At 42.0% G+C, this 115,539-nt stretch overlaps 5 protein-coding genes across 8 annotated transcripts; 2 read left to right on the forward strand and 3 right to left on the reverse strand.

Moving 5' to 3' along the window:
• Window positions 1-18,923: 18,923 nt before the first annotated feature.
• On the reverse strand, window positions 18,924-60,388 carry snx19b (sorting nexin 19b). The gene is made up of 14 exons (XM_030398237.1): window positions 60,165-60,388; window positions 58,664-58,946; window positions 58,323-58,517; window positions 56,486-57,721; window positions 53,417-53,615; window positions 53,096-53,196; window positions 52,893-53,012; window positions 52,672-52,796; window positions 51,711-51,804; window positions 51,463-51,622; window positions 49,047-49,176; window positions 25,072-25,256; window positions 24,479-24,566; window positions 18,924-23,237 (listed from the first exon to the last, which is right to left on the reverse strand). The coding sequence occupies exons 1-14, from the start codon at window positions 60,227-60,229 to the stop codon at window positions 23,114-23,116; spliced, it is 3,105 nt and encodes a 1,034-aa protein (XP_030254097.1). The 5' UTR covers window positions 60,230-60,388; the 3' UTR covers window positions 18,924-23,113.
• Window positions 60,389-63,140: 2,752 nt separating this feature from the next.
• On the forward strand, window positions 63,141-69,733 carry il4i1 (interleukin 4 induced 1). Of its 3 annotated transcripts, XM_030441512.1 has the most exons (9): window positions 63,246-63,271; window positions 63,433-63,520; window positions 64,230-64,332; window positions 64,704-64,918; window positions 65,027-65,139; window positions 66,691-66,892; window positions 67,000-67,068; window positions 67,160-67,296; window positions 68,559-69,733. In XM_030441512.1, exons 3-9 carry the CDS (start codon window positions 64,302-64,304, stop codon window positions 69,325-69,327), a joined length of 1,536 nt encoding a protein of 511 aa, XP_030297372.1. In that variant the 5' UTR covers window positions 63,246-63,271; window positions 63,433-63,520; window positions 64,230-64,301; the 3' UTR covers window positions 69,328-69,733. The 3 variants fall into 3 exon arrangements, with proteins under 3 accessions (XP_030297367.1, XP_030297372.1, XP_030297363.1); XM_030441507.1 differs by having other exon boundaries at window positions 63,141-63,520; XM_030441503.1 differs by lacking the exons at window positions 63,246-63,271; window positions 63,433-63,520 and adding an exon at window positions 63,708-64,002.
• A 1,980-nt stretch (window positions 69,734-71,713) lies between these two features.
• Window positions 71,714-73,861, reverse strand: timm8b (translocase of inner mitochondrial membrane 8 homolog B (yeast)). Its single transcript, XM_030443444.1, has 2 exons — window positions 73,552-73,861; window positions 71,714-72,535 (listed from the first exon to the last, which is right to left on the reverse strand). Exons 1-2 carry the CDS (start codon window positions 73,825-73,827, stop codon window positions 72,368-72,370), a joined length of 444 nt encoding a protein of 147 aa, XP_030299304.1. The 5' UTR covers window positions 73,828-73,861; the 3' UTR covers window positions 71,714-72,367.
• A 910-nt stretch (window positions 73,862-74,771) lies between these two features.
• sdhdb (succinate dehydrogenase complex, subunit D, integral membrane protein b) lies at window positions 74,772-86,005 on the forward strand. Its single transcript, XM_030443430.1, has 4 exons — window positions 74,772-74,925; window positions 76,010-76,120; window positions 81,556-81,706; window positions 84,329-86,005. Exons 1-4 carry the CDS (start codon window positions 74,877-74,879, stop codon window positions 84,492-84,494), a joined length of 477 nt encoding a protein of 158 aa, XP_030299290.1. The 5' UTR covers window positions 74,772-74,876; the 3' UTR covers window positions 84,495-86,005.
• Window positions 85,790-102,839, reverse strand: LOC115597488 (uncharacterized). Of its 2 annotated transcripts, none has more exons than XM_030443421.1 (7): window positions 102,714-102,838; window positions 102,439-102,506; window positions 100,324-100,399; window positions 100,127-100,138; window positions 99,751-99,891; window positions 92,482-92,627; window positions 85,790-88,245 (listed from the first exon to the last, which is right to left on the reverse strand). In XM_030443421.1, the coding sequence occupies exons 3-7, from the start codon at window positions 100,388-100,390 to the stop codon at window positions 88,021-88,023; spliced, it is 591 nt and encodes a 196-aa protein (XP_030299281.1). In that variant the 5' UTR covers window positions 100,391-100,399; window positions 102,439-102,506; window positions 102,714-102,838; the 3' UTR covers window positions 85,790-88,020. The 2 variants fall into 2 exon arrangements, with proteins under 2 accessions (XP_030299281.1, XP_030299282.1); XM_030443422.1 differs by lacking the exon at window positions 85,790-88,245 and adding an exon at window positions 89,631-89,791 and having other exon boundaries at window positions 102,714-102,839.
• Between the last annotated feature and the right edge of the window lie 12,700 nt (window positions 102,840-115,539).

A 115,539-nucleotide genomic window follows, 5' to 3' on the forward strand; every position in this document is an offset into this window, starting at 1 on the left:
ACATGGGGAATGATGATATGAACATGTTCATGTGCCCACAGAATGATAGTAAAAGTATTTCCCCACAGTTAGTGTCTGTGGCAGGCGGAACAATGAGCACATGAAGCGGTCCTGTTGGCAAGACATCCAGTGTTGATATGTGTAATATGACTGCGAGCAGATCAGATACTGCACCTTCCCCTCAGAGAACTACCACTGAGCTGTAGGTGCTGAGCCGTCACTTCCTTGTTTTCCAGAGGCCAGTTTCACAAAAGCAACTTGCAGGTACATGCTCCTGTTGTATGACTGTGAAATATCACATGATAGACCATCGGAAACCTCAAGACACCCATGGCACTGTCCATTTTTCCCACAGCCTTTGTCTCTTCCTGCAGCAGAGACAACATTGTTTCTTGCTCATGTTAACATTAAGACTTCTAGTTAGCAACACTGGAAGCCATTTTTCATCTGCATCTGCTTTGTGCCACTTCACCAGCCAGCTTGTTGTGACTGTTTCGCCCGCATCCTTGTCGTAATGACTCCCTCCAGTTTACAGTTTGGGTACGGCTCCCTGCTGCCATTTTAGCGAGATGGTAGGAGACACAGGAAAACCCATTCTCAGTGTTCATTATCTCTCATCTGCTTTTGCGCTTGAATGCAGGGTTGCTTGGATTTGCTAGAAGGACACATGTTGCAAATATTAAGTGAGATAACAAAGGATACTTTTCTGTCTTTTAAATCAGGACAATTGTAAAGGTTATGTATCTCATAGAGAAGTGTTTTTCCATCACTGAAAACCAGCTGCAATAAAAATCACCCACTTTATTTCCACATGTTTACTTTAATTGCCTGTCAGTCACAGGTGTAAGGGTTTGTAAAGGTTTCACAATTTGCTCACATTAATAAATGATATCATATTGTACAGAGCAGATATCTGTGATTATCTGTGAGTCATTTCCCTCACCGTTTCTTTAATTTACATTTCTTAATTTACATTTAAAGTGAACACTTCTCTTGAGACTGTTTCCTGGTCTGATTTATTGATTTAATTAGTATGTTGTATTATTCATTTTAAAAATTACTATTATCCATTATTGACTGCTGATAACCAAACCTGTCCCACGTTTGTACCCCAACTATCCACGGGCATCCAATTAAAAATGTTTCATATCCGTTACTTGAATGACCTGATGTGTGCTTGGCAAAAATGCTCTGGCATAAGTGACGTTACATTTGTGGTTTAGCAGGGGGTCCAGTTATAATCTTCGTCTCTAAAATAAATAACTGGAGAAAAACAGATAGGTTAATAGCTGAACACGTCCACTCACACCTTGCATTCTATGCATATCGACATGTGTCTTGACTGACCTCTTGTGATCGGATCTCATTTCCCCACTCTGTAAGCAAATGTACACGTACGTAAGTGGAACAAATTGAAACAATGTTTTCTACACAAAGAAAGAAATACCTTTGTGCTGAATTAACAAGTAGGCAGAAATAGTTTGGTAAATTTCTCCAAGGACAACAAGGCCGGTGACGTAGTGGGGGAGGAGCTGGACTCTCTGACGGTGGTGTCACAGAGGAGGATGCTGTCCATGTTACATGTCATCTTGGACAACGGCTCCCATCCACTCCATGACGTGGTGGTCAGCCACAGGAGTACATTCAGTACTAGCCTGAGACCACCAAGATGCAGCACAGAGCGTCGCAGGAAGTCCTTCCTGCCTGTGGCCATCAAACTGTTCAACTCCTCGCTCTGAGTGTCAGACAATAGGAGGACTCTGGACGCTTTGTTTCAGTTGTTTCAGTTTCAGCAACAATTGTGACAAATAATGTGCAATAAACCATACTGTATCATTTTAGATTATACTGTATATATAGATATATGTGTAGCAGAATGAGTTATATTGTTATTCTATTTTTATTATTCTTTCTTATAAATAGTTTTTCTTTTTTTGCATATTTTCTAAGATTTTTGAACAAGCAGGTGTAACACAAACAATTTCCCCTCAGGGATCAATAAAGAATTTCTGATTCTCAATCTGATTCTGATTCTAATATTAGTTACCGTTTACTGCATTTGTAAAATGTGTTTGTCATCAATGTTATATTCTTAAGCAAGTGTCTTTGCTTGTTTCAGATGGATGCAGTTGTCATTTTCATGTCCAGCAGCCACGTTGAGTACCTGTGCCCACCTGTGCCGCTGGGTGTGTTGGTCCTACAGGGAGGTGTAGTCAGGCACACTGATGGAGGATTGCTATCTTGAGGCAGCAGAGAGTGACAGCACCATAGACCAAGAAAAAGCTGGTCTAAAGTCAAAGATGCATTCTGTTTCCTGATATTTAAAGGACTCATTATTCAGACAGTAAGATGGGCCTACACAGGAGGGTTCACACAGTTTATCCAAATTTGAGAGGCTGCTTTCAGTTCATTTAAATGCACACACAGTTTCCATGCACAGTAATGTCACTGTAACAAGTATTGTGGTACATTTAATCAGTAAAACTAAAAGCTGAAGAAGAAACTCTCCAGAGAAAACAGAATTGAACTTGAATCTTCTGAAGACAAAATCTTTAGACCAAACACAGGATTTATCATGTGGCACTATTTCACTGTATGAAACTGGACTGTGTGTGACCTTCCAATGTGTGGAGGAACACAGAACATAAATTAACATGAAATACTTACTGATCCCAGCGGCGAGTCAGGAGTTTTAAATAATCAATGAAGTTTATCAGCTGTTCCTCGTGCTAAAATGTTGCTGGTGGATCTCTGCAGGTAATGTCATGAATATTTTCCTCATTAAGGGCCTATTTCTGCCCCCTCATCCCACCTGTTATGGATCAGTGAACTGACATCAGTGCACACACAGAGGGATGAGCAGCTTGTTATCCTCTTCTTTCTCAGTTATATATAAGTGTATGTTTAATGTGTGGTCAAACAGAGTGGTTGATGGGACAGGTGATTGTGAAATGGTGGGACAGAGGGTCCAGCAGCCGAGGATCACATCCCTGTCCCTCAGCAAAGATGATTGCCAGGTCCTGGATCCCCCGGCTCTTAAAGGGAATGTGAGACGACACTCGGATTGGTTTGATTTATGTTCTGCCCAAAACACACCCATGACTTATTCAGAGTCGAAATACTGCCTCTTTGCGGCAGTATATGCTGCACTCTGCACACAGATTATCCAACGTTTAACTTGCAAAATGGACTTGGACACATCCTTCACGCACTAGCACCTTAGACCAAGTGCCACAGACTGTCTAAATATATATAATGTAGAAATTGCTGTAGCCGTTACTTAAAGTTTCTCCTTGCACAATGACTCTTAAAATCAAGTTTTTTTGTTAGAGAGTATCCAATAATGCAAGTCTGTCACTTTCACGAACACACACACACACACACACACACAGCAGTCCACATTTTGCAACAGTTTTATCAAGTACATCACAACAACAGTTATTTAATTTTTTTATTTATGACAGTGCACATCACAGAGAGAGGCTTACAGTACATAGTCACTGGCACTGTCATTCAGAGAGAATATGGTGTGTAGTTCCTCTGGAAAACATGTGAGCTGTTTATATCATTAATGTAACATGGCTTACATGTAACTCGATCCTTGTAGTAGGCTAGTTAGTGATTGAGTGCAACCAGTTGACAAGACAACCTTTCATTTAAGAAACCAACACCAAAATAAACAGTAAAGAATGTGTTTTTAAAGGTCCCATATTATACTGTTTTTCATCAATTTCACACAGCTGTCAGAGGTCCAACAACTCTGTATTTTAAATGCATTGCCCCAAACACATCCGTGGTCCTGAATGTCAGCCGTCTAAAAGTCGTTCAAGTGAGCTCTACAGAGAGCAGGCTGTTTCTGTGCCTGTACCTTTAAATGCTAATGAGCGCCATCTGTCAACGCCTGCCTTGCCTGCTACACGCCCCTCTCAATGAGAGGATGTCGCTTATGCTAGCGGTAGCATGCGCTAATGGTCACAGTTCAACCATACCAGTTTGACCCAGAATCAGACCCAGAAGGAGAGGCTCCTGAAGTAGTACAGACTCTGTGGCTGCAGCAGGACGTTTCAGAATGGTTAGTGTGTCTGAATAATGATAGTTTGTTTGAATGTGTTGTTACAGTTATTACCATGTAGCTAATGGCTAACAGCCAGCGAAAGCTGTGTTTGTCTCCAACACAGTCTCCAAACTCTTGGACACTGTTCACATCGTCTCTGTCTCCAGTCTGCACATGTTTCCAGACTTTTTACTGTGACAACCAAGCTCCCTCGTTATATTATTAACATTAAATTCTCTTTATACGCTATTGCATAGCGGACCAAAGTGGAGCTAACTAGTTAGCCAATTACCAGCTGACTTCACCATACTCCTAGGCAACTGTAAATGCTATCAAACCGCGGCGACACTTATCGGTGGCTCGGGTGCAGTTGCTGGGTCCAGTATGGTTGGACTGATCCTTTTACGAGGGTCAGTGTCAAGGCAAAGCCAGCTTTGTACTGACCCTCGTTACTGAAGCAGTCCGACGTGAAGTGGTTAGCACACACACACAAGCTAACAGGAAGCGTAGCAGCACGTTGTCATTAAAAATGAAACACAACCACTGTCTCTTCTGTTTTATACAACCGACAACAGAGCAATTTGCATGTCTAGCTCTGAGCGACGACATTGTGAAACACTGCTATCGTATTGTTCCCCTGTATTGCTCCAAAACTATAAGCTTCTTATTACAACTAGCATACTGTATGCTGACATGTGAGGATACGGTTGAGTTTTGTCCACATATATTGTTAATGGAAGCTTTTACCGAGTAGACTGTCAAATCTGTAGCAGTCACCATGAAATCTGTGTATTAGGTCCAATATTTGGTGTTTGTTTGTTTGTTTGTTTGTTTGTTTGTGCATGAGAAAATTGTCAGTTGAGTGAGTGTCATGGTCACTGATGACAGTTAGCAGCCCTAGCTAACAAGATAAAACCTGGGAAATAGCACATTAGCTCAGTACACTGTTCATTGTCATTGTAAAATGTTGGCAAGCTATCCAGCTATCTGGGTAGTTATTTTATATAACAACGGCCGATATTTCACACAACCCTGTCTCTGTGACCAGTCAAAATGTCCACAGCACTCTGTGCTTGTTAGGATGATAGCTTGACTGTCGTTGTTGGGGTCACGACTGCCTTTAAAAACTTCTGGAACAGTCATCTCAACAGCCAGCTGCAACCCTCACGGTTGCTGCGGGGCAGTTTCACTTTACATCGTCTTCCCCGACAGAGTTATGACCAGTCTTAAGTGGAAGTTATTGAGCCTTACGGCTAAAAGCTGCTCTGTGTAAAAAAGCCAATGGAGAGGCTGGTATTGACCTCTAGTCTTCTCAGTGATGGTCTGGTCGGCTTCATGGTCATTGCACTGATGTCCCAGAATGACTGTGGCAGTGATTTATTGATACTGAAAGGTCATAAATGTTGTTCATGTCTCCGTGACCTCTGTGTGTGTTGCTCCAAAGTGGATGTTATCTTACCGAACAGAAGAATGTGAGATGGCTCTACAGTGGCCCTTTGTGAATGAGTTAAACCCTCAAAGGAATGTGAGTGGTGAGAGCATAGGAAGTAACAGGAACGCAACAGTAAAGAAACACTAGATTAGTGCTGATAAAGATTTTGACATTTGAAGCCGGTCCTACATTTTGAATTATTTCCTTATTCTTCCTTTTTTCCTTCATAAGTAATACATCCTCTTATTCTTGGCAGTATTTAGCCTCTTAAACAACACAACCTCCCCTGATGTCGATACCACTACTACTATTATCCATGTACATACATCTCCAAACTGACAGATGAAATAGTGGTGTAATGAGAAAATCAGGGCGTCACTTCAAGGATCTAATAAGAAATACTGCAGACGGACATCAACCCACGACCTGGCTGTGTGCGCCAAAGGAGATGAGAAAACGCTCAGTGATGCATTAACCATGTGAAGCTGCTCGTATATTCGCCCACAGAGGCTGTAAAACCTCTGTGACGCTGAGACATACGACAAATCAGCTTGTCATTGTTGGCAAGGGTTTGTGACTGACCTGTGCAGATCTGTTCACTGCTCACCATCTTATCTTGCAGTTCTTCAAAACAAACCTGCTGCGTCATCGTGTTAAAGAAATCACCAATAGTGACAACATGGATATCAAATTGAAAACTCATATCAGTCATATCGGATTTTCCTGTTAAAGCTGCCGTAAGTGTTATCTTTTTATTAAGATGAGTGTTAAATCGAGTGTTTAGTCAGTGACCCATGTCTCTCCTCATCCTGCTCATGCAGTACAGGAACTTTGTTTTGTATCCCTGGCCACTTTATCCAATCAGGACAGAGAGCTCCATGAAGAGGCGGTCCTGTCTGCTGGTGAACGCTCAGAGAGCAGGATCGTCCTGTTCGCTGCTCTGTCTGCTGATTATCGCTGCACCTCTCTGTCTCTGTGGTGATGTAGAGAGGAGGGAGGAGATTACTAACTGCAAAACAGGCGCTTAGCTGAAGTTAGCTAAAATGACGACAACATTTTGAGCAGCTTAAACGTTTCCCGTTCCTCCGTGACGGGTCCTAACCAGTCTGTGGCGGGTCCATGTTGACGTGGTGATGTAGAGAGGAGAGGAATGCTTACTGCTCAACAAAGTTATATAATAGGACGCTTACAGCAGCTTTAAGAAAAAACCCAGAACATCCAGACTATACCACAAATTCCACTGGTTGCATGTACGTTGCGGAACAACTCCGCCAAGGTTTTGCTCCACGATCCGTCGTCGGTCAACCCTCACCGGCTCGGTTTTGAGAGCAGCGCGGTGCAGCACTGCTGGACAGCTGGAGATGTGAGACCCACGAGTTCCTGCGATAATTACAAAATCTCACCCGACCGCAGTTTGTGTTATAAATACAACAACAACAAGTGTTCCCAACCGAAGGATTAGAAGAACTTCTTGGATTTGTCCCTTTTTTTAGATGTTTGTGCTGGCATCAACACCACGGAGGGTTTCGTTCTGAAAATGAACCGGGTGTCATGTTGTTGTCTCTGTGTCTGACTATCTGTCTGCTCTGGGCTGAATTTGGCTGAATTGATCCACCGTGCTCCGGCACCTGGCACAAATAGAAGCCTTGTGTATCTGCTACGGGACGGTCCAGACCGCCACATCTGCAACAGAGTAGATACACAATGCAGCGGCCGTGGGGGACCGAACACGGATCTGATGTAAATTAAGGGTAACTTTTATGACTTGTTTCATAAAAGAAAAATTAAAAATGCTTGTTAGATCATCTAACATTGCCAGAAGCAACTGTTTGAGAGAAGAGGTTAGCGTAGGGTTGATGCTAGAATGGAGGCACGCACTGTGAGCTACTGATGAGGTAACAACCAATCACAGCAGAGCGCACAGCATTCATAGAGAGAATCAGACAACAATTCATCCAACATTGTTTGAGACATACAAGGGTCTTGACTCACATCAGAAATATTTGCAGCACTTGTGTTTAAAGGTCATGCTGGTTTCTGCAGGAGCATCACAGCATCAGCTGACTGGTACTCTGCTGGAGGATGACATGGGGTTTTACCTCATTATCTCTTGTTTAGAAAGGAGCAGATGGGTCACTTTCTGGGAGAACAAAATCACATCCACAGAGGTTACACTGATGACTGGATAGAGATTTCACATACTCTCCTTCTATTCACTGGCAATGATAGGTAGAGGGAAGAAAACAACTGCTTCCACTCAAGTCGTTGCCCGTGGAACGTGGATGGATGGATGGATGGATGGATGGGAGAGTGGGTGGGCTGGTCTTTCTCCGAGGGCTGTCCTTCATTATCTAATCTGCACATTTCAAATTAGGAGCTCAACATGAACCTTCCAATCCCTCTTGACTGATTAGATCTGAGAGACCAGCTGAGGCCTGAAGGATGGTTAGCGTGGCCAGGCAGAAATGAGAGTGCTCCTGGTAATGAGAGAGAAAGAGAAAAAGAAATAATACGAGGAGAGACACACACACACACAGAGAATCGATTAAAATGCAAAAGAACGGGCAGGACAGGCAGCATCCATCTTGAATCCAAATCGCGGTTCACTGCAAATTCGTTCCATCTCTGCTGATCATCTTGTTCAACTCAGAATCTGCTGATGAGACCTCAATCCATCAAGCACCTCTTATTATTAGCTGATTATATCCCTAATTAGGTTTTAAATAATGAAATCATTAATAAGCCTTAATATAACAATTGCAACATAGAAAGCGTAATGAAGTCATGCAGTGAAGGATCCTAACTAATATGATTTACAGGCGTGTAAATCCTGACCAGCTTACAGTAAATCAGTGGACGTTTTACAGCCAGATCAACCCAGTATGTGCAGTCGCTGACGCCGGCAAGCATCCAAAGAGTAACTTCCTCCTGTCGCTCAGTGTCTCTGTGCCATTGAGCTTGCAGAAGTCCTTGTGTGATCTGCTGCAAACATTTATATTTCATACCTCACTGTATATTTTAATGCTCACTCTTCAGTCCTCTTATCTTGGCTAACATGCTAGCAGGAACATTAGCATTCATTTGGAGTTGTACTTTTGACCACCTGGCAAATGTCTATTATTTACTCTCCTTTTAACTGTGTCTTGGTATCAACTTTCTCCTCTAATAGAGTAGTAAGAACAGTAAGAGGAAACACATATTAACGGGGGAACAGACTTTGACACAACACCGGAGCGCCGTCCATCCAGCGAATGTCTGTCCAGTTTACTCTCGTGTCACCTCGGTTTCTATCACTCTCCCTCTTCACCTTCTTTTCCGACTCCATCAGAGAGCTTCTTTCCACAGTTATTCCATTGTTACCTGATGATGACAAGTGACATTTTCATGTTTCAGTTTCACACTAGCAGATATGCTGCCTTTGTGCTGTAATTTGACCATCAGTTTTTGTGGGAAAAATCGAGCCTGGTGGCAGATGACATAGTGGAAGCGAGTTTTATAGGGAACCAATCTATACGCACAGGCTGTCATCTTTTTGCAGCCATGATACTGCAGTCAGTATTTAAAGTTAATGGTTGTCTGTTGCCACTTTAAGTAACGCTGGTAATATTCAAATGCAGAAATCTTCAAAAGACAAATCACACAAGGCATTTTTCAATTGAAACAATGTTTTTTAAAGTCTATAAGTGTGGCATGACTTAAGAATCAGTTTACACCTGCCAAATAAAGAGTGATAGCTTACATTAAGCCAGTGTTATACATGTAACTAATAAGACTTTAATGCAGCAACATATTCTTTCCACAGACATGAACTCTTTCTCTCTGTAATTCACCCCCATGGAGACCAATATAGTGTTTTTTGTTTTTTATTCAAATGTATGTTATGTTGGTTAAGATTGACCTCACTATAGTAGTGCTGGACAGGCTTTTCTGAACTGATCATTAAGTTATGGCCCTTAATAACTCTACAAGTTCCACAGGTGTTTCATTCTATTCTATTCTATTCTATTCTATAACTTAGTGATTAAAAAGAAAGTCCTATATTTTATGAGTCTGTTGCAGCTTGAACAAAAAAGAATCTTGTCATTTGTTACTAAACATTCAGGAAACGGTGTTCAGTTGGTGGACTTCCATACTAACTTCAAACCAAACTGGGGACATCGGAACAATGTTATGCCATGAAATCTTATGTCTTGAGGTAAATATGCATGCCCGGTATATCTGCCATACTTTGCACATGAATCAGAACAGTTAACAGCCAACAAGCTGAAGTAACCTGAACCAGGCTGTAACATGCCACCGGCCAAAACTCTGCTGACCTGGGGTATGATCAAAAACTTGTGGACAACTTTGCTAGCATAACCAAATATCAGGCAAGTGCAGTGTCAAGGTCAAAAGTTTAAATACACTCGAATTACTGTATATAAATTTGTGAACCAGCACATTTGGTCCCACTTTCAGATGACCTGTAAGAACTGTATTACTGTAATTTGTGAATGTTATTTGTGACAAATTCCACTCGTTCAATCACAGACGAATGAGAGTTGTAGAAATCATTAGAACTGAAGACTGCCATGATATACATGTTCTTTAAATGTGGATGTAAACTTTTCACCGCGACTGTATAACTTAGCAAGCAGCTAATAGCATTGACTCTTCAACAGCAACAGGTCCAGCTGTGGGTCTGCCTGCAGCCTTTTACTCAGAGAAGCTGTCGCCAATGACTCGAAGTCAGTCACTCTTTTCCTCCGTCAGTCCTCTTTGGTGTCTTCACCTCTCTCATGATGTCTGTAGAAGCTGCAGAGCAACAAAACACAACCCAGTTTCACCTTATTCCCTGATAGTTGGTGATGTACTGCTGAAAAGCGTCACACATTGTGATCCCACCTACTCACTGTAGTAACATACTGTCGCTTCTAGAGATCATTTGCAAACTTAAAATATGCTGTGACATCAGGCTGGGTGGTTTCCACATATGCTATGTTAATTACAGTAGTGCTTTAAAATATTGTAAAATGATTTAAATATATATTTCTTATAAAACGTTGTCCCCCTGTGTCACCATCTTTGGCTCTTCTGGAAAGAACACAGTTATGTTTGTTCTCTTACCTTCCATTATCTGCTCTCTCCAGCTGTGAAAGAACAACATCTCATAAACTCCTGAAAGTGGCTCTCTGTGATGGTCACTGTTGTCAGGATGAATATCAAAATGTCTCAGAATTATTGATTTATTGATGCTGTCGGCCCCTCAGGGCTGCAGAGGCATTAGGTCAGATCACTTCCTGTCCCCGCGGTAGACTGACTGTTGGTTAACCTCCCATTCACCTCCACTCTGAACCCTCCTGCACAATTAGGAGAAAGTGTTTTCACAAATTATTCTAGCAGTCCCTGGAGGTGTGTGTGTGTGCAAGTGGGTGTGTGTGTGTGTGTTTGTGTGTGTGTGTGTTTGTGTGTGTGTGTGTTCCTCTTTCTTCCATGTGATGAGCAGACTGTGTTCACTTGCATACACAGAGCCAAAGTGTATTTCTTTTGCAGTTCTGGAGGCATGTTGGTGTGTACTTGTGTACTGTGTGTCTGTGTGTGTGTGTGTGTGTGTGTGTGTGTGTGTTTGCGTGTGTGTGCGTGTGTGTGCGTGTGTGTGTGTGTGTGTGTGTCAGAGTGTGTGTCAGTGTGAGCTAGGTGATGATGACCATACAGAGCACTGGCCAAGATGCTGACAGTCATCTGATAAAATGTGATCTCTGTGTATGCATATGTGTGTGAGAGAGTGTGCCGCTGCATTTGTTACTACCGTCTATTATAGCTACACTGTGTGTGTGTGTGTGTGTGTGTGTGTGTGTGTGTGTGTGTGTGTGTGTGTGTGTGTGTGTGTCTGAGTGTGAAGGGTGTGTCGTATCAGTCCCCTGGTTGCGTTTTCATAGCCAGCATTGTTTAGAGGTCTGGAATGGCAGCGGCGTGTCACACTCGGTCTTCTTTTGGCAGCCAGCAATGTTTTATTTCCTATTCGCTTCAGGAAATCAGCAACTTGTGCAACAAAGAGAACTCTGTTGACTTTCTGTGGAGGCAAACAGAGTCAGGCTGCTGAGGACAGCTGCACATTGCACGTTAAATCTGATACAGGCACAATAAAACAAGAGGAGCATCTGGCTCCAGACAGAAGCCTTCAGTGTTGGGATGAAGGTGACATGATGGAAAATAGACAGAGAGGCACTTCATCATCATGCAACAATAACACAGATATCTAATCATATTAGCAATGTTTTTAAACAGGCTATGTTCAATTGTCTTCAATTGGGGTTTAAAGGAACAGTTCACCCAAAAATGGATAAGATCAACTCTGACTTAACTCAGCACTCAGCAGAGACTCTGGTTCTCTCTCTCTCTTTTTCCCCCCTCTCCTCTCTGCAACAGTCAGCGTTACAGAACATAAACACCCGACGATGGAGGAGTGAGGATAAATCCACTTTTTTCTTTCTCCAGTTGGTTATTCCTCCAGAGGGTCTGGCGTTGGATCCGACCTTCACCTCCAGAGCTCTGAGCTGCTATAGCCTCCACTCCGCCCTGCCGTCCACACCAACATGAATCTGAGCTGCCAGACATTACTTTTGATTAGAATCATTTTAAGAAAGAAAAGAACCCAGATAAACCCTGAACTGCGTCCTTCGTCAGTATGAAAGGCCCCTCAAACATGAGGTCAGGGCCTGTTGAAGGAAAAACAGCCTAAATGAATGTCCTTCTAGAAACATAAAAAAAATGCTTATTCATGGTGTTGGCAGATTGAATTATTGATGCACGCCGCCAGAATGTCATTGTTTCCTAGTCTCTTTACAAACCATGACCTCAGTGTCTGAAACAAAGTCTAAATGTCAGAAGCCAGCCACGCAGCACGGCTAAATTCACCGTTTAATGAAGTTTGGTGTGGTTTAACAAACGGAGGCTGGAGGTCTCACACAGCTCCACACCGCTCGGCAGGGAGACAATAACAAACACAGCACGAGCCAGTCGTCAGGCGGGGGAAATTAATTAGGCAGAGGAGGATTCTGGTTACAAATACAGCTGTGGAGGTTGTTGTGACTGCTCGGCGGTTCAGCTGCATTGCGACAGCGAGGCGGAGAGCTGGTTACCAGCAAACAACTGGCTGGACTGGGAGTTAACCCCCTCCAGCTGCTGGCGCTCCTCTCCTCTCGTTCTTTCCTCCACATTCCTCAATCTGACTAGAGGTCGTGATTTATATATTTACGTACTGCCACACCTGCTTTATTATTCCACTCATTTGAATTGATGCATTTCCTCAGCAAAACATACAAACTTTGAAGTGATACTTACAGTAAACTATAAACATCCAGCCCACAGCTGAGAACAAAAATAAAGTCCATGTGTGTCCTGTAGCAGCCCAGCGTCTGTGTGTCTGTTATACTGAGGATGGATCTGGGTCTGAGCAGACAGCACCTGAGCCTGCTCTCATCCTCCTCACTGGTAACAGGTGGATACATGTTACTTTAACATGCAGCGCCTCCCTGTGGTCGCTTCAGGAACGGACACCAAACCATCTGTTTGGTTATGTTGCCATCTGAAGGTGAAGGAGTCACACGTCACACTGTCTCTCTAACCCCCGAATCATCATGTGAGACAGTTTGATTTTGTGTGAAAGATGTGAAGTTAGATATATGCATTTCATTTGTATTTTATATGTAATCATCACTTTAATCATCACACACACCACCAGATGGTTAACTAATATTTTACATGGTTGAATCTGTCCTCTGAGATCATTTTTCATCTCATTGTTTTTTTCTTTTAAGTGTCCAGTCTTTTGCTTCAGAGTGAGCTGATGTGTGTATGTTAATGTAAAGCAATTTGCCTCCGTGTTAAAAGGTGCAATACAATTAAAGATGCTTTGCCAGTGAGCCACTAGAGGGCCCTGTACTGCAGCACAGTGACTGAGACCTACTATTACTGAACATTTGACTGGAGATTAATTCATTAAATCGCCAATAAAGAGGTCATATCTGCATGTTGTCAAAGCAGGTGCGATGACTGCCATCAGCTGCATTTTGTAGCTTCAGAACAGGTGATATTTACTGATATGTTTCAGGACCAGGAGAGCAGAGAAACAGTGCCATTGGAACATCAGTTTTACACATGATCTGTGAGGACAAAGTTTCAGATGCAGGTTTCTGCTCAAATCTGCTCTCACCTCAGAGAGAACAGTAATAAAATGCTCACAGCTTTACCGCAAAAAGCACAAGTAGTTTTTTTCTGTACTGGAGAGAGAGTTTGCACAACATCCCAAGATGAAATCTGTTGATTTGTTTTGAGATGTTAAAGCCATCGTTAGACTGTCAAAGAAACAACCCCAACATCTACGCTGTGTATGAGAGCTGATGTGATCTGTTGGAGGACTAAATATTTTTGGTGGGTTGTATCTCAGATTCTTGTCCTTTAAAGGGCAGTCAGCTCAAACATGTACGTATGTCCTCAGAGCTGCAGGCGTGTGTGTGTGTGAGAGAGAGTGTGTCCGTCTGCATTTTATTATGTAAGAAAGAAAAGAAAACAAGAGCTAGACAGGGAACGAAGGTGGAGTGGAGACCAAAGCGTGTCAAACAGTGTTGGAGAATGTGTCTGTGGGGGGGGGGTTGATTGAGCAGATTGCGTAACCGGCTGAGGATGGAGAACATGTGGTTTCCATGTAAATCAGCCCGCACTGCAGACTGACGCTGATGTGAAAGAAAACGTTCAATGGGTGCTGCAGTCAGGAGGGCCCGTGGGTGCTGCAGTCAGGAGGGCCTGTAGGTGCTGCAGTCAGGAGGGCCTGTAGGTGCTGCAGTCAGGAGGGCCCGCGGGTGCTTCAGTCAGGAGGGCCTGTGGGTGCTGCAGTCAGGAGGGCCCGCGGGTGCTGCAGTCAGGAGGGCCCGCGGGTGCTGCAGTCAGGAGGGCCCGTGGGCGCTGCAGTCAGGAGGGCCTGTAGGTGCTGCAGTCAGGAGGGCTCGCGGGTGCTGCAGTCAGGAGGGCCCGCGGGTGCTGCAGTCAGGAGGGCCCGTGGGCGCTGCAGTCAGGAGGGCTCGCGGGTGCTGCAGTCAGGAGGGCCTGTAGGTGCTGCAGTCAGGAGGGCCCGCGGGTGCTGCAGTCAGGAGGGCTCGCGGGTGCTGCAGTCAGGAGGGCCCGCGGGCGCTGCAGTCAGGAGGGCCTGTAGGCGCTGCAGTCAGGAGGGCTCGCGGGTGCTGCAGTCAGGAGGGCCCGCGGGTGCTGCAGTCAGGAGGGCCCGCGGGTGCTGCAGTCAGGAGGGCCCGCGGGTGCTGCAGTCAGGAGGGCCCGTGGGCGCTGCAGTCAGGAGGGCCTGTAGGCGCTGCAGTCAGGAGGGCTCGCGGGTGCTGCAGTCAGGAGGGCCCGCGGGCGCTGCAGTCAGGAGGGCCTGTAGGCGCTGCAGTCAGGAGGGCCCGCGGGTGCTGCAGTCAGGAGGGCCCGCGGGCGCTGCAGTCAGGAGGGCCTGTAGGCGCTGCAGTCAGGAGGGCCCGCGGGTGCTGCAGTCAGGAGGGCCTGTGGGCGCTGCAGTCAGGAGGGCCTGTAGGTGCTGCAGTCAGGAGGGCTCGCGGGTGCTGCAGTCAGGAGGGCCCGCGGGCGCTGCAGTCAGGAGGGCCCACGGGTGCTGCAGTCAGGAGGGCCCACGGGTGCTGCAGTCAGGAGGGCCCGCGGGCGCTGCAGTCAGGAGGGCCCACGGGTGCTGCAGTCAGGAGGGCCTGTAGGCGCTGCAGTCAGGAGGGCCCGTGGGTGCTGCAGTCAGGAGGGCCCGCGGGAGCTGCAGTCAGGAGGGCCCGTGGGTGCTGCAGTCAGGAGGACCCGCGGGTGCTGCAGTGAGGAGGGCCCGCGGGTGCTGCAGTCAGGAGGGCCCGCGGGTGCTGCAGTCAGGAGGGCCCGCGGGTGCTGCAGTCAGGAGGACCCGCCGGTGCTGCAGTGAGGAGGGCCCGCGGGTGCTGCAGTCAGGAGGGCCCGCGGGTGCTGCAGTGAGGAGGGCCCGCGGGTGCTGCAGTCAGGAGGGCCCGCGGGTGCTGCAGTCAGGAGGGCCCGCGGGTGCTGCAGTGAGGAGGGCCCGCGGGTGCTGCAGTCAGGAGGGCCCGCGGGTGCTGCAGTCAGGAGGGCCCGTGGGCGCTGCAGTCAGGAGGGCCTGTAGGCGCTGCTGTCAGGAGGGCCTGTAGGTGCTGCAGTCAGGAGGGCCTGTAGGCGCTGCAGTCAGGAGGGCCTGTAGGCGCTGCAGTCAGGAGGGCCTGTAGGCGCTGCAGTCAGGAGGGCCTGTAGGTGCTGCAGTCAGGAGGGCCTGTAGGCGCTGCAGTCAGGAGGGCCCGCGGGTGCTGCAGTCAGAAGGGCCCGCGGGTGCTGCAGTCAGGAGGGCACGTGGGTGCTGCAGTCAGGAGGGCCTGTAGGTGCTGCAGTCAGGAGGGCACGTGGGTGCTGCAGTCAGGAGGGCACGTGGGTGCTGCAGTCAGGAGGACCCACGGGTGCTGCAGTCAGGAGGACCCACGGGTGCTGCAGTCAGGAGGGCCCATGGGTGCTGCAGTCAGGAGGACCCACGGGTGCTGCAGTGAGGAGGGCCCGCGGGTGCTGCAGTCAGAAGGGCCCGCGGGTGCTGCAGTCAGGAGGGCCCGCAGGTGCTGCAGTCAGGAGGGCCCGTGGGTGCTGCAGTCAGGAGGACCCACGGGTGCTGCAGTCAGGAGGACCCACGGGTGCTGCAGTCAGAAGGGCCCGCGGGTGCTGCAGTCAGGAGGGCCCGCGGGCGCTGCAGTCAGGAGGGCCCGCGGGTGCTGCAGCAGCCAGACGCCCCTGACACGGTGCAGTGACACCACAGCTGTTTGTCTGTTGTGGATGTTTAGATGACTCACCGATCTGACTGTTGAGAGAATCCTACCCCGACCTTCATTTAGTGGCTGTATTTGATATAAACTAGTTGCAGATGGCTCAGTTAGTACTGACTGGGCAAGGATGGACTACCAACCTCCTGTCTACCCTGCGACCCCTGACCCTCAGGAGCCCCCCAAGTTCGGTGTGTAGGTTCTGCATTACAGGTGTCTCTCATGACCCTGTCTTTTAGAGGAACCCAACATCCGAACCTTAGTAAGTTGATATTTGGCTCACGTGATGCACTTCCCGGGACACTTTCATCAGATTATCACAAACTAATTCACATTCAGAAACTCAGGGGCTAGTAGAACACCATCAGACGACCACTGGTTGGTTTTGGGGTGTCAGCTTCAGAATTATAATGAAGCTGCAATCTACAGTCTGATATCTGTGCACTGTTGGACACTTGGATAAAAAAGGGTCGTCAAACAGGTGAATCCAGCCATGGTTTTGAGAGCTCAGATTGGTAGATTGATGGATTTATAGATTTCGTGCACATTGCTTTTCGGTTATTGCTTTAATCTTGAAGTTTAAATCCAGAGCTCATAGTTGTGTTTCATTTGAGGACTCTTGATCTGCATGCAGCTTACCTGAAGATCCACGTGTTGGCTGTTCTGGAGCTTTCGATGATTGATATCTTTGACGTACACAGAGGTAATAATAATGGTAATAAAGGCGCTAAACTGGGATGGGTCGTCATAGCAACCCAGGGCTCTCTCTAGTCTATGTCAGCAGCAGCGGTAGGTTAAAGCTCACCTCCCACCGCGCCGTAGTTGCTACAGTGACACTGTGAGTCGGTCTGGTCATGCGTGTTTGACGGCGGTAGTCCTGGCTTCCACCCAAACAACTGTCCTGAAACACAAAGAGCCCTCAGCCGCTGTCAATGCGGACCACGCAAAGTGGATTCAGAGCAGCTCCTCCAGTGGTCCAGAAGTGATGCGGATCCGTCTCCTGACATCACTCAAGTCTGTCCACCACGGTGACATGTGGCGCCTCCTGAACCACAATCACATTAAAACAGTCTGGGACTCTCATAATGAAATGTTATTTTTATTGGACATAGCATTTATTCATTTAATTGTCCAATATTGCTTGGGGGAATTAGAGTGGTTCATTTAAAGGCGGTTATGACTCTCAGAGGTCCGCTGCTACTGAATGGTGATCTGCCAAACCACTAAAGTATCATTTCAGCTCTGTTTAGCGTTGTCCTCCCTGATGATGAAAACGCTGAGAGAACATGGAATACTTATGATTTCTACTCATTAAATTTGACAACTATAAAGACCACTAAGTCTTCATGGACTAAATGCCAACAGTTTCTGCAGTGTTCCTGAGCCCACGTACTCACATCCTTTAGACATCAGTTGTTTGAAAAGGTGGTGAACCTCACCCCATCCTTGCTGTTGAAGAACTGAACCTTTCGCTGACACCTCTTCATACTCATGATCATGATTCCACAACCTGTTACCAATGAACCTGTTATGTCAAGAGATTAGCAAATTCTTCCTTTATGTTTCGTGTCACACAGTGTCCCAGCTTTTTTAATTCAGGGTTGTACCGACATCTGCCGAAAACAGATATCACTGTTGCTGCGTGGCTCACAGCTCAGTCACAGAGCCCCGATCAGCAAGACAGCTCTCTGAATAGCTTTCCAGGAATCGAGGCTCCTCCCAGACACAGAGGCTTTTACTGGCACTGTTTCCTCTTTTGGCATTTTGTTCTCTAAACTATGAGGACTCTTTGATACTAGCTCATATACAGTGTAATCACAATGGGACAGTAAAGTCTCAGGCCATCTCAGGTCTTAATCAGTTTGAAAATGAGGGGATGAGAGGATGAGGGTTCTATTGCCAAAACTGTTTGATTACTCAGTCTGCACAATTCAATCTACCATTTTAACATTAGCGTAAAAGTTTGAATTGTTATGTGAAGGGATGCACCTGATCTCATTTAGGGTGAGTGTCACCCGACAGAAATGATGAATTTTCAAGTGTTTCTCAACACTTTCCTGGAGAACAATGAAAATACTAAAAGCAAAAAAGTGAACTATGTAAATGTTTGATCACATTTATCCATCCGGGTCCCTCAGTGCTTGACTAATCTGAAGTGTTGCTTACAGTTTTATCTGTAAATCCAATTTAAGAAGATTTCTCAGCAATGCAAAGCCGGCTTCCAACACCCCCTCCCGTTGTTTGAGAAGTGGAGCTTAACAGACTCCGTTCCAAGAAATGGTTCTGATCTTTATTATGGGCTATTTCATCCACACACTTTTTGTTGTTGTTGGACGAGAACCATGAGTCTGCAGGCTATGGCAAATTAGTGGGGAGCTGATAGAGCTCCATACAAAGGGGTAAAAAACTCATAATATGGAACACAAAAATGACCCTGAAGAGGCTGAGCAGATTTCTGGTGAACCTCCAGAAAGTTAAAGCATGCCTGGGATAAATTTAAAGCAAAATCTCATAAAAGATAAGCCAGCAGCTCACAAGCCTCTTGTAAAATGTATCGCCCACCTCAGGCCAAGAAAATAATGAGTGTGAACAACAGTTGAAGATTTAATAACTCATGTTTGGTAACTTTATTGTTTTTGCAAATATCCAACCAGCAAATGTTTAACAGACTGACACAGTCTGAGCTAACCGACAGAGAGGTTTCACAGCAGTAACATGCACAACACAACTCCACGGGAAGAGAAACAGCAGACATGATCTGATAGAGAAGAAAACGGGAAGGTGAGGGAGAGTGCAGAGGTGATGAAACAGGATCAGAGTGAGCAGTGGAGCTGTACAATGAATACACATCTCTGAAACAGATCAAGCTTTAGTGTCACCATCTATAAACTGTTCCGATTATCATTTGGTGTAAAAACAGAAGTTCCAAAGACAAACAGCACAGTGCATTTATTTCTTACCATGAATAATGTAACATTAACCATCTATCATTGATAAAGCTTTGCTGTATCAACATCATTTTAGTGACATAACCAGGTTTTTTTTTTATCCTTCAACTGTCTCACCAATATCTTTTCATGACAAACAGAACAGAGACATATTTGACAGAACGTCAGCACTGTTGTTTCTTCACTCTGTTGGTGTTAGTTCATTTTTTGAATGCTTTGCATTAAAACAGCCATAGCTTAAGAATTGGCCCTTTAACAACATCTAGTGTAATAACAATATACAGAGCAGAAACAGTGGCAGCAATATGCAGCAGGTATCTCACAGTCTCTTCACAACATTCAGCACATTTTGCACAATAAAAAGAACACGTGTTCACAGATTCACTACAGAGAGCAGGAACTGGGTGCTTATGTTCTACTAAGGCATGGTCAGTGGCTGCGCTGACGCTGCATCACTGCAGGACAAACTTCATCAAGTCACCTTGTAAGGCAAAGTCCTCTTAAAGCACTTCATAAGAGAGGACGCTCCTCTCTGTCAGGACGGGCACCTCGCTCATCCTTTAATGGACGGAGTTGAGAACAGGTCATAATTTAATAAATCAAGCAATTCAATAGGTTTATAAATACGCCGAATCACAAGTAAACACAATGTAGGGGGGGGGATGTGTGATGTGACCACTAAGCCAGGGTACAAGTGCAAAACACTGGAATGATACTCACAGTAACGATAGCATTAACATTTAACTTCTTTAGTACAATGTGGAACGCAGCAAATCAGTGAATGTGCAGATTCAGTTGAACAGGACATATTTAATATTTGATGCATTTCAGATGAGACAATATTGCATTTCTCAGTCCTAATATAACCCATTTGGAGCTGACTCCATGCTCCTAGTGTGCAGTATCCATGGAAGAGCTTCTCTAAATTTAAGTCACAACATTTTGTAACATTTAAATGTTGGCAGAAAACTGATTTACATTCTGGCCAGCTGCATCGGAAGATGAACTAAACAGCATTTTAAGACAGTCTGTGTTAAGACATCTGGTCTGCACATGTCTGCCACGGACATAAATAATGACCTGTGCTTTAACATGGATACATACGGAGGATGTTGCTAGTAAACAACAACAGTTTTCTCTTCATTGTCTTTATCCAACTAAGAACTAAGAACGCGGATTGATGTGATCCCAACACAAAGGCGATAAGATGCTAAGGCAGAGTCACAAAGTGCAAAAACCTTCGACAATATGATTAAAGTGAATGTAGACCTCACTAAAGCTTTCTTCAGATGGCCTCTATCTAATGTGACTAAAGGATGACTGGCTGACCACATGCTCCTCAGGCAGCAGAGGTGGACGTCTGGGGTAAACGATTAAACATATACTGTACAATCTGGCTCAACACAATGACACTGATGTGATGAGTTTTAGACTAATTCATTCAGTAGAACAGCACTCTGTGGTGACAGGTGTCAAAGAAAACCATACTTTAAAATGTTTGGAACTGTGGAACTGCCAATTAGACACCAGGACAATGTTAGTTTGACAATCACCAGTTTTAACCAATGGAGCTTGCCCCCAGTTGGTTTAAAGTTTGAACGTTTGAACAACAAGTTGTTGTTTTATCAGTAGCTCTATTTAGTGGCATCAATGATCGGACAGCTACTTTTAGGAGCAGAACTTGCTACCTCTGAGGTAAAACAGGGACATTTAAATGGGACAGAGCCATCGTCAATGTTGTTACACACACACAACCTGTGTTTCCTACAATCACAATTCAAAATATCTGCTGACAAAAGTGTGAATAAGACCCTCAGCATAAATTAACGTGAACATTTTCAACTTCCCTCTAAGAATAGAATGATGGAAGGCCAATTAGAGTCTAAATTCCTATTTGTAAACTCGGGGGAACATCCATCGACAACAACGTCATGACGAAGCACAAGTCTCACGTCACAACACAATGGCAGCAGCCATGGGGAGGGGGTTGGAGTGTATTTGTAAAAGACAGTTTTTGTATCAGGCTACTGAATGGAATATTTTGATACATTTCCGAGTGTCAAAGTGCCATAAAATTAAATGCACAATGACGTCTGTCACATCATCAAAAGTAGGAGATTCCAACCTTCAGCTTTGACTAGAACGCAGTACATCAACTCAGAAATTCCTTGCCAAATAAACGCTATTCAGGGATGCATAATATGGATTGTCTTTAAAGGTGCATACCACCAATTCACTTACTTTATCAGAGTGTGTAAATGCTACACTTGAAGGAGAAATATTTTGAATTCATTTTATGGGCTTCATTAATCAGCTGTAACTGATAAACAGTTGAAAATCTGCAATATATATCATGCATTGCTAACCAAAATATATCAGCATGGATAGATAGCACTAAAAGTAAGTGAGACATTGTGCCTCACTGTAATATACCAACCCTCGCAGCCTGCAGTTTAATTAGCCATCTATCAAAGACAACTGCTCTTAAAGAGGACACAAACAACTTACCCTCTTAATATTTCCAAGTCATAATGGCGTTAATTTCCCTCAGAGTCGCAACTTACCAACAACACAAAATATGTTCATTCATTCATTTAGTCTATGACAGACACGTGGAAGCAGATGGAAATTATGCCAGGCTGCCTGCCCGACTGGATCGACAGTCAGCCTTCATTTTCTCGGGTGATTCTGCGTCTGGTAGCAGACAGAATTAAACAATGAAAGCAAAGGTTACAGGGAACTAATCTAAAAGTTAATGGTGTCATTATTCTAAAGCCATTACGATGTGTGGTCAACATTTACTTCATAATGCTATGTTAAAGCACAACATTTGTCTATTCCCAGTCTGTAGTACAGTCCAGCAGTTTATTGTTTTTACCTACAAAAAAGCCTGTAAAGTGATTGAATGGACCTGGGCCAACACCATTTATATACCTGTTTTTGTGGAGCACAGTTCTTATATGATTTAGACATTAACTGCACAGATAATTCTCCAAGGGACTTGTGAAGAGAACTGTGACGCATCCGTGAAGCCAGTAAAATATCTTATAGCCAACTCTTCACAACACTACTCTACAGTATGTACTTTCCCTACACCTGGACACATGCAAGTAAAAAAAAATCACTACCAGAGACACGTGATCCCTCAGGAAGGCTCAGATTTAGGAAGTATAGCTCACATTATGCCAGAATCACATGTGTGGCTCTATACAGAGCCAGTGGGATGTTAAAGAACAGGTCAACAGAGAATAAAACACTGATGCTAAATCCCCACAGAGCATGCAGGGATTTAAGATGGGAGGAAAAGCAAATCCTGCTTCTCCAGATCTGAGCAAAGGTCTGGGTTTTTCTATCAAGAAACTGCAAGAGGGGATGAGGGCAGAGTGTGAAGACCATCTGAAGTGAGTTTAGTCAAAGCCGAAGAGTTTAGTGAGCAGGAAGAGGCAGGACGTGGAGATCGGAGGAGGCTTTCCCACATGTTTAGATCTGAACAACACGTCAGACACGTTCTGACATTAAACACAAACCAGGTGCTCTCGTGTAATCAAAGCTGCTTCAAATGTAGTTTGTGTTAAAGTGTGTGTGTACAGGACACCGTGTTCAAGAGCCTCATGTGTTAATACATCAACACCTAACTAAAGACAGGCCTCAGAGGTTAAGGTAGGGGCAGAGAATATTCAGTCTCACCAGACACATTCATTTTTCCACTCTCATCGCAGAGCATTAGTAGAACAGGAGCAGCCTCACTGTCACACTTCTTTTTCAACAAATCATCAGTGGTGAATGATCAGTGGAAAAACTACAGCTGGGTTTGCAGGTGTTCCCCTGGGGTTTCTTCTCATGCCAGCAGCTTCTCTGGGTTCTTGGTGAGGGTCTGCAACAGGCTCCTCTGGAAGTCATCCTCGGGTATTTCAGGAACCAGGAACTCCAGCAGAAGATCAAATATGCAGTATACCAGGTGTCTAAGCGAAAACAGGGACAACATATTTTCTTTGGTGACTTCATGTGAATGAGACTGGATGAGGATGTAGCTGATGTGAGTGGCCTTGGTTAGACGTGAAGCTTTGCAACTAATCAAAACAACCTGATTAATATCATCTTATTTTTGTTACATGTAAACATATAAAGTTGAGGCTATTTCAGGCTATAGCTGACCAGGACATTTGAGCTGGTGGATAAACAGTGTGGTTGCATGTTGCTTTGCCTAGAAGTGGTGTACTGAACCACACTTCATTTTAAATCTAAAGCCATTTCTTTCAGCCTATGGAACAAGGTGCACCAGCTCCAGTCTAACCTTAACCTAATTGTTTCTTCAAGAAATGTTTAACAGTCTCAGTTTCACACTGATGCCTATTTATGACCTACAAAAGCAAACAAAACATCATTCTTAATGCCTCTTCGGTTTACAGTTTATGTGGGTTGGATCAGTCATGAAATTATTTTTTAAGATGGAAACTGCTATGTTTAAACAAAATAAAATAGTGTGAAAAATATGTTGCCTCTTTCTTCCACTCACTTCCAAAACAAATGCACATTCTGCAAGATCAAAATCTTTACCACAGAAGGCAGTGGTTGTCATACCACTTTTTCCCACAGGGGCCATCAGAATACATTTTTCTTCATTGTGCTGTTTCACAAAATAACCGAACTGATGGTGAAGTTAGATGAAAGGTCACAGACTAGTAGAATGTATCATCTGGGAGCCATGAATATCTGTACAAAATGTTTTGGGAATCCATCAAATAGTAGAGATATTACCGTTCGACTCGAGAGCCACACTGCTAGGTTGCTTTGAGGTATGACAGCCTTCTTGGACCTTGAGCACCATATTATTATTCATTTGAGTTTATGTGTGATAATTCTTCTTATGTGTGATAATACCGAGAGTCACGGAAAGCGATGCAGAATAACTACTAGCAGTTTCTTTTTAAAATTTAACCATGGTCATGATAAGATTGGAGAGATCCAAAAAGTCTTTCTTCGATGATTTCTAAGCAGATTAATGGATGCTGATCAGTAATGGGAATCAGATATACCAACTGTAACCTCTGTGTTTACCATGTCTGTGCATTTAGACTGACTTCAGAAAATCTGAATTGGGTGCAAAGAGAGTGCTTTAAGTGGCATACACCGATGCCCAAGGCCTTTTTTGCTTATACCTGATTGTATTAAAGTGGCAGCTGAGTGTACAGTATGTATTTACCGGTTAATGAAGGGGTCTTGAAGAGAGTCCAATGCAGTCTGCCAGCTGAGTTTGTACTTGTCTGAGCCCAACATGTCAGATACAAGATCTAGCGGCACAAAGACATAGAGAATTAGTGTGTAAGCAGCTGTTTGTTGTGTGTATCTATTCCTCTCTCATAAATGAGAGTGGAAGAGATTGAAATGATTAAATCATAAACTACAACAGGGCTCAAGTGATGCTGGGATTCTGAGGCTGATTGTATTAGAAAGCATGAAATCTGATAACAAACAGTATATTGGATAGTATAAATTAAAAAAACATGTGCAAAGCTGTAAATTTCACAACTGATATGGAATCTTGTCAGCATGATCTGTGGGTATAACTCTGTTGGTGATACAGTTGCTAAATTACCTCAGACATATCTTTGGAATTTTCACACAACCATTTGTAGTTAGTTATTGGCTTATACGTTCCCCGATATTAATATCCATATATCTGTGATGATTAAGAATGTTCAAAAGTCTAATAATACTGGTCATGCAATGCATTTGTTGGGCTCCAAGTTGCACTTTCTTCCTCAACATTGCGGCTGTTTGTCTGGGTACATGTACCTGGCAGGAGTCTCATCAGACAGTGTAGAGCTTGCTGCCTGGTGCTGTCCTTCTGCTGCTGACTGCGCTCAAGTTGAGGGGCTGTAGGCAGAGTTCCTCCTGGCCACACAGCCTCCTGGATGACCTGCAGGTACACCACCCAGTACCTGGTGCATGTCAGGTTGGCTACGCTCACATCCAGCCATCTGAAATGTACAAACATACAACAGTGGTTTCGAGTTAGCTCAGTTGATAAGTGGAGTCTAAAAGTGGTTTGTGCCTGAGATGACAGACAGTTTCTGCTATACAGGTTTTAGGATATCCGTCTTGTGTTTGTGATTTGGATTGCCTGGAACAATCTCCTGATGCCTGGTCAGACCAACTATAAATGTTATGCATGTTAGCGTTTAGCATGCTAGTGACTGTATAGCAGTTCCCCAATTAGCCCTGCATCACAAGATGGAGTGTCCAGCCAAGATAGGGTGTACAGCGCTTAACATAAGAGTGTAACTCATATGAAGGTAAAATGACCTTGGCAACAGTTTGTTAACCTCCTGACTTTAAGTCCCTTTAGGATTAATGGGTGGTGACCTTTTCATCATGCCTGACCTGAGCAGTACTGAATGATCCTGGCCTCAGACCAGCAAATCCTTTTAAATGTGGCCCACGCCTCATTGCATTCCCACACGGATTTGAAACTCAAAGTGCAGCAGAGAAGTCTGGCCTGGCACAGTCTCACACTGGAGCTGATCTCAAACTGAGCCCATTTTCCTCAAGTCTTTTACTTAACTGCTGGAGTTAAGGTCTTGTGATGAGTAAATGAAATAGGTTGTGTGTAGCTAGGAGACGTTGACCATTCTGTTCTGACCTGACCTTTTTCACACCAAGATTTACCATCTGAGGGCTGGAAACTCAGCCAGTCGCCATCCAGACTGGATGAGAGGGTTATTTAAAGCACAAAGTAAAAGCTAAAAACAACATCTCAGTGGACTTCAAGTATTCAAGCATTGTACAGGTCAGGCCCATAAAGTTATAAAAGATACGTGCAAGTTGGTAGTAGTATTAAGTAACTAAGGATGCACGAAACCGCAGTGTTCAATACCATATAAGGCCTTATATAAGATCATTTCAGAGTAGGTAGTAGTAGGAGTTTTTTGGGACTTGCAGACACCCTAAAAATGTTTAACACCATGCAGATGCTGTTATGCAACACTGTTCAAAACCTCAGAGCTTAAAAGCTTAAAAAGAACCAGGGACCTCCCTCTGGGCCTAACATTCTGCTTCTTTTGCTCACTTCTTGTGGCCCCTAATGAAGTTATTTCATTAGTTTGTGCTGGCCAGTTACCACACTGTTGAGCTGCGCTCGATGGACAAAATATGCCAGCCACAAATTTTGGTTGCCTGAAGATGTACAACTGCAGAGGAAAAACAGCGTGAGAGACGATCGGAAATTAATTTATGTAACGGGACAGCCCACTGGTTGGTGCGTGAGATCCCAAACTTTCCAAAGACACTAAACTGACAGGCTGAATATGAGGGAGTGAATAAAATGATACCTATGAAATGTGAAATGAGAGTTCAAACAAACATTTGAATAATCGCTTGGTCAAATCAACTGAAAATTTATATTGAAATATTTTGACAAGCAACTAATTGTTTAGGACACCCCCTGGTTCTTGCTGCTGGGTTGTGAGAGACTGCTGCTTTTCCTTGTTTTAGCTGTATTATTATCTTAAAAGCATTACTGCCCTCTCAATTAGCGTTGATCAGAGGGCATCGGTATTGAGCTTCATACAATGTTGGTACTGTTATTTAACTGGTGCAATATCTGTGTGGGCAGGCACTAATTACAGTTTACAATATCACTATAATTCCAACAAACAACTAATACAACTAATGAACCAGCCTAGGACCCAGCAGTGTTAGCTTTTGCTCTGTCTGACAGGTTATTGTCCGGTCATGTGCGGAGTGCTGAGGTCACAGAACCACCCGCTGCTGTGAGTTCTGACAGTCTGGTCGTTTGCTGTCACAGCAAGGGTAAAAGAGAAACGCTAGCTAGACTTCCTCCTTTGTATTATGTGGTTAGATCAAATCACTAAGAGTGACAGAGCTGCTGCTGACTCTGCAGGTGTTGAAAGAACCGGATAAAAAGTCATGTCTAGTGGGAATCACTGCTAACATTAGCAAGCTGGACTAACATGCTATAATCTACTATTTTACTCAAGTGGTAATTAAACTGGTATTCCCAAACAGTGAATGTTTGGCTTCAATTGTAAACAACAGTGGATAATGCAACTCCTACTTGGGATTGTCGAAAGAGTGGAGGGAAATGTCTTGCATCAACATTCGAAAGCTACCTGGCTTGAACATTCTCCAGTCAGTATCCTGTCAACCTCTGCCAGGGCAAATGCTCACTCAGAGTGTGAAGGTTCAGAATCAGCTGCACTATCACTGTAGTTTATACTTCCTCATACAGGAAGTGAGGAGCCTTCACATTTAAGTTTGGCTTTATAGGGACATCAGAGGTCAAAATCTTGGTTTAAAAAGATGATTAAACAGGAGAAACAAAGACTACTAGAACATAAGGTTGATCTGAAAAATCATTCTACCGCCACACAAGCATTTTTTACCGCTGAAGCCTAGCCTCATCCCCAGTGACAAGAGTGTATTTTAGTCAAGGCTGCTTAAAGTTCGGCAGGTGAACAATAAAGTTTGTCTCTTCACTAGCTCATACCAGTCAGAGACGAGCTCAGTAAATCACAATGAGTTATGACGGAACACTGCAAACAGGAACACAGTGGACACAGAGACCTACAGTCACTGAAAGCCAGATGCAATAAAGCGCTGAAGCACTGTAACATTATAAGGACTCATTTACAGTTTGTCAGGGATTCCAAACTCACTTTAGTGGTACGACTGTAAATCTAAAGAATGATTAAATCTCAAAAATGTTTAGCATTCCTCAAAGGGCTCACATGTTTCAGTGACTGCATCCTGTTAATTGTGATGTCTTGCTTCCTAGAACAAAACCAAATGTAGATAAGAAAGAGACACAGAAAAACTAAGTAAAACTGTGGATCCATATTTTGAGTCTCACAGCACAGGTGAAAGTTTGTTTGATCCACCTGGTCTATTTCGGACGAGCTGAAGGATTAAATCATTTAATCCCCATACAAGTTAGCCGGGGTCTAAACCAGAAGTTAGCCAGCTCGGCTGGCAGATGTCACGATGGGCTCCACAACGAGGCAGATCTGGGTATTTTTCTTTTTTAGTTTCCTGTGTCACTGAGCAGCTTTTATAGGAGTGAAAAAGGCATTCATTACATCATAGGCATCACACATTTAAAGACATGTGTGCACTGAGTGTGATGTGAGAGACGACAAACTGTAAAGGTCGAACTGCGGTTGCCTCCAAATGCTTCCTTTTTGATTGATTTCGTTAATCAATCAATTCCTTTGTCTGTTGTCACCACTCTGCGGTCTCACTCAATGACCCACAACACTATCTGATTGGTTAAATGTAGCAAGTAAATAACTGCTAACTAAAGTTATCAAATAAATGTGCCGGTGAGGAAGCATAAAGGTGCAGGAAATGAAAATGTCAGTACTTGGGTATATTGTACTTTCTACATTCTATCACAGGTTATTCAATTTTCAATTTTTTCAATATTCAATTCTTGTTAACTTTTACTGCAAATGTATATCACTTCCAGATCTTGATTATCTGTCTCTTTGATTACTAATAATCAATATCGGCCCCGAAAAAGAACAAAATATCCCTGTATGTAGTACACCTTCAGTGTAATTCCAGTATAATATATTATATGGTTATACGTACAGCAACATCATGGAATAAGAGCAACATGTAGCTCTCACTCTTGATAACAATCCCAATGGAGAGAATAGGCGTGATTAGATTTGTACATTTCTCTGCATTTAAACTGAATTCTGAGGTAGAGATAAGACCACGATACTGTAAATGATGTCTCTGATGAGGCTGAGTCCTTCACCTAATCTGTTTACCGTACATTCTGCTGGTGGATACTGACAGAACGAAGGACTTTCATGACTGCATGAAAATTACTGAGGCGTTTACAACTAGTACAAACATCATTAATGATACAAAAGCAAAATGATCCCATTGCAATGAGATTAATGGGCTACAGCTGTGGACTCAAACAAACCAAAATGTCCAGGTGAAGATTGTGTGAGCACCCTGAATGACTGAAAACATACAATTTAAGACTGGATAGATGCAAAAACACACACAATACAGACCGTATTTTGATACTCATCTCGGCTGGAGTGAGCGGGTTGTTCACTTTTTAATTTGCACTGGGATTTCTACTGACCGCAAAAATATGAACAAAATCAGAATGTCCCAACTGGAAAATGACTTTGCTAATTGAGAAACAGAGGGGAAAAAGTGACCGAGGCAAAGGAGTGAGGCTGGGTGGGTGTGTGAGCAAAGAGAAAAGAAGTGACCGAAACAATTAATAAAGTGTCTGTAAGCTGGCAGAAGAAGTCGGAGGAAGATGAGCGGCCACGTATGCTCAAGTTATCCGAGTGTGTCTCAAGAAAGATAATAGAAGTGCTGGCTTCAAAGCTGCCTAATGGCTGATGAGACTGAAATGCTGCTAACTTCACATCAGGCCTCTTGCTTTGTATGTTGATCAGTTGCTGTAATGAGAGCCGATTATACAAACTGTATCGGCAAATCTAATTTGTCTGCAAATCTAATTTATTTGCAAATCTAATTTGTCTGCAAATCTAATTTGTAATCAATTTCCGAGATGTTTTTGTTGTCTTTCTGTTTCTTTGTAGGATGAGTAATAAACATCCACCACTCAGGACAATTTGCATGATTTAACCACATCTTCAAACACAGAGCTTGCCGCCATGACACTGCTAAATCTGAATCCTAGCATTGTCACCTTGGAATATGCCCATGCCATCAGGGAATTAAAAAATGTTCCAACCACATTCGTTCCTCGAAGACGATGGTGAATAATGCGTTGGACAGTTCTTAACCCAATTTTAGTAATTTTCGTAGTTTCTCTCTCTCTAGACGTTTTCTCTGCTTGATGAATGCCAATGATTTGACCCTTCTCAAACAGACTAACATCTTTTCCACGACCACAGGATGTGTCTTTCGACACGGTCGTTTAAGAAATGAGAAGCTACTCATTGCATCAGTTGGGGTTAAATAACTTGTTGCCAGCTGAAAGATGATCGCCCATGCAGTAATTATCCAATAGGAGGCTCTTACCTATTTGCTTAGTTAAATCCAGGTGGCGACTTTTTTTTGGGCCAGGCAGTGTATGAGCCAAGAATGTCTAGCAGCAATCTGTCAAGGCCAAGCAGGAAATACTTGACACAGAGAATACATTAATAAATAGTTTGATCATCAATTAATTCAATAAAAATAAAAATAAACTGTAAAATCCATAAAAATGTCTACGGAGAATTTAAGACAAATCGCAGAGAGAATAAAACATTTTGAATAACCATCAATCAAGCTGCCAGATCGTACATGAAACAATCTACACACACAATCCACACACTACATACAATTTCAACCCATCTGTCATTGCAACTTGACAGCCAACAAGCTGACTAAAGGGGTGTGTGCACAGCTGTGCATACACTGTTGTCAAAATGTTCAAAACTTTCCATCTACAAAGTCTTCAGAAAATACTCCTGAGCTTTAACCTAAATGTTGGCAGGTATGCACCAGTTTGGAAGCTCCAAGGCCCATTAAGTTGCCTGTTTAAGCTCACAGAAATGAACAGCATCGGTTTTCACAGGACAGCGTTTCATTCATTAAGACATGTTTCCCCTCAAACTACGTACACTGGAGGACCAAAGAGAGACTTTCAGGATTCATAAGACAGACGCATGTACTCATGCCTTGGTTATGTGGACAGGATGTGGAGTCAAACACAACATGTAAACACATTTTTAATGGCTGTGGTCTACGTGAGTGCATCAGCGCTCACAGACAAGTCTGTCTGTTATCTTAAATCACCTCCGTATGTTTTAGCTGCAGGCTGAGTCTCTTGAGTACAGTACACTCCTGCAACAAAAACCTCAGACGTCTTCTGAGAGCCGAACACGTGGAGACAATAACCAGGATGAACACATACAACCTTCTCTGAACAGGATCCTCAGTCACTGTAGCTTCCATATAAAGATTGTAATCATTATAGTGCTGATGATGCACGACAAATTTCACCCCACATGCCATTGCACTAAAGTTGTGTTGTAACTGCAGCAGATGTGTTGTGAAAATGTTAGGTTCCTGGAAAAAATATTATTTCCTAAAAGTTTATATAACTTGATTTGATTTACACCATTTGACAACCAATTTATTTCTTCAGAGTTTCCAGCATTGCATAATAGATCTGTGGGTGGCATGCCTTCAGAAAATGCATCAGTTTTTTCTATCTGATATTATCCCCAACTATTAGTGATTATAACTGCCTTTCAGTTGTAAGCCTCGTCATACCATTCAGGTGGCAGTTTATATCCATGTCTGTCCAGACTCTTATCATATATGTAGTGAAGACTTTGAAGGAATGTAGATACAAAGTTGGAAGTGTAGTTCTATGTGAAATGGAAATTTTCAGTGTATTGAATAATTGTGAGACACCTGCTGTCTTTACTCACTCAGAGACTATTTGATCACCAGTTGATTCTTGAATCCAAGTCAATACTTTTCCTCAAGTTGTTCCTAAGTATACGCATTCAGAAGCATGGGTACATACATATGTACGTCCAGATGAACAGACAACCTAAAAACATAATGCTGGCTTTCACCAGCGTGGATGCACCAAAAGGGTCAACTTACAATAAACCAGTTTTGATATAATTATGTAATTATACTGTAATTTATATTTATTCACAATAACTGTGGAAACTTCTTTTTGACCTTCCCACATTGGACTACAAGACACTGCTTTATATAAATTATGATAAATATATCCATATATTTCCATTTACTGAAAAACTAAAACTAAAAGGCTGAGGATATAGGGCTCCCCCCCAATGTAAGACACTTTCTCGTAGTAACTTGCAATCTTTAATTGTTTGCATGTGAATAGTCAACTCAATATATGTGCACCATTCGTATTAAGTGTAACAATTTCTGTTTTAATCTCACAAAAAAAAGTACTGTAGTATTACTAAACTACATGTTGATGATTGGTTCCCAGAAAATAGGATTGGAGGAAACCAAATAAAACTCATTGCCTACATCATTGTGATGGAACATTGAACAAATTCTTTCAGACTGGTAGTGGTAAAGTAAAATAAAAGATCTCAACTTAGCACATAAAGATTTTTGCTCTTTACAGTGCATTTACAAAGAAAGCTTGGGTGAGCAGCCTGTGTCTACACAGAATGTTTTCAGGCCAGAGTTGGGGACTCAAGTTTGCAAGTCACATTTAGGTGGCACACTCACCTATGGATAGTAAGTAAACATGTTAAGCTCAGCACCAACAAAATGCTTCACTTATTTAAACACTGAAAAAAGTTAAGTTATCCAGCCAATGAGTAAATCACTGATAATTGATGCTCTATCATAATAAAAGTGAACAGCAGTGTCTTTTTACATTTCAGATTGGTTTTACTGTAAGTGACTTGAAGTGATGTTGCTGCACACGTTTAGTACAGTGTGCTAAACCTGGAAATGACCGCAAGCGAAAAAACTGAGAGAAAAGCAAGATTTTGATGGGTTTCATTCCAAAACACAAACATTTCGTTCAGTAATAAAAGTCAGCTGCTGTTAAACAACACAGACAATTGTATCCAGAAAGATCTTCTGTTCTATAAGAAAATGACTTAAGATAGCCAATACGTCCAATGATATTTAGGGCCCGAGCAGGTCTCGACCTCACGTCACACCTGCCGAAAAATTTCAGAATCCATTATTGTCCTCAATTTCCACCACTAGGTGGCGCTATAATCAAGGAAAGCGCATTTTGTCTTATAACTTTATTGCACATTCAAAAACCTTAAACCCACGTACCCGCGTTCACTGAAATGTCCTGAATCTTGTGATATAGGCCACGCCCATTTCCACCAACTGCTTTTTCCGCAAATTCACGAAATGTTGCAAACCTACTTTTTCAAACTCCTCCCAGGCCATTTCACCGATTTCCACCAAACTCTGCACACAGCATCTGTGGACTCTCCTGACAGAAAAGTTGTTAAAAGAATTTTCATATACAAAATACAATACTCAAGTTATTAAATAACAACTTCCTGTACATTTTGCTCAAAACACAAAGTGTTGCATATCTCCACAATGGTCTGTCCGAATGACATGAAAAACAGGTGACTACTTCCCCGTGAGCCACTAAAGCTCTGTACAAAAATGATAATCGTACTTTTTCAAACTCCTCCGAGGCCATTTGACCGATTTGCAACAAACTTTGCAAGTAGCACCTGTGGACAAAACTTATCCAAAGCTTTCACCTACGTCACACCTGGTGGCGTGGTCCATTTTGATGCTTTGCAATAAAACCATCAACTCATAACTTCCACATACAATTTGCCATCTACTCCAAATTGTTCAAACATCTTGCCCTGAATACATCTACACAGCACACCCTGATGGCAGCATGGCCTGACACGCGTGGACTGCGAGTGCCCGTTCATCGCTGCTTGTGGCTTTAATTCATTATGAGTTTTATATTACAAATGGGGATTTTGAACAAAGCTGTTCATGTTCTAATATCACCAGTTTATGGACTAGTATATTTCAGATCATGTGGCAGCAATAGTGTTTGCCTTGAACTGCTGTAGTTGTGTATTTATATGCATTTATATTGCAAAGCATAATACAGTTATTAGTCTTAAAGGAAAGCTTTCATTGTGTGGTTTTTCATATTGCATTGCAGTAGCCTGTTTAAAATGGTTATATAACAAACAGCTAATCGGTGCTGATAATACTCTATGCTAATAGATGAAGGAGTGATGATAATACAGTACATGCTTTGAATTCCTTAGATGTAACTATGCAGTGTTCTAAGCAGACCGGATAGAACACTCAGTCTGTAGAGGTGAAACTGAATGCAGATTATCATCTGGAAGACTGCAACACACAGGTAGTGATTTTCTGCCAATAAATCTGCTGAATTGTGACCTCAGTGTGAGATGAGCACTAAACTGTTGAGGCTGTGATCTCGTACTGTTTACCCCGGTTCCCATTTAGAGTTCCATTGTCAGTAAATGGTCTTACATCAGTGAGAAAAACAGGAACATGGATATCATGCCAACAGTGTACATTTCCAAAGATGAGATCATTTATCAGGAGCATGTGAGCAATAAGGAGCAATCGCCTAGTAATGATAAGGTGATAGTCGAAAAAGAGCTGTGTTTTGCTGTGTAGCTCCAGAAATGTTTGTGGACTACAAAAATTCACCTGACTTTCCATCAGCATGGACAGAGGAGATGATCACAGAATCTTTCTTTTTGGACAAACAGATGCTTTAAAGCTGTTTCTCTGATTGACAGTTGGTGGTGTGATGTGCCAAGTTAGGATGAATCAGCAAAAGAATAAAAGATGACTGAGTAAGGTCTCTAAAATATTCCAAAAAACAAAAGGGGAGACTATGAAATGATTACGTTATAATTACCTTAGATCTTGCTGAGTTGTAGCAGAAGAAACTGTCTGACATCTGTGTCTTTGTCTTGCGTTTTCTTACTGTAGCCAGACTAGCATCCGCATCATTACTCCTCACTACCTACATACATTTCATCATACAATTTCTCCAGTTGAGTGTTACCATCGCGCTATGGGTGAACTTAATCGCTGTTCTACAGACCTCACAAATGGCATGACTGTGGTCCTGCTTTCCTGTGTCATTTTAAAATTGAAATGTCTTCCAAATTTTACACTTAATGGTGCACTGCCAACTGTGTCACCATGTCGGACATGTTGTTTTGGTCTATCCTTCACAAGCATGGATCAAATAGCAATGAAGGTGCACCTGTTACCCTCCTTGAACAAGATTTGGAGACTCTGCGCAGAATTAGCAGCCAAACTAAGCCTCAGTCAACCAATTATTAACTCCATCGCCCGATTCATAGTACATTTATACTGATGCAGGACCAGCATATCGATGTACTTCCATCTCTGATGTTAAAAAACAATATCCATGAATCTTCACACCCCTAAAACAGCTTAGTTTGTTCACAAGAAACTCCCACAAGGTACCTTTAATAAAGATTGACTTTGTTATAAAACCAGTTATCATTTCACAAAGTAATGAGTTAGAAAGCCCCTAAAAAGCCTTCATATCCAATTTCTGTCTGGACAGACATTTGAATAGGACTCCTATCCAAAAAACACACAAAGTGTTTGGCAATCTATACAGAAAAATAGAGGGGAAAATATCACACATACTGAAGACACTAATCGGCACACATATTATTAAAAAATAACCTGATTTACTCTTTCAGAGGTAAATCCTGTGCAAATGGGGTCATCACTGCTAAAGAATAGCTCCCAAGAGGCCCGTTAAGGCAGGACAAAGTTTTTCTGAGTGTGTATTCTTCAGTAACTGAGCACAACAGCAACAACAATTAATTACAGACACTGCAACACAGTCCTAACAGCTTTGATACTTATCTCAAATATCAATGACACAGCTTAAAAAATGACAGCATATTCCACTGTTTCTTCTAGAAGGAACTCTGGTGGTAATAAATAAAGCTGGAGCCAGGTGATCAACAAAACCAGCTCTGTTCAGTTTAAGCAGCAGCGGTAACCTTAGAGGTCAGTCAGTATGATGAAGTGTTAACTGTCTAGCATTCACAGCCAAATTTACTTAAAACAGTTTTGGCTGCAGACAAGATTTGTAGATATAGTAGCATGAGTATTAAAAAAACATGAGCACATGTATTTGGACATCCCACTCAAAAATAGATTTGCTCCAACTAGAAAATATATTTGTTCCCCTTCAAATGCATGCTGGGGGCACCACTACCTTCTAGGCAGTATTGAAGTATTTAAAAGGCTGAATTGAATGTTCATAAGAATAAACTGACTAACTAATACACATAACACACTGTAAGCTATTATTATTTGTATTATTACCTGCAAACCTGTGGATAAAATGTCTGCAATGTGGAAATATTTTAAATTAGAAAGTGAGAGCAGTCAAGCCGCGTCATGTAACATCTGCAATAGGACCGTTATCGAGTGGGTAACAAGAGAGCTGCATTTAATACTAGTCATTTGATACGGCAAATAAAAAAACAAACACTCAAGCAATATAGGCAAAGGCACTGAAGCAACAAACACTTGCAGATACTCTCAAAAGGAGAGAGAAATATCCTCGAGACAGCGACATGGCCAAAACTATTAGAGAGAAGGTAACTGAATTAATCGCTCTGGATAACCAGCTCATCTCCGTGGTACAGGTTCAGGGTTTTTCTTTCTTTCTCTCTCTCTTAGCTCTTCTCACTGGTTTGAATAGGGCAAGGTTCAGTCGAGCGAGGTTCTGTTGGAAACGCCAGGCCTAGGCCTGCATTAATAACAATTAGAAAATAGTTTGATATTATGTTTTGAAATGTATGCATTAAATGCAACTTGACATCACAAAGTGATTCCGCCCCAATTTATAAAAAGCTTCTCACATCCCTTAATAATGGAGTGTGCTATGAGTGACATGTGAACAGCCTATCATTTATCAGTTGTGTATCAACTCACACAGTAGTAATGTCTGCAATTGTTGTAGTCTAATATCTATGAGCCACAGCCCAACCAAAAACACCAACCCATTCGGCCGCTGTCCCGGTCTTCTGCACTTCCTCTAAATTTCACACAACCTCCAGAGTCGCTCTTTGCTGCCGTAAGGTTTCTAGCCTGCTAAAGTAGAGCGGACAGGTTGGATATGGCTATGGTTAGCCTGTTTGCTTTGCCTATGAGCCCAGAGACACTGTGACGGTCAAAGGGGTCGGCGCCACCAAATTCGTAGCTACACAATGCGCGGCAGCAGATCTGTCACTGGCCAAGTGTTTTACAAGACAAACGCAAGCACCTATTATGCCAAAGTGAGTGTTGATGGAGAGGAAACTGTGTATAAAAACAAGACAGGACAATAAAATCATAATCAATAATTATTCATATCGGCCAATATAAAACAACATGAACCCAAATCTCCTAGGCCTTATTAGACTTCAAATCTACAGGTGAAAAGGCAACAGAATAACAGGGAGGTGGGTTTCGTTATCATCATCATCATTTAATAATAAGATTAATTCCTGCAGACTTACACCAGCCGTAACAGAGAGGAACCTACCAGACATCCAATCTATGCCATTGTTTTCACCAAACTAAACTGTGTGATGTGTCTGCACCCAGTGAAGCGTACACCTCAGTCTAGCCCTCTGGCTCAGGGCTCATCACATCACCAGCTCCATTCAGGCCCTGGTGCCGTCTTACAGCCGCCTGCCCTGCTGTCCAAGGTCGGCTCTGTTTCTCTGCCGATGTTTGAGTGTGGGCACATACGTGCCGGGGCCTGGATTTATTAGGTCTGTTGTGGCGCCTCGTTCCCCATGGCTGGTCATAACACAGACATGTGACGTTACAGCCCTGAGCCAGAATTTGAACACATGGGGCCCACATGGGTTGACATGAACCTCGTCTCATTTCCATACATGTCACATCAATGCACAAACTGATAAACTTTGCATGCAGGAAAAAACACTCACAGATAGGTGAGTGCATGCAAACATTAAGACGCACACAAGCTCTTGCACATACACAGACAGCAGTCAAGGACCCTGCTTATGCTACAAAAACATCCATTGAACTGAGTCTCTGCTGTCATCACCATAGCAGTCTTACGACAATCACCAAAGAGATTACTTTTCCTTTTGGCGCATACAACCACACACAGATTTAGACTCTGCATACACATATACAGTAAAGCACTTTCAACCAATTAGAGCTGACAAATGCCAAGTAATTCTATATGAGAGATTGTGGTCAACTAGAGCCTTAGACTGTACAGCATTATTGCTACCATGAAAACCGCCAGAGTTGTTTTCCAGGCCGTCTCTGTCAGAGATATTTTTCAAGCAAGAGCAGAGCGCTCAACCAATGTTCTGCTCCATGCCTGTGGGCTTAATGTGGTCTAAATTCAACAAAACGTGTCGTGTAACTGTAGTAAAGTCACATTGATACGCAAGTGTGGATCAACTCAGGGCAAGTTTGCAAAGTATGTGTATGTCAACAGTCAGTTTTATCAGCCTGATAATTTTACAAAACATCTGGCAGATGTTGTGCCCTCTATATTGGCATTTTAAAAGTAATTTAAGTATACATATTCATGATCATCAGAAAAATAAATACAGTATATTAAAGCAAGGCTGATTTATTCTACTCTAGCAGTCTAGCAGTGCTGTACACTAGACGGTTGTTGCAAACCGAAGATTGCCTGGGTGAAAAACCTGCTGCTCGTATGAGTGAGCAGAGGGAGCAGGGCAGCTACCCTCTGAGGTAGTGATTAGTCCAGCTCCTGTCGGGCCTGCCAGGAAAGACACATTTACAGTGCAGCTGACATATTGTAATCTTAAAAGAAAAATTCTCTCAAGCATTGCCCTTCAGTTTCCAGAGATAAGCAAGGTCACAATTTGACCATGAATAAACTCTGCAGCTCCTGAATACTCTAGAAGAACTTCTGTCTGAGCAACAGCTACTCTTATCCTGCAAATGTTCATGCTGTTACTTGCCCATGCTAATATCGATGCTTTCACTAATCCATGCAAGTTATGCTGATCTTGTTAGAACTGCAGTCTAGTTACCATGGTAATAACTATGTTTGACTATTAACCATGACCCCATTCTGTTTGATAAAGAATGTGATACAGGAAGAGACACACTGACTGGAGGGGGGCCTAAAAGTTTCAGTCAAACTGAAATTTGAGTTCTCTGAATGCTTTGATACTTTTGTTTTTTTTTTATATGTTTTTATATACTTAATACTTAACATAAAACGAAGAGGACAGAACTGTTTTAGGGCCTATTTGTTGAAACAGTGCCACCAATTGTGAGTAGTGAAATGCATTGCTGGCCTGGAAAATAATGAATGAAGGTAATGTTAACGTCCCCATCCTTTACTCTCAAAAACAGTTAAAGCGTGTTTGCTTTCAAAATGGAGCAAAATTATAAATACCCAAAAACATTTTATTCAAACTTATTGCCACTTATTGTCTGAGCCAAAAAATCCCTCTGAAGAAGAGTATGGCACGGGGCACTAAAACCTTCTTCCTTTGGTTAATAAAGTGTTGACCCAAGTACACAAATGAAGACAAACACTGAAAAAACAATGCTGATATCATTCTTTTAATTCCCTAGCTTTGAGATACACTGCAAACCTTTAGCCTCTGGCATATAAGATGCTCATTGAGAGTTGTAAAAGCAAGTCCAGCTGCACGCACAAGATCAGCAGTCTGAATCAACTGACTAAAAACTACTGGGAATAAGTCCAACACTCAGCTTGACACAATCAATGACAATCAAGATAAAGGGGAGATGATTTGAATACTTGGCAAGAAAATCAAAAATCAGTGACGCAAGAGTATCCAAATACATGTGAACCATCAACTGAGCTGGCCAACAACTGTGTATGAGTTGGACTTGAGGGGGATTTATCTCAGTTTCCTTTTAAGGTAAACACAGACAAGTATAACCAGGTCCTGTTTAAGCTAAAATAAGCCTTCAGCCAGTTTTCAACAGACAAGATGTCATTGCACAAGTATGTCTCTGGAGACGGAAGATGGACCATGACTGTGGAGCCACATCTCCGACCCCAGGCTCAGGTGAGAGGTGAAAACAGACACCAAAGTGGTGAAGAGGCCAAGGGGTCACTTATCAGGTTCATTCTGCAAACATCACGACAGCATTTTAGCATGCAGCACTTGTCCTCCATCTAACTTTATCAAGAGTGTGGACAATAATGAGCCATATCATCTTTCACGTCTGGCCAGGGGAGGTTATGATGTTCCTACAACTCACTAGGCTTCAACTGATGGCCCACTGTGGCTGTAGGAATGAGTGTGTTTCATAACCCTCACGAGGAGTGACCTGGGTATTTGACCTATAAAGTCCCCTTGAGACGATTACATAGGTCTGTAGGAATTGGAGAGCAACTGTAGACTACTATTAGCCAGTAATAGAAGTCAATATTTAGATTTGATACACGTCTGTAGATGTAAAAAGGGAAATATGCCTCTAGCAAACGTGACAGTGACATGACACAGGGCAACCGTCCAACTGAAACACAGGGTGAGATATAAACCACTCAGACAGCCTGATCCCAGTGTGAGGAGTGCGTCTGAATTTGTCTCATCTCAGGAACAGCCTGTCCAGAGATGTCACACCTCCTCCACTCTATAGAGGCTGATAGATAGCCTGCACACATTATGTAACAAGCATCTTTTCCAGCATACACTCTGTCCTCTTCTTCCACCAATACCAAATCTGTAATGAATGGCCCACCCATCTGGCCACCACCACACTCGCTGCCTGAGAGTGAATGCATTCTGGCAGAAGTAACATGGAGCTTCCAAGTGGGATCTTCTGTTTATACCTCATGCCTGGCCCCAAGATCCATATGTCAAGGAAAAGAAGCAGGAAAAAAAACAGCAGAGGACTCCAATATGACCTCCTCACTGTGAAAACAACCAGCGGAGTCAAAAATCCAGAGTTGTGGAGGGGTCTCTGTTCTGGAGCCAATCATTTAGAAAGCCTTGATTCTCCACATCACTGTCACTGTTAATCACTGGGTCTTCATACAGTAACACATCATGAGGTCTTCTGTTATGCTAAGACATGATAAAAAAATGAACTCTGACACTTGCAAAGTCAGGCAGAGGCGCCAAATAAAACATGATGTCCAAAAGAATAAATTTCTAAAAACAACAGCTACTAAAGATGAGAAGATTAAAATAGTCTTCAGAGCTGGACACACATGACTATTCTCTCATACTCTTAATATCTCAAACTAAATATCTGCTGGTACACATTCGTACATGTAATAATTTTAGATCCAGATCCAGACTGTCTGAGCTAATTCATTTGGCCAGTATTTGTTTCTGTCTGGTGGAGACGTTGGTAAGTCCACCTCAGACTACCAGACAAATGAGTCGGTCGATGTGGGTAAACATTTCTACGTATGGATCTGCTTAACACATTACAGCAGCACGGAATGAGCTCAAGTCCTGAGCTGTGCCTCAAAGATACTGCGAGTGATGTGGCCTGTGTAAGGATGAATAACAGGCTTTGGTAGCAACAGTGAAGTAAAAAATTTAAATCTGTGTGTTGCTGCTTTTATGTAATCTTACCAAGTTTCAAGTTTTTGTGAATACATTTTTTTAGACGAGCAATATAGGTGTAGAAAAAAACACGTGCACAGAGTGATAAGATATGTCTTATAGAAGCTATTTTAAAGGGATACGAGTACAGGTGTACCTTGAGATTTAGGCTCGCCTTTAAGTGTGCCTTTGGAACAAGACGTTTGCAAATCAGTGACATATGTCATGCCCTTCTGTAGCTACAACAGAGCAAAATACAAATTCATTTGTCAAATCATGCATCTTTAATGTCTTAGACATTTCATTTCTTAAGCCTTCATCAATTGCTTCTTTTGCCACATGGGGGCAGCACAACAAGCCCTGATAGTCCTTTAAACCACCCATAACTGCTTAACGAGAATTTAGTCTCACCGGACCTAGGATCTGCATAAAATTGTATTTACTCATAGACACCAGCCAACTAAAAACACCTGATTTTTTTTCATTAAGATCTATGCATTGTTCCCTGAGACAATGATGAAAATACTGGAAAACACAATGTTAAAGAACCTGAGAACACATTCCTGGATCCATCTCTTTATCTGGATTCCCACCAAAAGTTAATGGAGTCTATTCTAGGCTAAGATCAAGTCTTCATCAAGTTTTGTCAAATCCTGTTGACAAACACCACAGGTGAAAACACAACCCCTGCGGTGAAGTCATAACTGCTGGTTAGCAGTTTTGCAAATACACTTTTTTGTCATGTCCTGAATAGAGTCTTACGGAAGAGGATTAGGGCCACATGTGAATTTTTTCTTTAGTTCTGACTTTAAAGTCAGAATTCTGACTTTTTTCTCAGAATTCTGAGAAAAAAGTCAGAATTCTGAGATTAAAGTCTGAATTCTGAGAAAAAAGTCAGAACTCAAAAAAAATGTACATGTGCAGACTTCTGACTTTATTCTAAGAATTCTGACTTTATTCTCAGAATTCTGACTTTAAAGTCAGAACTAAAAAACAAAATTCACATGTGGCCCTAATCCTCTTCCGTAGAGTCTGAAGGTTCAGTCTTCATTTTGGAAATATTATTTTGACTAAAATCTCAGTCTTAATCTAATCTTAACTCAGGAATTGCTTTTCTGACTCTTTCTACTGTATTCCGTAATGAAAATGGCTCAGTTGTGATCACTTCCTATTTGTCACGGAGCCATATCAATGACAACAGAGCACACTCAACCTGCTCATAAAGACCACGAGATGTGCCTGAAAGCACAGAAAAAAAGGCAGCAAGTGAGAGATGAGTTAAGAATGTTTTTATCAAAACCCTAATTACTAGTTCTGATGTACCTTTATAACCATCTGGTTGTCTGAAAGTCATAGTATCCTTTGTGGTTAAGATTTTCCATGATTTTGATGACATTGTATTGACAATTTTATCCCAATGAGCCTGTAGCAATAAACATGATTTTAGGAATTACTATGATGACCAGATTAACATTAAAGACTGTTGTTCTTGGATACAGCCCGCTCCAGTGCTCTGAAGCAATCCACCTGCCCAGACTCTTTGCACAACCTTCTGCATTCAAAGGAAAATGGCCAGCTCTTAAAATTGAAAAAACAAACTATGAAATAGCACGCAAATAGACACATGGTTAATAAAATATACTACTTAGAAAAGCCACCATTATATATTTGTTATTGTTGGAGTTCTGACCGCATCTCCAGAGTTCTCTCCAAATGCCACAATGTGGTCATTGGCTAAATAGTGCAGCAATGAGACAGAAACCACTTTCCCTGAAGCCAAACAACTTGTTGTTCACCACTGGTGAAACCCAAGCAGGCCACTGCATGTCAGATCAGGATCCCTGGGTATTAATTAACAGTGTGGCTGAAGCAGAGACAGAAAGAGCAAAATAAGAAGACTGAGAGAGTCAAAGTGTTCTCTTTGACAGCTGTTGACAAGCTTTTAATCCTCCAAGCTCCCCTTCATCCTCACCTCCATCATCAAGCTGTCAGCGAGGACTTGTGGTACCATTTGAATTGTTCACGTATGTAGTAATATGCCATTTTAGGGAGTAAAAATAAAGAATCATGTCATTGTGTGACAGGTGCAGCAAAAGACTGGCAGAGCAGAGGTGCCACGTGTTGAGGTGAAAACGTGCTGTAAACTAACAAGGAAGCTCTTAAGACCAAAAAGCAGCACACTCACAAACCAGAGAAAGTAGTAGGTAGTACAGGTGCACGGACAAAGAGCACCTGTGGCTGCACATTCTCCAAGTAGGTGGAGTGGTTAAAATGTCAGTCTATCAGCAGATATGACGTGTCCTCTGGACTCACTGAGGGAATGTTCCACACTTACAGAGTGTTACTGACCAAAGTCCAATGGCAAAACAGCTCACAGAAGACATCTGAACAACTTGATTCAATTATATTCATTACAAGCATTATATTGTATCATCGCCACCACTGACCCACTTTCTCCACCATATGTTTGCAGCCAATGTTGTTCAGTGCACGTAAGTGAGTACAGGAGTCTCAAAGGCCATATTTCATTTTGTTTTCAGGCAAACCCACCTCAACACTTGCATGCATTTATGAAGTTGCCTTAAAACATTTTAAAGACTGACATAAGTGTTAGGTTGCTTTTGTGAAAGTGTTATTCATATTTCTTTGTATTGACAGATGTTTGCCTCAATAATAATCAACAACTGGAGTTTACTCAGCCTTTTAGTTGCCAAATGAAGGCAGCATCATATTAACAGACACATTTAACAAAGGAAAACCATGATGTGTCCATACAAATGCTTGCGATGTCAACATCAAGTGGCTGCACTCTGTTACATCTACAGTACATCTAGACACTGACAACAATCTGGCTCCAGCTGAATTTTCCATCCAGACTGCTGTCTAAGAGAAAGAGACTATATTCATTTTAAACTGTCCCACTTTCCATCTCCCAAACCAGAGTCCCGCCTGTACTCCATTTATAGGAGCAGAGAGCTGGCTGTTTCAGCCAGACCTGTCGCACACAGACACACACACACACCCTGTTTGGTCCTGGTTTCATCCTCCACACCGAACATACACTTTGTCTGTCCACTCACAATTTTGACAGACATGCATCCACTACACTGGACTGTAGACTTGCATGGATAAAGTTTTGCTGCCAGCAGCTTCTCTTGCCTCTCACCAATCAGCTGCCCTTTCCAAAACAGTGTTGGGGCTTGGGGGAAACTGGCCTTGCATGTTGATGATACACCATCAGGTTATCACTTTGTTATTATCATTGCTGTAAGAAAACCAAACAATGAGCTACACATGGCTTAAAGCTGCACAGAGCTGCAGGAATCAGTGTTATTCTATATATTTACAACAACAATGCTTGCATGTTGATGTTTAGCAGATGTAATGTTGTATGATGATATTTAGGGGGATGGGAATAACATTCATAAATACTGCTTAGCTGCACATTTATGCATAGCAAGGAATGAGAACTAGGCGGTGGAGGGTGTGATGTGTATGCCACTGTGTATGGGACATTTCATATGCATTACATTGCTACTTGGTACTTGTTCTTGTTTATTGAGTGATGTTTGATGTTTTCACATATGTTGTATTTGTATTTGTGTTTCCTGCCAGTGGGACTGCAGATGTAAATTAGCCCAAGGCTAACTCTGGTGCAATGCATTAAATTGTCACATTCATGTTTTAATTGCACATTGTCCCTCACAAATAAAATTTAAATTGAATTGAATTGAAAGGTAGTGGTCAAAACTATTTGAAAGACTTTGACAGATATGATGGTGATATGATTCACAATTTGAAGGAATTATATTTTTGGCATCACTCACTTCGTGAGTCGTGATGATGTGACCTTTGTTGAGGTCTGCACCAAACATGTTTTCTTCCATCTGGAGAACACGATCTGTAGACCAGGACTTCTCTGCAGCTCTACAGTACTTCATTATAATGCTGTTTGTCACAAATTTTATCTTTATCAAAAAAATACAGCTTCTTGAGATTTGGATTTTGTGCTTCGCCATAATACGTTTTACGGTACTAACAATAATAATGACAAGAAGAAGAATATATTTAATATTTCTTTGTTTTCAAAGGAATCAAAGAGAATACTACTTTATGTGAACATAAAAGCAATACACTAGAAACATATTTCACAAAAGCAGACCACTACAAGCAAATCTAAAAACATACATCATACAACATTAATCACACATACAATACTATGTCATTCAGTCTTCCATCACTTTTTCTTTTTATTTGATTAGCTTTCTTATATAAGCCTTTTATATAATTGTCATTTTAATGGATGCTATTGCTGCTTTTTTATGATTTTTTCTTTTAAATAGCACATCTGTGCTTGGATGTGTTTTTAGTTTTGTTTCACTGTCTATACTGTTTATAACTCTGCATTTGTTTTCAACTCTAATGAAAGAGTATACATAAACAGAGCTATCTTTGTAACACAATTTCAGACATAGTTTTTCTATCAACAGCAGTTCACAGCCAGAGCATCTCGGCTCCTCTGTACAGAGAAACCGCTTGATGAGAGGATACCTGCCACACTGAGAGCTGTCCCTGCAATGTTGACAGGCCGCTGCCTAATATAGACGAGGCCAAACAAAAAGCACAAGGCCTTTCAAAGTTAGCTGGTTGACCTCCTTAAAATAGAGGGCCCAGTATCAATGTGAAGGAATTATATTCTGGTGCTGACACCCCAGGGAACGTGAGGTCACAGCACTAACAGCACAAACACTAGAACCTGAGAACATTGTCTGCATGTTCAGTTTACTGGCAGCAGGAGCTATACCTATCTCTGACAAATGTTTGGGGAGTTGATGTCAAGCCTGAGGGTCAAATAGTGCAAGCATACATGTATGCACGTACACTTACATATTTCACAGCAAATGTATTATTGAAAGGACTTGACACAGTTTTTGGTTGCAGAACTGTTGGAGTCTTGATCACAAATTGGGGTAAAACAGACCAGGAGACCAACACATTGGTAGTTATGTATTGGTAGTGTTGTACCTGAGGAATGTGGTGCACCTATGGTCGTGGATTAAGGTTGTAACCAAAAGAAAGAGATCAAGGATAAAACTGAACTGAAGAACTGAAAAGCCTCTTGGATGAGAGGTGAAATGTATTCAAGGAACTGAAACAAGTCCAGTTGCTTTATGATACAGCACTTAAAATCACCATAACCTGGATGACCCAAGAATCTTCAACAACATCGCAGACCCAAGAGACAAAAATGTATTTCCTTTGGACAGAGGAGATCTGTGCAGGTGTCATTACCTCTCACACCATACCCATATTGGGTTGGAAATGAGGTAGCTGCGTCAGACAATTTCTGAAGTTTCTGAGGCAGATAATCCAACAATCATGCTCACTCTGTGCAGTGATTGGTCAGATTTGTGAATGTGAGATAGTAAGCAGGCTTTGAAATTCTCTTTATAGCTATAATCTCTCTTTAAAGCTATATTTTTTCTTTTTTTCATTTTTAACAGGTGCAAAGTTTTGACTGTAAAGCATTCAAATTAAATAATAATAATAAAATCCAGAGTGGGCTCCATAGTCCCCATTCCAGAAGCAACATCCACTATGCCTCTCTTTAATGGCAGGTTTTAAACTGTAGGAGAACACTTACACCTTTAGAGACCCATTGTGCAAACTCTTCCCATTTGCCCGGGTGAAGCCTCTAGATCGTCTGGAAAGTACTGGAGGATGTGGCTGGTGAGAGCAATATCTGAGCTACATTCTGCTGCACCAGAAATGGCCAAAGGGTCACCCAACATTTTGGTGCAGATGAAGGCACAGTTGGGTGATAAATGAAAGGAACAACTTGATTAGCACCTTAATGCTCCTCAGAGAATGATTTTTTTTCTGTTTTGGAGCTACTATTGATCTAATACACTAAAAGCAAACTGTAGAATTGTTGTCAGACCATTCAACTCTGCAGTGCTGATCAAAATAATACATTTTGGAGTCACAGACATAAACCATTGGGGCGCACAGTATGCTGTCAGTATGCACAGTTAAAAAACTGACAGGCTGCCAAAAATACCAAGACTCTCTTTCACAGTCTACTTACAGTTCACATACCATGTGTTTGCCGTCAGCAAACCACTGACCAGACATACCTCAGCACAGAAATGATGAAGTGCAAATTCTTTTACAGGTCTGTGTATTGCTCAGTGGGAGCATGTTCTTGTGGAAGCAGTATCACCTGGACTGATATTTGTTTGGACTGATTGTTGTTTGGTAATCTATCAACAACAGGTTTCTGATTCTACAACATTTTAATTTATGAGAAGAATTGTATGAGTTTTATTAAATGTCTTACAATGAGAAAAGTTAATCCCATACTGGTAAGGGGCTTTCTACAAATGATGAGCTGTGTCTCTTCTAAAAAATGGGCAACGTTTGTGAATATTTCAGTTCTTTCAGTGATTGATACGGAGTGACTTCATAACATTTGTTTGCAGTTTTACTGAGTTGGAGGGTGAGTGTGTTTACAGATGCTGTGTTGGCTCCGTGTACCATAATTCCAATCATGTGAACAAGCAATTAGCATTCCTTGGCTAACTTACATGTAGTCTGCAGAACTGCTGTACTACAGAAGTGAGTACTGCAATACATGCTTGAAATGGGATGGTTAAAGATGTAGTTTATGTATGATTTTCATACTATTTCTCAAATGTATTACATTGATCGTAGTAATATCATTACCTACAACATTCACAACTTTTCATTTTGTTAAGCTTGTAAGTGTTATTTCATTATTGCATAAATGATAATGTTTATTCATCATCAATATAACTCTTACAACAGAATTTTAGTTGAATGTTATAAGAATGTCATAGGGCAATAGTGATATATCCTATCAGGATATTACACCCTGGTAAAGTTTTCTTTTTCTTCATAGCTTTTTGGCATGTTTCTGGAGCGACAGATTATTATTTTGTTGCAGTTAGTTGGAGAGTTAGACCATCATTCAGCAAAGGTAAATATCTTTACTTTCAAATTCTTTAAAATCTAAATGAGCTTATATTCAAGGTGTACCAGGTACACAACAAACAAAACTGGGGGTATTTCAATGGGACATGTGAGTCTACAGCGAGTACAAATACTTTTTTGAGCAAGACTTTTGTATGCAAGAGTGTCAACATGAGTTGATCCCCAGTGCAGCAACACAAACATTTGTTTGTTTGAGAGTGATGGCTGATTGGAAAGAATTTCTGCCCCCTCACTTTTGCAGCTGAGGTTCCAAAGACTGAATCAGAGCTGTTGTGATATTTGTGATTTGAACAGACAGACAGTTTGTCTGAGAGACACAGTACTAACACCATTAATAGAGCCTCATTGTTAGCATGGCCAAACCTTTAGACCTGAGCTTGCACTTGACTGATTGATTTAGTATATAATAATTCAGTTGATTTTGCCAAAATGTAATGAAATACAGAATTTTGCAATGTCACGATCCAAAAACATGGACTGTGACCGTATCTACTGAAATATCAGGCAGTTATTTTGCATTTAATGCATTTTATCTAAATCTATATATCCACTGATAATTTCCTGGATTGCCGTTTAACAAGTGGCATTGAAATTAGGTTTTTATAAGACTCTTTAGTGGCATCTCATGACTGTTAAATGAATGCAGTGTGTCACCTGTTAATAAGTGTCCCAAACAGGAGTCTGATGGTCTTCTGAATGTTTTCACTGCACAGCCAGCTCCACTGCTTCCTCATCAGCAGACACAGGATGTTCAGAGCCACCTCAGCCAGCGCCGTCTCAGATGCTGTGGTCACACAATGCAAGACACACAAAAACACAACTCACCATGACAACCTACAAGAGATCATCTCAATCAGATCAGCATCTCAAAACAAACATTATGATCTGTTTCAGAGAAATACAGTTCTTCTGTGCGCATCTGATCAACATGCAGGTCCAGTTATTTCAACATCCACCTCATACATTTACCAACACTGCCCTCATGTGGACAGACCTAGATGCTGCTGGCTCTGCTGAGTGTGATTTTTTTTATTATAGCACTCACAAATGTTCTTCTACATTACAAGTACGATGGTTTAGTCAAAGCTGTATTTTGTTAAGCACAATCCTTCAATGCTGTCTGAGTGAAAGGCCTGAACAGGAAACACAATAGTTCTCTGAGAATGTAACACACACCTCTCTGTAGTCTTAAGTGATGATCGTCACAGTTTAACAGTTTTCATAACACTGATACAATATTGACCTCTATAATAACTGACATGAATTTTCAAGATGAAACAAATCTGCAACCACGCACACACATATACTGAGTAACCTGTTTACTGACAGCTTTCTGCAGTAACTTCATTTATTATGTCATCTACACAAGAAATACACTTTTCTGTAAGAGTGGTCTGAAATATCCTCCCAGATAATTCTCCAGGCTGATAATCAGTCTACGCCTAATTTATGCATCTATTGTGAAAGTCGCATATTAGTATTCTGTAAACTATCAGTCTGGTAAACTTTAAAGAGGGAACCTTTAAGCAGTCTGGTCAAAATTGTATTTATGCTGCTTACTTAGAAAAAAAGCACATTCCTTCATAAAAACAATGACTAGCCGACTAACAGAAATAAATGCAGTAAACGGGAATTGTCTCATACCAATGTCAAGCGAATTCACAGATGGCATCAATATAATGTTAATGGGATCATTCTTATGGTGATTCCCTGTGATGGAATACGATTGAAGAGTGGTGTTACATGATGTAACATGGAGGATGGAAGAGTTAAGGACCGCTAACAGTTCTAGGACAAACAAACTAGACATGGGTTCATTCATGAGGGGGAATGGAGAAATGGTATTTAAAATAGGAATGTTCAAATATTACTGCAGTATCTATTTATTGCATATCTATATATATATTAAAAAAATATAAATGACATTTTGCACACACTGATATCATTCCATTTTAGCCACTTAGCAGACAGTATAGGTTTTTGGCCTGACATTTGTTGAATATTGATAGGTATTTACAGTCAAAATAGGTCATTATTCAGAGTGATTTCGTATATCACTCAAGTAATTTTCTAGTGGAAAATGTCATATTTAACATATCATTAATGAATAACTAATATTAGATAGTTAAGCTGACGATCAATTAAAGAAACTACTTAAAATGTGTATCCATACACCACAAACCTTTACAAAGAATGTGACAAAGTTTCACTTCCAGTTCTGGCTTTCTCTGCTCACACTCATCAACTCTCTCTCCACTGTCTCTCTCTTAAAAGGGGTCAACTTATGTAACACTTAAACATCAACATCACTTAATTAAGTTTCCATTACAAACAGAACAATCCAGAGTGCAGTGTCCGAACTGCCTTCAATGGCACATTTACATTCATCCAACCAGCAACACAGCTGTAACTCATGTCAGTGAATGTGGTATTCCTTGGAGCTTTTAGGTTTGTAAAGAAAAAATAAAAGGACAGTCACACCAAGTCACATTCTTATGTGTGCAAGATGACTGCAAGATGGAACAAGCTGCAGTAGATCAGATAGTCCAACTATAATCATGGCGAGTTACTGAATGGAAAGTGGTAGAGTGAAGCAGACAGGAAAGTAGGAAGACAACAGTCAGTGAGTCAGTGAGTTGGTCTGACACAAAGGAAAACGAAAGCAGACAAGGCAGAATGAGTCAGATAAGCAGACATGGTGGTTGCAGAGATAAAACTGAGAGGCTCACAGGATAGGATTCAAGTTCAAAATTGAATTTTGGCTCAAGTAAAATATTTGAATAAATCCATCTCACTGCAATACCAGCTCTCTTTATTTGTAACAGAAGCTTGTGTTAGTGCTAACACTGGTATAATGAGCTCTCCACTGGGTGAGCAATAACTCTCCTGCATGGGACGCTGAGGTGGCGAATGGTGATGACAGGATTTCTTTTATATCAGTACACATTGAGGTCCTTTGTTGACTTTAAACCTACCTACAGCAGCTTTTAGACATGTAACAACAAGCACTGGAGACTAAACAGGGTAAATATTTTATCTCATAATGTATGCCACCTTGCCATGTTCTTACCAGCTTCCTGACTTTGCTTTCCACTCAGGCTGTCAATAATGTGGCCTCTGAATTCTCTAACTACTGGACTGTCGTCGCTCTCTGGCTCGCCTCTGATGGACAGTTTCTCTTGTTCGGTGATAAAGGCTTGGAGATCTCCCAAAGACATCCCGTTAAACACCTTCAAGATGAAAGACAAACTTGAACCATCCCTAAAAAAGTCACTGTATTACGGAATCACTGATTCTGATCAAAGTGCAGTTACTTACTGTGCTGGTTTGCTCAAAACTGAACAAAACCTGCGGTTTAACGTCTGAGCCGTTCATAAAGGGGATGTTTTTACTGGAGAACTTCAGACGAGACCTAGGATCATACAAATCATACAAACAAATACATGTTTACATGAAAAACAATTAAACAATATTATATTGTTAATAAAAATACATGGCTAAACTGTTAATATTAATATTTTATGTCCCGGTTATGATGGCAAAAATAAATTGACATTCACAAAATTATCCCTAAATGCTTATAACTATTAAAATGGCACCAAAACAAACAGAAATTACTTAACATTTTATTGCACTGCAGACAGAACATACATCTTTTCTTTAGTGAAAATAGAGTTGAGTGAGAAACTCTTAAATAAGGTAAGCATAAATCATATGGTCCTTTTGCAAAAATAAAAGGTTAATAAACAGTGGCCATCTCATCTCTCTGTCCTTTGGAATCTACCGTATTTTCACACATCTGATTTAACTTCTTCTTTTTGTGGGGGATACAATGGGCAAGCCCAGCCTTTACACACGGTAGCAGGCTTTGGATTTCGTAATGACGGGAAAGTTGTAAGATTCCCTTTGTGGCAATTAAAAATGAATCAGGAAATCAGTGTAGGACTGTATGTTGGCAAGCTAGACAGCAAGTCTCTTGTGAGGATATTCACGATTATGTCAATAATGGAAATGTACCATGATCATGATATAAGACCTTATTACCCTCCCTTCCCTATACATGACCAAACTGATGTCATCACTATCAGGAAATTAAAACAAGTTTGTGTGGTTGGACACTGCTATGATTGTTGTGGTGGGGAAAAAGGAAGTACTAAACCCAGCGTTACTGCAAGTTTACATAATTTTAGCATGTTTGCAAAAAGGTTTGCCACTTGTGTAACACCTCTCTATGTATGGGGCTGTATTCCCTGGCAAAACTGGATCTCTGGGGTCTTACTTGCTCTTCTTGTCACTATTTATTTTCCCTCCATCCACTTCTCCTTCATTCTCCTCTGTTGGACTCTGAGGTTCTGAACGAGGAAACGCCGTCTTCAGAGTGTCCACGATGGCATTCACCACAATCTATACACAAAAACACACAAGCACTGCATTATCCAGTGAAACCAATAGTGGCTTAGGCATAATTATCTTACAAATAAACATAATTCATGATCAAACCTTATCTATGCGTGACACAATAAAAGGTTTCTTGACAAAGGCGATCCTAGCGTCTGTATTGAGAGCCAGAAACTCCTGCATCTCTTCACTGTTGGCTATTTCAGAGATGGTACAGAGTTGCTGAAATAGAGAACAAACAGCATAAGTTGTTACATTAGGCAAACTAATACTTAGTTCATGAAATTAAATATCAATCAACTTACCTTTAGAAAGGTCTCCAGAAGTCCTTTCCTGGCCTCTATTTTGTCACTGTCCATGTTTCCAAAGGGCATGTCTGGGAAAATTTTCTTTGGACCTTTGACACCTGAAACATAGTTTACAGACAAGAAAATCCTGGATGTTGGTTCAAGTACTAAACATCAAACAAACCGCATCGTTTCAGCAACGCCCAATAATTCAACAGCAAATCCAGGTCTGCATGTTCCCCTCAAGCCAGACTTAAGATAAGTTGGCCACTATTAGGACTGGCGGCTCAGAACAGCCACACAGGGGATCAAAGTTGACAAAGAGTCCATCCTTCCTACCTTTGATGAGTTTCCGTAGTTCTGTTTTTTCTTCAAGCCGCGTCTGCAGGTTGAGGAACTCGCTGTATCGTCTGTTGACCATGTGATAGGCTACCGGCTGAACTGACGATGGATTCTCACAACCCGAGAGTATAACTTCAGCCTCCTCAGAGCCTGGCTGGATACTCCCTGGGTTCTCACAGCCCATCGCTGTCTCATACTGAAAACCAACACAACACAGCATAAAGCTTGCACCAAGATTCAATATACTTTAAGGACTGTAGGCCTGCGATAATGAGAAAAATGACCTGGGGCAAAAATATATGCTACATACTAATAAAGATACAAATGTATTACAGTGTAAACAATCTATATCTGGGTCAACACACAGTTAGCCTTATGATAATAACCTGGAGATCACTGGGGTTCGGACAAATAGTCGGACAAAACGTGCAATTCAATTATGACACCTTGGGCTCTTGAAAAAATACAATGGACATTTTTCAATATTTTCCAACAGTGTTCTTCACTGCTTTTGTTGGTTATTGCTCTGTCTGTTGATGTGGTTCCAGCAACAACTGATGATCAGTCGAAAATCCTCTGGGACCCCGACATTTGCTGAAGACGTTGTAGCCCTATGAGAGCATCTGTTGCCCTTTTTGAAGGCAGAGTCCTGGTCATGCCTATGAAAGCTGCTCAGTGGCGCATGAAGCCAAAAAACTCTTTGGCATTGTGGGGTCCTTAGAGCGTGCACACTAGAAACATCCACAGGCTGAGCTTCCATTGTAGCCAGTGATAAGTTTATCAGAGTAATCCAGGCGCTATATGATAGACCCTCAGCCTGTATCAAGGTCAGTGGTGATCTATCTGAGTCCTTTATTCTGAAACGTGGGTGCAGACAGGGTTGTGCAATCTCACCACTCCTCTTTGATTTATTTATAGAAACACTAGGTCAATCATTAAGACAAAACCAAACTATTAAGGGCATTGCACTGTCAGGAGTTGAACATAAGGCAGCAATGTTCGCTGATTATGTGCTAGTCTGACTGGGGGAGCCAGAGAGGTCATTCGGTGAATTGATGTCTACTTTGATTGATTTTGGGAAGTTATCTGGCTACAAAGTCAACATCAAAAACTCAGGCGATGACACTTAATTATGCAGCTTCTGCAACTTTATGTAAGAAATTTAAGCTAAATTGGTAAATTGGGAATATTAAATCATCCAACTCAGGGCTTTTCCAGACAAACTATGAGCCAATATCCTCCAGTATAAAAGCTGATCTACACAGGAATCTGGTCCCCTTCTTGAGCCTTAGTTCTAGGATAAGTTGCATGAATATGCTTCCCCGACTACTTTACCTTTTTAGAAACTTGCCTATAGGAGGTGAGTGAAAATCAATTCAGGGAATGGGACAAATGGATCTCCAGATTTATTTGGCAGGGCTGGAAACCAAGGATTAAATATGCCACCCTTCAACTCACCAAGGAAAGGGGAGGGTTGGGTCTCCCTTGTCTAAGGAATTATTATTTTGCTGCACAAATAGCTCCCTTTTATACTGGTGTAATGAAACATATAGCTAGGTGGAAGGAGCTGGAGTCCAACCTGTCAAATCAGTTCCCCATCCAAGCTGTAATAGTGGATAAGGGTCTGATGTGTCATTTGGACAAGTTGGGGAACCCCTGGTTGACCCACACATTTCAAGTCTAGCAGAAGGTAATCAATACTTGTGAGATACATAGAATGTTGAGAACGTTCAGATGGTTTGCTTATGACTCAGATTTTATTCCCAACAGATACGACCCTAGATTTAAATCATGGACAATGCATGGTCTCACAACACTCCTTTCAATTATTCAAAGAAACACTGTGCACAGCTTTGAGACCTTGCGGGACAAACATGGCTTGGCACAAAACGAATTTCATAGATCCTTGCAATTACGATCATATATTGATCATGAATGCAAATTGGCCGACCTTTCAGATGTTGAATCAGAATTTTACCACATTCCGAAAAATGCCATGACCATGACCCCCTCTAACTCCATATCTAAACTATACACAGCTCTTTCCCATGCCAATGATAATAACACTTTATACATTCAAGGCCGGATTACCCAATTGGCTTTATGGGCACAGGCCCAGGGGCCCACGTGCACCTGGGGCCCAACTGCCTCCGCTAAAAAAAACAAAAAAAGACATGATTTTTGTAGGTTTAATATCACAGGGGGCGAACGGCGAATTTAAATTGCACACAGTGAAAGCACTACACCCCAAGTTATTTTAAAACCGATTTTCAAGAGGTTAACATATTTTCAAGCAGCAACACTATTTTTTCTCATGTCTTAGATTCTGATTCTGAAATTCTAAAAATATATATATTTTTTAAATCTCACCAGTAGTCACCATTTAAAGGGTTATTTTTAAAAATGTTGAGTTTTGATGTTCTGTACCTAGGTCTTGTCTCTGTTTTGGAATGTAGGAGCGAGATAAAGCTGCTGCAAATACTCTTGGTGGCAAGTAAGAAAACATTACAAGGAGATGGTTAAGCCTGATTCAGCCTACCATGGATGATTGGATTGGAATTACTCTGGAGATACTTAGGATGGAAAAACTGACCTATCAATTAAGAATCCAAAAGGACAAATTTTACCAAACTGGAACAACTGGATTTTCATTCATAGCCCCCACGAGAGCAGACTTTATTTGATCTCACTGGTAATATTGTTTTGATCCATTTGATCCACGATCCATGAGTATACTTTCTTTGGACTCGTATGCCTGGATGATTGGTGATGCGCTTTTTCTGGATTTAAAACAAAGAAAACCGGAAGGACATTTGTTTTTATTTTTACTACTGTTGCTATGCTGGTGTATTTACATGTCCACTCCAAATAAATAATAAAAAAAAAAAAGAAAATCTCTACGGCTAGTTATTTTTCAGCCTAGTGCCACTAGAACCACACCACAGAGCACACCATAGAACAACTGGATCGCAAAGATAACGATTCTGCCGACATGTTGCACCTGGAAAAGTGCAGTGATGATTAATGAGGAAGGAGATACAGATATAGGTGGGGTCATCTACTTACTTTGATAGTGTAAAGAGTGTAGGGGTGTGAGCCTGTTCCACGGTGTTCCTTGGCTGTGATGGTGCCAGTGATGCGGAGGTTCTGGATGATGACTGGTCCATCAGGGCTGCTGAGGGGCTCAAAACTAAACGAGGGCATGGGAGAAGAGGCCTGCAATGGACTGACTTCAGTCAGCTCACTGGCAGTAACCAGCCCACTCTGTTCTACACCCAGGAGGAGCCCTCTGGCTGGGTTCACAGAAGGGCAACTGCTTTCAATCTCCAGGTCCTGCTGGCCGCTCATAGTAGGAGTTCCCTCTGCTGTGCGACCTGGTGAAGGGCCGCAGCCATTACGATACTCTACTGGATGTGAATTTACCAGGACTTTAGGGCAGGAGCCATCCACTGGACTGGGGCAAACATCCTCCAGGTCCATGCCATTATTGCTCTCAGCAGATGTGGCACATTCTGTCAGTCTGTCATACACGCCCTCCTCTTGGCCTATCATGAGCAGGGAATCAATGGAACTTTGTTTATAGTCAACCGAAGGAGAGTCCAGGTCAGAGTCATTTTCCTGGTAAAACGGATTTAATTTGCCTCCTCTCATGTAATGCCTTAAAAATGGTTGAGTTGGTTCTTCTTCCTCCATGTTGTTTTGTGGACAGTCCACCTCCTCTGAGTCAGTCACATCATAGGCAGCAAGCTCAGGCGTGGCCATTTCTGTGTCAATAAACATTTCAGTCTCAGCTCGAGGTGGAGAAACTTCATTATTCTTTTGAGGTGCATGCGCTGAGTCTTGTAGTGGAGCCGGCTCTGATTCAGCAGGTGGAGGTGGCAGTTGTGGTGATGAAGTCTCTGTTGTAACTGGCTCCTGTGGTTTGCTAGACTTGGTGAATATTTCGATCATGAGACTGTTTAACCAGTCAGGGTCAGACAATTTGTCAATAAGAGGGAGCAGAACGTTGCAGGTGATGAGCTCTCCAACAACAAAACGTCCTGTGCGGCTCTCCAAGTGTGGTGGTGGAACCAAAACATGCAGCAACATATCTCCAACTGCTCTGATGTAGTTTAATTCAACTGCATCACTGGTCATGGCGAGATGAGGTGCGGTAACCTTGGAATATGCTTTCCACAACTGCTTGTTCTCACTGGTCCACTCTCCCGCCGGGGGAGTCTGCTGGCTGCTCACCAGCTCCTTGGCTCTGATGTAGTCCTGCAGGTGGCAGCCAAACAGATCCAGGATCTTTTGGGTCAGCTCCTGCAGTGATTCAAATATATATTATTTTGGTTAAACTGATCGCAGCTCATGTCCAAACTGAAGCCATAACATGTATTGAGTGGTCACAGGGTAAAAATGTTGAGAGCAATTGCCAAAGGCAGAACAGAAAGATGTGGCCTTGTGCATCTGTTTACAACCTGCTGCATGTTTCAGCTGATTGTTATAAAATTGATGGCTCTGCAGCTCAACAGTTTTGAGCCAGGAAAACCTCAAAATGCCTCATATTATTAATAGATATTAATTATACAAAAATAATTAATTAAATGTTATCAATTACAGATCTTTGTTAGTTATTACATACTGTAATGCATAACAGTTCATGTTAACGGAAACAACTGAATATTTTGAGGAAGGTCCCATGCTTTTCAATGTGTCTAAACTAATTATCAAGATCGAAAAGTGTCCATGTTCTGTAGTAAAAAAAAACAAAACTCTTCCATTCAAATCAGGAGAATAGATGTCTACATTAACGTGACATATCAGAAATCAGGTCACTGCAGAAAGTGTTACACAATTACACCCTGTGTAGGCGAACACACGGCAACACTCTGCAGGGCTCTCATGTCTTTAGTCAAAGTACCTTCCTGTCGACTTGTCTTGCACGTATCTTCAGCTCCATGGCCATAGAAATCATGGCCTCCTGGACTTCTGTTTCAAAACCACTTTCGGAGGACACAGTGGAGTACCAGGATGAGACAAAGTCCCTGATGATTTTCCTCACTGTGTTGTGAATCTCTTGGTCCAAGTGATGCTCATCCTCCACAGACGGCTGAACCTGAAATTTAGCATAGCAAAGTAAATTTAAATTAAACAATAGTGGCAATACAAATGGGCCCCCGTTCCAATCAAAAGCAAGCAAGGTCTGCCAAGTAAACCCGATAAAATGCTTAAAACCGTGCCTACACTGGAACTTAACTGTACCTGCTCCAGGGTGATAAACCTCTCCAGGTGGACCACACTGTTGGACTCCAGGACGGCCTGCGAGCCGAGCCAGCCACCGAGCACTACCAGCAGGCTGGTGAACACGCACAGCAGCCAGATGTTGACCAGCAGGTGGAACAGCACCAACCATGCCAACACCACACCAAAGCCCAACACGCTCCTCTGTCCCAACACCTCAGCCATGGCACCGTGGGGATTACTGTCTCCTGTGACACTTTCAAGATGAGATGTGGAGCTCATGCATGCCAGCACAACATCACATCTTCAAAAACAAAAACACAGGGGGATACAGATTAGGTATATCATTTGAAACAGACTGAGAAGCTGCATGCATGTCAGTATGTGATCAACGTGAATTCAAGAGGAGGAATTCATGGTCGCCAACCTGCAAAGAGGGCCAGGGGCAAAAATGAATTGAGCGTTTTGAATGAATTGTGTTTGTGTGTCAATATCAAAGACAGGGTAGAAAACAGTATTATGACCAACGCCACAGAAACAAAGCACTACTCAGGTGTTTGTGTAATTTAGCTTCAATAGTTACTACAGACTGTTAAGATAGTAAAAACTGATTACATGAATGGTGTTAGTTTAAACCGCATGATTTGCATAACTTCGTTTGGCCTCTTTAATGATAAACGACCCATTACGTGGATTAAACAGCAAAGCCAAAACATATTCATGCTAGCTGCTAACGTTAGTTTGCACGATGTCTCGGCAGTAAACGAGTGTTCATTAGCTTTATCATGAACCCAGAAAGACTTCAGTCACATTATTATTATTTGTTTATCTGTATTTATCAGTCCCAATAACCTCCAGCAGCTGGATAAAGTGTTTGACTAACGCTGGCCTTGACGCGCACCGTTATCTTCTCTTCTGAGAAAACGCGACACCAGACCCCGCTCACGAATTGTACAAATTTGCTGTTGTCTGTTAAATGACGAGTATAAGCGCGATATGCATGTTTTAATGCTAACCGACTGCATTACACGCAGCAGCGGAACATTCGGCCAGCAGGCTGTTCGACCTGGAGCAATATATTTCAACATAACATCTACTGTATGAATAAGCTCACTCCATAGCACGCTGTCAGTCTCCACGGTTCATTAGGAGTGGAGGAAGAATACAAATGAAAGGCGAGGAGATAAAAAAGTCGATATATGACCGACTACATTGCTTTTTCGTGTAGTACATTAAAGCCGAAGTGAAGAGAATATCCTTGTGATTTCTTTGAGGTCTTCAATCATGCCCTGTGAGGTGTCCCACTTTGCCAATAATAATGTTTTCTTTAAATCGTCGAATATTTTAATAGAGATTTGTGGCGTTAGGCTCGGACACATCGACTGAAGTAAGTCAAACCAGGCTCCTCTTAGCCGGCTACAAAACACATCGCAGCACAGCGCAACAAGTAAAGCAGCCTCCTATCGCAGAGATAAGTCCCCTGGCTGCTGGCTGATTTAAACAGAGGAGGAAAATACTGAACCTGCACGAGCTGTCATGGCAGTCCAAGGAGGTCTCGTGAGCTGGTTTGTTTACTTCCTGTACCATGACGTATACGTGATGAGAAAGCCTCCCCGTGACACCGACGCACCTCGAAACACTTTGGAGGAGAGACAGTGAGGTCGTCAGAAAAATACAAAAGCAGGACGAAAAGCTATGAACATATGCTGCTTTTAAAAGATTGGGATGAAACGTGGGTTGCTTTTGCTTGCGTCAACAACTACAGCTCCCGTGAGGCTTTGTCAGCGGCTAAGGCTCATGGGATATGTTGTTTCATTGAGCAACTTTTTGGTGCAGATGATCTCCTCACAACAACTAATATGAGGAGTTTGTCTCCAGATGTACACAGTCAAAACACTCGTGTTTAATCTTTGTCGAAGAGTGTCACCTGCTGCTGAGAGCTGTACATTTGATAACAGAGTAGCCTGAATAATACTGAGGAAAAATGCTCCAATAAATAGGCCTGTATCAAACATGCGTGGCAGGTGGCAGGTGGTTCGGGCTCTCTTTATGGAGAGTGAATTGCCATAAATTGGCCTGTTGATAAATAGTGATAAATGGTGTGTAAGAGTAAGAGTGAGCTGAAATACAAACAATTGTTATATATATATATATATATATATATATATATATATATATATATATATATATATATATATATATATGGTCGTGTTAAAAGTAAGATGATTTTATATTCACCATACATGAAGCACAAATTAAATGAGAAATTGAATATGTAAATGTTTAATGTATATATTCATTCACTTATATATGTTTATGAACATTTGTATATTCATTTACCTATTTACATATTAAATTACTGACACATGTATAGCCCTTCAAATGTCTTTTATGTTATGCCATTATGATGTTATGTGTGGGAGCATTGTTCTTCACTTCTCACATCGATGGCGGGTCACAATCTGACCTACAAAGCCACTGAGGAAACGAAAGTGGCACAACAAAGGGTGGGGATGTCCTTTTTCTGTGCTGCAGAGCACATGAATTACCTTCAGCTATTATCATATTTTAAAAAGTGTCACTCCATAACTCTATGTTGTTGACTTCTGGACCTGAGCAGTTTAAAGTATGATGTTGACAAAATCTTACATTCACAAAAATTCACATATTGCAACTTTTATTAGAGTGGAATGAGAAGATACAGTATCACTCTCATATCTGTTTGCCAAGTTCAGAGCAGGAGCTGGGACGTGATTCGCTCAGCTGAATTTATCTTAATTTGTCTTAGTTTAGCATAAACACTGGGAGCAGGCACAGACAGCTAAATCTCTTTTAAGTTAAGATCAGAGTCGGCCTGTTAGCCCCTCTGAAGCTCGCTACAAACATAAATGTTAAAAGGACAATAGGGGTTCCACAGTGTGGTGTACCTGCTTGCATGAATGTTTTTGTGCTGAGATTAAAGGATTGTTCCCATAAAAAATTTAAATTAAGTCACGACTTTCTCAACCCCATGCCGATGGAAAGTCCTGTATAAGTTTAGTATTCAACAAAACATTTCTGGAGCTTCACAGCTAAACAGCGTTGTAGCCCTCTCCTAAACAACTGAAGTAGCTGGGTACTTGTTTTACAACATAAAAAAAATGGAAAAACAAAAAGATGAAATGTCTTCTCACAGCTTGTTACGGAAGCCCCAAGATCCCAAATTGACTTGAAAAAATCAGTTTTAAAAGCTAAAATCTTCACCGTAGCTGCTAAGCTAAAAGTGTTAGCGTGCACCCAGTTTGAAGTGGGTGTATGTGCTCTATCTTGTGTTGAGGGGCTCAGGGCTTCCCAAGATTTAGATTACACCATTCAAGCTGGATGGAGACATTTTTTGTTGTTTTTTTCCTGTTGTTTTTTTTTATTATTATTCATTTAAAATCAAGTCCCCATCCACTTCAATTATTTAGGAAAATGCTGCAAGTGGGGGGAGTAGGTAATGATTGAATTTTCATTTTGGGTGAACGGTTCTTTTATACAAGATATATGTTACTGAGAGACCTTCAGGGGTGCTGGTTGAAAAATGTTGGACTTGGGACAGAGTCAGGTAAGCAGGTAACCCTAACCCCCCTCTGAAATGGTTTATGCTTTGCTAGGCTAATCGTCTCTGGGCTCCATACTGACCACAGACAGGAGTGTGATGATACTGTCACATCACTCTTGGGAAAAAATCCGGTGAAATAACCAGCAGCACAAACTGTTTCTCTAAAATCTTCCAATAACATGTTTTTAACCACTTGGGGAGTGAATGGGTCAGCAAACAGTGTATTATTTACACATCCAGCAACATGAACAGTCACTGATGTTTCTGGTTTTCTGATTGATCCAAATACAATATTTTCACTCTCTTTTGATTCATTGGTTTGCTCTCCACCAACCCCTAAGTGAAATATCTGCTTCTTTAACGTTAGCTTCTTATGTTAGATGTTCACTCTGCTGTCTGCTGTTTGGTACTGCGCAGGAAGCATCAAATATTGATACTGAAAACAGCTGTCTGCTTTGTGTTAATTGTGTCTATCTTTTATTCTTTTTCACTTGTACTCAATTATTTAGCACACTTTCATTTAGCTGACCCTGTAGCAAAGACCTCTGTCTGACTTCTCAGGGTGTTGGGAGAGCTTTATCCTACACATTATACATTAACATGGCTGACTTAACTCCTAAAGCCTCATGAGTTCAGTGAACTCAGTATTTTTAACTTATGCTGATAAAATGTCAAATAAAACCTGCCCGTTGCCCTCAGACAGTGCTGCTGTCAGCTATGCATCATTTGTCATCATCGATATAACTGCAAGACATAGTCGTTTGTGTACTGTTAGACATAGTCATTTGTATACTGCTAGACAGTTTGCTCAGCACCTGAGCCTCATTAGCAGGTCAGGTGAGTATCATTCTCTCCAAGTCATGTATAAAAGCAGCAACCACACTGTTGAGTTCCACATCAGGCTCTGCGGCAACACAGCAGCCAACTGGAATTCTTGGGGATCTGAATCACAGACTTCCCCCAGCTGCCGTGTGTGGTTTTCCAGAGTAAAGGTTTTTATAGAAGTTGTGGGTTTCCCGCTCTTCTCCTCCTTTGTTTTTATCAGGGTGCGTTCTTTCATCACTTCCAGTTTCCTCAAAAGTGCTTATTGAGCATTTGCTCAGCTTTCTCAGTGTACAATACATTTCAATGCGCCGTGATGTAAAGATAGTGAAACTTGTTCTCCTTCCTCTGGCTTTTGGTTTCATTTACTGACGGATACAAAAAGTGTCTGTGTTCTGGTCTCTGTAGTTAGACAGGAAAGGTGGAAGTTGGGACTGCTTGCTTCTGGCAACAAAGACAACACATTTTCACAAGTGAGTAGTTAAACCATTTTTTTTTTTTTTTTTTTTTAAAGAAAATACAAATGAAAGGATCTTTGTAATTAAATCTTACATTGTACTGTGTTTTGTGAAGTATGTTTGAAGTGATGCTTTATGTTTGCCTCGGGCTTTTTTGGAGACCACTGAATGAGCTCTCTCAGGTCAGATATTGAAATGAGTGAAGATGGAGGAAATGAGGTATGCTGATGACTAGTATAACCTCACTAATCTGATTTGTTCAGTGTGGTTGACTCTCGAGCCGGTGTGGGAAAATATTTCTGGAAGACCTGAGGAGCCACACAGTCTCATTAAAATTACGTTGTGTGCAATTTCACACATACCACACTTCCAGGTTTTCCAGGCGACTTAGGTATGGAGAGACAGCACTGAAGGGTTAGCTTTATCAGGGACTCTGTCATTTGTCCTCAGCCATGCATAGGCTTACAACAACTTACGAGACTTTACCTTTGATACAGGTGAGTGGAATGACAGTCTAGTCTGAGATGCATCTGTTTCTCTTCTGATTTTAGATGATTTACTAATGCACATACATGTGTTATTTGCATTTACTTAACATGTGCCAACCACATTGAATGTATTTTTCCGTGTTTTTTGAAAAGGAACACATTTAGTTCAGTGGTATATTTCACTTTTATTTGTCTGAGCAGTTTCACTTAACATGTAGCCTGCTTGTCTTCTGTAGGTTTCATTTTCCTCTCACAGTGTCAGTCTCAACAGCAGGGAGAAGTCCAGACTGTGGGGCTCCATACTCAAGATGATCCCTCACATGGCACTGTGCAAGTTCTGTAAGTGTTCAATGAACTACTATTATATAACACCTTTGTAAAGGTCATGCTGCAATTCATCCTTGACATGTGCATGCAATGATGATAAATCTGCAGTGTGGAAGAGAGAGCTGATTGTGCAATACACATGGATTATTGTGAAAATGTAGTGTGGCCGGGACATTTTTATGTGATTTGTCATAAAGCGTTAGTTCTGCTTTGAGATGTGATGTTTGTCTGCTCAGCACTTGACAGTGAAAACTAGAAGTTTGTGTGTGCATGGTGATCACTGAGAGGAAGGGGTTCAGCTTCAGCCATTAAAGTATGATGTATGAGTGAGAGTATGATGCTTTGACCTCATCACTTGAACCGATATGTTCCTCCTCCGTCAGTTCCTCTGGTTCTAGTCGGGGTTGTGGTTTTTGCTGTGAGTGGGATCTTTGGAGACCCTCTGTACGAGTGCCTGCAGGACACTGACTACAGCGAGCTCCTTGGCATCGTGGATAAAGGTCTCCCTGCCTCTAAGACACCCCGTCACGTAGCAATCATCGGCGGGGGCATCGCTGGACTGACCGCTGCCAAGTTTTTAGAAGATGCCGGACACAAGGTAAAGTCATTTAGAGTGAGGAAAGGATGATTTCGTCATTACTGTCAACATTTGTTTGCTGAGCGAATACTCAGAGTGTGTCGCCTGTGTGTCCTCATGCACAACAAGGTGACCATAATAGAAGCCAGTGGCCGTATTGGAGGCCGGGTGGAGACCTTCAGGAACAGAAAGGAGGGCTGGTACGCTGAAATGGGCGCCATGAGGATCCCAAGCTTTCATAAGTGAGTACAGGATTGTCTCTTTTGATTGTCAGCTGGGATCGTAAAATGACACTGGCATTAATGGACTGATGATTTTAAGACACTTTGTTCCATCAACAAAAAACTGAAGCCACTTATTACTCAACTACTCAATTAAATGCAATATTTAAAGGAACAGTTAACCAAAAATGAAAATTAAGGCATCACCTGAACATTAAAAAACATACAAAAATGGATATGAAATGGCTCCATTCAGCTGGTCAAGTGTAACCTAGGTCTCAGGAAGCCTAACAACCCCAAATTGACTTTGAAAGACGTTATTTACAACCTTGATATGTGGCTGGACATAAACTGAGATTTCTGTCTTGAAAAAAGTGTAAATAACTTATTTTCAAATCAATTTAGGCTCTGGAGCAGGTGCCCAGGAGTATGACTTAATGTCTCATTAGGCAGCTGTTTGGGAACACATTTGCCAAATCAACTTTGCGAGTTGATAATACTCGCAAAGTTTACATTTGTATTACGTTTACAGCGCTGCCCCCATGTGGCAAGATATCAACTAATGCAGCTTTAAAGTCCCCCTTCAGTCAATAATGTGTGTACAGTAGAATGTTTGAGCCTCACAGAGCAGACTGACATACTGTATGTGCAGAGTTTGACTCTGAAGGCTGTTTTCACATTAAGTGTTCAGTGTAAATGTACATTTTCCCTGTGCTGATTTTAAGAGGCAAATTTTGCTTTAAACTGCTCATGTCCAGAAGTCAACAACACAGAGTTATGGAGTGACACTTTTTTATATGATAATAGCTGAAGGTAATTCATGTGTTCTGCAGGTTACAGCAAGAAGACATTCCCACGCTTCGTTGTGCCACTTTAGTTTCCTTTGTGGCTTTGTAGGTCAGAGTGTGCCCTGCCGTCTGTGTGAGAAATGAAGAGTTTGCTTACGGGGGCAACAATACTCATCAATACTACTCATCATACCAATCAGAATGGCATAATACATGATTTGTGACATCGAAAATAGATCAAAGAAATCATGGTCCACTATTCAGCAGACTTTGCAAATATATATATATATATATATATATATATATATATATATATATATATATATATATATATATATATATATATATAGATTCATAGATTCTGAGATATTTAACGAGGGAAGGGAACAGATGTCATTATAAGTATTTTAAGATAATATAACTTTTTGGGTGGAAATCCATTTCAGTTATAATTCAACGCAGAATCTTTCATCACAGCTCCTCAAAATGGGGCCTGTGGGCCAAAGTTGGCCTGGTGGTGGTGTGGTGTGGTTTGGTCCACCTGATGTCTCTAGTGAAAAATGATGAATAAATGAAAATTGATTTAAAAAACTGTACTGTAACAGTTTGTGAAGTAAAAATGCTAATGCATAATCATTGGCCCTTGATTAAGTTTCAGTTTTGTCCAAAGTAAGAAGTTTGGACACCTCAGACCAAGATGCTTCATCCACAATAGGTGTTACCTAGAAGAACATACATGTTACATACATATTATATATATTGATATGTAATTTCTATTCCACAGGATTTTGCTGTCTTTCGCTTCCAAATTACACATTTCGTTAAACCCCTTCATCGAAGACGACATCAACACCTACTATTTGGTTAATGGTGTGCTTCAGAAAACGTACGCTGTGGAAGACAACCCTGCTGTGCTCAACTACAGCTTGAATGGGAGAGAGAGGGGGAAGTCAGCGGCTCAACTTTTCAGTCAGACACTCTGGAAGGTTTGTACACATTCCACTCATTGATAGTATAGCTTTACTTTGGTAAGTTAAGTATTTGTTTTACTGCACGAGAATATGTAAGTTACAGTTATGTAATCTGTGCACAGGTGAGAGAAGACCTGAAGAGAATGGGCTGCAGCGCCATGTTGGATAAATATGATTCCTACACAGTAAAGGTGAAGATTTATTTATTTCAACCTGACTCACAGCAGGTCACAGCTCGACTCTGAATGGAAATGTTCACGCGTTATGTTTCACTGCTGACAGGAATACCTGGTGAAGGAGGGCAACCTGAGTCGCGGTGCCTTGAGGATGATCGGGGACATCCTGAATGAAAACAGCCTCTTCTACACGTCACTGATAGAGATGCTGTACATACAGTCAGACATCAACGACAACACTGAGTAAGAAATATTCATTTGACCATTTTTTATTACGTGTCTGCTGGCAGCACACAGCCTGCAGACCTAACTTGGATTACCTTTTCAGTCTTTTGTGTCACATAATACATTTGTTATTTAATATAACAATAAAGTAGAAAGTAAAATATTTTTGCTTGGACACTAAATAAACAACTAAACAACAAAATAAATAACCTACAGTGCTACATCCACAATTCAAGAACTTTGCAGTTGGCTTTATTTAATCTCTTACAGGAGCATAGTGGGAAATAAGAAGAGACATGTTGTTGGAATTTAGAAGCAGGGTCATTATCTCCACCCACTGTGCAGATGGGAAGTCAGGGGAAGTTTAGAAGTCAATGAAACATCTCGGGAAATTCACAGCAGAACAGCGCTGCAACATACTCCCAAACAACTGAAGCAGCTGCACACTTGTTTTCCCACACTGGGTCTTGTGCACTGTGGGTTAGGTCTGACAGGCAGTCTGTCAGAGGCAGGGAATGTCCAGCCATACACAGTGAAATAAAGATATCTTAGTCAAACTGAGTAAATATAACATACTTTATACAGACACCTTAGTAACATATTCAGCCCATTGCAACGTGTTAACTACATACTACATAATAAACCCGAAAACAATAATATGTATGTATACATATATATATATATACATATATAAAAAAAAATATATATGTATTATTTTTTTTGGATTCATTAATATAATTAATGTAGTTAACACATTGCAATGGACTATGTTATGTTTAATATATATTATATTAATATTATATTATTACAAAATAAGATATATATCTTTTTTTCCTTTTTTTTCCCGGATTCATTAACATAATGTATGTAGAATATATATATACAGTCTTGTTTTTTGATAATAAAAAGTACTGATATCGGTGATGTTGGTCTTGCGTTACATGGTATCGGATTGAAAGCAGATTTTGTACATCATTAACTAACCTGATGACGTGTCTGCCAAAGAGATTCACCTATTCCCCTCTGAGGAATGACCTGATCTCTTCTTAGCGAGTGTTAGCAAACAGTTTCACCCTCCACTGTGCTCACAGGCCAGTCACTAGCTTTGTGTGCTGTTTGGTGACAGGCAGTTGCCATACAACTGCAGAGTCAGGTGATCTCTGCGGGTTTTTCACAACATTAAACACAGTCATTGAACCAACTGTTGATATAAAACTAGTGCTTGGTGCAGCTTTAATGATGTACTATGATGAGAGGTTTTTAATGGGGGTTTCTTCCAGGTACTTTGAAGTGACAGACGGCTTTGACCACCTGCCGAGGGCTTTCTACCAGCTGTTAAATGCCACCATCCTCCTCAACTCCAAGGTCAAGCTCATCAACCAAACAGGCGGCAGCAAAGTGACGGTCACGTTTCAGGACTGGCGTAATTCAGGCTCCCTGACCAACCTGACAGTGGACTATGCCCTGGTAACATCTACGGCGAAGGCCACCCTCTTCATTGACTTCCAGCCCCCCCTTTCCGGGGACAAGATGGAGGCCCTGCGCTCTGTTCACTACGCCAGCTCCACCAAGGTGATACTCAGCTTCAGGGATCGCTTCTGGGAGAAAGAGAGCATCAGAGGAGGGAAGAGCATCACAGACCGCCCCTCTCGCTTCATCTACTACCCCAGCCACAGCTTCCCCGGTACAGCTGCAGGAGCCCTCCTGGCTTCTTACACCTGCTCCGACGACTCCACGCTCTTCCAGGGGATGAGCGAGGAGGAGCTGATGGCTGTGGTCCTGGAGGACTTGGTGAAGATCCACGGAGAGTACATCAGGCCTCTGTGCACAGGGGGCCTGGTGAAGAAGTGGGGCTTGGATCCTTACAGTCTGGGAGCGTTCGCCCTGTTCACCCCCTACCAAAAGGGACACTATGCCAGAGAACTGTTCCAGAGGGAGGGGCGGGTGCACTTCGCAGGAGAACACACAGCCACACCACACGGCTGGATTGAAACTGCAATGAAGTCTGCACTCAGAGCAGCCAAAAATATTAACCTCCTTACTGTTTAGTTTGGTCTGTAATTGTTTTTATATATACATGTTCCTTTATGTTCAGTCTTACAGGGTTTGAAATATCATTGTGATCTACCAGCACTAACCGCCTCTGATATTTTTGTGTAATGTACATATTTATTGATTTACGTCCATCACTGCTGATCAGCAGTACACACTTGACCATTGTGTGCCCATAAACTGACATTCTGACCATGATCTTGTAATGCCATTGCCATTTTATTCTTACTTGTTGTATGCGACGTTTCAGTGGACATCCTATGATCCTCTGCCAGAATAAAACTGAACAACAGCTGCAACCTAACTATTTTTTTTTTTTTCATTCAACAAGAAAGACAAATTAATTGAGAATAAAGCATGTATTTTAAAAGTTGATGTGTTACTAAAGCGGAAAATATGGAAATCTTCTGGCCGATGGTCTCATTTGTTGATGTAGGTCAGACAGAGGCATTATTATTTAATGAAAAACTCCTGAGCTACACTGGAAATGCTGTAGTCATCTTGATTTTCATTTACAAGACAACAGTCTGAACTGCATGTCAGCATGTTTTTCCAGTGTCTGAATCCCTCTTATTAAGACCCTGGAACATGTTTCCATGGTTTGGACAGGAGATGGAGGACGTACACAGATCCTTTTCTTGAATAAGAGCACCAATCACTTATATTAAAATAATAATAATAATAATTTCAAAGAATCAAAAATCATACCTAAGTGAAGGAACGGACCAGCACTTTAAGTATCAAAAGTATCCTAGTTCTTTCTGCTAAAAAAGGCCTCTGTAACAGATACATTTCTGTGTGTCATATTAGTAGATTGCTGATTGTGGTGGATGAATTGTAGCTGGTTTAGGCAGAGCTACCTTTAACTACTATACACACAGCTAGGTGTGTGATTCAGTGGCGTCTAGTCTAGTGCAACACAAATCAGTGTTTATTATTATTAGACCTCAAACTGTCATTCAAATGAAACCATGTGAGAAATTCAGAGGAGAAACTGTCTCTTGGGTGGAACTGTTAACAACTCATAGAAAGTGACAAGGAGTCTCACCAGCAGCTTTTTTTTTTTTGTTTTTTACAAGAGGTCAGAGGTCAAAGGGGTCAGGAACCTCTGCTTTAATCTTCAACACTGCACTGGGTCTTTCTGGGTTATTTCAACTTTGACACCATTGCAGGTCAGTGATGAGCAGCAGACAGGAAAACCTCCTTATTGAGCAAAATAATCAGTTACTTTTAACGACTAACATCATGTCCCACTTGTGTTGTCCGAAACGGCCTTAAAATAATGTTGTGATATTCTCCTCAGAAGCACTTCATGAATGGTAGGACATGGTGACAAAACCAAATATCACAATATTTTTCAACAACTACCTCTCTATATATTTAGCCCATACTGTAGTGGTGACTATTGGTACTTTCAATATTAAAACAAAGGGATTTCTGATCAATATTCATCAGTAATGTGGATGTAATGACTAAGTGGGTAAAGACAAGTATTAGATCAAGTAGGACAGTGTGGAAAGGTCAGAAGATAACATCAACTGACTAATGAGCCTTTAAACCAGGAGAAGACAACACTGATGACTTATCATCATATAATGATATCTTGTGTATCTAAGAGGATAAATAGTCTCATATCACGATAACAATGTATAGTGGATATTTGGCCTAGTGCTTGACAAAGTCAGAATTTGTCACGCACTAGGCCCCCTCCCTCCCAAAAAAAACAAAAACAAAATTGGATTTGCATGATTTACGAGAGCCTCATTTTCAGGTCGGAAAAGCCAGATTTTCTGGATTTATCCGGAAGAATCACACCCCTGAATTCTGTTTTTTTCCTGAAGAGCAGGTTTTCCACTGTCCACACAAGCTATCTCTGTGATCAAACTGTTTTAATGTAAAGATTTTATATTAATTCTGTTACAATAATGACCAAAACATTTCTACAATGTCCCTGTTGATTAAAAAGTCCCTTCTTCCCTGTTAATTTTCATACCTGCCATGAAATAATGTCCAAGTATTGCGTATCAGCATTCCCCTGGAGTTATATTGACCTCTACCAGGTGTTTTGTGTATATTAAAAATGATTGCATTAGTGTACAACATTTGTTCCATTCTACTTTAATTAGGATGAAGTTACATTAATACTTGCAGAGCAGAGGTTTGGCTGCCATGCACAGAGCAGGTGTTGTAATAACATTTCAGAATGCCTTGATGTGTGCTGTCATTATTAAGCTTTTGTGAATGAAATAAAGCCTGATCAAGAAACCATTCAATATATTATTGATATCACAGATATCTAGGTATCAGTGCATATGTTTTCTGATATGTGGCAATGGGATTTAAAAATAAATACATAAATAAAATAGAATGAAGAAAAAGATGCTCAGGATTTTTTAAAATGATTTAATTCCCAGTGAAATGTACTGCTTCAGTGCTCTGATGTCATTTTAGACATAAAATCTATTGTTAAACTGTAAAATATCCTGCCTCTGTTACAGATCCTTGTCACAACTGTTTGGTAACCACCTTTAGGGATCATTAAAAAACATTAACATTAACATCAGTATCGGGCCCATTTGTTGTATATCGGTTGGGCTATAGATACGTATTTATAGGAAAACAATCTGTTAAATTCTAATCATTGCAGCTTTACATCCATTCTCCATCCAATGATGTCAGTGACAAGTTTGACACACAAAGTGACAAACTTGTCGCTGAACCCAGATCTGTCCTCCAAACAGTGGTGACCCAGAGGGGACTGCAGCCATATTAGCTGGGTTCTTTCCTGCTTCATTCTCCATTTGTTTAGTGCATGAAGGATTACAGACATGATGGTGAGCCGTCACATTAAATGGCTTCTCAATTCAAACAGATACTTCTTGCTGCCATTTAAAGCTGAAAACACGACCAGTCGAAAGCTTAAACAGTAAGTTATATTAAAAAACTTTTGTCCTCTCAACATTATCTTATAACATTGTCCTAAGAATACATTTTATTCATGTCATTACATAGTCCTTTTGGCATCTATAGGCCATTATTAATGAGCGCCCTTCTGCACCATCTGTGTGAAGCGGTTGGTGATGGTCAGGGTGGTGTCGATGAAGCGCTCAACACAGCTCTGCAGACACGTCTCTGTCCGGTAGTCCAGCTTGGAGCCTGGACTGTCCACACACTTGTCCCAGCAGACGTCAGTGAAAGTGTGCACCTGGAGGAAATGTAAAAAGAAGTATCTGTAGAATTACTCAATAATGCTGATGGACTTTTGTTACTCATCAGCTGATGAGATACGTCTGTGACATGCCGTTATATATAAGACAGGTTCTATATAAGACTACCCCGCTGTCCATGAGCTAATACCACCCTATTCTTATCAACATGCTGTTGATAATAAATAGCAGGTGAGGAGAGTATACATTATGAATTCATCTATGAGTGGCAACAATTACTTTACTAATCATCGGTGATGAAAAGAAATTAATCATTGATCTGGTGCCCACATTACCCACAATTAGTGATGCACACACACACTATTTGAGATCATGACTTAAAGCTGCTGTACCTGAGAGGACGCCTTGTGGAGAGCCAAGCAAAGAAATCATCTATTTGTGCTCACTATATCTGAGCCTGGCTCACCCTCGGCTGTGAGTAAACTACAGGTGAATAACTTCTTTTTAAAATACCAGTTGTGAAATTATCAGTTAACTTATTGTCCAAGAGAAGCAGGTGATGGTCAGTTATCAGTATTGCTTCCCTACCCACAATGCAACACAGCTACTGAGTGACATCACTGGAGGTAGTTTATCAGACTAGAAGCAGCTTCTGGGAGCATCAACAGACTTTATATGTCTTTCTTCGCAGATGCAGTAGTAACGTCACTCCCCACACCTGTTAACACTCCTACTTTAATGTCTGCTCTGGTACAAAGGCCTCAACTACGAGACATGAATAGATCATTTATGGTGATGATACGAGCTGCTGGTCAGGCCACCTTCCATTTTGGAAGCTCAAATTCTAAAAACGTTTTAGCTAACGTTATGACCTTCGTACGTAACCGAGCTGCTTTGTTATTTATCAAACAGTAAGAAACAACTTGAATTGTAAGATGTTCCAGGGGAGTTTGGTCTCACCAGCAGAGGGTGGCTCATTCCCCTGCATGTGGTCCATGCTCCGCAGAGGAATGCTAACGGACTGGTTACAGATTAGCATGGTTAGCATACAAACCTGGGCCTGGAACTGCGCTTTCTGCTGCTCTATAGCGATCATACGCTGAAGCTCCGTCGCCTCGGCTTTCTCCGACGCGTTGAGATTATCAAACCCGTCCATGGTGTCGTTGAACGGTCGCAGGAAGCCTCTGTATTCCCGCTGACGAGCCGCTAGAGGAGGCGATGTGACCTTCGGTTTCACCAGCAGTGAGCGCTGCAGCAGCGTGAGATACCGTCCGCTGATGTACACATCACATGACGGGGCGCACACCGCGGCGGCTGCTGCCTCCGCCATCTGTAGATCCACGCTGGAAGCGTGACGCAACAAGTGACGCACTCACACAAAGATATTGAATGTTTAACACGAGCTGACTCTGAGATAGTGCGTCTCATCTTGAGCTGAGTGCAGGTGTGTCAACAAAAGGCTGCGGAAACACCTGTACTCTTTAAAGGAGCACTATGTAACTTTAGACAAAATATTTAAACTCAAAGTTTTACATTGACAATATTGTTTAGGTAACAGTGTTTTCCATAAATGAATAAACAGGCTTTTGTCAGAGGAAAATAAGATCCAAGAAGACTGTTTGAAGCTAGAAAGGTGGCAGGGTCTGCCACTTCTCCCCTATTCAAATCTGTTTTAGTTTAAGTCTTGTACTTATTGTATGTCTGTCTAAGTGCTACTGTAACAAGTGAATTTCCCCGATGTCTAAAGTCTATATAAACAAAGTAAAACAACATGACATTGTGTTGTCCTTTAAGGTCAGTTTGTTTGTTCAGTTTACTCAGTCATGAAAGTGAAGAGAGTTCTTTTATTATTTATTTGTTTAAGCAGAAAAAAAATAGGCCAATGAAGATCTTTCTCTGCTCATTAACGTTATTTCAACAAAACTGCAGAGTGCTCCTTTAAAAATTTTTGATCAGTTTTTAAAAATGTGATCATCTTGTTCTGCTTGCTGTGTGCCAAAGTTATACTAATGCTTACTTGCTGTATAGTTTTTGTACCTGTTTCATTAAAGTAAATTGAAAATTCATATCGGACAAGAGTGTTAAGAAAGTATAATGCAGTGGCTTCATTTATAGTTATTTGAACTTTAGTGAGTTAGGTTTAACTTTAATTAACTTTGACTTCAGTTAAGTATTAACTGTGTGTGTGTGTGTGTCTCCTGAAGGTGTCCCTTAATAAGCACCGCAGCGTTGTGCAGGATCCATCTGTCTGTCCATCTCCAGTGATATTCTGGGACGACAGTGTTTTGCTGATCTCCTCGAGCGTCCAACGTCTTTGTGCTGCTGACGACTCGACATCTACATCCGGGTAACTGTGGTGACCTTGGTTGGTTGATCATCATGGCGGCTATCGTCAGGTTGAGTGCTGTCTGTCGCAGAGGAGTCAAACGTGAGTATTTCTGTCTGTTCTCAATGTTTCTGTCTGTTTTCCACTATATGTGCTCACTTACGTGTCGTGGTTTGAGAGCGGGTTGTTCTAACAGGGGAGGAGACGAACAGTAGCTGTGTACGAACACATCCCGGCGGGCAGAGACTACTAATTTCAAGTTCACGACTTTAGTTAAGCATATCTTCCGTGTGTTTGTGTGTCCGGCGTTGGTTAGCCGGTGGACTCCATCCTCCCGCACGGTTTAACATTGAGGCTCGCTGACGGGGAAGTGAATTTTTTTTTCACCACGATGACATCAGATTGTCCGACCGTGACGTTATTGTTGCACGATAGAAGCAGAACTGTACGCCAAATGCCATTCAGAAGTGTGTCAGTTGTAGGTTAACATAGATATTAGAGGAAGCACCTACGGGAAAAACTTTAGCAATGACGTTTTTGGAGACGTAAAGACTTAGTTTGTAATTCGGCGTATAAAACACAAGCCAAGAGTGCAGTGGCTCTTTAGAGTTCATGTTAGGTCAGGCTGTAAGACTGCACGCCACCGCCCTCGTTGGACTGTTTGGGTAAACGGTTACCAACCCTCAGACCGGATGTGTTGGTGATCGAAGTCCAAGCATACGGTTTTATTAAAGCAAACAAGATGCCATCCAGTCCAAATGAAAATATCAGATGCATGTTATCTCACCGAGGCTGCTGTATTTGCACAAGAACAATAGGATTGTTTTGACCCCGTGTTACCTAATCTGATATAATGCTGATAGAGTTCCCTGTATTGCTGGAGTAACACGTTTTCAAGAGTAATTGTTGTTCAGATTAGGGCTGATAATTGTCCTTGTTAAAGACATGACTTGTTTGGTTTATAAAATGTCAGAAAAAGCTTTAATGTGTGGATCAGTTGTTATCTTTTGAGGTAAACTATATTCAACAACATAACTTACAGTGTAAGTTCAGACGTGCACGCTTCATGACATTCTGTTTCATATCTGTTTATTTAGTGGCTTACAGTTCACCCCAGAAACGTTGTGCTTAGACTTCCTCATTTGTGCCTGACCAAATAAAAACATGTCTGTCTTCTTTTCTTCAGCTCTGTTCTACCAAACTACTTTGCTGGCCAGGCCACTGGTTATACCACACAAACATCAGGAGCAGCCGTACATGCTGACAGCAAGGATTCATGCGTCGCAGGCTCTGTACGGTCAGTGCTGACAGATGGGAGCATGCTGTAGATCATGATCTATAGATCTGAAAAACCGTCAAGCATCAAGGGGATTTTTACATTCCCTATGTCAGATTTTAATGCATTTAAAAGCTATATGCCACCCCCGTGTTTTGTTAATTAGTTTTCATAATCGCAAAAAGGAACATCATACATACAGAAGTGCAGGACAAAAACAGTGCACCTTTCTTAGGAGATGTTGTCAGATTGATTCTCATAAATTCCCTCTGCTTTAACAGACTGGGTTAAAAATAAGCTTAAAACTAAGACCAGTGTTGTGCTTAGCAACAAACATAACTAATGATTGGGCTAATTGTCCACCATACTGACTGCCAAAAACAAAATGATCAAAAGTGAGAATGAGATCATTAAAGGAGCGCATACAGCCCACCTAAGCTGATGCTGAGTGACCATATGGCTGAATTTCATTAGTCTGAATAACAGACATCCATTTCTATGAAATATCTGTAGTGTAACATGGCACTGTGTCACACATGCATGCAGAGGGAGGCCGAGAGACAGAAACCCAGCAAAATGCTGCAAATTCGGATGATGGACCAGTGAAGAGAAATCTAACAGACACAGTGAGGCAAATTACTCTTTCAGAACACAATACCAAGATCGTATCCCTTGACCATGTATTTTGCATGAATATACAGATATCTGTTTATTGAGATTAACTTTTTATAAGCCTCAAGTAAACAAACAATTCAGTCAAATAATATTGATTTAAAACATATTTTCAAATTGAACTGTTTAAAACATCTGCAAGACATCTGCAAATAACAAAGAGCAGAAAAATAATCTTTTTTAGTGTCACACTCCTGTATAGTTAGAGAGGCACGATATATACTGACCTGATCAATTATTGGTTCAATATTTCAAAATGTATATTGTTAAAGCTGATAATTACAGACAGTAGTACTCAAACCAAATTACATTCACAAGTACAACATCTGCACCCTCTGATACAGTAGGTGGTGGTATGCAACAAGGATAAACGAGAAGTAAAAGAATGCAAGCATGTCCCTCAGTGGTCCAAAGTGGGGATCAAACGTGTACGAGTTATAGCATAACAAATCTTATTTGAGCCATGAAATGTTTAATCATCCATCTTGCTCACTACGTCTTACCTTTTCTTACCCGCAGGTGTTCAACTTATCAGTCATCTTATCAGTGTTGGCTGATAAAAGTCCATATTGTACAACCCTAAGTGTCGCAATCAGGCGGTGACATCTATGAATACAAAAGTGCTTTGAAATAACTGAATGTAATAAATATATTTATGAAAACACATTCAGCTGCATTCATTTAAGATTTATTTTTAACAATTTTGTAATTTTTAAATATATTTTTTCTCATAAGACAACTCTGCCTTTTACTTTAATATATTAATGTATAAGAGCAAAATATAGATTAATTTGAGTATTTTTGTGTATGTTTACCAAAATAAAATGAACACGTCTTATCGTAGAACCCTATATATTTCTGTATAGAGGACAGAAAACCTTAATATGCCTTTCAAATTGGTGGTGTGACATACCACAGCCTCAGGAAGGACCACTAAGCTGAATTATCAACATTTCAGACAGTTTTATCACGTTAACATTATTAGCTACACTTTCTCCACCTTCGACTTAACTGAACTCCATTATCACAAAAGTATTTGCAAATGAGATCTCATTAAACCTAGTAATATTCAGTCCAACTATGGCTTAATATAAGACATGAGAGTTTCTGCTGTAATGGAGATAAAGTTGGTGTAGTTTTTTTTCTGCAGAGCTGGGTGTCGGATAACAGGAAGCACAGTTTGTCTAGGTTGACATGAAAAGCAGGTGGCCTTGATGATGTATGGCTGGTGTTTTGTGGTTCAGATTTAGCAGCCCTAATAACAGTGTTGGTAGTATTTTGGCCCCAGGTTCATGTTAGGTGACACCCACTGTGACCCAGTATTCAGGTTAGTGAGTCACGGACCGTCTGTGACAGAAGGGTGGAGGCTTTCTCTGGAAAGCCAGATGTATCTATCAGAAACCAAAGGCTGGCTCAGGTTGGGCACATTCTTATTCTTGTTCACCAAGTCTTGTTTTGTTAAGTAAAAAAAAAATCTCCAAGATACTGAAGTATAATCTATAATTAAAAAGACTTTGGGTGTTAAGTTGGCACTAGCATCAATTAACTTAATGAATTGATAACAACGTTACGTTAACTATCAGTAGCCCTTTTTACACAGCGACGCCGCATTAACTCCGGAGCAGTGGTTCGCCAATTCTCTTCAGATGGTGATTCACACAGAGCGAAGCATCTCCACCTTGAAGACGAACGCTGTGTAATTCACACAGAAAGCCGGCGCTGTGGCTCCTAAAGAGGGATGACGGTACACGTCATGATGATGACGTCGGTGTGTTTTCAAGGTGTTTCCCCGGTGTCCTCCTGTTAATCTAAAACCACGGATAGTTTATAATGATATTGATGCTGTTATAATGTGTAGTGATTGAGATCCTGACCCACCAAACATCTTGGAAAGTGACAAAGTTAAGTTTTTTGCTCTAAATTATTTAATTACATAATCACAATCAGTAAAATGGAAGCTGTCTGACTCACTCGCGGGGACGGAGGCTGTTTTCCCAGGGAAAGTTCACTGAAGTCTCAGTCGGAGGGCTGAAGGTTGCGGTGATTTATTTTCATCACAAACACTCGGTGAGTTAAAGTTGTTTTGCCGGTGACAGACGCTGTTTTTCGGGCAGAAATGTGACAAAGAGTCGGTAGGACGGCCAGGAGGACAGACAGGAGGACAGACAATTCTCCATGTGGCATCTTTTTTTTCCTCATATAAGTTGCCAAAGACAGTTACAGTGACTCACGTTACTTATCCGTTCACACTGGTTCCGTTCGCCAATAATGCAGCCCTGATACTACCTCCAGAGGCGGATCGGCGCCGGAGCGAAATTTCACCCCTTGCTGCATCTGAAACTTTCACACAGAGGAGGGTGTGGAGAATTGTCACAGGATCCCCGCATGCAAACGGCAGTGTGAAAGAGGCTAGTGTGTCAATTGTCACATTCTGAAATTGATTAGTATTTGATCAGATATTTCTGGATCTATGTCTTTCTTGTACAGCAGCCTCTCAGCCTATGTTGATGTAAAACATGTGGACACTTCCATTAACACTGACACCTCTCCAGTTTTTCTCTCAGCAGCAGGTGATGGTTTGTGTGTTCTTCCCATAGGCGCCGATTTATGTTTTTGCCCGTGGGTGCTCAATTTTTTTTTTTTTTTTGGTGCTCAAATTAAATGAATACCACCAAGGTAATGATTGTCACAAACTGACTTTTATTTAGAGCTGTCCCAAACGATAATTTTTCCGATTAGTCGACTAATCTAACGATTAATTTAACGTTACATGACCAAACAAAAGTAACGTAGTAACTGTAACTGTCGTTGGTAACTTATATGAGGAAAAAAATACCGCAGTTGTAGGCGGAGCAGCGTCTGTCCTCCCGCCTGTCCTACCAACTCTTCATCACATTTCTGCCTGAAAAACAGTGTCTGTCACTGGCAAAAACCTTTAACTCACTCAAGTGGTTGTGTTGATAGAAATCACTGCGATGGTCAGCCCTCCCGACTGAGATTTCAGTGAACTTTCCCCCAGAAAACAGCCTCCGTCCCCGCAAGTGACAGAGTCACGCAGCGACCTGTTTACAGATGGCGATTATGTAATAATTTCATTTAGCGCAAAAAATGTAACTCTTTCACCTTCCAGGATGTTTAGGGGGCCGGGTTCTCAATCACTACACATTATAAATGGAAACACCCCGACGTCATCATCATGACGTCACGTCTCTTTAGGAGCGGCAGCGCAGCTTTCTGTGTGAATTACATGGCGGTTCGTCTTTATTCCAGCGGTGCTTCGCACTGTGTGAATGACCAACGGCCGAGAATTGGCGAACCGCCGCTGCGGCGTTAATGCTGCGTCTCTGTGTGAGAGAGGCTATTCTCAGCCTCGGCAGGTACTCCATTTTTTTTTTTTTTCCGATCGGCCATCCCGATCTGCCAGTGGGTGACGTGGCTCCAAGTGACTCTCCTGACTTGATCAAATCAATAATGTTCTCTTTTAGATCAATGCTGAGCCCTTAAGACTTTCCCATTGTAGTGTTTGTGACTGAGTGTAGTGGATGTATCAAACAAGCCTTATCAGAACGGGCCCAGAAAAGTCACCAGCTGATATCAATCAGAATAAATCAGAGGAAGTTAAGAGGCCATTTGACAAATGACCTAATTTGGTCATTCAATCTGTTGTGTTTTATATTTTTGATCCATCAGATTTGGTCACATTATAAGAAGACATATAATGAAATAATTATTGAACCAAACTTCATGAATGTTTTTGTGACAAAGTAGTTTGTGTTCCACTCATTTAATCACAGAAAAATGAGAGCTGTAGAAATCATTGGAAGTGAAGACTGCCATGATATACATGTTCTCAACACCAGTATGTAATCTTTAGACCACCACAGTATGTAGTTCCTAGCAAACAATATCTAAAAAAGGTTTATTTATTGGCACCAAAACTCGGTTATCATGTCACACAGAACTCTGATGACATCATCAGGGTTATGTGTGCCAAGTGGTTTTGATAGTGGTCTAACCGCCTAGAATTTATATTTACCTGCATGTGAAGTATTAGGTCACCGTTACACTTCATTCTCCTGGTAAAAACGTGTATAAAGTTACAAGTATTGCCTTTGTCTTAACTTCTACCAGTCACATATTAAAAGAATATGCAGTTATGCAGTGTATGTACATGTCAGTGCTTAGAGGCCCATAGACCTCATTCACACAGTGGCCCTTTTCCTCTGAGATCACACTTGGGTCCAAATGTAGAGAATCTGACAAATGATAATTGCATTGCTTCCCGGTTGATCAGCAAATGAAACGATGACAGATGATGAAAATCCATATTTTAAGGTAGATCAAAATATATGTTAACCCACTAGCTAGCGTTAGCATTCAGTCACTTTGTAGATTGATTAAATCCAGTTTGTTTCACTATCAGGTTTAATTACATACATAGATAGGTGTGTGTTGATATTTTAGAATAAATGTACACTTTTCCTATAGTATAATGTAACACTATCAAACAGTAATGTTAAGTGAATGCTGAATGCTAATGTTTGCTGTTGTCCAACCAAAGCTAACAGGTTATCAAACATGTTTTACCTTCAGATATGGCCAAATGTCTCCTGGATTTTCACTTTCCTTTGTCTTCTCAGTTGCTGGTCAATCAGGAAGTGGAGAAATGACAGTAATTAATCAGATTCTTCTTTAATAGGACTTTATTTGGAGAGGTTTTGGGATCTGAGTGTGTTTGCTCTCTGGTGGCGATTATTAAGTCTGCTGTTTCTCTTCCTCCACAGCTGCCTCTGGCTCCAAAGCTGCCTCCCTGCACTGGACAGCAGAGCGAATGCTGAGCATCTTGCTGCTGGCCATGGGACCTGTGGCCTATTTTAACCCCAGTCCTGTCATTGATTACTCCCTGGCTGCTGCCTTGACCCTGCATGGACACTGGTACGACTGGCAAACACTAACCTGAATCCTGGTTGCATTAGTTACATTTCTCTTTCTATAAATGTACCTATAGGGGTTTCATACTCACACTCATATTTCAGTTCTAAACAGGTCACTTTTTTTTCTCTTCTTTATATCAAACAACATAGTTCCACTGCCTGTTAACTTAGTTATTACACAGCAAAGATCTGGCCACAAACCCACCAGAGGAATGCCACACTGATGTTCTTGTGATTGCTCTATATACAGTGACCGAACTTGTGTTTTAGCAATCTGGTCATTTTCAAAGCTGAAAGGTGTTTGTACAGTCACCTTGTCCACCCTGGCCAATGGGGGCACACTACATACTGAAGTTATATTAAAAAACACCTGTTGGTATCATCAAACTACAGCTTCCAGAAAGTCCAGTTAAGTATGGTCACAGACAGACTTTATTCTATAGATTTGTAATAGAACTCCATACCAGACATAAGATGGTTTGTATGAAGTGCAATGAGAATTGCTCGGCTGGCACAAAAGTTAACTTCCCTGGTTATGCGGCCACTGATAGAGGGCCACTAGAGAAGTAATCCCAATGGATCAGGGGTCACAATTCTCCAATTCCATGATAAGTTTTGATGATGGTCACACTTTGATTTGTGATGTTAACAATGTTATCACACTGATGGTTATGTTTGACTATTGGATCTGTACATCGACAGATGGTTGGTTATTGCCCTGTCATTACTGATATTTACATGTTCATGTTCTCCTTTTAAAAAGAAAAGAGGAAATTTACAACAGCTTCCCTCTGTTCTGGTGGCTTTTTGCAGTCTAGGGGTAGACAAGTTCGAATTATACCAACCAAAAATAAAGATTCCTGAGTTCAACAAAAAATCGCATCCATCAGAGATTCAATAATGAATTAAAAAAAATGGAAGTTTATTACAAATTTGTTGAATAACCCTTCTTCCCCCAAAAATCAATAAAGATCTATGGCAGTGTAATCAGTTAAGTTCTTCCCCCACGAGTAAACCCTCTTAAATGCAAACGTGTTGGGTAACATCAATGGTAACACAATGAGAGAAAAAACAGAATGTCCTGGAAAATCTTGGGTTGTCCTGAAACATGATTTAAACTTTCCTTTAAGCAACCATTGGTTATAAGTGTTCAGGCAGCCATGGATAATACCCTGTAATTCCCAAGAGAAAAAGGCATTGGGGTTGTAAATTGATTAAATAAGGAACATATGTGTATGGGCACACTGCCTGTCTGTTGTACCAGGTAGATCGTCACTGAAAATGTCCTGGAAAATGTGAGGAGTCGGAACCCTGTTATGTCCAAAACGTCACCAGCTAGTACAAAGATGTAGCTTTTTCATGGACCCTTACAGGACAAAAGTCAAAGTTTGTACCACAGGGGTTTTGGTCGGGAGAATTCAGCCAAGACGCCTTACTTGTCAGCACCAATTAATCCAGCCCTGGTTAGTTCCGGCTGTGTTTGCAGACTTGAGAAGGTGGCTTTAGCTTAGTGTCGCAGCGATGTGTTCTTCCATGAGTCAGAGCGCAGACTAAACAGCATGGCAGGTGTAGGCCATAAATCCCAGTCATGAGGAGTGATAAGTCTGTCGCAGCAGCTTTAAGGCGGGTTCATATCTTGAAGGGTCAAGCCATGCCCTCTGTGACAAAAACCAGTTTGATTTAGTGTCAGTGTCGCCGTAAGTTGAAGCACAAGCATCAGCGGTGTCTAATAGGTATGAGGAATGTTGGAACTGAATGCCAACACAAACGCGGAGAGAAGTGGTGCCAAGCTGTGAGCAAAAAACTTGTCTATTGCCAGTTCAGGTTGTGTGTGAGCTTTTATTGTGTAAAAATAAACACTCACCCAAATGATTGGCGTGATCTCTGAGGGCAGTGTCGCTGGTAAAAGTAGGTTCAGAGGGGCGAGAAACAAAGACGATCAGCCAGTCGTACAACCCCAGCACGAAGCAGGGATGCTCGAGTGGATTGGGATCAGGGGAATCTGGATCAGTGGCTTCGCCGCTTAAGCAGCTTAAGCTGTCTTTGCCACTTCCGAAATAGAGTTCAGCAAATATGCACTTGCATTTTTACAGCTCTTTTCCAGTCTACTGACCATTCAGAGTGCTTTACAGCACTTGTCACATTCACATTCATACAGTGAGGGCAGAGGCTGCAAGGTGCCAACTGCTCACCTGGAGCAATTTTGGGTTCAGTATCGTGCTCGAGGACACATCGACATGTGGACAGGGGAGCCTAAAAATCCAACCAGTGACACTCAGATTACTGGATGACCAGCTCATCCTCATGAGCCACAGCCACCCCAAATAGTCGATTAATTACTTGGTGGATTGAAAGAAAATTACCAACTATTTTGATAATCGATTCATTTTATTACTTTTTTTTTTCTTTTTAAGTAAAAATGTCAAACATATCTTGGCTCTACAATCAAACCCACTTTAGCACAGATTGGTTGCATTGTTAAAAGTTTGTGTGGATGTTCCAGACAGTCACATGGTGTTATCCTGTTCATATAAGTCACCTTGAGGCCTTTTTGAAAACGAGATCGTTCGTCTCATCAATGACTGCTCACTTTGTCCGTGTTTGCGTGTATTTTGTCTTGTAGGGGTATCGGGCAGGTGGTAACAGACTACGTTCACGGTGACGCAAAGATCAAGATGGCCAATGCAGGTCTCTTCCTCCTGTCCACGGTCACCTTCGCTGGTCTTTGCTACTTCAACTACAACGACGTGGGCATCTGCAAAGCTATTGGCCTGCTCTGGAGCAAATAAATATGAGTGTGGACTGGAAAACTTAGGAGGACCTAGACACTGGGAGGGGAGCAATCTTGTCCTGGCTGATTGTAAAAATTCAAGGTGTTCTATGTAAATTCTTATAAATATATCATGTTGACAATATTACAGTGATTCACAATTGTGTAATTGTAACGTCGATCAATACAATGGTTTGCGACTGGGATCCATTTCCTGTCAAATATGTGGGAAATTAGCTTCTGCTAGCGTTTCCCTGTAGTTTTGATCCCAAGCAACACGATGTCCAGTTTTCAAAATGTCAATTCCAACTTTACAAATAAGAGAACCAGTGTCGAGACATGTACTTGTTCTATTTACTGGGCACATGCATGTTTTCAACAAGACAGCCATGACTTCTAGCAAGTCTTACAGGCCAATGCTGTTATACATCTAATTTATTTTTTCATGTTCAGGTCCTTTTTGTGGAAGATTTCTTAAATGTCTTGTTTCCATCACAGTATGTCTACATACTACCCCTTGCTCGTGAACCCATCAGGAATAACAGGGGCAGCACTACAGATTAGAGCAATGTTTATAGAAGAGTTGACACCACCCCTCCACTCCACCCCCGTTAACGAATGATTCAACATGTCTACTCAATGTGTCTTTTGTCATCAAGGCCTAGTCTTGTCAACGCAGCCTCAGTGTCCTCCTGTGTCTCCACTGGCTATGTTGTAAGCAACTTAAAGTCAGAGGTTGTATTTTGAAGTGCGCAGTACTGTGGTTTGTGCAGTGAGGAGATCTGCTCTGCTGCTCTACTGAAGGTTCATTTAAGGTAAGGGAGGCTAGATATGAAGGACATCATAATTTAAAGCCATCCAGCAATACTCAGCCTACTATGAAGTCTAGCAGTGTACAAATTCCTGTCAACTAACAGTGTATACGCAGAGTCTAAACAGCTGCACAATGCCGTCCTCTGCCAATGAGAGATCACTCAAGACAGTAACAGTGACAGTCATAAGAATCTCTCTGTTACATGTTGAGTCATGTACTTCATGCATGAATTACAAACTCTTTCCACCTATTTATTTTGACCAATTCTAGATTCTTGGCAGTTCTTCAAAGTTTAAGTCAACCTTTTGGCAAACAAGGCAAACGTTTCAGGCACCGTTCTGAAATCAGTATAATACCTGTATGATATTAAACATTTAATAGGCTGGCTTATCAAAACCGGTTTATGTTATGTTGTTTTTGAACATTACTTCATCACATATAATTGGCAATTACCCACGCAGCTCCTTGCATGCAGTTATTTTAATACCAGCTACTTTTTATGTACTGCTGGAATGAGCGTCACAGGTCGAGTTCATTGAGTTCTGTGTTCAGTCTGTTAATGACAAACTCGGTTGGTCTGTTTGCTTCTTACAGACATTTTCAATTTGTATTCTCTGTTCCGTGAATGTCATTTTATTTCATTATACGCACAAAATACAATGTGGCAAAACAATTGTGCTTTTCCTGCCTCTGCAAAATAAAGTTGTCTTCACAAATGTTTTCATATTTAATGAGCAAACAATAAAAATTATGAATACACTGACAGAAAAGTACAAAAGGTATAAAATACAAGATATGAAAAGCTTCGCAGCTTCTGAGTGATACTAGAAAGGTATAAAAACACACTCAGTATAAAATAATGAACACATCCAAACAATTAAGAAATAAAAACAGACATGAAAAAAGTGGAACAAACATGACAAAAGTGTATCTGTGAAAATGAATGCCTAATTGGGTTTAAACAATTTTCTCAATTATTTCATATAAATATGTAACACAACTTGTTGATATAATTAAATTATGTCTTACATTTTATCATGAATATTCCACATGTCCAAAAGTGACAGTAACAGAAATAAGTCAAAATTCCAGTTTCTACCCAGCACAACATAGACTCAATCCAATTTACAGTTTTTACCCCAGCCCTGTATTTGAGCTCCCTTGCCCCTCAGTACAGAGTTACAAGGGGTAGTGGTTAAAACCCTATGAAACAGGACAACCCCTCAAGACCAGTTTCAAGTATGCTGTCTATCAGCTGAGGGGATCTCTTTTGCATCACCGAGGCAATCCTGTTATTGTCAAAGTGACACTTGCCATTTATCTGATGGAGATAGAAAAGCATGGATGCATGCAACCGGTTCACAGCTTCACTCTGTCAATCAATCTATCACACACAGGCTAACATTACCAGCCTGTGCTCCTATCCTGCCAGTCTGCACCATACTAGTGGAGCGGTGCAGCAACTTTCAGCATCAGATGTCAACAGAAGGGGTGAATGCAACATGGAAATGTCAAATTACAGGAGTTACTCTGAGTGGTTTGGGATCGGGCCTTACTCTTTACTGTTTGTTTTGGCCATGGCGAATCAAACCATGGAACCCTGATTTGCATTTCCATTACAAGATTGACCACGCCTGTTTGAGCCACACCGCATGCAAAATCGACTCTCTGGAGTGCAGCCAAGGTAACGGGGATGTCTTGCGTAGGTGGCCAACCTGTCACAACTCCCTCGTCTCCTTCAAATGAGCCTGTATTGTCCTGAGACTCGTTTCATGTCTGTGCAGGAAATCCTGAGAGAAAGGCATTTTTAAAAGTCTGTCTTCAGCTCTCAGTAATTTTGTAGCTTCTTATACCACTTTTACACCAAAATCAGTGTGTATATATGCCAATATTTTAAACAAATCTGGTAATAATCACAATTTAACTTCAACTAATGTAATCACAACGCGCCTGAAAAGGACCCGCGACCAAATCCTGATAATATACATTCACATTTTACACAAAAGCCAGATGTTAGCCAGTACAAGTGTGTTTTCTGGCCAGAGTGAAAGGGTTCGTGGTGACTGGATCTGTGTGTGTTAGCCTTCTCCTGCCGTGTCCAGACTGTAGTTGGGGTAAAGGGAAGATCTGTGTTTTCCTCCTGGGTTGAAGCTGTTTGTGCTTTACTCTTCACTTTTACCAGCAGCTCATGGAAGTCTTCATCTTATCTTGAAAAGCTGCAGCCTTCATTTACTGTCGACTGTGGCCTTCATCGTACATCTAAGTTACTGCTAAACGTAACCTGTCATCCAGTCGCTCCGCTCTGCACACTCACTCTCTCCTCTTGCTCACAGCTTTTGTACGCTACTCAGAAGCGCTGTAACAGAGTTGTGTTAATAACCGCTGGTGAAAACCCAACATTCCTTGATTTTGGCGCTTCATTTCCAAGGTTTTATTAAAATCTAAATAACAGAGAACTTTAATTACGGAGAATTTTGTGTTTCCATCCAGTTAATGGAGCTTAGCAATTTCTCACAACCGCTCCTTTGAAGCCTACCAGAGACAAGCATGTCATCAGGTAAGACGCACCTTGTAGCAGGTAAGCCTGACATAATGGAAATGCAAATCCTTGCAGTGCTTAGTCAAAACAGGCTGGCAGTTGTAATGGAAATATATCATGGGTTAGAGGTAGGGGAAAAACAAAAAAAAACTAACTAGTCAACGTAAGTGAAACACTGCAGTAGTGTTTCCCTCATTGGGAAAAATTTATCACACAACGGTCATCGACTTCATCTTTACCCACTGGAAACAGGACCAGTTTGCTCAGAGTATGGTTGCTCTCCTCCTGCTTAAATCCCAGGAAATTATTCTGGTACATCGAGGACTCAAGCATATAGTTGGATTTTGAGAATGGCACTTCAGTCCGGTAGAACACAGCACTGTGTCTCTGGACCCCAATGGCAGCTGGAAGTTGTTCCTACACACAAACACAAGTGCCAAGGTTGATTTTCAATAATTCATTACATATTCATCATTTGTTTAATACACACTTAGTTGATGCTTCTCAACTTACAACATTCCACTGGTATTCCACCTTATTTGTGTTCATATAATCTGAGTGAGCAGTGTGACTGCAGATATAAACATGTCAGTATCATCATGTCATTGTGGACAACATAACTTCTACCTGTGACAGAACTACATTTATATTTCACAGAACCATAGTCTGGTTGCAAGGCAGTGAATTTCTGACAACACAGATTCTTTGTTCCTTTTATTAATTGGATTTCCTGAATCAGGGTTAAAGTGTTCCGGTTACTTTGGAGGCTCAACCAACACTGAGAGAGCTGGGAGCTGACACAGAAGAGTGTGATGCTGTGGACAGAGAGCTGACCCAAAACATGTGGATGACCCAGGACAGGCGGGAGGAGGAATCAGAAGCTACTGTCTCCTACACAGATTAGAGCCATCATTCAGCATGACTTAAGGGATGCCAATAGTAAAACTCCTGTTGAATACAAGTTACGCGAAATGTCAAAAACATGGACAGTTTTGTTATAAACTGTCATCTGTGGGACAAGGCTGAAGTGATAACTCAGATAAAGAGATGGTCTGATAATAGGTTATAAAGAACTCAGTTCATATTTTCTGGCACACAAAGCAATGGGATCTTCAATGTGAGGCAGCCTGGTGGACTGCTGCAAGCACACTTTTGTTTTTTGCCTGGAAGGTTATAACTCTCTGCCCAATTAAATTCAGGAGTGCCTATGGAACTTTTATTTGTTAAGAAGATAAAGTTATTGAATCCAAGTCAGAAGCGATGATGCTGGTAGGAAGTTGTCCCTCTCAACTGGGTAAAGAGGTCAGCTCAGGGATCTTGGGAAAGATGGGAGATTCTCTTACTGTATTTATTCTTTTCTTTGGAATATTGAAACAGTTAGGATGAATATATTTCCAAGGCTATTATATCTTTTTCAGTCACATCCCATTTGGATCCCAACCCCAGTCTTTAGCATGCTAGACAAGGTGATCTCCCCAATTATTTGGCAGAGCAGGAAGTATAGGAACAAATAGAAACACTTAGCATACCCCAAAAGACATCGAGGCCCTAATCTTCCCAACTTGAATTGATATTATTGGGCTGCACCACTTTGTGGAATGACAGAATGGTTGACACTTGTGTTGGGGAATGCTCTCGATATAAAAGAAAAGTGGGAGATAGAGATGAATGTTCTCATTCAAGATGAAACATGGGAAATGTGTGTGAAGATGGGCATAAAATAAATTATGGTCCGCTGTGGAAAGAATTTAATTGGAAATTGAAAATGAGATACTTTAGAATTTTTTTCTTTATATCTGAAAGTAGTAAAACAGAGGGATTGTAAACAGGTTGGGGATCACACACATTTTTCAGGACTGTCCAAAACTGAAATCATATTTGGAAGGGATTCAGACTTTAATATTTATCAGTTTGAACATTGAGTTACCATAAAACCCACTGTTTTATATCTTTAGAGCCATTCCTGGTGGAGCAAAAGAAAAAAGAAAATTACATTTATTGCATATCCTCCAGCTGGTGGCCAGGAAAATGATAACTGTAACATGGCTCAAACCATTACCACCCACTACACATCAACGGTGTGAGAGGGTGATGAAAGTGTATGTAATGGAAAAGATAACAGCGAAACTTAACGTAAAGATGGCCATACTTGTGATCAGATGGGCTCCTATTATTGCTCACCTTGGAGAACCACTGTGTTATGGATTGTGACATTTATTAGTCCCCCCAGGAATCCTCGATTCCGCAATCGCGGAAATTACCGCAGATTTCTCGGCCGTCCGCGGATTCAAAGACCTTCCGCAGAATATCACATTGTGCATGTAGTTTTTATCCCAGCAGACTTTTTATGTCAGCATTTCATTGCTGTAACTGAATGTTTACATTTACTATCTGCAGTATGCAGTAGGTACTTTCTGTTCCTAAACCTTCACCCATAGTTTGGTGAAAAGTTTTGCACTTTTTATGTTGCAAATAAATCTGCCCAACAGGGACAAAGGAAATGCTGATGTTGATTATTTTAAAACCAGTAATAGTAGGTTCCACAATGTTTGACAGTGTTCTGGTATTGCAATTCATTTCATAAGAGAATATTTAATTCATTATTACATTAAAACAACATGTTTTTTTAATGTTTGCGGAATTTTAACTTTCAAGCAGCGGAATCAAGAATTGCTGAATTTAAACTTTTTCTCTGCAGATTCCTGGGGGGACTAACACATACTGAGTTAATATAACTGGACCAAAGAGTTACACCTATTTATTTTGAGGTTATTGTTGAGGTTATTATTTAATGATGTTTTTACTTCCACTCTTCCCTCTCTATATGCATGAACAACATGCTAAAGTTAATTTGGTTAAGTGGGTCTGCCGAGTTGTAAATAGTTTTGCTTTCTTTCAATAATTTTTCTTTAACAACAAAAGTAGATGTGTAAATTGAGGTGAGGCGCACATAAGCTTCAGTTAAAACTGTGTAAGGTGAGTTGGTATGGAATTAAACTAGTCTGAACCAGCCTTGTCTACCCGCAATTCAGTTTGTGGTGGCTATGATTTTTTTCCCATTACTGTTAGGATCCCTGTTTTTTATGTTCTCGTTTCAGGTTTTATCTTAAGATTGTACCTACATGTGTTGCGTCCTGCTTCCTCCTGTGTGCTTTTCCCTCCTAGTGCCTTCCCTCACCTGTCTTCTTTTCTCTCCTCATTCCACCTGTTCCTCATCCCCTCATTAGTTTTGTAGGTATTTAGTCTTTGTTCTCTTGTCTTCGTCAGTTAGTTCCATGTTACTCCGCCTTGGTTCAGTGTTTTTACTCATTTGTACTTGCACTCTGTTGCACTCTGTTGTTGCTCTGTTCTTGGTCCTTGATACTTATTTCCAGTTTTTCTAGTTTTCCTGGTTTATGTATTTCAGCTTTGTTTTATAAAGCTCACTTTTTGTTCCCCTACTCCTGCCTCCCGTGTGTGTCTGCATTTGGGTCCTTGTCTTGTTTACTCATAATTCATAACAATAACCAGGGTTCGTAAGGGTGCTTGAAATCCTTGAAAGTGCTTGAATTTCAATGTTGTGTTTTCAAGGTCTGAAAAGTACTTGGATTTTAGTTTAAGTGCTTGAAAGTGCTTGACATTATAACTCTGTCTTCCACAAAATTGTTCAGACTGGATAATTAATTTCTGAAGTTTTCGCTATTATGAAACATAATTTTAGATGTTTACAGGATAATACAATGTACATAATTGTGATAAGAAAAAATCATGAGTATATATATTCCTGTAGATACGTATTTTACCCCAGCAAAAAGGTGCTGGAAAATCTTTAAAATGACCCTTAAAAGTGCTTGAAAAGTGCTTGAATTTGACCTTGAAAAATGTGTACGAACCCTGAATAACACCTTTTGGTAATCCTTCTGATGGTAAACTTGCCCTGCCTTGGCAACAGCCAATGCTAAAAAAGAAAAGTAATTGTTCAGGTATACACTGATGTTAATGTCACTATGTTGCTTTTGTCCAGGTAAGATAAAACTACCTCATTAAGTTAGAGCCTGTTGCATGATGGGAACATTTCCAACAAAACATTGCAAACGTACAGCAGGTATACGGAACATATACCTGACCCTGAGACAGCAGAATGGAACAAACTGGTTTAGACTTGCCACAGTAGAGGTTTTCGTATTGTGTGCGGGCTGGAAGCGTGGGGTGGGGTGGAGGAGGGGGTATTTTACAAACAACAGGAAGTCATTTGGCCCATTTATCACCACTTACTCATAGCTCAAACATAACCACACAAACGATACTGTTCACATATCATTAAATACAGTGCGACTCATACTTTCCGAAGAAGGTGTCTCAATTTTGTCATAAACGTGGATTCAATGTTCAAGGACAGAAAGGAAATATAATGACCTACAGAATGACACATGATATAAAACGTTGATTAGTGGAATAACGTAGTGTTTTGGGGAAAATTACTAAAAGTGTTTTTGTAAATGGGTGAAAAAAAAATGGTTATAATAGTACAAGCACTGAAAGATAAATAATACATAGCTTAGAATAAGGAAAAACAATCAAATATTCATGTGGTTGCTGTGATGACAGAGTCACTCAAAGTGGACTTTCCCATCACACACTGTAACAAACTGTAAGTTATTGGATGACACTCACCATTTCCTCAGGAACGATTTCGTGCCGATCATTGCATGACACCATCATCTTTTTGCCGTTGGCTTTATTGGCATACAGCATGACTGGCCTCCCATTCCTTCCATCTAGTGTGCTGTCATTGTAAAACTGTATGTTGAATTTGCATTCTGAAAGAAAAAAGAGAATGTCAAAGAATGATAGAGGATCATTTCTAAAAGATATAAGATAAGATTGAAGGTTTTGAAAAAAAATATTGTGAGGGTGTGACCTCTGTATTCTACGGAAGAGGATTAGGGCCACATGTGAATTTTTTTTTTAGTTCTGACTTTAAAGTCAGAATTCTGAGAAAAAAGTCAGAATTCTGAGAAAAAAGTCAGAAGTCTGCACATGTACATTTTTTTTTGAGTTCTGACTTTATTCTCAGAATTCTGACTTTAATCTTTCCATTCACTAACGCAATGTTGTGCAAAACTTGACAGGCCAAAATAATATGGCACACTTTTCCGGGGTATACAGCAGCGTTCCCCCTGCTGGTCCGAGACAGAGCCACCTGCCCTTCAGCAGCCCGAAGCAGCTCCACTGTGACCCGTGTGTGTGTGTGTGTGTGTGTGTGTGTGTGTGCGCACTATTGAGTCTGCGTTCCTGCTCTGTAGCAGGTTTGCCTGTTAATTAGTTGTCATGTTAGGCTATTTAGCCTCAAATTTTATATTACAAAAAAGTGGTATCAGTAAAAACGTGGGCTTTTAAAAAAAAAAATGTTTTTGTTTTATTCGTTTTAAGAATCCGTTTTGATCTGGACTGCTTATGCTTAATGACAGCTGAGGTTTGTTATTTTCAGACTCAGCCAGATTTTGCTGCGCTGCACCACAAATCCACAGACTCTGATTTGCGTACACGAGCTCAGACCTGACGGGAGATCTGATCGTAGCTTCCGCTCACGTCCAAATTGATAAATGCCGAAGTTTGCGTGGAAATGGTCGTACGCACGTTTTTCTACCGTACATTCGTTTGATAAATGAGGGCCATTGTGATTTTATACATGCAGTTTCCATGCAGCAGAAACCATGTGTGTATCTCTACATTAACATGCTCATTTTCGCACCAGGAACAGCTGATCTGTGTAGGCCCATCTTACTGTCTGTATAATGTGTCCTTTAATAACAGGAAACAGACTGTGTCTTGACTTTAGACCAGCTTTTTGCTACCTCAAGATAGAAACCACACCTCCCTTTAAGACCAACACGCACGGGCGGACAGGTGGATGCCAGTACATATACACATCAACACACTATGTACACCATGTGGGCACTGGGTGTCAAAATGACAACTGTGTCGGTCTGAATCTAGTGATGACACTGAAGCGGCACTGCATTGAGAGTGAGATAGAGCCATGTATGTCCCAGTGACTATCAAAAGTAGGTTATGAACTTCCGGTGACGCCATGTTCTGAGACGCACGCACGGAGTGTGGGCTCCCCTGGAAATCGGTGGTGTTTTGCTGTTTGTAGAATTATAAGACATTTTAATTGAAAGAGGGTGGACCCGAATTACTGCGGACTAACATGAGCACGGTCAGAGACACACGGAACGCAGGGAAACAGCAAAAATCGCAAGAAGAAGCGAAAGGGAAAAAAGCGACGCCATCTTCCCCAGGCGAGGCGAGCGGAAAGGCGGGCGAAATGAACATGGAGCATATTCTCCGGGAGTTAAGAGAGTTGAGGAAAGAAAATAAGGAGTCGTTTGCAGACACTAAGGCCTCGTTATCCAGACTGGAAGTGTCGGTCACGGATTTGAACCAGAGGATGGAGAAATTAGAACAGAGAACCGAGGAGGCGGAGACGAGAGTCGGCGTGGTGGAGGACACCGGCCAGCGTCATGAGAGGATGTTGCGGCACCTGTTGAAACGGGAGGCGGCTTTGACTAATATGTGTGATGATTTGCAGAACCGAATGCGCCGCAACAATTTGAGAATTTATCAAGTCCCTGAAGATAGCGAGAAAAATGACACGGCTGGGTTTGTGAAGAATTTAATTGAGACTGCGCTACAACTCCCGCCCGAGGTAAATATAAAGATTGAGCGGGCACACAGATCGTTGGGACTAAAGCCCGCCAGATCAGCGCCTCCACGCTCCATTATCGTGAGGTTTCTGGACTACACAGTAAAGGAAGCAGTGCTGCGGCAAGCATGGGCCCAAAGACAAGTTAAGTTTCAAGGAGCAGTGGTTTACTTTGACCAGGATTACTCTCCAGAAGTGCAGAGGAAGAGAGCACGGGTCCGTGGAGTGATTAAGCAACTGAAGGAGAAGGGGATCCAGGCCAAGTGTCGCTTCCCGGCGCAGCTCAGAGTCAACCTGGAGTCGGGAGTGAAAACTTTCCCTACGCTGGTGGAGGCTGCGCCAACATTGACGGAGCTGGGCATCGCGGTACAGGTGAGCGAGAGAGAGAGGCTGGAATGGGAGCTCTCAAGGGAGACATGGCAAAGACAGGACGGCGGGAGGAGAGAAAGAAAGGACACGTCACTGTCTGCCGCAGACCTGCGGACCGTTTTGCAGGAATAAAACGATGAGTGCTGTGCTCAGGTAACATATTTTGATGCGGTCGCCCTGTTAGATCGTGACAAATTGTCACATTATCACTGACAATAGTAAGGTGTTATATTTATCACTGTCTACAGCTGAAACAGCTGAACCTGCTGAAGATAAGTGAAACTTATAGGAATGTTAGTAAGAAAATAGGGGAGTTAACTCTGTTCTTGTTTTCATATTTATGATGAGACCCAAGACGGGATCACCACCTCACCAAGGATTCAGTCCTTTTCTTTGGTTTGTGGTTGGGTCAGCACTTAGTGCATATTGCCCAGAGGGAATTAAAAGTCACAACCCTCTGCCTGCATTACAACAGGGGCTGGACACATTTCTGTACTCAGCTGGACGTTTGGAAGTCACATGTGCTTATTTTATTTTTTCTGTTCTGTGTGTTAAAAGTTCCTATATCCTTGACAGGTTGGTTAAGTTCATACAAGTGATTTTTGTAAATATTATGGTAAGGTCAATTACTTTATGCAAAGGTGAATCTGGGGAAAGTAAAATGATAACAAGAAATGTCGATTTATGTCTGATTTAGGGGTTGTCAGTTATAATGTGAAAGGAATGAATAATCCTATAAAAAGAAAGAAGATTTTAACTCAGTTGAAGAAACTTAATTGCTCAATAGGGTTGTTACAAGAAACTCATTTAAATGATGTAGAACACAAGAAATTAAGAAGAGACTGGGTCACACAGATATTCTATGCTTTTTGTTCGAATAGCAGAAAGAGAGGAGTGGCAATTTTGATTAGTCGGTCCATTAGTTTTGCATTTCAGAGAGAAGTAAAGGATAAAGAGGGTAGATACATACTTATTATAGGAACAGTAGGTGGAGTAGAGCTAACCATCATGAATATTTACGCTCCTAATGAAGATGACCCTACCTTCTTTAAAGAAGTGGCATCTGTAATGGCCAGGGAAGCCAGAGGTACCATAATTTTAGGGGGTGACTTTAACTGTGTTTTAAATGTGAAAATGGATAAATTACCTTTTGATTATGGACCCCCTAGCAGGAAATCCAAAGCAGCAAAACACATGTTGGAAGAACTAGGGCTTGTGGATGTTTGGAGAGCCAAGAATCCAACAACAAAAGATTTCACCTTTCTCTCTATGGTGCATGGGTCATATTCTAGAATTGATCTGATTTGCATTTCGAAGCAGAGCCTGCATAAAGTTAGAGAGTGTGTTATTGAACCTAGTACTTTATCTGATCATGGTCCTGTAAAACTGAAATTAAATTTAGGCTTTGAGTGGCACTTCAAATACTGGAGACTGAATATTTCATTGCTAACGGACCCAAGTATAAAAGAACAAATAAAACAAACTATAGATGAATACTTCACAATTAATGATAATGGATTAGTATCCCCCTCAACTCTTTGGGATGGGGCGAAGGCGGTGCTGAGAGGGAAGTGTATTGAGATTGCTGTCAAACTAAATAAACAGAGAATGGAAAGGGAAAAACAGTTGGAAAGCGATATAAAAAGACTAGGACATGAACATAAAGTGACCAGAGATGAAAATGTACTGAAGCAATTACAAGACAGTAGAACTTCCTTGGATGAACTCCTTACGCGAAAAGCTGAGGGAGCACTTCGATACACAAGCCAAAGATACTATGAAATGGGAAATCGAGCAAGCCGGCTACTTGCCTTTCAACTGAGAAAAGAGCAGTCAAGCCGCATTGTTCCTAAGATAAAACACCCGACATCTTTGACCGAGGTCTCACATCCAGAAGAAGTGGCTGAGGCATTTCAAATTTTTTATAAAAAGCTTTATGATACACCAAAGGAAACACAAAACAAAAGGAAATTGGAAGTTATGTTCAAAAATCTTAATTTATCGAAACTTTCTGTGTCTGAGGCAGATGAATTAGTAGCTCCTATTCGAGAAAGTGAGATACAAGACGTTATTAAGTCATTGAAAAACAACAAATCCCCTGGCACAGACGGTCTACCAGGTGAATTTTATAAAGCCTTCATGGAGGAGCTTGTGCCAAAACTTTGTCAGGTCTTTAATTACGCTTTAAAAAAAAATGACCCACCGAAGAGCTGGTCAGAGGCCATAATAACAGTTTTACATAAGGAGGGGAAGGACCCACTGGACTGTGGGGCCTACAGGCCAATCAGCTTGCTGGGGAATGACGTAAAAATTATCAGTGCCATATTGGCGAATAGGATGCAGAAATACTTAGGTAAATTGATTAACCCTGACCAGACCGGTTTTATACCAGGTCGCCAGGGAGCAAATAATATAAGAAGAGCTTTAAATGTACAATTGGTAGCAAGACATTCTGCCCACCCCTCAATGCTTCTCAGTCTTGATGCTGAGAAGGCATTTGACAGGGTGGACTGGTCATATTTGAATTATACTATGGAACAAATGGGATTCAATTTGACATTTATAAAATGGATTAATACTCTGAATAAAGATCCAATATCAAGGGTTAGGGTTAATGGGTACTGCTCTAAATTTTTTGATCTTAAAAAAGGTGTTCGGCAAGGAAACCCGGTCTCTCCTGTTTTGTTTGCACTGTGTATCGAACCGCTTGCTGAGTTAATAAGGGGAAATGATCAGATTGAGGGAATAGTGGATGGGGGAGGCGAGATGCACAAAATTTCACTGTTTGCAGATGACGTTCTTTTGTTTATAAGTAATCCACAGTCATCTATACCGGCTCTTATGCAATGTCTGGGGGACTATGGGGAGGTTTCAGGGTACAAGGTTAATGAGGGGAAATCGGAAGCAATGATGATAACAGGATGCTGGCCTACGTGCTTGGACAGACAGGTGACATTCAGGTGGTCAAAAGGGGGCTTTAGGTATCTGGGAGTCATTCTGACCCATACTTCAAATCAGTTATATAAAGCAAATTATGATAAACTTATTTCTCAAATCAAAAATGACTTGGAAAGATGGGAGATGCTTCCTTTGTCTTTAGTTGGGAGGGTAGAAACTATCAGGATGAATGTCCTGCCAAGATTGTTATTTCTTTTTAATGCGTTGCCTATCACTGTTCCTGTATCTACCTTTACATTTCTGGATAAGCTTGTTTCCAAATTCATATGGCAGAACAAAAGGCCTCGAGTGAGACTCAAAGTCCTCTGTGCACGCAAGGATAAGGGTGGATTAGCCTTGCCGCATTTCAGAAGTTACTATTGGGCAGCACAACTTGGAAAATTGGTTTCATGGATGAGATCAGATATAGACACAAAATGGGTACATATAGAGCAAGGTTCAGTAAAAAATATATCGCTCGCAACCCTTCTCTTTCTAAAATCAAAAGTAAGGTGTAAACTAAGGATACAAAATGAATATGTTAATCACACATTAAAGGTTTGGGAGAAGACAAGACGACTGTTGAATTTACCTCTATCTCTATCAAGGGCAGCAAGAATAACTACTGCCTGTGACTTCCTGCCAGCAAAAATGGACAGTGGTTTCACTAGATGGGCAGGGAAGGGCCTTATTACAATTAATCAATTATTCGAAGGAATGACTCTCAGGGCCTTCTCACAACTTCAAGCAAAGCATGGCATTGATTCTAAGGATTTATTTAGATATTTTCAAATTCGGCATTACCTGATGACACACAAAGAGTGGGACAAAATTAAAGAAGTTCCATCTAATTTTGAACAATACTGGATTGAGATAGCTGAGAATAAGATGAGCACTAAAAACACAATATCGTGTATATATGGCAGGATCCGTATGGATACATCAGTGGATACACTTGATGTGAAAGCGAAATGGGAATTGGAAGCTAATGCCATTGTTGCTGATGAGGAGTGGGAGAGTTCTTGGGTGCCCTGGCAGAAATGTTTAAGCAGCCCAATGTGGAGGGAATTTGGCTGGAAGTTGAGAGTAAGATATTTCAAAACTCCTTTGGTAATAGCGAGTTATGATAATAACTGTTCCCCCCTGTGTTGGAGGGGTTGCGGTATAACAGGGGACTTTTCCCACATCTTTTGGGATTGCCCTAAATTGCAAAAATTCTGGGAGGATGTGAAGCGACAAATATGTGAGATTTTGAATTTAAATAGACCAATTGAACCACAGCAGCTAATTTTGGGTACTGTATCGTTAACGGATTTAAGGAAAAATAGTGTGTTAATGCTCAGGGTTCTTTTATTGATTGCACATAAAATGATCACAGTAAACTGGCTTAAGCCCCATCCACCCACACTGGACCAGTGGTCTCAACGGCTGAAAGATGTAAACTGCATGGAACACATGACGGCAAATCTTCGACTCCAGACGGACTTGTATCTTGAAAAATGGTCGCCTGTTATAATGTATTTGGAAAGGTGAGAATACTGTCTCTGTACAACTGGGCTAGATGGTGTTTTTATTTTTATTTTTATTTATTGCTGTTACTAATTAGATCCACAAAGAATATTCTTTCACCTCTTTGCTATTTGATTGTGCTTGTATTTTGTATTTTGTCAGTTTGATACCAATATGGGTATTGATACTTGTCATAATGTGTGAGACTCTGTCAAGGAACTTGTTCTAATAAATGTTCAAAAAAAAAAAAAAGTAGGTTATGGCTCCCTCCTCATTCATTCAGATAGGGGCCTAGTGTTATTATCCCCAAATTAAGCACCCAGGGGCATTGCCAAGCACGCTGCCAAGTGAAAAAGACTTGCCTAAAAGGACTTTGCTACAACGGCTAAATTAAAGCAAAATATTGTGCTGCATCTTACCAGGCTGTGTTCCAGTTAAGGTTTGTGCTTTGAATTCATTTTCATCACTTAAAACCAGGAATTTGTTGTTGTTGCCTCGGATCAAAAGCCCACAAGCCTGGTAAACAGACTTGGCGAATGAATCATCAACCAGATCTCCATCTTTGATAGAAAAACATGTTGTTACACCAGAAATATCATGCATGTGCAACCACTCCTTGTATATTACAATACAATATATTACTATTAATACTTATGGAAGATAAAAGGGAAAAGCATTATACTAAGCTTAAACATTTGTCACAGATGTACTGCCCTGTCTGTATATCTGATAGATATACGTATATAATAAAAAAGAAAACATCTATTTTATAAAACAAAAAAAGACTTGACTTACCTGTTTCAGCATCTTTAAATATGGAGCAGAGGACAGTAAAAAAAGAGCATTTCAGCATTAATATACCACTTTATTAGGGAATGTGTATCTTTTATCAATATAATGTTGAACATATTAGACCACATAATTGTACTACAGAATCAAACCACTGAGAAAGAATATATAAAATAGTATAAAGGAGTATAAATATCTTTTACCTACAAAGTAGAAGGTCTTCTCATTCAAACAATAAAATTTGACAGGCGAGCAGCAATTGGTAGCCATCAGGTAAACCTGGTTAAAAAGCAAACAATACAGTTAAAGGATGCAGTGAACACTATATCCACAGGGTGTATTTTCTGCCTGCCACTGTCTTTAAATGTGAATAAAATGTATGGCAGGGTTACAAATTAAAGAAAAAACAGTCCCGGTGTTTTGTTCCACCACAGTCGTCCACAACAGCTTCAGTGCTCCACAACATGAATCCTCTGTGGAACATGTGAGCGATGAACATATTCCCTCATGTGGTGTTTTGATGTCCGTGGCTGAGAGCGCTCCTACTGAGCCTGCTCAGCACTTTTATACATGAACAGTTTACACCTGTATGGAAGCATCTGCAGGTTTTGCTTTTCTCTGTCACCCAGGCCAGCTCAACACAAAAGGAAACTTGTCCCAAACAAACAGATATGGACAAACTAGAGGAGTGCTGTACGAAGCCAGATGGATGGGTTAGCGGGTATGCTGAGCATAAAGTCACAGCTTTCCATGTGACTCAGACCCTTCACTTTAAATTGGCACAAAAACTTCTCTCACTAGTCAGCTCTATTGGAAATAGCATCACTCTATCATCAATGGTCAATAATACAAAAGAAGTGTGCAACAATACTATTTTATTTATTTACATATGTATATTCTTACACTGAGTCTGTTTATTTCAAAACACTGTATTTAAACACTGTATTTATTTATGCATCCAACCTTCAACAAGACACTTTATTTTAATGTATATAATGCACATTTTTGCCTCCTGTATATAATGCACATAGCTTATAGTCCTTTCTATGTTGCATCTTTTCTGTCCAAACACTCAAAGACCACAGAACATGTCACTCCCCTGCTGATTCAACTACACAACGGATTACCTTTAAAATCTTACTATTAACATTTTAACCTCTGCATAATCTATCCCCTCCTTATCTCAAGGACCTGCATCCAACCTACCTGCATCCAACCTGCACACAATGTTTGCTCTTGCTCTCACTGAACTGCTGATGGTGTTTTGTAGTGTTCCCTGTCCATTCTCCCACACTGGGTATAAACATTAAAACGGCACTGCATTATATGTGACATTGAAGGAGCACTGTGTAGTTTTGGTGAAGAAATGTTAATGAGAAGAGAAAGATTTTCATCGGCCTAAACAAACTTAATGATCAAACTCTATTTGTTTTCATGACCAAATCAACTGAATAAACAAACCGACCTTGAAGGACAACACAGTTTCATACTGTTCTACTTTGTTTCTATGTGGCGGACCCTGCCACCTCTCTAGCTTCAAACACTGTTTTGGGACTATTTTCCACTGTGAACAGTTTGTTTATGCACTTGTGGAAATTATACATATTTCTGAGTTTGTATTATGAACTCTTTACTATCATAAATATTACAATTCAGAGCTACACAGTGCCCGTTCCAACTCTATAACATTAATAACATTATGCTCTTTTAAAGTTCGGTAAAGTTGTAAATATATGCACAGATTCGAACTTCCCGGATCAAAAACTCATGAGGGAAACACTGTTAAAACACAGTCGACGCCTCTTAACTACGGTAGTAAGTTAGACCACGAGCTGCAACTGTCATCAAATCGAGCGCTCCTCCGGGCTGACGTTAACACTGGTCTGTGGTCAGCTGTCTGTGAGACGAGGTCCACCGACCTTCCACAAAGTGCACCACTGAAAAGAGATACTACTAACATATTCAATTACTTCACTGTTATTCAGTGTAGGAATTTCTATTGGGAAAATGTCCAATAACTGTTGTAGCATAACTTTCCGAGGACACATTCACTTCTCGTCTACATGTAGTCTACACCAGACAGAAACTCCGCACCAGACACTGGTAGACTTTCCCTAAAATGCTGCTTGACGTTCTCACAGCCTCACTGTGACTTTTAACCATAATGTCTTGATTAGAGAACGACTCGTTGCTCTGCGGTGGGTATCAAAACGTCCTACAAGGTCAGACTCAAACAACGTGTCTGGCAGAGACAGCAGAGCACCGCGGCGCCCCTGCACAGGTGACGTTACCTCCCATCCAGCCGGAACGTTAATTACCTTTCCAGATGCGGTGTGAAGCGGGGAGTCTCCGTCTTCTCTCCGGCGGCTCTGTCACTCTCACTCTCCTTCAAATGAGGACGACAGACAGCGACATTTATCTTCAAATCAAAGTTAAAAAGAAAAAAAAACCTTCCAGTCAAAGATGAGCAACTACACTTTCCGACCAGTGCCGTTCATATTGTTCCCATCCTCGTGTTTTCCCCTCGCTGTGGCAGTGACACGAGTCCTCGAGTGACTAGAGTAAAGGTGAGGTTGTTACAGTGGACTGTTACCTGGCTCACAGGCTGCTCTCTGTCCGCTGGACCCTCCACAGCACAGACACGACTCCCTGACGGGGGACGAAGAGGAGGCGGGCGGCTATACGTGTGTGGAGGCTGGAGCGCGCTTCCCGTCTGTAGGCGGAAGTGGAAACAAATCACTTTACGGAGCGAAAACGTGATTCCTGTTTCATTATCTCTAAAGTGTAAGCTCTCCTCCTTTTCGGTAGAAGCCTGAGGCGACACTTTTAACCGTACTTCTTAAAACACGAAATAACAATATCATTGCAAATACTGCAAATTAGCTGAAGCTAGACTCTCCACATTTTCCCATTTTCTGTGGCAATGTTCTATGTATCGTCCCTGTTAAATAAACATTAAAATAACAATATCATTTGAACACAAAATCATCGTCTGTTTGACTCGGAGGTGTGTAAAAAAAAAGAAGTAATTTAATTCCCAGATAATGCATCATTGATCATTCCTAATCGTTTCATTGAATTTTTACCTTTACTTTGAAAGCGTCTCCCCTCTTCCTGTGGTGTGAGAATGCCTGCAGGTATCCTGTCAGCCACCAGAGGGCGCACACGAGCTGTGGAGAGTCCCGCAGTGATTTCTGAATAACCACCTACTATTCTCCCAACATGCATCGTGCCATAAGTAAGGCTCAAAACGTCCACAGACCACTAATCAAAATGTTGGTTTTTTTTGCATTTATGTCTAATGTAATACTATTATTGTCATTATATGTTATACTATACGCTTAATTGTTGTTTTATTATCTTAGTATTCTGTATGTCCCCCTTTAATGAGGGCATGCACTTGAGCGTGCATGTACTCCACAAGTGAGACTCATGATGACTCGTATTATCCTAGCATGAGCTGACTGTGTTGCAGTACAGCTTCTTGTGATATGACAGGATGTTTGGCCACAGTTGCCAACATAAGGCTGTGAAAAAGAGGGAGATCTTCTGGGTTGGGCTGCCAGGTCCACGAAAACCGACACTCTGGTTTAGTTTGTATCACTGTGAAATCAGGAGAGTAAAGGGATAAATTAGGGTCAGGTGAATGAGTATGACAGTCAGGACTCCTCGGTCTTCTTTTGGTCTTCATGTAGTTCTTTGAGGCGTGTTTGGTGGCATTATCAAAAAAGTATGCAACGATGAATGTGTTTATGCTGAACCAGTTTGGCTTGCCACAAACTACAAGAGGCATACACATGCACCTCTTTGCAGTTTTGTGCAGTATCAAGTGGTTAGTCACTGAACGATGGACAACACATACAAGACACTTCAGACAGCACAACGTTTCCTTTCTCTACAGACTGACTGAAGCACTCTGTAACGAGGATTACTGGACCCTGGTTGGAAGCTTCTGCACGCCGGTCAAGTTGCAGGTTCCATTCATGTCTGTCCAGTCCCATGTCAAAATAGCCATCCATCCATCCATCCATTTTCTTCCGCTTATCCGGGGCCGGGTCGCGGGGGCAGCTGCCTGAGCAGGGACACCCAGACTTCCCTCTCCCCGGATACTGCCTCCAGCTCTTCCGGGAGGACCCCAAGGCGTTCCCAGGCCAGCTGAGTGACATAGTCACACCAGCGTGTCCTGGGTCTTCCTCGGGGTCTCCTCCCGGAGGGACATGCCAGGAACACCTCCCGAGGGGCGTCCCGGGGGCATCCGAAACAGATGCCCGAGCCACCTCAGCTGGCTCCTCTCGATGTGGAGGAGCAGCGGCTCTACTCTGAGCTCCTCCCGGGTGACAGAGCTCTTCACCCTATCTCTAAGGGAGCGCCCTGCCACCCTGCGGAGGAAACTCATTTCGGCCGCTTGTATCCGGGATCTTATTCTTTCGGTCATGACCCAGAGTTCATGGCCATAGGTGAGGGTCGGAACGTAGATTGACTGGTAAATCGAGAGCTTCGCCTTTCGGCTCAGCTCTCTCTTCACCACGACAGACCGATACAACGACCGCATTACTGCGGCCGCTGCACCGATCCGTCTGTCAATCTCACGCTCTGTCCTTCCCTCACTCGTGAACAAGACCCCAAGATACTTAAACTCCTCCACTTGAGGCAGGAACTCTCCTCCCACCTGGAGGGAGCAAGCCACCTTTTTCTGGTCTAGAATCATGGCCTCAGATTTGGAGGTGCTGATTCTCATCCCAGCCGCTTCACACTCGGCTGCAAACCGCCCCAGGGCATGCTGGAGGTCCCGGCTCGAAGGAGCCAACAAGACCACGTCATCCGCGAAAAGCAGAGATGAGATCCATTGGCTCCCGAACCAGATCCCCTCCGGCCCGTGGCTGTGCCTAGAAATTCTGTCCATAAAAGTAATGAACAGAACCGGTGACAAAGGGCAGCACTGCCGGAGTCCAACATGCACTGGGAACAGGTCTGACTTACTGCCGGCAATGCGAACCAGGCTCCTGCTCCGGCAGTACAGGGACCGCACGGCCCTTAACAGAGGGCCCCCGACCCCTTACTCCCGGAGCACCCCCCACAGTATGCCACGAGGGACACGGTCGAATGCCTTCTCCAAGTCCACAAAACACATGTGGACTGGTTGGGCAAACTCCCATGAACCCTCGAGCACCCTGCGGAGGGTATAGAGCTGGTCCAGTGTTCCACGGCCAGGACGAAAACCGCATTGTTCCTCCTGGATCCGAGGTTCGACTATCGGCCTAATTCTCCTCTCCAGTACCCTGGAATAGACTTTCCCGGGGAGGCTGAGGAGTGTGATCCCCCGATAGTTGGAGCACACCCTCCGGTCCCCCTTTTTAAATAGGGGGACCACCACCCCGGTCTGCCAGTCCAGAGGCACTGTCCCCGACTGCCACGTGATGCTGTAGAGACGTGTCAACCAAGACAGCCCCACAACATCCAGAGACTTGAGGTACTCAGGGCGGATCTCATCCACCCCCGGTGCTTTGCCACTGAGGAGCTTACGGACTACCTCAGTGACTTCGGCTTGGGTGATGGATGGGTCAACCTCTGAGTCCCCAGCCTCTGCTTCCTCTATGGAAGGCGTGTCAGTGGGATTGAGGAGATCCTCGAAGTATTCCTTCCACCGCCCGACGATGTCCCCAGTCGAGGTCAACAGCTCCCCACCTCCACTGTAAACAGTGTTGGTGGAGGACTGTTTCCCCCTCCTGAGGCGCCGGATGGTTTGCCAGAATTTCTTCGAGGCCGACCGGTAGTCCTTCTCCATGGCCTCCCCGAACTCTTCCCAGACCCGAGTTTTTGCTTCCGAGACTGCCCGTGCTGCCGCACGCTTGGCCTGCCGGTACCCGTCAGCTGCCTCAGGAGTCCCCCGGGCCAGCCAGGCCCGGTAGGACTCCTTCTTCAGCTTGACGGCAACCCTTACTTCCGGGGTCCACCACCGGGTTCGGGGATTGCCGCCGCGACAGGCACCGGAGACCTTACGGCCACAGCTCCGGACAGCCGCGTCAACAATGGAGGTGGAGAACATGGTCCATTCGGACTCTATGTCCCCAGCCTCCCTCGGGATCTGGTCAAAGCTCTCCCGGAGGTGGGAGTTAAAGATCTCCCTGGCAGAGGGTTCTGCCAAACGTTCCCAGCAGACCCTCACGATACGTTTGGGCCTGCCAGGTCTGTCCAGCTTCCTCCCCCGCCAGCGGATCCAACTCACCACCAGGTGGTGATCAGTTGACAGCTCAGCCCCTCTCTTCACCCGAGTGTCCAAGACATACGGCCGGAGGTCAGATGACACGACCACAAAGTCGATCATTGATCTCCGGCCTAGGGTGTCCTAGTGCCACGTGCACATATGGACACCCTTATGCTTGAACATGGTGTTCGTTATGGACAAACTGTGACTAGCACAGAAGTCCAGTAACAAAACACCACTCGGGTTCAGATCGGGGAGGCCGTTCCTCCCAATCACACCCCTCCAGGTAACACTGTCATCGCCCACGTGGGCATTGAAGTCCCCCAGGAGAACGACGGAGTCCCCGGTTGGAGCACTCTCCAGTACCCCTCCCAGGGACTCCAAGAAGGCCGGGTACTCTGCACCGCTGTTCGGCCCATAAGCCGAGACAACGGTGAGAGCCCTATCCCCGACCCGAAGGCGCAGGGAAACGACCCTCTCGTTCACCGGGGAGAACTCCAACACATGGCGGCTGAGCTGGGGGGCTATAAGCAAGCCTACACCAGCTCGCCGCCTCTCGCCGCGGGCAACTCCAGAGTGGAAGAGAGTCCAGCCTCTCTCAAGGAGTTGGGTTCCAGAGCCCAGGCTGTGCGTGGAGGTGAGACCGACTATTTCTAGTCGGTACCGCTCAACCTCCCACACCAGCTCAGGCTCTTTCCCCCCCAGTGAGGTGACATTCCATGTCCCCATGGCTAGAGTCACCATCCGGGGATCGGGCCGCCGGGGCCCCCGCCCACGACCGCCACCCATATCCCTCTGCACCGGCCCCTTCTGAACCCTCCCGCGAGTGGTGAGCCCACGGGAGGGCGGGCCCACGTTGCTCGTTCGGGCTGCGCCCGGCCGGGTCCCATGGGCAGAGACCCGGCCACCAGGCGCTCGCCTGCGAGCCCCAACCCCGGGCCTGGCTCCAGGGTGGGGCCCCGGTGACGCCGATCAGCGCGACGTGCACATCCTTGGTAGTATAACTTTCATCAGGGGCGAGTGAACCGATCTTAGTCTGACCCGTCACCTAGGACCTGTTTGCCTTGGGAGACCCTACCAGGGGCATTAAGCCCCGGACAACATAGCTCCTCGGATCATTCAAAATAGCCTATGTAGGGAAAACTTAAAAACAGGAAAGAGTGGTTCTGAAATGAAAGCTTTCACTATGTAGACATGTATGATTCCAGTGACTCATTCCAGTGAGGAACACGTTGCATTCACCTACAGACTATTTAACAGAGGACTGATAGAGAGCTTCATCACACCGTCACCTGAAGATCAATATCAGCAGAGCCGATGAGCTTGTGTTGGAGTACTGTCATATGTCTGGTGGTGTGTTCTTGTGTTCATGAGAGAAACAAAAAACCAGTCCAATTCCCTTGTGTGTCTGTGTGTTCACATGGTTGGCCAGCTGATGCTGATAGAACACAAACAAGCTACATAATGTGACATGTGAATGTTTCACACATGTTGAACCCCGCAGCACAGCAGAGCTCTATTACCACCACAGCTTAAATGATTAGTGCTGCCAGTTCACTATCTGACCAAATGGGAAATCTGGTCACAATCTCCCTTCTGTTCCTCAGTTATACCGTTGAATGTTGGCCAGACTTGTGTTTTTGCAGATCATCATGACATCACAGTGAGGCTGATCTTTGACCAACACAATCTAATGTCAGTTGATCCTTGAGTCCAAGTAGACACTGATGCCAATTTTGAAGAAATTCCCTCAAGGTGTTCATGGGAAAATGAACTTTTTAAAAAGGACAAACAGCACCCACAGGATGGAGATAGGTAGATCGTCTTTATACAGTCTGGAAATAATCAGAGCTCATCTTTTGTTGAAATCAGTATGATTGCAAGTGAAGGGAAACGATTCACCATCATCGTTTGTCTGATAATCATTTCACTGAAGTCATCTGTGTTGATATTTACTCACCTAATGACATGACCCCTCCTGTTATTCCTGGTTTGTACTCTGCCTTTTGCTTTGTACTTTTTTTGCTTTTTGCTTTTCTTTTTTGTTTTCTGCCTTTTCTTGCCACATTTTGGGACTTTGGATTTATTGCATTTTGAATTTGCCTTTTGTGAAGTTACCTGCCTTCCTGTGTGTCTGCATTTGGGTCGCCTCTGTTTAACCATGACAGTGCATACCAGCAGTGCATTCCTCCAGGAAGGCCTAACAGCACTTCAGTTCAATCAAGCCTAGTTTGGAGCAGCATCAGATTTGACCTACTCGTGGATACCAAGCAACTAAATACGCCTGACTTTTAAAATCAAGATCCATGCATTATTCCCTGAGAAATTAACGAACATGCTGAAGAACGCCTTTATCTTGCACTGTGAAAAGTGAAAAAAATTTCTGCGTCTGTCATTGAACTGATCAACCATTCTGGGCAGAAATGCCACGTCCATCCAAGTTCTGTGAAAATCTGTTCAGTAGCTTTTGTGTAACCCTGCTGACAAACCAGTAGACACAGCTGTAAACATGGATAGTAATGCTAATGCTCTAAAACTAAAAAGTGATAAAATGGCAGGGTCGTTTTTGTTGTTGTAGTTGTTTTTCAGCCCCTCAAAAAAAGAAAACCCAGTTATTGCAGGTTTAAGCGTGGCGGACCATGACATAACTGACTTTCTCTTAAAATCAGTCCGAGCTGTTTTATTTACTCCTGCTCTGCTTTCAGGGCTCGTAGACGTTGTCAGCTATCGCCTTCTTTATTCAGACCCTAAATGGACAATTGTGATGAACATGGGTGTTTATGTGCAGTACTGTGCTTGTGCCTTTGTTCAGGTGAATGTGCCCTGCAGTGCTCTGGTGGTTTGGAAGTGGCATGATATGCTGGTGCAGGCTGCTATGTATAAGATTTGCTCTAACAGGATCGGTGGTGACTTAGCACTGGATTAGAAAAAAGGAACCAAATCATTAATGTTAACATAAAAGCTGATGACGTTGCACTAATGGGCCTTTGAAATATGCATTACCTGAGAAGTTTGAAGTGAAGACTTCCTTATTGCCACACATTAGCTATAGTATCTCTGAATCTCTGTATGACAGTGGTTAAACTCTGTCTGACTCCAGCCATAACAGATAAAAGAAACCATAAAGCAAGTCATTTAAAGTTGAGGGGTAGTATGGTACTTGACAGCTTGTGCTTGGTTGCACTTATAAGTACAAGTAGGTGCGGTGGTCAGCACATCTTTGTCTTATCATTTTGTCTTACAGAAAGACAAAGTAAAAAGTAAAAACTGATACACCCCTTATCAAGCACATTATATGTTTTCATAAGTCTGCATGGGGTGTGCATCTTAGCAGACCCACAGACCCATGTGCTAACATCTGGAGCACGTTCCCGCCTTGAGAGCCTGTCTCCAAAATTAATTCTAAACACAGGAATCATTTGTTCATTATGCCAAAGTTCAACTTTATTCCCCAAAACAGAAGTACACTTCGTCAATGGTGCAAAAGCCTACACAGAGACAATACAAAAATACCATCTTACCTATATGTATATATGGTCATGGGCCAGACTTGAAAGACTTTAAATCAAATCTTCACACATGGACTTTAGCTGAATAGGCATTATTATTGAATTGCACTGTTTGACCATTGTGTTGACACACTCTTTTGAAACAAGAAGCATTCAAGGCATGACAGCACCGAAATCTCCTCCTGAGTCACTGTAGCAAAACCAGTCACACCCTTTGTTAGCCCAGTTCACCATCTGACGTGAAGTATCACCATGAAGATGTACAAACATGTTGGCCCTGTTGGGAGAAGCCTTTGTACCCAGGAGCTTAATCGACTACACGGAGGTCAGTAACTCTTGTACTTAGAGATTACTAGTGCAGTGCCCGTAGGAAGTATGTGTTCCTGTAGAAAAGTGGGAGGTTAAGCAGCTTTTTCATGGATGGCCAAATGAGGCTGTGTTTGAAGGTGGGACGTCAGGGATATTTAGGTTTGTTGTGAAATCTGATATTCCAGGGTATAATTGGCCGTTTTTGACTATTAAAAGCTATTTACTTGGTGTCATTATTTTCAGCACAACCTCACATGTGTGACTGTACAGTTATTTTTTCATTTTGACATACTGTATTAACACAATGGACCTAAAATCACAAAAAAACATAAAATCAGAGTAGAAAAAGTTAGATTTTTTTACTGTGAAAACCACAAATATGTTTAACAAACCATTTCTTATTACTTATAATGCAAATATAAATTGTTATTTGCTAAATATGTGCATACATTTAAAAAATGTACGAAGTTATATGTAACTATTTACATTTAAATGCAGGCAATGCTCAGGTCTGCCTGAGCTCCTTCCAGCTGAATGAAGAGCTGCACTGCCTGCTCCACATTCAGCTTCTCCTCATTATTCTGACTTATTAAACAAAAAACCGACTCCACTACACACTAAACACACTACACCAAACACTACATAACACACTAACTACACACTCCAAACACGCTAAATGTCACAAATCTCTCAACTCTCAATATCGCTGTCTCTACACCGACCGTCGTTGCATGTCAATCATCCGCCTCCGTCCCTCCCACAACTTCCTGTTCCTCAACAACCAAACTTGCTGCTTGGACACTTTCTTGACAAAAGCCCGTTTTTACCGTTTCTTCCTGCAGCAGACACAAAGCAAACGTGACGGCAATGTTTGCGAAAAAGCGTGGCGGACATTATTTACCCCAAGTCCGGTTTTGGACATGCCGATGAGTCCGGTCCATCGCCTCGATCGGGAGGTGGGTTGTGTAGCTAGCGGATAGCAGCTAGCTACACATGAACATCCACATATTCCGATTCCACTTTGTTGTCCGCGCGTCTCCGGATCTCCTCAGACCCGAACAGACTCGGTCCGGACTCGTTTAGTCTCATTAATCCACAACAGTCAGTTTAGATGCACAGAACAGAACGGGACTGAACCGCCGGCAAAATCCCGGTCCAGCTCGCGCCGCAGCAGGTATAAATCTGCTTGTTTCTTAAGATGGGGTGGCGGTGGGCTCTGCAGTGATTGGCTCTGGTGCGCACATGACTATGGTGTGCAGTGATTGGCTCTGGTGCGTGCGTGACTGTGGTGGCTCCGGTGGACAATGCTCGTGGAATTTGTAAAGCATTTATGAATATGAATTTATTAACGGTATCATTGCAGTCCAAACAAATCCGACATCGCACACCCCTGAACCACGCAGCAGCCATGTTGAAACTCTCAGGTCAGTCTGATCCTGATCCGCAGAGATATTTCAGTAACACACACACACACACACACACACACACACACACACACACACACACACACACAGACAGACAGAGATTCCTTGCTTTTATAGAGAGATGGGACTCACACACAATGACAACACTGGAATCAAAAGTTGTAGCAGGTGTATCCTGAAGTACCCCCTGCCACACACTGATTAAAGCAAATGACTTATTCTGGCTTGTTTAAAGTTTATTACTTTAAGAAACTGTAATTATGCGTTCTAAGTTGTGGCCTCGTGAGCCAGATGTCCTCTTGATATCCGTGTGAGTGGATCTTTGTGAAGCACATTGCCCAAAGCACTCCCTTCCAGAGATCTGCTATTTCTGGGATCTAATGTTCTAGGTCAAGAGACGCTTCAAATTAACAAATTATTCCTTGACCAGCAAGTTTATCCATACACCAAGTACACAGAATTTGAGCTTCTCATTTTGATCTTGTTCAGAGTTAAATGACTGCCAGATGAGCGATCCCTGCCCGATCCAAGTAGCTGCCTGACCCCAGTAGTGCACGCGTGACTGGGAACTGGTTAGGGTTGGGATCACTGGTCAGGCATTAGATACTCAGATGGGGTAGCTACTCAGGTCGCATCCATGTTTGAATGGGTTCATTTCAGATCATTTCATTAAGATAGTAAGGTTTAATGTTGTATATAAACTTGAAGCAAAAGCATTTCAATAAGTTGGTCAATGGTTAATCAATTCAAGACTGCATAAAAGTCATAACTGAAAATAATTTGGAAGTATTTATTAGCTATTGAAATTAAAAAAGGTTCAAATATAAAACTACACAGTTTAGGATGCAGATTTTTTTCTTGAACCTTTACTTATCCAGCGACAGTTCACTGAGAGCAATACTCTTTCTACATGGACATGCTTTTCACACTCATACAGTACAGCCACAGTCTGATCTGTTGATGACTGAGCAGCTCCACTGGAACCTACTCGGGTTAAACACTTGTTCAAGGGCACCCTAGTGGTGGTAATGAGGAAGGGGCAAGTGCTGCCTTTCCTTTTCCCCAACCGGCTCAATCCCACCAGCCAGGGATTCAAACCACCAACCCTAAAAGCTCTTTTCTAACCTTTAGGCCTCCACCGACATGTAGTCAGGATAAACCTGTTCAGGGGGGCAGGAAGGATATGACTCCTTCTCAGGCAGACTTGGGGGCTCAGTTCATTGTTCATCACACGTGTAGTGGTGGGGACTGTTAGCCGCTGCTGTGCAGTGCATGGCTTAAACACAACTCCAGGGGACCATTTGCTGTTTCCAGGATACGGCTGCATCCAGATCTCATCACCAGGTTTAAGAGCAACTGGAGGGTTTCCTGCTCTCTTGGAGTCATAGTAGAACTTTTGAGTTTCTTTTGTCTTGTCTAGCAGGCGCTTCACTTTGAGGGGATATAAAGTGTTGGTGTGAGCAGGGCTCGAGCAGCTGGCAGCTTATTGCGACATCTCCTCCTGACATCTAACAGCTGTGCAGGTGACAGGCCTGCTGACTCAAGTGGAGTAGTTCTGTAGTTCATCAGTGCAATGTGTTTGTCTGCTGCTTTACTCCAAAGTCTCTTCACTGTTTGCACTGCACGCTCTGCCTCACCATTTGAGTGCAGCGTGTGTGGTGAAGATGTTTTGTGTTTCTTTCACAGAAGACTTTGCACTCCTCTGAGGAGTACTGACGGCCATTATCTGACCTGAGCAAGGACGGGATAGAAAATTGGGCTTTCAGAGTCTCTATGACGGTGTGGCTTCTCATGTCCTTTAGCTCATCCACTTCAATGAACTTTGAGTCGTAATCCACAAGCAGAACGGCTGACAGGATGGACCACACCCCTGGCGTCCGGATCGATCTTGATGGTGTATGTACCTGGGATCTTTCCCTGCAGCTGATCTGCCTGTTTCTGACGTATGGATTTTGTCTGTCCTTTGTGCATATTCTCATTAGGTGTTGCATGTTTGGGTTTCACAGTCACTACAGACACCTTTGCTTCTTCTTCTCTGACAATTTTAATCTGTTTTTGTGACATTTCAAACTGCTGGGAAATGTCAATAGCTTTCAGCAGTGTCAGCTCCTCACTTCTATCCAGCAGCATTTCTTACACTCTTTTTTCTCTCACACCTGCAATGATTGCATCAATTAACATACCATCCGGATCAGGATATTCACAGTCCATCAGGATGAGTCTCAAATCCTTCAAAAAGTTGTCAAAGCTTTCAGGGTGACCTGGTTCCCTCAGCTTGAAGCGATGTCTTGCAATCTTTTTATTCTTTCTTGGTCTGATGTAGCTTGCAAACTTATGCAGCACTTTAGAGAGATCCTCTTTTTCACCCTCAGCCCAGGCGAATGTCTTGTACACTTCCCTGCCCTGCTCCCAGAGCCACGTACCAGGCCAGCCGGCTTGTTGTTTAGCTGCTAGCTCTGAGAGCGGACTCTATCAAAGACGAACGTGACATGACTTTAGGATCTTTCCAACTCTTGGTATAAGTCAGCAGCATCCCAGTGGATCCTCGGGTGCTCAAACTGTAAGGACGCCATCACCGATGTTTTTTTCTGCACTTCAGACTTCTGACACCATGTAATGTGTTGCTGAAAGAGCCACACATGAGCATAGAGCTGAACTGTGTTGTTTACTTCCGTGCCGCGCACATTTGTACGGCAGCCCACTAGGACATACAAGATTCACAATGTCAGACAGCTACAGCAGGCGCAGTTAATCAACACTGGTGCTTATGAACACAATATGTTACAACTGCATTTCACTCTGGTGGTTTAAATTTTATCATCAAACCAACCATTATCACCAAACCGCAATAGAGACTCTCGATAGTAGCCACCAGGAGGACAAATATTTTTGCAGACATGGTGACGTAGACAAGTTACAGAGGAAAAGGCTGGACAACAAACGAGGCGTTTCAGTTTTAGTTTAGGGGCTTCCTTTGGTGTGGACTTTGGGTAGATGTGTTTACATTCACCAAAAAGCTTTAAAACACACTGAAGGAAAGAGAAATACCATAGAATTCTCATATGGCCTATTTAAGTGAAGCTTTTTGCCTCCCAACTAAAGGTTGCATGTAATTAGACAGAGTAGTATCCTCTTATTTAACAATCAGAAAGAAAGCAAATCAGTGGAGTTTCCAAAATTGTTCTAATTTTAAAAGGGCTTGTTGTGCTGCAGAACAACATGTAGACACTTCATACCCTCTAAGGCAATAATGTGTGGCAATATAGATCCCAGTATCATTAACACACAATGAGCTGATTATTGGTGTTGGTGATGTGGTTTCTGCTGGATTTCCATCAGGATTTTCCCATCAGCTTTATTTCTGCAGCTGTTTTCGATCGATACAAGCTACCCTTTGTTCCCTACCACTCCAAAAAAGGATTTCTGTGACCAAAAGTCCTAAATTTATCAAAGAACAGAGCAAAGTAGCCTATATTTATAAACAGCAGTAACACACTTCAATGTAGTGGAACATTTAGAAACACAGGTTCCTTCTTTTATATTTGCTATGTGCTGAGATGACCAAATCACTAAAAAAAAAAAAGTCATTGCAATGGAAATAAATCTGCTTTCACACAGTTTTATATAACAGTGAAAGGTCAGCGGTTAAAGGTTTACATTTTACAATGCCAGGGGTTGTAAAACAACACTGAGTTAAAGTGCCTTTATGCTACATATGTGAAAAAAAGTAAACAACTATGTTGTCGAGCGGAGTGATGAGGATGAGTTGAGGAGACTCACAGCCTGAGGAGTGAAGCTGCTGTGTAGTCTGGTGGTACGGCAGCAGATACTTCTGTATCTGTTGTCAGATGGCAGCAGGGTGAACACACTGTGGCTGGCTGGGTGTGTTGTCTTTTAGTATCTTTGGGCTCTGTGCAGACATCTCACTTCACTGATGTTACTGATGCTCTGTAGATGGTACCAGTGATGTTC

The sequence above is a fragment of the Sparus aurata genome, chromosome 2 (assembly GCF_900880675.1).
Source record: "Sparus aurata chromosome 2, fSpaAur1.1, whole genome shotgun sequence".
Taxonomy (NCBI): Eukaryota; Metazoa; Chordata; class Actinopteri; order Spariformes; family Sparidae; genus Sparus; species Sparus aurata.

Bases quoted from the DNA above. Each gene is read 5' to 3' on its own strand.
- snx19b (XM_030398237.1), bottom strand. From the start codon at position 60,229: ATGGTACAGGAAGTAAACAAACCAGCTCACGAGACCTCCTTGGACTGC. The intron at 58,947-60,164 runs GTTCAGTATTTT...TTGTTTTTGAAG, and splicing joins TGCCATGACAGCTCGTGCAG to ATGTGATGTTGTGCTGGCAT. The intron at 53,013-53,095 runs GTAAGTTGATTG...TCTCTATTTCAG, and splicing joins TTCTGGAGACCTTTCTAAAG to CAACTCTGTACCATCTCTGA.
- il4i1 (XM_030441503.1), top strand. From the start codon at position 63,958: ATGCATAGGCTTACAACAACTTACGAGACTTTACCTTTGATACAG. The intron at 64,003-64,229 runs GTGAGTGGAATG...TGTCTTCTGTAG, and splicing joins AGACTTTACCTTTGATACAG to GTTTCATTTTCCTCTCACAG. The intron at 64,333-64,703 runs GTAAGTGTTCAA...CTCCTCCGTCAG, and splicing joins CATGGCACTGTGCAAGTTCT to TTCCTCTGGTTCTAGTCGGG.
- timm8b (XM_030443444.1), bottom strand. From the start codon at position 73,827: ATGGCGGAGGCAGCAGCCGCCGCGGTGTGCGCCCCGTCATGTGATGTG. The intron at 72,536-73,551 runs GTTTGTATGCTA...CATTTCCTCCAG, and splicing joins AAGCGCAGTTCCAGGCCCAG to GTGCACACTTTCACTGACGT.
- sdhdb (XM_030443430.1), top strand. From the start codon at position 74,877: ATGGCGGCTATCGTCAGGTTGAGTGCTGTCTGTCGCAGAGGAGTCAAA. The intron at 74,926-76,009 runs GTGAGTATTTCT...TCTTTTCTTCAG, and splicing joins CTGTCGCAGAGGAGTCAAAC to CTCTGTTCTACCAAACTACT. The intron at 76,121-81,555 runs GTCAGTGCTGAC...CTTCCTCCACAG, and splicing joins TGCGTCGCAGGCTCTGTACG to CTGCCTCTGGCTCCAAAGCT.
- LOC115597488 (XM_030443421.1), bottom strand. From the start codon at position 100,390: ATGGCTACCAATTGCTGCTCGCCTGTCAAATTTTATTGTTTGAATGAG. The intron at 92,628-99,750 runs GTAAGATGCAGC...TTTTTCTTTCAG, and splicing joins CTTAACTGGAACACAGCCTG to AATGCAAATTCAACATACAG. The intron at 88,246-92,481 runs GTGAGTGTCATC...GTTTGTGTGTAG, and splicing joins AAATCGTTCCTGAGGAAATG to GAACAACTTCCAGCTGCCAT.